Source organism: Coregonus clupeaformis, chromosome 11 (assembly GCF_020615455.1).
Source record: "Coregonus clupeaformis isolate EN_2021a chromosome 11, ASM2061545v1, whole genome shotgun sequence".
NCBI classification, from domain to species: domain Eukaryota; kingdom Metazoa; phylum Chordata; class Actinopteri; order Salmoniformes; family Salmonidae; genus Coregonus; species Coregonus clupeaformis.
In genome coordinates, this window is record NC_059202.1 from 8,953,922 (window position 1) to 9,098,100 (window position 144,179).

General features: G+C 43.7%; 4 protein-coding genes across 9 annotated transcripts in view; 2 read left to right on the forward strand and 2 right to left on the reverse strand.

The window, feature by feature from the left end:
* Nucleotides 1-4,601: 4,601 nt before the first annotated feature.
* Nucleotides 4,602-11,195, forward strand: rad52 (RAD52 homolog, DNA repair protein). 2 transcript variants are annotated; one of them, XM_041889477.2, is made up of 11 exons: nt 4,602-4,718; nt 5,546-5,644; nt 6,209-6,310; nt 6,472-6,565; nt 6,829-6,896; nt 7,583-7,701; nt 7,819-7,894; nt 7,973-8,274; nt 8,441-8,649; nt 9,377-9,655; nt 9,916-11,195. In XM_041889477.2, the coding sequence occupies exons 2-11, from the start codon at nt 5,585-5,587 to the stop codon at nt 9,975-9,977; spliced, it is 1,371 nt and encodes a 456-aa protein (XP_041745411.1). In that variant the 5' UTR covers nt 4,602-4,718; nt 5,546-5,584; the 3' UTR covers nt 9,978-11,195. The 2 variants fall into 2 exon arrangements, with proteins under 2 accessions (XP_041745411.1, XP_041745412.1); XM_041889478.2 differs by lacking the exons at nt 4,602-4,718; nt 5,546-5,644; nt 6,209-6,310; nt 6,829-6,896 and having other exon boundaries at nt 6,481-6,565.
* A 1,805-nt stretch (nt 11,196-13,000) lies between these two features.
* Nucleotides 13,001-80,137, reverse strand: LOC121576386 (serine/threonine-protein kinase WNK1). Of its 3 annotated transcripts, none has more exons than XM_041889480.2 (27): nt 80,017-80,137; nt 75,843-76,125; nt 74,929-75,698; nt 32,272-32,444; nt 31,856-32,076; nt 29,843-30,000; nt 24,112-24,200; nt 23,685-23,904; nt 23,315-23,416; nt 22,911-23,205; nt 22,620-22,789; nt 22,405-22,455; nt 21,312-21,452; nt 20,732-20,830; nt 20,385-20,464; nt 20,061-20,220; nt 19,621-19,737; nt 19,290-19,418; nt 19,139-19,190; nt 18,923-19,054; nt 17,712-18,769; nt 17,284-17,358; nt 16,431-17,038; nt 16,052-16,239; nt 15,686-15,769; nt 15,300-15,508; nt 13,001-15,115 (listed from the first exon to the last, which is right to left on the reverse strand). In XM_041889480.2, exons 3-27 carry the CDS (start codon nt 75,685-75,687, stop codon nt 14,759-14,761), a joined length of 5,727 nt encoding a protein of 1,908 aa, XP_041745414.2. In that variant the 5' UTR covers nt 75,688-75,698; nt 75,843-76,125; nt 80,017-80,137; the 3' UTR covers nt 13,001-14,758. The 3 variants fall into 3 exon arrangements, with proteins under 3 accessions (XP_041745414.2, XP_041745413.2, XP_041745415.2); XM_041889479.2 differs by having other exon boundaries at nt 15,686-15,835; XM_041889481.2 differs by lacking the exon at nt 20,732-20,830 and having other exon boundaries at nt 15,686-15,835.
* Nucleotides 80,138-110,478: 30,341 nt separating this feature from the next.
* On the forward strand, nt 110,479-136,527 carry LOC121576387 (ELKS/Rab6-interacting/CAST family member 1-like). 3 transcript variants are annotated; one of them, XR_006661545.1, is made up of 21 exons: nt 110,479-110,640; nt 113,409-114,221; nt 114,596-114,784; nt 120,665-120,956; nt 121,048-121,175; nt 121,338-121,412; nt 121,500-121,655; nt 121,984-122,151; nt 122,247-122,414; nt 122,563-122,700; nt 123,683-123,823; nt 125,098-125,238; nt 127,204-127,397; nt 127,646-127,657; nt 127,829-127,964; nt 128,118-128,249; nt 129,599-129,759; nt 130,142-130,289; nt 130,934-131,029; nt 134,307-134,384; nt 134,975-135,062. XR_006661545.1 is itself a non-coding variant. In XM_041889483.2 (21 exons), the coding sequence occupies exons 2-21, from the start codon at nt 113,652-113,654 to the stop codon at nt 135,506-135,508; spliced, it is 3,369 nt and encodes a 1,122-aa protein (XP_041745417.2). In that variant the 5' UTR covers nt 110,479-110,640; nt 113,409-113,651; the 3' UTR covers nt 135,509-136,527. The 3 variants fall into 3 exon arrangements, 2 of the variants coding, with proteins under 2 accessions (XP_041745417.2, XP_045079367.1); XM_041889483.2 differs by lacking the exon at nt 134,307-134,384 and adding an exon at nt 135,371-136,527 and having other exon boundaries at nt 134,975-135,160; XM_045223432.1 differs by lacking the exons at nt 127,646-127,657; nt 134,307-134,384 and adding an exon at nt 135,371-136,527 and having other exon boundaries at nt 134,975-135,160.
* Nucleotides 136,528-143,214: 6,687 nt separating this feature from the next.
* The window catches only part of LOC121576388 (F-box/LRR-repeat protein 14), a 2,760-nt gene continuing 1,795 nt past the window's right edge, over nt 143,215-144,179 (reverse strand). The window contains exon 1 of the mRNA XM_041889484.2: nt 143,215-144,179. This exon is cut by the window's right edge and continues 1,795 nt beyond it. The gene's annotated coding sequence lies outside the window, so the exon portion shown is untranslated.

Sequence of the window (144,179 nt, forward strand, 5' to 3'; positions counted from 1 at the left end):
CGGGGGGCCAGTATGAAAATGTATGCACTCACTAACTGTAATTCGCTCTGGATAAGAGCGTCTGCTAAATGACTAAAATGTAAAATGTAAGTTGTAAAAAAGGAGAAGAAAGATCAGGATGCGCAATTTCAATTAGACCTAGATGTTTTTTTTTTTACATTTTACAGCACTCTTCTACAATTTATTGTACATCATTTGTGATCTAATAGCCTACACATTCCCCTTTCGGAGAGCTGAATAGTTTTGAATTAGACTAGTAACATAATTTTGACTGGTTACACAGTTACAGACTGTAACTGTTTACCAGTGGTGGATAAAGTACCCAATTGTCATACTTAAGTAAAAGTAAAGATACCTTAATAGAAAATAACACAAGTAAAAGTGAAAGTCACCCAGTAAAACACTAATTGAGTAAAAGTCTAAAAGTATTTGGTTTTACATATAATTAAGTATCAAAAGTAAATGTAATTGCTAAAATATACTTAAGTATCAAATTCATTATATTAAGAAAATCAGACAGCACCATTTTATTGTTTTTTATTTGATTTACGGATAGCCAGGGGCACACTCCAACATTCAGACATCATTTACAAACGAAGCATTTGTGTTTAGTGAGTCCACAAGATAAGAGGCAGTAGGAAGACCAATGATGTTCTCTTGATAAGTGTGTGAATTGGACCTTTTTCCTGTCCTGCTAAGCATTCAAAATGTAACTAATTCTTCTGGGTGTCAGGAAAAAGGTATGTAGTAAAAAGTACATTATTTTCTTTAGGAATGTAGTGAAGTAAAAGTTACTTAAGTAGTACTTTAAAGTATTTTTACTTAAGTACTTTACACCACTGCTGTTTACTTACTTTCATCTTCACACATATCACTCACACTCCCTCACCACTATTTCCTGTAACTGTAACTAGGCAAAATTATGTTACCAGTCTAATTCAAAACTATTCAGCTCTCCGAAAATGGAATGTGTAGGCTATGAGATTGCAAATGATGTACAATAAATTGTAGAAGAGTGCTGTGAAATTAAATATAAACATCTAGGTCTAATTGAAATTGCGCATCCTGATCTTTCTTTTCCTTTTCTACAACTTGCCTTGCTTGAATGAGAATGTCTATCTCATCCGCCCTAAAATTTAACATTTAAATTTTTAGTCATTTAGCAGACGCTCTTATCCAAAGCGACTTACAGTTAGTGAGTGCATACATTTTCATACTTCCCCCCCGTGGGAATCGAACCCACAACCCTGGCGTTGCAAATGCCATGCTCTACCAACTAAGCTACACGGGACTACAACACCAGACACCAAAACGCGAGTACACGCTCAGTGAGGGTACTTCATAAATTTGAGTAAAATAAGATTTTCTTTCTGTAGGCCTATTCTTGGTGTTTAGGATGTTCAGGTCTGGACCTTTGTTGGTCTGTCTCCATAACAATGACTGTTTACAAGTGGATTATAATAGAGTAGAACAGAACTGAACAGTCAGATCCAGTGAGGTCTGTGGTTTTACAGTAGTGGCATTGGGAGGGGGGGTGTCTGCACTGTGTCATTTCAACACGATCCTCTGGGTGCACACACACACACACACACACACAGGGCAAGATTTTCTTGGCCATCAGGCTACATTCTTTAGGGTTTCTGTAGCCTAGATGTAATGTGTAATTCACATATTGAATATGACTACTATAAAGTCCTGACTAATGGGGTTAGAAACATGCTGCTCTATATCCAGCATTGACCCCAATCTCACCCAGTTTAAACACAGCAGAGAGGGCTCTCCTCTGTGCCATCTGTCACATCATCATGACACGAGTGGCGGGCGGCCACTTTAATGCAGTCAGTCAGGCTTGGCACAATGGTGGTCGAGAAACGGCGATTATAAATATTTTTACGTTGACAAAGGTCGAGGTTATTATTTATTTTTCACATACACATATATCTATGTGACTGAAAACAATGACATCTGAATTTATGATGATGATTAATTTAGGGCATCACTGCGCAATAAATGCACAAATCCTAATATCCTTGAAAATACTGTACAAGCCCACTGAACCCGCATACGACCAATGAACAAAGCGAAGGGGTTTGACTAGGGTAAAATTCGGGAGGAGTAATGGCGGCAAATTCAAGATACAAGAACAGGATACAGTGAGGGAAAAAAGTATTTGATCCCCTGCTGATTTTGTACGTTTGCCCACTGACAAAGAAATGATCAGTCTATAATTTTAATGGTAGGTTTATTTGAACAGTGAGAGACAGAATAACAACAACAAAAATCCATAAAAACGCATGTCAAAATTTTTATAAATTGATTTGCATTTTAATGAGGGAAATAAGTATTTGACCCCTCTGCAAAACATGACTTAGTACTTGGTGGCATAACCCTTGTTGGCAATCACAGAGGTCAGACGTTTCTTGTAGTTGGCCACCAGGTTTGCACACATCTCAGGAGGGATTTTGTCCCACTCCTCTTTGCAGATCTTCTCCAAGTCATTAAGGTTTCGAGGCTGATGTTTGGCAACTCGAACCTTCAGCTCCTTCCCCAGATTTTCTATGGGATTAAGGTCTGGAGACTGTCTAGGCCACTCCAGGACCTTAATGTGCTTCTTCTTGAGCCACTCCTTTGTTGCCTTGGCCGTGTGTTTTGGGTCATTGTCATGCTGGAATACCCATCCACGACCCATTTTCAATGCCCTGGCTGAGGGAAGGAGGTTCTCACCCAAGATTTGACGGTACATGGCCCCGTCCATCGTCCCTTTTATGCGGTGAAGTTGTCCTGTCCCCTTAGCAGAAAAACACCCCCAAAGCATAATGTTTCCACCTCCATGTTTGACGGTGGGGATGGTATTCTTGGGGTCATAGGCAGCATTCCTCCTCCTCCAAACACGGTGAGTTGAGTTGATGCCAAAGAGCTCCATTTTGGTCTCATCTGACCACAACAATTTCACCCAGTTCTCCTCTGAATCATTCAGATGTTCATTGGCAAACTTCAGAAGGGCATGTATATGTGCTTTCTTGAGCAGGGGAACCTTGCGGGCGCTGCAGGATTTCAGTCCTTCACGGCGTAGTGTGTTACCAATTGTTTTCTTGGTGACTATGGTCCCAGCTGCCTTGAGATCATTGACAAGATCCTCCCGTGTAGTTCTGGGCTGATTCCTCACCGTTCACATGATCATTGCAACTCCACAAGGTGAGATCTTGTATGGAGCCCCAGGCCGAGGGAGATTGATAGTTATTTTGTGTTTCTTCCTTTATCGAAAAATCGCACCAACTGTTGTCACCTTCTCACCAAGCTGCTTGGTGATGGTCTTGTAGCCCATTCCAACCTTGTGTAGGTCTACAATCTTGTCCCTGACATCCTTGGAGAGCTCTTTGGTCTTGGCCATGGTGGAGAATTTGGAATCTGATTGATTGATTGCTTCTGTGGACAGGTGTCTTTTATACAGGTAACAAACTGAGATTAGGAGCACTACCTTTAAGAGTGTGCTCGTAATCTCAGCTCGTTACCTGTATAAAAAACACCTGGGAGCCAGAAATCTTTCTGATTGAGAGGGGGTCAAATACTTATTTCCCTTATTAAAATGAAAATCAATTTATAACATTTTTGACATGCGTTTTTCTGGATTTTGTTGTTGTTATTCTGTCTCTCACTGTTCAAATAAACCTACCATTAAAATTATAGACTGATCATTTCTTTGTCAGTGGGCAAATTTACAAAATCAGTAGGGTATCAAATACTTTTTTCCCCTCACTGTATTCTATACTATCTATTGCATCTTAGCCTATGCCACTCTGATAATGACATTGCTCATCCATATATTTATATATTCTTATTCCATTCCTTTACTTAGATTTGTGTGTATTACGTTTTTGTTGTGGAACTGTTAGATATTACTTGCTAGATATTGCTGCACTGTCGGAACTAGAAGCACAAGCATTTCGCTACACTTGCAATAACATCTGCTAACCATGTGTATGTGACCAATACATTTGATTTGGTGCACAACGACTGACCCGCATGGTGGATGGAGTGAGGAAGCCCACTCTATCAATTCTATTGTTTTTTAAAATTAGAGTCTCTCCCTTCTCACGTGTATTTGGATTTTATGAGATACCCTGTGAGAGCCGTCGTGACCAAACCGATGCAGTGTGATAAATGCAAATTATTTGGCCATGTGTCAAGTGTATGTAGATGAGAGGAGTATCGTATACTAGCTGAGCCTAAATGCTGCAATTGTGGTGGTGAACATGCACCCGAATTTCTGAAGTGCCCTGTTAGGATGAAGGAGACAGAGGTGGCAAGAATAAGGGCTGTCCAGCACGTCCCCTATCCAGGCGGTGAGAAGAGTGGAAGAAAGGAGTGAAGTTTAAGAAATAATGGTAGTGAGAGTAGAGACACCAGCGAGTATTCCTTGTCAACAGAGTGATCCTGACATATTACATGTTAAGAATGTGGACTTTGTAGCATTTATTGCATTGGTTATCAACTGCACAGCGCAAACAGAGAGGAAATCAGAAAAAATAGGATTTTACAGCAGACACATTACAATGAGTCCTGTAGATGAATGCTCCGTCCTCACAGGCACCTGAGAGGGAGTGGGATGCTTGTTTTACTAGCCCATACAGTAGGTGGCGGCAATACACCAATAGGTTGTAGTCTGCCATAAAACCTTAAAGAAGAAGAACATGCGTCACTCAAAGTACGACTCAGGGGTAAGCGGGAAAAAATATATTTTGTAGCTAGCTAGCTAGAATTCATTAGAGCGTTTTTCGTTTATAGCTAAACTCCAAGGTAATTTACGGAACATGTATTAACTTGCCAACGTTTGTGCCGAATAATAAAGCTTCACCTCATAGCTAGCGAATTTTCCATCGGCTAATGCATGCCAAAACAACTTCTAGCCAGTTAGTTATAGCGAGCTAACTAGTTAGCTATCCACATTCCGTAATTTAGCAGTTATCAAAGCGATAGCTACATTGTAAATACTACAGTCAAAGGCATAGCTAAAGTATCGAGTTAGTGTAGCAAGCTGTACACACTTCGTTATGTCAGCCTTTACATTTTCAAACAGTGCATTGCGTTGCCGACTTGGACAGGAATACAGCTGGATAAGTTTCACGTTTTATTAGTCGTATGTACTGGATACACATGGTATACACAACGAAATACTTACTTGCAGGTTCTTTCTCGACAATGTAACAACAACAAGAAACAAATATATAAGAACACGAACAAAGTAAATGGCTCAGTAGAATAGAATACATGTTTTACCATATGTAGCTATAATACAGGAAGGCACAATTTAATGCTTAGATACCGTCAGTTTATGGCCGTGGGTCCTTGATGATGCTGCGGGCCTTTCTCAGGCACCATTTCGAGTAGATGTCCTAAATGTGTGGAAGCACGGTCCCGGTGATATACTGGGCCGTCTTCACCACCCGCTGGAGGGCCTTGCGGTCGTGGACGGAACAATTCCCGTACCAGGCCTTGATGCAACCGGTCAGGACTTGATTGACTATCTGTCATACAATTTTTGCAGCACCTGACACATTATTGATAAACTGGAGACCGTGCGAATATGCACCATGACACTGAGGAGGACAATAGCAGCGGAGCATCCAACACGCGCTTCGGGCAGGTAGGTTTGGGGTGCATCAGTCTAAAGTGGCTCCAAATCCTTTCTTCTTTCATGTCAACACTGATGTGAAAGATTTGGACAAGGAAATGCGTCATCTATCCTTTGTTTTCAGATCAGTTAAAGCTGCAATATGTAACTTTTTGGGTGACCCGACCAAATTCACATAGAAATAGAGATGTCATTCTCATTGAAAGCAAGTCTAAGAAGCAGGATATCTGTTCTATGTGTGCTATTGCTATGCTTCCATTTAAGTTTAGTTTTTGCGTCTTTTACTTTAAAAGTACAATATCTTTGGTTATGGAAAATATTTCACAGCTGTTTAGATGGTACAATTATTCTCTACACTATGCTTGTTTTGTCACATAAATGGAAATTAGGCAAACTATTAGAATTTTAGCAACCATGAAATGGTGGAGCGAATTCTGCATAGTGCATCTTTAAGATGCAGGAAAAGAAAGCCCCTTTAGACTATCCATCCAAATGAATAAAAACAGTGTAGGATGTTGTCCATTTTTGCTTTAAAATATCAAGCAAACATCATCAACCAAGACTTTATCTTTTCAGTATAACTATACTGCAGAGGAGTACCAGGCGGTCCAGAATGCACTGCGACAGAAGCTGGGACCTGAGTACATCAGCTCCAGGATAGCTGGAGGGGGCCAGAAGGCAAGGCCATGTCACACAAACTTTTTTGTTGTTGAAAACAACTTTGAATGACATCCTAATCCACCCAAGAGAAAACTAACCAATAAGTACACACTTCATCATCACCCTTCACCAACTAAAACGCCTGCTTAGAACTAAAGACAGTGTTGTCCTTGTTGCAGGTGTGTTACATCGAGGGGCACCGTGTGATCAGCCTGGCCAATGAGATGTTTGGATACAACGGCTGGTCTCACTCCATCTCCCAGCAGAATGTCGGTAGGAGAGCTGGAGCATCGCTAGCTATTCAAGAGTATATTTAGACACTTACTTGTGTCTTCAGTATCTTTAGTGTAACCTTTAACCCATACGTAAAAATGTATGCACACATGACTGTAAGTCGCTTTGGATAAAAGCGTCTGCTAAATGGCATATTAATTAATATTTATTTATTATTTATTTATGACCCACTGGGTACTGTATATGAATGTGTCAGTGTAATGCACAGTCACATCACAGTGACGGACTGTGTCTCCTCGCAGACTTTGTTGACCTCATCAATGGGAAGTTCTACGTTGGAGTCAGTGCCTTTGTCAAAGTCCAACTCAAGGTTGGTGATGGGCAGAGAAGTCAACCATTTTTCATTCAAATCTGCAGTGCCAATGTTGGCTCTTCCCAGTTTTGGAAGTGTGTTTCAAGGGAGGGTGCAATGAGTTGTGTGTTGTTTGGCAATGCGGTGCCGACATTTGGTTATTAGGTTTACCCATTAAATAGTTGGGAGCATATATAGTACATCAGTGCATTTGGAAAGTATTCAGACCCCATTACTTTTTCCACATTTTGTTATGTTACAGCCTTATTCTAAAATTGATTAAATAGTTTTTTCCCCCCCTCAATCTACACACAATACCCCATAATGACAAAGCAAAAACAGGTTTTTAGAAATCTTGCCCATTCACCCTCTGAAAAAGGCTTAAAAATCATTCTTTAACCTGTCTCCTCCCCGCCATCTACACTGATTTGAAGTAGATTTAACAAGTGACATCAATAAGGGATCATAGCTTTCACCTGGATTCACCTGGTCAGTCTGTCATAGAAAGAGCAGGAGTCCTTAATATTTTGCACACTCCGTGTATATAGTGTACAACTTTCTTCTTTTTTAAAATACAGTTTACCCCCTTTTAGTCAGCACCTATACAAACATTTTTGGGTGTGTGTCAGCTCACGCTTTTGACTATAATAATGTATTTCACACACTTATTACTAAGTGTGTTTGGTGTGCCTCTCTCCACCTAGGACGGGTCGTTCCATGAGGACGTTGGCTATGGGGTGAGCGAGGGACAAAAGTCCAAGGCCCTGTCACTGGAGAAGGCCAGGAAAGAGGCGGTCACTGATGGACTGAAAAGAGCACTCAAGTACGGGGGGAGATACTGTACACTTCATGTAACTTACTATTAACTACTTTTTACTGTGTGCGTGTGTTAGTGTCTGAGTTTGTTATAGTTCTGATATTTGATCCCCCAACCTTCCAGATGTTTTGGAAACGCCCTTGGGAACTGCATCATGAATAAAGAATACCTCATATCCATCAACAAGATCCCTAAACAGGTCAGATACTGTTCCCCTGTCAACTGTCATTTACATCCATCCATCCTTTCCAGTGTTCACTGTCTCTGTCTCTCCCAGCCTGCTCCCCCTCTGGACCCGGCCCAGACCAAGCGTTCTGACAGTGAGCCGTCAGTGGAGAAGGCCCGGTTCTCTAGCCTGGCCCGGTGTGAGGGGGCTGGGCCTGGGTCAGGGCGGGCACCACTGGAGCAGCCCAGGGCCCACCACCACCACCACCACCACCACCAGATTCCCCCAGGGGAGCACAGGGACAATGGAGGGGGAGCCAGGACCTCTCTCTCACACACCCCTAATTCTGCCTCTGGACCTGTTGCCCCCTCAGCTCCATCAGACAGTGAGAACAAGCGCTGTAGTCTTGTTGTGTAAGCAACAGCAAAATGGCTAACTCTCAGCCTAACCTTTCTTGTGTATTGGTTTTATTACAGGTGTGTGTCTCTATATTTCCTCTCTCTACCCAAACTCTTACTCTCTCCTCTGTTCCTCTTTGTCTTATCACCCCAACTCTCTCCTCCCTCCCCCCTCCTTCAGGTCTGTATCAGATGCGGAGGACCTCTCTCTCTCTGACGCCCACACAGACCCCAAGCAGCTGAGGAAGCTCAAGCAGCAGCAGCTACAGCAGAAGTTCCGCCAGGAGATGGAGGCGAGAAAGCTCCTGCAGGGACAGGGACAACCTCTACCCCAGCTCAAGACAGAGGGCCCAGACACAGCTGTTGCACAGGCACCCAGTGGAGCTCATGGTAAGACAATAAGCAAGTAAGAAAATATAACTATATTTTGGAGGACCAGTGCTTGACTTGGGCAGGAGCACCAGCACCTCAAATGTTCTACTGCTTGAGCTCCTGTTCCTTTTATAGAATATTAGCTCAAAGTATTGTATAAATATAAACAGTACCGGTACCCATTTCAGTCCAAGTCAAGCACTGTGGAAGACCATAAAATTAGTGTTAGCAAGAAATGTCCAGGTTCTGTATTAATGCAATATGGCGTGTGTGTTAGTCATGTTCTTTAAATTAGTGAGAATGAATCTGTGTATGTGAGTGTTTCTGTTAGTCTTGTACTAGTGTTGCCATGCTCTTTTGGAATGGGATATCTCTCTCCTTCCAGGTAGGTTTAGCACCCCTGACCAGGGACAGAGACCCACAATGGCTTACAGCACCCCTAGTGGCACAAAGAACCCTGCAGCAGGGACGAGTATCTGGCCGGTACCGTAAACAACCACCAGGGGGCTCAAGTAGAAAGAATGGGAGCTACTCTGAAAATGATTCAGATTACGCATATCTACAATGCATGCTGGTGTTGCGGAAATCTACCTACCTATGCTGCTATGTTGGTGTTTTTGATGTTACTTGTGTACCTGTATACTGTGGCTGCTTCTAGTTGTTACTATTGTACTAGGGACTATAAAATCCCCATAGTGTGACAATATACTGTATATCCACTAAAACACTTGCCCCCCCCTCCTAGATGACCCAGAGCTGTGGGACTTCACTCTAGACGGCATCCAGGAGTTGGAGGCCCCAGCAGGTGGACCTTCATCATCATCCTTGTTACGGCCCAGCACGCCAGGGGGGAGTCACCAAATGCTGACCCGCAGTAAGACACCTCAGAGAGGGGCTTCACCATCCCTACGACCCCCTGTCAGGCCCCACGAGCCCCCACCACACGGCCAAGGACAGGGGGGACACCAACCCCAGTACAGACCCCAAAATCAGAACCAGCCCCCCAGGACATCTGACAGGGCAGGTGAGACTGGACTGGGTAATGAATGAGCTGCTTTAAAATAGTGGACATTATTAACCCTGCTCCTGGGGAACTACTGGGTGTGCAGCCTTTTGTTCCAGACCTACACTAACACATCCGATTAATCTAATCAACACCTTGATTAGATGAATCAGGTGTTGTAGCAATGTAAAGTACCTTCAATTTAAACAGTTTGAGAAACATTCTTATTATTGGTACAGCATTTTCTAGATTGTTATTAATTCCCTTTTCTTCTGTCACAGGTGAGGCATTCAGTCCATGTAGGCAAGGACAGTACTTGAAGAAACGCAAGCTGGACCCTTGAGAAAGGGCTGTTTTCACAGTCACCTAAAAGCCATTTTACCAACAAGTCCTAATTTTAATTTGTTTTATTTTAATTGATATGTTGAGTATATGGGCATCTCTTGTTGCTGCTAAATGTAAAGAAAAGTTTATATTTTTGTAAATAAATAAATCAGTGATTCCTGTTTGCCTTTCAAAAATCTGGAATATTCTCTTACATGTAAGTGTATCCACTTGTAACCTTTGTTCTGAATGTAATGTTCTAATCACGTTCCTGAACGATAAGAACATTACATACCTTCAATGTTACAGGTCTGGGATCCTGGCCACACACCAACCTCATTGGCAGAAATAAGCCTCAACTAGGCCCACTTGGTGCATGTAAAAGATGAAACAATAGGATTTCAGTTGTATTTGTATTTTTTACATTTTGTACAATGTGAAAAAACAGAGTAGACTGGTCGCAAGAGAGGGACAGAAATCCAAGAGTACAACATGAAATAACGTTGTTATAATATGTCAGTAGCCTAAGGAGACAGTATTGTGCCGGTAGAATCTTTTCACCACTTGAGGATAAATACATATTTACTGATAATTGGGTGATTAGTAGCTTCTGTGTTAGCTTTTGCTGTACAGTGGTCTGGTGGGTTGTTGTAGGTAAGCCAAAGGTCTAAAACCAGTTAGCATGCAGAATTCAGGAACTGCAGATGCCAATATTATATTGAGATTGACACCTGAGCAATTCAAGATCAGCACTTTGTGTGGACTCCCATACAGCAAGGCAAAGAATAACAAAAGGAAAAAAGCAGGATCTCAGTTTTCCCAAATATCATAAACACTTATCAAATCAGTAACAACCCTCAGTATGCAAACATTATCTCTATTCCCCATTGGTCCCTATAAAACATTAAACATTGCATATTCTGCATTGCAGTAACTCATTATTCTCTAGAGAAGTTAGTCGTTTTTCAATCCAGGAGTGGGTGGATGAGAAGGTCACTATTGAGGGGAATGGCACTCATCGTGTAAGGTGGCAAAGGAGCAAGAGAAATGGTGCCAATGGAGAGAAAAACCACAATACAACTGCTTAGTTTTCTTATCTGCTGAAAACAAGTGCTGCTATGCAATACTGTACTGATTACATTCATTCAGACAACCCACTTACAGACAAATCAACATAGGATACATAAACACAAACGCCGGTTTTGGTGACCACACAAATAAAACTTGTTTTCATGCAGCCCAGTGTGCTCTACTTTCCATTAGTTAGTCCTGTGTTGATATAAGACTGTCACCTGCCTCTTCTTACAGCAACTTCTTTAGGTAACTTCCGCTTAACCTCCACTTTAAAAACATTTACCGATGTCTATGGACGTTTGATGGATCTCACAAGTCGGCAGTTAACTGGTCTTTCAGTCACTGTACAGTAGGGCTAGGTAATTATGGTGTAATTTCTCAGTAATGAGGACGCAAGGCACTAAAGAGTTCTGCAAGTTTACAGGGCTGTCCGTGTGTGTACTGTGTGGGGGTGGGTAATCGCAAGACATCGTACTCTATGGTGATGATGGAGCATTATGTGAAAGCATTAATTAATATGCAACACATGTACCTCGCATGTATAGATATACAGTGAGGGAAAAAAGTATTTGATCCCCTGCTGATTTTGTACGTTTGCCCACTGACAAAGACATGATCAGTCTATCAGTCAAAAATGTTATAAATTGATTTGCATTTTAATGAGGGAAATAAGTATTTCACCCCTTTGCAAAACATGACTTAGTACTTAGTGGCAAAACCCTTGTTGGCAATCACAGAGGTCAGAAGTTTCTTGTAGTTGGCCACCAGGTTTGCACACATCTCAGGAGGGATTTTCTCCAAGTCATTAAGGTTTCCAGCCTGATGTTTGGCAACTCGAACCTTCAGCTCCCTCCACAGATTTTCTATGGGATTAAGGTCTGGAGACTGGCTAGGCCACTCCAGGACCTTAATGTGCTTCTTCTTGAGCCACTCCTTTGTTGCCTTGGCTGTGTGTTTTGGGTCATTGTCATGCTGGAATACCCATCCACGACCCATTTTCAATGCCCTGGCTGAGGGAAGGAGGTTCTCACCCAAGATTTGACGGTACATGGCCCCGTCCATCGTCCCTTTGATGCGGTGAAGTTGTCCTGTCCCCTTAGCAGAAAAACACCCCCAAAGCATAATGTTTCCACCTCCATGTTTGACGGTGGGGATGGTGTTCTTGGGGTCATAGGCAGCATTCCTCCTCCTCCAAACACGGCGAGTTGAGTTGATGCCAAATAGCTCGATTCTGGTCTGACCTGACCACAACACTTTCACCCAGTTCTCCTCTGAATCATTCAGATGTTCATTGGCAAACTTCAGACTGGCCTGTATATGTGCTTTCTTGAGGGCGCTGCGGGCGCTGCAGGATTTCAGTCCTTCACGGCGTAGTGTGTTACCAATTGTTTTCTTGGTGACTATGGTCCCAGCTGCCTTGAGATCATTGAAAAGATCCTCCTGTGTAGTTCTGGGCTGATTCCTCACCATTCTCATGATCATTGCAACTCCACGAGATGAGATCTTGCATGGAGCCCCAGGCCGAAGGAGATTGACAGTTATTTTGTGTTTCTTCCATTTACGAATAATCGCAATAACTGTTGTCACCTTCTCACCAGGCTGCTTGGCGATGGTCTTGTAGCCCATTCCAGCCTTGTGTAGGTCTACAATCTTGTCCCTGACATCCTTGGAGAGCTCTTTGGTCTTGGCCATGGTGGAGAGTTTGGAATCTGATTGATTGATTGCTTCTGTGGACAGGTGTCTTTTATACAGGTAACAAGCTGAGATTAGGTACCAGTATAAAAAAAGACACCGGGGAGCCAGAAATCTTTCTGATTGAGAGGGGGTGAAATACGTATTTCCCTTATTAAAATGCAAATCAATTTATAACATTTTTGACATGTGTTTTTCTGGATTTTTTTGTTGTTATTCTGTCTCTCACTGTTCAAATAAACCTACCATTAAAATTATAGACTGATCATTTCTTTGTCAGTGGGCAAACGTACAAAATCAGCAGGGGATCAAATACTTTTTCCCTCACTGTATACACACACACAGTAAAACAGAAAATTACAGGGTGGTGTATGATAAGAGCTGAAGAAGCACAGGACTACTCTCCTGTGTTACTGAGTACAATACTAATAATAACCCTGCAATTGCACTTTTACTTTCCTTTAACTACGTTGTTTAACAACCTTAAATAATTACAGTGAAACATCAAAATCTGATGGCTGAATACAGGTCCATAAAGAACATCTTGTATTTGTATTTAAATATACACATGAATTAAACCACAGAAAGGGAACCCCGGACAATTTGTCATGATTTTGAAAATATGACAACGGGAAATAAGGTTGGATAAATTTGTGAAAAGTTTACATTTCTTTGAGGTCTGTGTCTGAACATCATGCACCGTTCACTGCTAAATAATATACCGGTACTAGTACTATCTACAGAGAACCCTATGCCTCAGGAATGTAATACCTTTCTAACAGAAATGTACTGAGGGCCATAGCCTTGCTTATCAGTCTGACTACAGTACACCAGGTGGTGAGGTGAGACAACTGACACAGTAGCTAAGGTTTAAAACCCCAAACCAAATGGTCACAGTAGCTGAAGCCTACAACTGAAACCACTGACACAGGTTTCAGTTCATAAGCCTAACCAGTCGCTAAGAAGTAAACCAAAATCACTCATGGATACAGTCACTTCAGGCAAACTCCAAAGCATGGACACGACAGGAAGTAGGTATTGATAAACACTATCTACAAACAGGTCCGTTACTTTTAGCTCACACTAACAGGTTATGGTCTCAAATAAGAAACTAACACCCCCCGTCAGGCATAACATCACACCATCTCAGAGGGACAGATAGAGTCAAATATTACCATGGAATCATAACCTAGGACAAGAAATATCTCTCTATACGAAGACAATGTGTACAGGGGTTTAAGGCCACTGTTACACGGGGCCAAGGACACACTCCTTTCCTCACAATGCTATTATTGCATCTTACTGTACAGCGATCATACGGGTAACCACTATCCAAACACTATCCACTAAAACCTTACCGACTTCCATTCACACTTTCTTTCTCTCATTCCACCTCTTCTTTCCTTCTCTACATACTGTATCTCTCGCTACTTTCTTTATACAAACTTGTTACCCACAATTCATCTGTTTCTCGCCCAGACAGCTTCCCATACAATTCAACACCCCCGAATCTCAGCCAATGACAGTAGGGCTAGGAGGCGCATGTGTGTCTGTTGGCAGGGTTTCTCTCCATCTGCTAATTCTGTCCTAGTTAAGCTTAAGGCCAGTTACAGTCAAGAAGTGATTCATTCCCCCTCCCCGTTCCTATCCTCTCCTTCAAGGGAATGATGACATCGCAATGGTGCTTTCAACAGACGTCTTTGGCCATTGCCGTTTGTGTCCTTGGGTCAATGGCTTTCACTGGACAAACCCAAATGTCAATCACAGCCCGCTTCCACAGCCATTGGCAGAAAAGACTGGGCCCTGTTAAGGGTGAAGGTGTGATTGGTGTGCTGTGGGTATGTACTGCACTCTCCCTCCGTCTGACAGGACTGAACCACAGTCTCCTCTCCTTCGTTCTCACTACATTCTTCTTCCACCTCACCAATAATCGAAACAGAACAAAACATCAGAGAGTGCTAGTAGTTGTCCTATAGCTCTCCTCCTCCCTGCCCTCAGTCCCTCTCAGCCCAGCCTGACTAACCCAGGTCCAGGCTACGTGGCCCTCAGGTTGAGGCCTCCAGGGTTGCTGACAGGTTTCTGGGTGGCTCCCACATGGAAGGCCTGCTGAAGGGGGGCTGAGGCCGAGGAGGGGGCTCGGGGCTGGTACTGGGTCAGCGGCTGGGTAGAGGCCAGGAAACCCACCTGACAGGGTCCTGTAGGTCCTGCCCACTGGGGGGCGCTGTAGGGGGATGGGCCATAGCCGAATCCCTGGGCAGGGGGGCCCAGTGAGCCCTGACGTGGGCAGATGGGGTTGGAGGGGTTGGTGGTGGAGGGGAGGGTGGGGCAGAGGTGGCCAGGGGCAGAAAACTTCCGGCCCATGTTGGCTTGTGGAGGGATATGTACATGGATCTGTAGTTAGGGAGAGGGGACAGGAGAGAAGGAGAGGAATCAGACAAGGGGAAGTTAGTTAGATCAAAACCAATATTAAGAGAGCAAAAACAAACGCTAACATTACCATTTAAAATAGAGCTAAAACCATAGATTGGCAGATTATTGAAATGGCTGGTCTTTAGACTGAGTAGTGAGGCCTTACGTCGTGTCCGGGTCCCTGGGCTGTCCCCTTGGGTCCTTTCTTGCCGTGGGAGAGGCTGATGGCGTCTCGGGCCCAGATGTCAACCAGCTGGTGCAGGTCATCTGTGAATGTGCCCTTGCGGCTCTGTGTTAGGGCCGGGGCTATGTTAGGGCCTGACGGCTGGCACTGGCTGGGGTTCGCTCCAGTGTCTGAACTGGTCCCACTCACTCCTGGAAGACACACAGAGATGAGTTCAACCTGGGAAGCCAACTCATTTCTCAAATCACGTTTGGCTTCTCTTCTGGAGATTTATTATCTCTTGGTTAGATGAATATTGCATGGGTTTGCCTTTGTAAAACATGTAGTGAAGGAGCATAGACAATAGGAGCGTGGCTGGGTTTGCTTACTCATGGTGGAGGTGCTGAGGCTGGGCAAGGAGGGGGAGAGTTTGAGATTCTGGAGGGAGGTCCGGCTGCCTGACTCAGAGACCCCTGCAGTGGGGCGAGAAGTCTGCTTAGGGGAGGACGCTGGGGAGCTCTGGCCTGAGACTGGGGCTCCTAAACACACACCAACATCAACCAGAGAGTGGAGTGGAAAGAAACAACTGATCACATTACATTTACACTTCTAAGCTAGCAGTCTCTACCCTTTAATATTGACTAATTACTTGTTGCTTGCAGTCATGAACATTTGTAGATTAATTTCCATTCAGCAGTGCGCAGATCACTCACTAGATACAGACAGATGGACTGACCAATCATAACTCCTGTTACCTGAGTGCAGGGGACTGGGCTGGGCGCTGCTGCGGGTTGATTTTCTGGCCTTGGCCCTGCGTCGGCCCCCGGCCATGGCCACAGCGGGGGAGAGGACAGCTGAGGGAGGAGGTTTACCCAGCCTGGTGAACAGAGCATTTATTTCCTCCTTCTGACGGGAGTGGAGGGTCTGGATCTCTATCATATGTCTGTGGAGGAAGAGAGGAGGGCAGAGTGAGGCAGGGTTGTAACAAATACAGTACAACAGTCACCACTATTTCTTTTATCCTTTACTTATACAAGTGATCCCATTGAGATAAAAAAAATGTATAAGAGAATTATGGCCCAAAACAGCAAAACAAACAACAGGTTACATCTTGGAGGAGTGAAGGTAACATACTTCTCTCGGAGGCGGCTGACTTCCCTCTCAAAGGCCTCGTCCTCAGGCCCAGAGTCATCCTCGTTGTCGCTGGTCATGTAATGATGAAACAAACCGCTGTTCACGCCGGAGGCAGAGCTACAGAGGTCAGAGGTTGTCGAAGAGGAAGGGCCGTTCTGATGGCAGGAGCTAGACCCCGAAGGAGCTGTGGTATTGGCAATAGCTGGCGTCACTGAGAAACGGCCCACTTTTGAGACAGAGTTGGGGCTGGCAGTCACCTGGAAGAGTCCGATGGTGGTGGGCTGTGTTGGGACAGAAGTGAGCCCATCTACGGAGTCTCCTCTCCGGACTCCTTTGGAGAGGGAGGAGGAGCGGTGGAGGGTGTTCTCTGGGCTGGAAAGGGAGGAAGAAGAGGAGGAGGACGAAGAGGGTGTGAGGGAGGAAGAGGAGGCGATGTTCGAGGGGTCAGGAGTGCTGCCGGCGCTAGCTTCTGCTGTAACAGAGACCTGGAAGCGTCCCAGTTTGACGACCCCTGTGGAGGGCGTTGCGGCTCTACTGCTCCCTGGAATGGTCTCTGGGCTCAGAGCTCTCCTCAGCTGGCCGTCCAGACTACCAAGAGGCTGCTGGGACTGGACACACACACGACATGTCAGTAACAAACATACCAACACAACTCACTCAGAAAAACAACACTCAAAATAACTCACCACTACTAACACAACTAATATAGGTAAGATAACACAACAGAACAAGCACAACTCAACACACACCACTCAAAGATAACCCAACGATCACCTATTCCACACATCTACAAAACTCAACAGTACATAACTTACAACTTCTCAAGGGGACAAGTTCTGAAAAGAGGACTAACCTGGTTTGGTCCTGGGAATGGAGGCAGTTGCTCGGTGGTAGGGGTGCCTGCCTGCTCGGAGCCACCAGGATACATCTGACACACACACACACACACACACACACACACACACACACACACACACACACACACACACACACACACACACACACACACACACACACACACACACACACACACACACACACACACACACACACACACACACACACACACACACACACACACACACACACACACACACACACACACACACACACACACACACACACACACACACACACACACACACCCGACACACACAAAGATGTAATCATTATTATCAAGGTGGGAGAAAAATCACGTTCTCACGTTCCAACAATTGAAAAAAGCATTTAGTACAAGTACAATATCTTCTCAGTCACTGGACAATCAGAGAGTTCCCGTACCTGTGCTCTAGTGGCTTGGCCATGCTTTTCTGGAGGGATCTGTGTATTTTCCGCTGGTGTGATGCCCTGTCCTGGGGTGGAGGTGGGGCCCGGGGCTCCCTGTCCCCCTGAAGTGAGGGACAGGTTTAACGGGGGCACCAGGGCCGCCCCGGGGGGAGGGGAGATGGTCCCCGTGGGGGGAGAGGTGGTCTCAGTGTTGCCAGTGTCAACGGAGGATGTGTCCTTAAAGAGTGAGCGCAGCTTTTTATCCAGGGCATGGATGTCATCTATACCAGGGGCCTTGGACTGGGACTCTCCCCCATCTGGGTCCCCTGGCTGCGACTGGGATGGTTGGGAGGGCAGGGTAGAAGGTGGAAGTTGGGTGGGGGCCATTGCAGGCTGTGCCACAGGGACAAAGGTAAGGATAGGCTGAGACTGGGAGGAGGTGGGCTGAGTGACAGGAATGGACACAGGGATAGGCTGAGAGGACGGAACAAGAACAGGAGCAGGGTGCTGCTCTGAGCTGGTCACAGTCCCAGAGTTACTGGGTGGAGCTCCAGAGACAGGGGAGAGAGGGGCAGAGCTGCTGCCCATCTGGGCGTCAGAGGCTGGGGGGAAAGAGGCCGAGGTGGCCTGGGGGTGCTGGGGAGCAGCTGAAGGGGGGAATGTGATTCGGGCAGGGGTAGGTTGGGAGGGGGCAGCTTGGTAGCCAGGCTGGGGGTGTGGGATTAGCTCACTGGTAGCAGGTGGAGGGGCTGGAACTGTGGTTGGAGACACCCTCCCAGTTGCAACTTGGCATGTGGAGGGGGGAAGAGATGAGGACCCAGAGGGGATGACAGAGACAGGAGGCAGGGTGGAGGAGGAGGTGGGGGCTGTAGCCCCTGGGGGAGCCAAGGTCTGGTGAGGGTGGAAAGGAGGGGAGGCTGGCCGCAGGCTAGCCTGGGAGGAGGGTACTGTGCTGGGGTCTGGCTCGGCTGGGTGGCCCATGGTGGCTTGTCTCTCCCCATGCGTCTGCCTCATCTCAGTGAAGGCCTGCTGGAGGCGGCCTGAGGGGGCAGACAGGGACAGGCCCAGACTCACTGGGGCGGCGGGGAGGAACACAGACAGAGAGGAGTCACTTACATAACCTGGGCTCTTACAACAAGTCATTTATCATCATGACTTCAAAACGCACTAATGTTGGTACTTGCATCAAGCAACATGTTTTAGAGTTCTCAAACAGTCACTCTCACCTGGAGGGGGCTCGTCCCCAAACGAGGTGTTAGCCAAGGGAGGGCCGAATAACTGCTCCCTCAGACGGGACTCTGGGACAGGGCTGACGATGAACCTCCGGCCTGCAGAGTGGACCACCTGAGCTGCAACACCTGGGCAACAGGGGTCAGGGGTCAGGGGTGAAGCTCAGACAATCATCTTTCCGTAGAGATAGTAATGTGTAGGTGCATGTTTACCAGGCAGAGGAGTGGGCATGTTACGCTGCTGTAAGGGGTCATCCACGACAATCTGAGGAGAGAGAAGGACAACACGATGTCAACTAAAGGCTGCCCAGCAGTTAGTGGGTGGAAAGATGAAGTGTTGCTGTGTGTTGGTGTAGTATGTTACCTGAGTGAAGGGTGGTTGAGCGTAGCCTTCCTTCATGCCCTCTCCTTTATCGTCCGCCATTTCGATGACCTCACGGACCTGCTCGATGAACGACTTGCGTTCGCTCTCCAGGATAAACTCACTCAGGACCTGAGAGAAGGATATACATTTAACTACAATAATAACAATTAATGCCTATTAAATCCACATTTCCACCTGTGGAAAGAGACCAGTGGAGCTACAAAACAAAACAAATCTAATGCCTTTACTTTTGACAACTACAGAGCCTTTGGGGAAGAGATCAATAAAACTCAGATCAATGCTTTTTAGTTTAGTTTATTATTATCATTACCATGATACATGCGATCTCTTCAGGATTATCTCCATCCAGGTCAAACTTAAATTTGACCATCTTCCTGTTGTGGGTCTCCAGCTGGCACTCTGCTACCCGGTCTCCAATGTTGGAGATCTTAAACAGACACACAGAGAGAGAGTGAGAGGCCAATAGGGTTGCAAAATTCCTGTAACTTTCCTGAAAATTCATGGGTTTTTCTGAAATCCTGGTTGGAAGATTCTCCGGAATCAGAAGGGAATAAGCAGGAAATCTGGAATCCTCCAAACAGAATTTCTGGAAAACCTGAGTATGTTGAAAATTACTGGAATTTTGGCCAACACAGGGTGCGAGGAGATAGAAAGTAGCCATGTGGAGTCTGTGTGAGGGACAGAGCGCTTAACATAGAGGAAGAAAACAGACAGTGAGTTGAGGTGAAAGTCTGACCATGTGACTCTTACATTGAGGACGATGAGCTTGGCCTTGGCGGTCTTCTCGTGGCAAGAGTGGCTGCGTACAGAGTGTTGCTGGTGCCGCTTGATCATGGAGCGCCCTTCGTGTCTACCGCCTGATGCCCCCTCATGGCCGTCACTCAAACCTGACGCCACGTCCGACAGACAACTGGGAGAGAGAGAGAGAGGTGGGGGGAGGAAGACATCACAATGAACAAAGGGCCGTATCATACAGTATATAGATGTATTTTCAATAGAACATATTCAGTAGCAGAAAAAGCTGTTTGGTGTGAGCTAGGTATAAAGCTGTTGTGGAGAGATGTGATGCCTTACCTCTCCACAGACTGAGGCACCAGCGCTGTCTGTCCTGCTGCCTGCTCTGCTGGCGCTGGCTTGGATACACTCACAGAGGCCTGAAACATCATCACACACACACTGTTCATTAAAGGAGCTTTACAACCATGTCATGTCAAGCATGAAAGCAATGGATGCACCTGGCTACACCTTAAGCACAGAAGGGTGTGTGATCTGACCGAGGAATTCTTTGAGCACACACACACACACTGAAGGTACAAGGTACTTCTCGTAGGACATGATTTGAGTGTGTGTTTGTAGGCTCCTTATACTACTATCACATGACAACACTCATCACACACACGTTGCTCCTGGCCTGTGTGTACCTGCAGCACAGAGAGGTTTGCGGCCTGATAGAGGAAGTAGAGGTGTTCTGCGTTGATTGGAGGAGATAGGATAGTTGGGCTCGGTTCATTGGCCCATGACTGACAGCCATGCAGGAAGAAGAAGCAGCAGCATGCAAGAGGAATGCATGAAAGAAAGAGTGGATGAAAGAGTAGGGCCATGGAGCCTTTAGTCCAGCGGTTCCCAAACTCGGTCCTCGGGACCCCAATGGGTGCACGTTTTGGTTTTTGCCGTAACACTACACAGCTGATTCAAATGATCAAAGCTTGATGATCAGTTGATCACTGCTGTGTAGTGCTAGGGCAAAAACCAAACCATGCACCCATTGGGGTCCTGAGGACCGAGTTTGGAAAACCCTGTGTTTGTAAAAAAAAAACAGAACATTTCAAAACAGAGGGTGAAGAATTGAAAAGAGAATGACAAGACTGTACATGCGTGATACAAATATGGAATAGATGCTGTGTCGTTGTTTGTAGATATGCTTGCTTGTCTGATTGTTTTAGCGTTAGTAAGAGCGTAAGCTGGGGTTGTTGTGAACTAGTGTGTCAGTGTGTGTGTCACCTGTATTTGCTGGGCTCCAGGCTGGAGCGGTGGTAGTGCTGAGCTCTGAGGTACAGTGCTCCCCACTGGCTGTGGCTGCTGGAGGTGCACGGGAGGGATGGGCTGAGATGAGGGGGGCAAAGCCACCTGCTGGGAGGGCACCTACAGGGGGGTGGAGGAGACAGAGATAAGAGAACTTCACAAATCAAACAGCCATATCTGCAGAGAAGACCTCTTCATTATCTGCAAAGATCTCTTCATTATCTATTTACCAACACACTGCCCTTCAAACAAACCCACCATCCATCCCTCCCCCAGAGGCCTAACCGCCTCATAGCGTTACACTGGCTCTCATCCACAATCCAACTCCCCCAGGCACTTACCTACTGCATTACATTGCAACACTATAAATCAGTACAGGTCTTATAGCATGGATTATACCACACACACACACACCTCAAAAAGCAGTGAAGGATACCATATAATAGGCTTGGGCGGTATCCAGATTTTCATATCGTCATACCACCCTTCTCTCATCCCGGGATTTACAGTATTACCGGCATAGCTCACAAGGGGGCGCTAAAGCCCATTGGGCTTCTATTACCAGAATGCTAACAAAATGAGCAAACTAATACCGAAATTACATAGACGCTGTTAGCTAAATGCTAACGAGCGAAAAATAAACAAATTGCAAAGAAAGGCAAATCCATCTCATAAAGTTATACAAGCATAGCTAGTGTGGACATTTACAAGCGAAAGTGAACGAGAAAATTTTGCAAATGAACAAAGTTGTGAAGCATGCTTTTCTGAAGGAAGAGAAGCATGTGTACATGGAACAGCAAGGAAAATAACTAATAGGAAGCACAGGGGAGAAAATGGCAACTGTACAGATAACTCATCCAAAGCTCTTTGAGTTCTGGCAGAAAGCCATTACAAGATACAGTATCTGATGGCAAACAGTAGTGAATTGCATACAATTGTACCTTGAGGGATGCATAAAGAAACCGAAAGAAAGAGGGAGAGCGGGTCCACCACTGTTTTCAACTCTGTGGCTATAGTGGAACAGCACTGGTGTGGTGTGGTGGTGAAGTTGTATTGTGATGGTGACGTGTACCTGTTGTGGAGCCCCAGGGACAACAGTGGCAGTCTGGGCAGCAGGAACCACCTGACAAACAGGACAGAGGGAGGAGGAGAGAGGGATAGATGGAGGGAGAGAACGAGATAGAGAAAGTCAGCTGTATTTACTATTATACATACAGAGACAAGAGTTGGGTACTGTTTCTGTAAGAATATATTAAATACATTGTGTGCCACGATAATGACACTCACCATGGTCTGCTGCTGCGATTGGTCAGTTTGGACAGGGGGTGTGGCCTGTGGGTATGGGGCCTGTGGCTGTGGCTGCTGACTGGGCAGAGAGCTGTATGACATCACCGGCTGAACCAGGTGCGTCTCGGGAAGGATGGAGGAACTCTGAGCTCTATCTGTTATTTGATTGGCTGAAAGAGGGAGGGGTAGAGAATAGGAAGATGGTTTTTAATTGATAAACACTTGATTAAGACTAGGTCAATACTACAAAGCACTGACTGCAAAAAAAGGTGACCGGCAGAAGGTACAGACCTGTCTCAGTCTGCTGTGGGTACTGGCCCACCTCTGGCACCCCTGACTCTGGCTGGGCTGGAACCTGGGTCGATACTGGGACTGGGAGCTGCCCTGTCGACTGGGGTATGTAGGGAACTCCCTGGGGTGGCTGCTGGGTATAGGGGGCAGCCTGTTGGCCTGGCTGGGAGGCCTCTGTGCTGGGCTGGAGCCCTGGTTGTGGATGTCCCTGCTGCTGTAGTAGTAGTAGGTGTTGTTGTTGTCGTTGTTGGCCCTGCTCCTCCTCCAGCCTCCTCTTCTCCTGCTCCTCTCTCACCTTCAATACAATCACATCAAGTTCAGCTCAGTTTAATTCATTTGATTGGAATACCATTAAACTTTACATGCAGGATTCAGACCTAAGATTCCATTGAGCTGGTACAGACCTGTTGCCTCTGCTCCCTCTTCCTGCTGATGAGGGAAACCCTGTCCTTTATGGCCTTAGCCATGGTCTTATGGTCCCCTTCACACACGTAGCCAGACTCCACCTGAGACAGATACACACACACACACAGAGAGAGAGAGAGAGAGAGCAGAACAAGGGACCAGGGCAGTATTAGGACTTGAAAGACTCCTAAATAATCAGGAAGAATTAAGACCCAAATGGCACCCTATTCGCTATGGGCCCTGGTCAAAAGTAATGCACTATATAGGGAATATGGTGCCATTTGGGGTGTAGTCAATCTCTCTCTGAAGTGGACAGCCATTTGGGACACAGAAATAACTATTTGAAGTGGACATCGCATTGTCACCCACCATCTCCTGGGCCACGTCCTCGGGGACGTCCTTGCCGAGGTCGAAGGAAAACTCGATGGCCTCGTTGTCCTTGTACTTCCCCTTCAGCTTCTTGACATCCTCTATCCTCAGCCACAGCTTGATGGCCTCCATCTCCCCGTCGTCCTCCTCAGCCAGCTCCACACGCACCCCGGTCTCCTCCTGGAAGAAGGCATGGTTCAGCAGGTCCTTTATCGAGTACCTTGGAGAGACGGGGAGAGTCAAATCAATACAGATATTTTTATCACACCAAAACCCTTTTCAACTCGTCTCATTTTGAGAAGGTCCTGGGTGCATGAGTATGAATACTCTCCCTGCATCGGTGTCTCTATAGCTGGACGTTGCAGAAATCACACTGGATAAGAGTGTCTGCTAAATGACCAGAATGTGAGTGTGAGTGTGAGCTGACCTCTCGTCCTTGTTCTGTCGGATGCATCCCTCGATGATCTCCTTCACCTCGGGGATGGCCACCTTGTCGAAGCTGGCCGGCTTCACCCCCTATAGGACACACACACACACACACACACACACACACAACTCCCAGTCAACAACCCACACATTGTCAACATAGAAAGATTCTGCTTCCGTGATTCTAACTTCCTGGGCATGGTTTCCCCGATACCAATGGCACTTAAGCTTACGTGTGTTTTAACGATGCATCTTTCTGTCCGAAGATGTAACATGCGTTTTCCAAAACACCACGCAGAGAGTACATTCGCAAAGTGCGTCGTTGAGGCCTGTGTTGATACTGATAGGATCTAAAGAAAGGCAGCACTGCTCTCGGATCAGTGTTCTCCCTTTCCAATCTAAACATTATAATTATTCCACAATACTGATGATGGATCAGCTCCTAGACAGATATAATCACTTATGGCTACACATTTTGATGCGGCTTATTCTAATGCTTATACTATAATAATGGACTAAATCAAGATTTGGCACATCATTGCGCACCTTACACATCATGAAATATATTGAGTCAAATAGCTATAAAGCGTACAAATAGCTTAATAAAACTCAATTGAATTAACATGAAATTTCAATATCATTGAAATATATAGGTCTATGTAGCCTATACTGTATTTATCTTTTAATACAGTAATCTTGGCTTTCATTTGAAGCGTCTTTATATCATTCACAGAAATGGGCAACTTTGCATTTGTAGTCATTGTCACATTCGTGTTGAAGTTATTGGCGGTCACAAAGACAGATAAACATACTGATTTTGTGTTTAGCGGCCATCTTCTGTGTATAAAGTGACGCGGAAGGGCAAAACAGCATCTAACGACGTACTTAGCTGTTTTACGAGTGTTTTGAGGCAGTTAAACATTTTCAAGAGCAACTTTAGTAACAATGGTTTTGGGAAATAGCTCGGAGATTTAATGATGCCCCTACAAAGGTTCTAACGATGAACGTAGCCTTAAGATGCTTTTGGGAAACTGGGCCCTGGTCTACTCAGGGATGCGTTCTGGAGGGCACACGGTTGCAGATAGAAATGTTGTGTACAAAGCTGAAATTATTCTATATTCTACATGCCAGAAGTATGTCTGTTCTACATAATATATTTATATCTGAACGTTCTGTGGCGTTGCCCTGTCGCCTCCTAGCAGCACTGTATGAGAACAGAGTATAACACTTTATTGGGCTGCAGTGCATGCTTAGTGTTCAAACTCATGTAATTGAATGTGATGTACTTGAATGTCCCAAATGAAGTTCTTGGGGGAGTCACCAGTTACAGCACTCTCATCTCAGAGCAAGGTTCAGTAGCTACAGTACCCACTGTACCCTGGGCCTGTTTTGAGGGCCACTAATCTAATTCTACATGTGAATTTAGGAGTTATGGTGACACTCCCACCCTTTGAAGATTAGTGGCTAGGGCTGTTACAGGGAGGGAGGGAGGAATCTAAATAAGGAAGCTGACCATATTTCACGAGAATTTACTTCTGGGTAACAGAGATTAAGTCTATAGAGACAGCAGGAGACTGCCTGGCGCTACATATACAGTGGGGAGAAAAAGTATTTGATACACTGCCGATTTTGCAGGTTTTCCTACTTACAAAGCATGTAGAGGTCTGTCATTTTTATCATAGGTACACTTCAACTGTGAGAGACGGAATCTAAAACAAAAATCCAGAAAATCACATTGTATGATTTTTAAGTAATTAATTTGCATTTTATTGCATGACAAGTATTTGATCACCTACCAACCAGTAATAATTCCGGCTCTCACAGACCTGTTAGTTTTTCTTTAAGAAGCCCTCCTGTTCTCCACTCATTACCTGTATTAACTGCACCTGATTGAACTCGTTACCTGTATAAAAGACACCTGTCCACACACTCAATCAAACAGACTCCAACCTCTCCACAATGGCCAAGACCAGAGAGCTGTGTAAGGACATCAGGGATAAAATTGTAGACCTGCACAAGGCTGGGATGGGCTACAGGACAATAGGCAAGCAGCTTGGTGAGAAGGCAACAACTGTTGGTGCAATTATTAGAAAATTTAAGAAGTTCAAGATGACGGTCAATCACCCTCGGTCTGGGGCTCCATGCAAGATCTCACCTCGTGGGGCATCAATGATCATGAGGAATGTGAGGGATCAGCCCAGAACTACACGGCAGGACCTGGTCAATGACCTGAAGAGAGCTGGGACCACAGTCTCAAAGAAAACCATTAGTAACACACTACGCCGTCATGGATTAAAATCCTGCAGCGCACGCAAGGTCCCCCTGCTCAAGCCAGCGCATGTCCAGGCCCGTCTGAAGTTTGCCAATGATCATCTGGATGATCCAGAGGAGGAATGGGAGAAGGTCATGTGGTCTGATGAGACAAAAATATAGCTTTTTGGTCTAAACTCCACTCGCCGTGTTTGGAGGAAGAAGAAGGATGAGTACAACCCCAAGAACACCATCCCACCGTGAAGCATGGAGGTGGAAACATCATTCTTTGGGGATGCTTTTCTGCAAAGGGGACAGGACGACTGCACCGTATTGAGGGGAGGATGGATGGGGCCGTGTATCGCGAGATCTTGGCCAACAACCTCCTTCCCTCAGTAAGAGCATTGAAGATGGGTCGTGGCTGGGTCTTCCAGCATGACAACGACCCGAAACACACAGTCAGGGCAACTAAGGAGTGGCTCCGTAAGAAGCATCTCAAGGTCCTGGAGTGGCCTAGCCAGTCTCCAGACCTGAACCCAATAGAAAATCTTTGGAGGGAGTTGAAAGTCCGTATTGCCCAGCGACAGCCCCGAAACCTGAAGGATCTGGAGAAGGTCTGTATGGAGCAGTGGGCCAAAATCCCTGCTGCAGTGTGTGCAAACCTGGTCAAGACCTACAGGAAACGTATGATCTCTGTAATTGCAAACAAAGGTTTCTGTACCAAATATTAAGTTCTGCTTTTCTGATGTATCAAATACTTATGTCATGCAATAAAATGCAAATTAATTACTTAAAAATCATACAATGTGATTTTCTGGATTTTTGTTTTAGATTCCGTCTCTCACAGTTGAAGTGTACCTATGATAAAAATTACAGACCTCTACATGCTTTGTAAGTAGGAAAACCTGCAAAATCGGCAGTGTATCAAATTCTTGTTCTCCCCACTGTATATGGAGGGCTGGATAACAGCTGTAATCACAGTCACATTAAGACAGCTCTGATAGACAGTCATAAGTTCGCACCATTCTGATTTTCTCATAGCGATAAGTATGTTGTGTATACTGATTCCTGGAATGCAAGTTACTTATCAAGGGAGTTCAACAATGTTCAGCTGAGGTAAAAGAACCTGTGGCGTAAGCAGGGTTGGAAATTAACACCAACCCTGCCAAATGCGGGTAGATTTTGTAATTGGTGGGTAAGAATGTCTATTTCACCAGCCACGTTGGCAGGTGGTCACACAGAGCATTTGGGGGAAAAAATTTTTATCCAAAGAAGTTGGTCGAATTGACTAGAAAGGCTCCTAAAGTGCGACTTTTTCGTTGTGTTTCTTGGCCAGTTGAGTCTTGCTCACACGCTAGGTTGATTTTCAATGTTAGTTTGAGTTTGCTGCAACTGTTTGCTGCTAGGAAGACAGTCAGATATTTTCTTTCATCACAGACAAGCGAGTGCCCAAGTTACCACGGTAATGGCCCATCCCTTAAAGGCAATGCTTTTATTGATGAACTTTTAATTTCTTATGAAAACACAAATACTTTCATTGTTCTCCTAGATTTATTTGTGAGATTCTACATTTCTACTTAGGAGCACATCTTGTAAAAAAAATTCAGCGTAGCGCCCTGAACTAGAATAATAAATAAGCCATATCACTCAGCCTTTTGTAGCAGGGTAGGCACTTTGTTGATTTTTGATGTTCAGTTGTAGAACTGTTTCTGTTTTTACTATCTAAATGATTTATTTTAACATACATTGGTTAAAAGACGCAGGTCACAAACATTTTATTAAATTAAGAAATATACCTCATTACTTCTTACTATACTGAACAAAAATATAAACACAACATGTAAAGTGTTGGTCCCATGTTTCATGAGCTGAAATAAAAGATCCCAGAAACTGTCTATATGCACAAAAAGCTTATTTCTCTCATTTTGTGCACAAATCTGTTTACATTTCTGTTAGTTAGCATTTTATCCTTTGTCAAGATAATCCATTACACAGATGCACCTTGTGCTGGGGGCAATAAAAGGCCACTTTAAAAATGTGCAGTTTTGTCACATTACAATGCCACAGATGTCTCATGTTGAGGGAGCATGCAATTGGCATGCTGACTGCAGGAATGTCCACTAGAGGTGTTGCCAGAGAATTTAATGTTCATTTCCCCACCATAAGCTGAAAATGTATGCACTCACTAACTGTAAGTCGCTCTGTATAAGAGCGTCTGCTAAAATGACTAAAATGTAAATAAGCTGCCTCCAACGTTGTTTTAGAGAATTTGGCAGTACGTCCAACTGACCACTCAACCGTGTGTAACCATGCTAGCCCAGGACCTCCACATCTGGCTTCTTCACCTGCGGGATCGTCTGGGGAGGGAGATGGTTTAGGGGTGCTGAGGAGTATTTCTGTCTGCAATAATGCCCTTTTGTGGGAAGGCCCATGCCCTCCCAGGCCCACCTATGGCTGCTCCCCTGCCCAGTCATGTGAAATCCATAGATTAGGGCCTATTGAATTTATTTCAATTGACTGATTTCCTTATATGAACTGTAACTCAGCAAAATCTTTGTAATTGTTGCATGTTGCATTTATATTTTTGTTCAGTATAGTAATACATTTCTTGTTTTAGAAAAACAGAAAGCATGCTCCTCCGTTTATGATTATTTTTATTTTTTTGTAATTATGGCATATATTTTGGCTGGTAAAAAATCTGAGTGGCTGGTAGATTTTTTAATCTACCTGTGACAGTGGCTGGTGGACCAAAAAGTTTATTTCCCACCGTGGTCGTGCAGCGCTCATGGAATAAAAAGGCGAGTGTGAGGTGTATCTACTACCTCCCAGTGTAGATGATGATCAACTGTGCTCATTGAGAGTGGCAGCAGAGATTACATTACTAGAATGGCAATGCTGAATGGTGAGAAAATAGGCTCACCTTCAAGGCCCATTTCTAACCATAAATCATGGAGTATCTATGACGAGGTGTGTGTGTGCTCCTCCTTTGGATCCAAGCAAAGCCCAGTTACAGTATCAGCCAGAGGGAAATAACAGGACAGTGCAGACACTCCTCCAATCAATCACACACTCCTCACTTCAACTGACAGACACGCAACACAACTGATAGACACATTCCACACACACGCGTCCGGAGACAGAGCGAGAAAAACTGGAAAAGAGAGAAATAGAGAGGGGGAGAATTGGAGGGAGGAGGGGAAAGAGGTAACAGAGAGAGGGAGGAAGAGGACTCACGGTGAAGACAGAAAGAGGGGCGAGAAAGCGATAAAGACAGGAGAGAAAGAGAGTGGCAAAGGAAGGCCAGTGATGCAAATGAAAAATAACTGTGCTCAAAATGGAGAGAACAGCAAGGAGGGGGAAAGCACACAGGGAGGAGATGGGACAAGTAAAGAGGGAACCGGAGTGAGGAGAGGGGGTGGCAGAGCGGGAGGACAACAGGGAGAGGGGTTCATGGAATGGGGGTTGAGGCGGGGGAGACTTACGCTGGTGACTCTGCGGTAGATCTGTGCAGCGTTCTGGCACTCGGAGTATGGGTACTCTGAGGTGGCCATCTCCAGCATGCACATCCCAAAGGCATACACATCCACTGACTCGTCGTACTTCTCCTCATACATCTCAGGCGCCATGAACTCAGGGGTACCTTAAATCAAATACAACCATTCAGAACTCTGTGTCTCTCTCTGTGTCCGTCTCCCTCTCGGAGTGTCACACCCAAAACGCCCCTCTTCTCCTCTAACCAAGTGGAAAAGGAGGAGGAAGAGTGACCCGTCCGCCGCTGCCTCCGGGTGAGCAGAACCTGCGAGAGGAGAGTAGAGAAAGAGAGAGAGGGGAGGAGAAGAGCAACAAAAAAAAAGGGGGGGGGGAAGCCGGGCTCAGTTAGACTGTAGTGAAATAGGCACACATTTCTCTGTGTAAGACCTGGTTATCTGGGGGGTGACACCTGGTATAGGGGGTCTAAAGAAGATGGCTGGTGTACAGAACACACTGTGGGGGGGGGGACTGGTGTTAGACACCTGTCAGTTGAACTAGTGACACTGTAGAATGACCCAGTTTACCTATCAGAACCCGTTTAGTGAGTTGAGTGCCAATGATCAGGGGCCTCAAAGTGGCAGAGAAGGGGCACGAATCGTAAGACTAGCTATGGAAATAACTTGTGTCAAGACCTTACCTTTCACAACCAAACATAACCCGTTTCATACAAACTTACCTTTAAGTAGTCCGACTTACCTGTCCTCATTGACTTAGGGCAGGGTTCTTCAATTCCGGTCCTGGAGGGCCGAAACACTTCTGTTTTTTATTTCTACCTGGTAGTTAATTGCACTCACCTGGTGTCCCAGGTCTGAATTAGCCCCTGATTAGAAGGAGAGGATGAAAAACAGAGGTGTTTCGGCCCTCCAGGACCGGAATTGAAGAACCCTGACCTAGGGAGTAAGGTGTTACGGTGAGGGCTGAGAGAAGCAGATCCCATAGCTAGTTACTGAGACAGTGTGTGTCTGGACACCAGCCTTATTCAAATAGCAGATACACTGCTCTCAATCTTCTGAGGGTCTTACACAGAAAAACTCAAAATGGTTATTTGAAATGAATTGGTTTTTGTAAGATGTGTGTCACAGTGCACTCGCACACTTACCATGCCCATAATAGCAAATACTTACTGACCAGCAGTACCCTATTTATTCCTTTACTGCAGAATGGGGCACAGCTGAGGCTAGAGCCTACAGTTTCAAAACATACCCAAGTGTGAAAGAAAAAAAGAAAAACAAAAGGCTGATAAAGGAGAAGTGGGTAGGAGGGCTTTCCAGACAGAAAAAGAAGCAGACATTCTCTGCGCTCCTAAAATTGTTTAAAAGACAGAGACAAACACTGACAAAAACCTGTGGGAGCAAACCCTTAAAAAAGAGAGAGACAAACGGGAAACGTTATTGGCATCACTGGCAAACAGACCACATATTTCCAAACCACAGAGCAAAGACCAGTCTGAGACAGGAGACAGAACCAGAGGCCATACCTGTAGCCCTGGTCTGGCTAGCCTGACAGTTAAGGCATGACAGGTGGATTGAGATTCATATTTCACAGAGAGACGGAGAGATTGGAGGCGCTACTTACTCTCAGTAGGAGCCTGAAACAGTGAACTTTCACTTTGTGGAGGAAAAAGATGATCTAATAAATTGTCACTGAGTAACCAGCCCTGGCGGACTCGCTGACATGACAGTGTGTGTAAAGAGAGGGTTTGTGGGTCTCCCCATGACCTGGCCTCCGCTTGAGCTGTGGTTTGATTAGAGAGCTGAAACATTGTGGTCTGTTTTCGAACCACATTGTCAGTCCAAAAAAGATGATCAGAAACAAAAACCTAACCCCCACCCAACCAATCCAACCCTTCATAACCTCAATGTCAACCACAGTATAATAACCTTAAACAAGACATCCCCCAGTGGAGTGTAGTGGGGAGGAAAGCAGGGCACAGTAAAAGGTAGTGGGTGATATTGGGGTCTTACCTATGACACTCTTGGCGAAAGACGACCTCTTGAGCGTGGCCAATCCCAGGTCTCCTATCTTGACGGAGCCCGTGGGGCCGGTGATGAAGATGTTGTCACACTTCAGGTCCCTGTGGATGATGGGAGGGGCCCGGGTGTGGAGGAAGTGAAGGCCCTTCAGGATCTGCCTACACCAACTCCTCAGAACCTTAATCTTCATCACCTTGAAACGCTTCAGATACCTATAGAACAGACCGATATGGGGTTAAAGATGGACATCATACAACCATCCTCATTAAAATTAACTGATTCGGAAACCTAGTACAGACAGTTTAATTATGACGATCATAAGAAAGAACACAGCAGAGGGCAACAACATTTGCATGATGTCCAGCACTGGACTCGTGTTGACGTCTGTGTGTAAGAGTGATACTCACGTTTTCAGTGTTCCTGAGGTCATGAGTTCTGTGACCAGCACAATGCACTTCCTGCCTTTAACGGGGACCTCCCAGGATTCGTAGAAGCGGACGATGTTGGGGTGCTGCAGCCCCTTCAGCATGCCCGCCTCCTCCTTGAACCGCTGGCGCTCCGACTTGGACAGCTTACGGTCCTACGGGGGGGGGGGAATCATAGGAACGTCAGTGTTACAGACAGTCAGGGGAGAGAGAATAAACACAGGTCTATAGTTGAGAGTAGATTTAGCTTACAGACAATATGACATATACTCTTTTCATTCAGGAAAGGTCAAATAACAATGCGAACAGCAGCCTTTTACTAGTATGATGTCAAAGTGAAAGTGGCTCTATGTCTTGGCAGCAAGGTATGAAACACTGAAGCATTCACGCTGTTGCTTTTTTAAGTGTGGGGATTTGCAATGCGTGTTTAGCTCACTAAACTTTTGGAAAGAGGGCAAATCCTGACATTTCTGTCAGCTAGCTTTCAGTTAAGAGCATGCTTGGGACAAAATACTTAATCACTTGTTTCTTTCAAAGCTGTATAGTCACCGTGAGTTGGACAAATGCGCTTTACAGTTCATAAAGAACAAGTACGAATAGACCTACATATATTAATCAAATTATATTAAAGACATGTTTCGGTACTTTGGCGACCGTCATAGGATGCAACCTTTCCAACAAGTCAGTTCGTCAAATTTCTGCCCTGCTAGAGCTGCCCTGGTCAACTGTAAGTGCTGTTATTGTGAAGTGGAAACATCTAGGAGCAACAACGGCTCAGCCGCGAAGTGGTGGGCCACACAAGCTCACAGAACGGGACCGCCGAACTGTGTAGCGTGTAAAAATAATTTGTCCTCGGTTGCAACACTCACTACCGAGTTCCAAACTGCCTCTGGAAGCAACGTCAGCACAAGAACTGTTCGTCGGGAGCTTCATGAAATGGGTTTAAATGGCCGAGCAGCCGCACACAAGCCAAAGATCACCATGCGCAACGCAAAGCGTAGGCTCGAGTGGTGTAAAGCTCGCTGCCATTGGACTCTGGAGCAGTGGAAACGCATTCTCTGGAGTGATGAATCACGCTTAACCATCTGGCAGTCCGACGGACAAATCTGGGTTTGGCGGATGCCAGGAGAACGCTACCTTCCCCAATGCATAGTGCCAACTGTACAGTTTGGTGGAGGAGGAATAATGGTCTGGGGCTGTTTTTCATGGTTCGGGCTAGGCCCCTTCGCATTAAGATCTCCCTTCACTATGTTCGCGAGCAGGTGTCCACATACTTTTGGTAATGTAGTGAAGCTCAACATATGGGACGTAGTACGCCATTTTCTGAGATCCCTTTTGGCTGGTCAGTGCTACTTTCAAAACTACTGGCTAAAAAGTAAACAATACTGGAGAATCGCTTTAAACTTGAATATAATTTGATGTAAATATTTAGGCAGAGGTAAAATTGAAATAACTTTCACACTATCAAACGGGCATAGGACTTTGTGCCTGTTTTCTCTGGCATGGGGCAGTGACATGAGGAATGTGTGCAGCTTTGGCGTACTTTCCCACCAAACAGAAAACAAAAAGGGCCAAAGCATGACAGAGCGAGAGAGACAAAAGTGAAGTGGGAAGGTGAAAAACCTCATTCATCCTGTTTACTAACCTTCTCCCCTCAGTCTACCATCGCAAATCATACCACTTAACATTTCTCATCAGTAGGGACGGGTGTTTCTTGGTCAGGTGGTCCGAAAAAAACTGCTGGCTCTACTCAAACAGCCAAATCTAGCCTACCACAAAATATACAATACAGCTTCATGCATTGATTTGAAACAATTGATTGCTGATAAAGAGTTCAAGTCAGATTAAGTAGGGTACACTCACTACTACTATGCCTAGGCTTCTCATAGTGCACTCTTATCCAAACACATAGAGCTCCGTCTGGTAACATTCAACAGGTGGCCAGCCTAAAGCCCTGACAGAATATAAATTACAAGTCAAACCAGATACCTTCATGCATCTGTAGACTATAACTCTTTTGAACACTTTATGATCGCCAATGCCTTCATTCTTGGACCAATAAAACTCAACACATTTTCTTTACCAAGAGAGCCAGCAAATAAATTGTTCTAACTAAAAGTCTAAATTTCACTTTGACAATAGGCCTATTTAAATACTAAAATACTAAAACAACAGTAAAAAGGCCACAGAGTCTGTGCACAGGCCTGAGGCCTTTATGCCTCAGTCTCAGGGTTGCCAGTTGCCACCGCCAGATACACTGCTAGGCCTACATTTGCACTCCGATCTGCCAAAAGTGCCAACCCAGACCAGAGACCAGACCACAATATAAAACAACCTCAGTGTAAGATCTGGCAAGTGGCCAGGTTGTCCAGGAAACGCTCCCTATTGTGTGAGGAGAGCACAGAGAAAGAGAGAGACAGCTTTCCATGGTCAGACTGACATCTCTCAACAAAAGAGCAATGAAACAGCACACTGCACTGTGGTTAGAGAGGAACTGAGCTGTTCTGGCTCTGGTGCTTTTGGTCAGACTGATAAGTGTTGGGTGTCTGTGGGGGGGTGGTTACTAGGGAGGGGGTTTTGGAGGACGGGAGGTGGAGGGATGAGGATTCTTTGGACAAAAGGCAGGGTTTTTTGTAGGGAGGGGACACACAGGGGTGAGGGGGTGACAGGGAACCAGAGTATATTTTAGGAGGAGGGATGACCCTGAGCCTGGATAAGGGCTGAGGTTGAGAAATGGGGCGAGGGGGTTGCTTTGCTCTCTGACTAACAGACCTAGTTTCAGTCCATCTGCTATGCCCGTGGCGTGGGCCAGTAGTTCCCCTTTCTCTTCTCGTTCTGCAGTGCATATGGAAACAGCCATGAAAAACATCTGCGGCAGCATTTAACAGCTGCATTCTTCAAAATATTGCGATACTGGTATCGTCACAGTCCTAATCACTAGTATAAAGGTAGATTTACATTGGAGGGATGACGCAGAAAGACTTAGTACCATTACTTATGTGAATTAGCTTTCAGAGCAGTCTAACCATCAGATGCCTTTCTATCTGATATATTCTCCTTCACTATCTCCTTGGAATGTTCGCCTTCTTGCTAATTCTAATCCAATTTTTTTGATCTACAGTTAAAGGACAATACTGCCACTTTATAACCAGTTAATATTCTGTTATATGCACTACTGTAAGATTTGATACACATTGATGTTTTATCGTTTTTTGTTAGTCATACTGCACAATTCCTTGTTTTTGTCATTTTGAAGCTTCTGTATTGCCTCGTCTACAGCATACTACAATTCCCAGGGTGCATTTCGCCTCCCATGATGCAATACTCCGCCTAGTTAGCCTGCAGTTAGTTTAGCAAGCTGGTTATGAAGCCCAGATGAAGCTTAGTCTAAATATATACGTCATAAGTTACAAGTGCATTTCACATTACTTTTGGGTTGTAAATATACTATAATGCTTGCATGAATGTCATGCTGAATATATGATCATGTTTTGTCACCAATCAACTGCAATCCAATTAAAATTTAGATGCCAACTAGCTAAGCTAACCAAAACACAGTTACTGTATCTAGTTACCATGCTAGCTAGCCCGACTGCTACATCCGAAAAAGTGTTTGCAACAATAACAGCAGTTTAATCTTAGCGATTGTTAAACACTCCAAACAACATGTAGGCCTGTTAGAACACAACATTTATTGACATTTACACACAAATCATTACGGAATCCTAGTCTCTCTGCCTGTATCTTTGGTGCTAACGTTAGTAATGCTAGCTAGCTAAGTAGCTTAACCTGCTGCATCTGAAATAAAGTGCCTTCAATGATAAAAGACAAATACAGCTTCAGCGACTGTCCAAGCAACTTTCCAACAACACTGGAGGTCTATTGGAACTAATAAAAAGTATGACGTTTACAAGTAATTCAATACGAAAATATAGGCTACTTGGAAAGCGCACAATGGCCGCCGGAGCGGCAACTTCGGTTGACGGTGATGGAGGGGTTTGCCAAATGGAATCATGGGAGTTCGAGCCTTGATCAACAGAAATTACTGTCCATAATTTATTGTATTAGTCATCTCAGGGATCCTAATTGAAACAGTCACCGAGAAGAAATGTCCAGTTTTGCCCATCACTAAACAGTCAATAGACATGAAATCATAAAATTACACAAACTGTGTAGGACATTACTAAATACTTCATAATAACAAACCAAATGTTATAAGTGCAGAGTTGTCCTTTAAGTGCATAGTCTAGGGGTTGACTTGGAATTGGGACCCTAAACTGTGTCTCCTCACGTGAGAGCTGTACTGTAGTTTACTGTACCCTCTTCTGTTACCTGGGTTGTACCCAGTCTGAGCAATGGTTAACTGACTGAGGAGGCCAGGAGAGGGAGAGAGTCAGTGGGGCAGATTAGAGCTTAGTAAACACACAGTAGCACTTAACCACCGTCTCCTAGCTCACGTGAAGAGCTTAATCTCAGAGCCTACCTCTCCACAGCATGCTCACGCAGAAATACACAAACATACACACCAGCTTATGCCTACACATGCACATACAAAACACACACGTGTGTGCACACTTTCTCTGAAAACCCTATCACAAGATCAGAATGTAGAAGTGTTAAAGGGTAGGTAGCATGAGTTTTTACTCAAAATAAAAATGTAGTGTGGTCAAAGACTTGTGTGAATTCACAATACAGAGATGGAAGCTACGGAGCGTAGCGCAGTGTTGCAATGCCGTTTTTTGTTGTAATACGATCCGGCATTCGACATACTTTTGTACTACCTGGAAATTGAGAAGCGCCGTATCATTCCTGTCGCAGGCCAGTGGCACAACATATTAATGTTATGGTTATTTCAGAATCGCCATCAATCATTGGCCTGTACAGAGAATTAAGTCAAAACCACAAGTCCAAATCCCCATCTCCATCCATGGCTTAGGAAATAGCCGATTTAGCAAGCTAGCTACTGCAAGACATCAACACAAGCAGACCAGAAACAACGAAAATGATGTTTTGCTTAGGAAGTGATTTGATTGGTGTGAAGCCTGTTTTTAGCTGATATCTGAATTAATACACAAGTAGCCTATCAGACTTGAATGTTTTAGGTTGCACCGGCAAGTATAAGAATATTTGCCAGGGCATATTTTTGCATTATAAATCTGATTAATTTACATGGAGCTGTGGGAAGCTAAAAAGACTAGCTAGCTTGCTATGTTTTTAGCCAGGCTAAATCCAGCTAGCTACTACTAGCAAGTGAAGGCGAATCTTTCTTGCATTCAAAAAATGAAATGACAAAAATAAAAAAAACGTTGCTATCACCCCCTTGTGAATGAGAGTGGCACCGGTGAGAATGTAACGTTACCAAAAAGTTTCCGATGCTCCAAAGATTCCACTCCACCCATATTGACACGTAGATCAATGGCGTGAAGCTTGTAGTAACCTAGGTGATGTTTTGGGGTTTGGAAATATTCATCAACTTATTTTCGGATATCTTCTAAACTACCCACAATGCACTACTGTCAACATCATATGGAGAACCGGTGCTACCTAGCTAGCACCAGCTGGCTAAAGTTAGCTACTAGCCATGCTAGCATGTAATTACATTCAAGACCAAGTGTTGGGGTTGGTGAGCAACCATGTACATCCATGAAGAAGAAACCATATAAAATTCATGCGAAAAACTGCTCTTCTTCTTCTGTGCGTTTGGTAGTGGTAGTCGAGCGAGCGTTGTAGTAGTTTTCCTTCGTCCATAGCTAGTGTTAGTTTTCATTTCACCCTCCCCCAGCTTCTTAAAAACCTGTGCAAACGATGGTTTAATTTGAAGTTACACATTTTAAGTTAATTCTGTTTGAGTTTACATTATAGGGAATAGGCTGGCTTGCCAGGTCCTCCATATAACTTCACACCCGCAAAATAAAAGAACCGCGGGCACGTCTACTGTATGCAGTGCTCATTTCACCCGGGAGGACTTTGATGGCTATAACCAGCGGAAGGCAGGATTCGTAATGAGACTCCGACTGAAACCAGGTGCTGTGCCTGCAATGAATGAATGCGTGAATGTGAAGCCTGCAACCTTTGTTGGCGTCTCCCTCTTAAGCAACTCACCCCTAGGCTCTTCTTTGGTAGCCAACTCAGCTATCAAATCGGTAAGTCTCTGCTCTCTACTTTATATCTGCCGGCTTTCTTTTTTTGTGTTCTGTGGGTTCCTGCCTATGCTAGACTAGTTGGTATTGTTCTCTAGCTCACTACTTAGCCATGTCGACCATGGTGGTTGGCTAGCTAGGCTAGTTAGCTGGCTGGCTTGCAGGCTAAGATAACTGCATATACCGGGAACATTATTTGATAACTGGTTAGATGGCGTTATCCATTTTACAAAACTTTGGCTTACTTTAATGTAGCTGTAAGCTATGTGTTGATAGCAACTGGCTGATGTAACATTAGCAGGCTGGTAGGGCTAATATTAGCAGGCTAGTAGAGCTAACGTTAGCGGACTAGTTGGCTAACAACCTAGCAAGCTGATATGTAACAATAAATTAATAAAGTATTTACTTGTTGGATAAACATTGGTTTAATTTGAAGTTACACATTTTAAGTTAATTATGTTTGAGTTTACATTATAGGGAATAGGCTGGCTTGCCAGGTCCTCCATATAACTTCACACCCGCAAAAACATTTTCCAGCATGACTTCGGCATTCTGATCGGTTTTACGTAATAACTCAAAAAAATGAAAAAGTGAGGTGTAACTTTGCATTGTGACTTTTGATGCGTATACTATTGCAAATCCATATGTTACATTAGGTTACATTTATTCTACCTACCCTTTAAAGAGCTCAACAATGTACAAAGTTTATTTCTCAGAAAGTGAGATGACATGACAGTGAGTAACAGAGTGAGCCAAGTATCAGCACATCGCTTCACTATGAATCACTCACCAATGAGATTGATAAGAGTCACAGTTATAGCCTTGCTGTTTTTTGGTAACATCTATCCTGAGTTTATGACTAAGCAGGTAGCGACTCACTCAGAAAGAGCCCACACACTGACCCAGAACTACAGATATCCACAAACTTAGTTTGAGATTTATTAGCCTAGAATTCTAATGGGCGCCATGCTGACACAAAATGTTTGTTAGAACCTTCGTAGGAGCATCGTTAAATCAATGAGCTTTTTCCCAAAAGCATAGTTCCAGAGTACCACAGTATGAGTCATAATACCGATAAAACTTAGCGGTCAATCAAGGAAATGGTTCCAATCGTTTTTCCACCATTTTCCCCATAGAGGATTTCAGAAACACCTAAAATAAGGGCTGTGTTTCATGTAGGCTTGCCCTGGCGTGACGTTTTGATAACCGTGTAATTCTCTCTAGGACAAGGTGACTTAGCAATTTATTCGCCTAAAAAATTAAAACGCTAATTAGCTGCTAATGTGGCCATCATAAAGAACTACAAATGCATGATGATCTGGATGAGACTGCCGAATCGAGGCAAAGGTAAGAATCTCTGGATTAACTATCTAATGTTAGCTAAATTTAGTAATGAATAAATTGGCAATATTTCTTTAAAATTGACAATTATTTTAACTGTCCTGTGCAAGTTTTAAATTGACACATTACCTGTTAGCAAAGGTGTCAGCTAGAGATGACGTGCAGGAGCTTGAAGGGATCTATAGTCTTGCATGATGTCTACTTTGATTATTAATTAGCATTTTTGAATCAGAGTAAATAGAGCCAAATACATTGATAAAAGTCACCTTGTCCGAGAGAGATTTACATGGATATCAAAACTTCACACCAGGGTAAGTCTATGTACATGAAACACAGCCCTTACTTTAAGGGTTCTAAAATTCCCTATGGGAAAAATGATTGGAACCATTTCCCTGTTTGACCGCTAGGTTTTATGGGTATTATGACACCTTCACTGTGGGGCTCTATTAACTTCACTCTTGAAAACGCTCATAATCTAACACCTGCCTCAGCCAACTCTCAGAACTACTAAGTGCCTAGTTAGATGCTTTTTGCCCTCCTGCATCACTTTAAACACAGAAGATCTTGGCTAAACATAAAATCATATGGTTTATCCATCTCTCTGTGACCGCCGGTAACTTCAGAACAAAGTTGACTACAAATACAAAGTTGCAATTGATACAAACAAGCGACATATAAAATGATGCTTCAAATGAAAACCCAGATGACTGCATTAAAATATAAACAGTCGGCTATAGGCCTATTTTAATCCGAATATTGAAATACATTTAAATGTTCAATCAATTGAGTTTTATAGTCACGGTGTAGACTAAAATGGGCACAATGATGTGCCAAATCAGTGATTTTGTGATTTTTTATTGGATAAGCATTAGCAGCCTCAATATTTGCAGCCGTAGTCGGCAATATCGCTCTAGGAGCTGATCCGTCGTCAGTATTGTGAAATAATTCTAATGTTAAGATCGAATGCAGCCGTTTTTATCATCTCAATATCAAATCATTTCTGGGGAACAATTAAAGTACCTTACTGTGATTGTTTTAAATTAAAAATGGTCAAAAAGAAACAGAAATTGCTTCTTAGCAAAGAGACATTTCTCATGCAAGAATTTGGCTAGGATTGTCTGGGAGTGGTCTGAGTGGGGAGAGGAAAACTAAAAATTAGCTGTTATTGGCAAAGGGCATTATAATTATTTCCACAATTTCACAGTATTATTACAACCTCACTGAGGAAATGTATATAAAAATACATGAAAATCAAGTTGACTGCACTGGGCCTTTAAGGTAAGACTTGACTGGAGAAAGCTGATCCGAGAGCAGCGCTCCTTTTTTTCGATCCTATCAGTGTCGACACATGCTCCAACGACACACTTAGCGACCGTTCTCTCAATGTGGTGTTTTGGGAAACGCATCTTACATATTTGGCCGATGTAGGAAAGATGCATCGTTAAAAACTCGTAAGCCTAAATTCCATCACTATCAGGAAACCGGGCTCTGGGTATGGTACAAATGCAAATCAGAATGTCCTCCAGTGCAAAACATAAACATTAACATGGCAGCCCACCCACTCACAGGCATAAAGCCATAGCAGAAATAGGCCCCCAGTATTTGTCACTCACAGCCCAGACTACTGAGTAGAGCCAAGGGGACCCATAAACACAGAGGTAATATCTGTCAGCACCAAGGTAGAGGGCCAAGACCACAACAACATTAACACTGGAGCAATGGCTGCCTTCCAGCCCTAATTTCCTCCTTTCTTTTAAAACTAACAGGTGAAAATATACTATCACCTTCGCTCACATCAGTGGTGGTGAAGAAAAGGAGACAAGACAAGGAAGCTTGTGGAGACTTGAGACACAGCCAACATCAATCAAATGTAATTTGTAAGGTGTGCCAGCCAAAGGAAGGGACCTATAAAATACAGGAATAAAGCAGTAATAAAGTGAACTAAATCCCCAGGTGGCAGGCAGGCAAGCTGGCTGCTATTCAAAGGGCAGGCAGCAGCAGTAGTGAGTGACTGGACTGCAGTCTTGAGTCAGAGCAGCAGCTCTCTGTGTGTCAGTCAGACTGGGAATGAGTCCGCTCAATAAATAGCTCTGTTGCCACCACTCCTACTGCTGTATATGACGGCCACCAGCGCCTACCTACCGTACCGCTGCCGTTGTAGAGGAGTGTGTGTGTTTGGAAGGGGCGGGGGGCAATAAGAGAGAGCACCACAGTTTGACCTAAAACTGCCTCTCGAAACGTCACATCAATTAGGCCTCAAACGGCTTGAATCTCCAACCCTAGTATCTGCAACTGCAGCATCATCAAATAGAAGCTGCTTGTCAGCCTGGTACAGCCTAACTCCACAATGGCAACTATTTAATCACATGATCACAGGATGTTTGCTTTGCTTAATATCCACACTGTTATGTAAGTAATCATTTCACGGTAAGGTCCACACCTATTGTATTCGGCGCATGTGATAATCAATATTTGATGTGATTTAGTATCCACAGAAACTCTGTTGGCTCATGATATACCCGACATATTAACTGGGTATTAATCTAAAATGTCAAGTTAGGCCTCATGCTCAAGGGCTGCTCAATCCCAGACCTCAAATGGGACTTAAACCAACAACTCTGGCTACCCATAACCTTCAACCACAAACCCCGATTAAAGCTGCTTCCCTAGCAAGGGCTGGCACAATTACTGTATAACTGTGTAACCAACGGTTATAAAAAAACCAAAAAATAACAGCCATTATGGAAAATAAAATAACTACCATAACAGTAACAAAAGTGGACAAAATAAGAATAAATAACTGCTGACTGAAGACGGGACGGCCGAGCATTCGTGCGGTTGAGTTCGTTTCTGCGATAACCTGGACTCGTAACAATGTGATGAAACTTTGTTGCCCCTTGCTGAAACAAGCAAGGTGTTATAGCAAATTATTAATAGAATGGGCTTGGAACCTCTCGCCCTGGCAATTTGACTTGTAAACTCATGGGTACACTCGCAATGGCTGCCTGGTATTGTGATGCAATATTTCCATGGTAATGTAGAATGTTCATTCAAATGATGTTAAAACCTATTAAGAATCGTACCCTTTTTTTCAATTTTCGCCTAAAATGACATAGCCAAATCTAACTGCCTGTAGCTCAGGACCTGAAGAAAGGACTTGCATATTCTTGGTACTATTTGAAAGGAAACACTTTGAAGTTTGTGGAAATTAATGTAGGAGAATATAACACATTACATCTGGTAAATGATTTTTTTAAAACATGCGTTTTCTACATTTTTGTTGTTGTTGCACCATCCTTGAAATGCAAGAGAAAGGGCAGACGGTGATGTAGGAATCTTGGTATTATTTAGATATTGTCCACAAGATGGCAGCATTGTGTATGCAAAGTTTCAGACTGATCCAGTTTTCCCAAATTTTCAGAATCGGTATGTTCTCTATGGTTATAAAAAAATTAAAAGTTTACACCGTCCCAGGAATGTCATACATGATGGATCATTAGCTACAGAAAATACACTAACCTTCACAGAGGAGCCAGAGACAGCAGGGGGTCAAACTGTAGAACCCAGTTCCTACATTTGAATATAAAAATTGATTTTATCTAACAAAACTATGCTACATTTATCTCTGGGACCCTCAGGATGACAAATCAGAGCAAGATTACTGAATATAAGTACATTATTTACCTAAAAAACTGAAATAGCTTACTTACATACGTATTCAGACACTTTGCTATGAGACTCGAAATTAAGCTCAGGTGCATCCTGTTTCCATTGATCATCCTTGAGATATTTCTACTACTTGATTGAGTCCACCTGTGGTAAATTCAATTGTTTGGACATGATTTGGAAAGGCACACACCTGTCTATATATGGTCCCACAGTTGACAGTGCATGTCAGAGCAAAAACCAAGCGATCAGGTCGAAGGAATTGTCCGTAGAGCTCCAAGACAGGATTGTGTCGAGGCACAGATCTGGGGAAGGGTACCAAAACATTTCTGCAGCACTGAAGGTCCCCAAGGACACAGTGGCCTCCATCATTCTTAAATGGAAGAAGTTTGGAAGCACCAAGACTCTTCCTAGAGCTGGCCACCCGGCCAAACTGAGCAATCGGGGGAGACGGGCCTTGGTCAGGGAGGTGACCAAGAACCTGATTGTCACTCTGACAGAGCTCCAGAGTTTCCTCTGTGGAGATGGGAGAATCTTCCAGAAGGACAACCATCTCTGCAGCACTCCACCAATCAGGCCTTTATGGTAGAGTGGCCAGACGGAAGCCACTCCTCTGTAAAAGGCACATGACCGCCCGCTTGGAGTTTGCCAAAAAGGCAGCTAATGGACTTTCAGACCATGAAAAACAAGTTTCTCTGGTCTGATGAAACCAAGCTTGAACTCTTTGGCCTGAATGCCAAGCGTCACGTCTGGAGGAAACCTGGCACCATCCCTACGGTGAAGCATGGTGGTGGCAGCATCATGCTGTGGGGATGTTTTTCAGCGGCAGGGACTGGGAGACTAGTCAGGATCGAGGGAAAGATGAACAGAGCAAAGTACAGAGAGATCCTTGATGACACGGTCCCGTGTAGCTCAGTTGTTAGAGCATGGCGCTTGCAACGCCAGGGTTGTGGGTTCGATTCCCTTTGGGGGGCCAGTATGAAAAAATGTATGTACTCTAACTGTAAGTCGTTCTGGATAAGAGCGTCTGCTAAATGACTAAAATGTAAATGAAAACCTGCTCCAGAGTGCTCATGACCGCAGACTGGGGCAAAACAACAACCCTAAGCACACAGCCAAGACAATGCAGAAGTGGCTTTGGGACAGGTCTCTGAATGTCCTTGAGTGGCCCAGCCAGAGCCCGGACTTGAACCTGATCGAACATCTCTGGATAGACCTGAAAATAGCTGTGCAGCGACGCTCCCCATCCAACTTGACAGAGCTTGACAGGATCTGCAGAAAATAAATGGGAGAAACTCCCCAAATACAGGTGTGCCAAGCTTGTAGCGTCATACCCAAGAAGATACGAGGCCGTAATCGCTGCCAAAGATGCTTCAACAAAGTACTGAGTAAAGGGTCTGAATACTTACATAAATGTGATATTTCAGTTTTTATTTGGAAAAAGTAATGGGGTCTGAATACTTTCCAAATGCACTGTAGGTGCTCATTCTAGTAGTTGATTTGGTGATACATTGACTGCATACTTGGCTGATGTCATTAGGCTACAAAACATAAACCGTTATATCCAAAATGGTTGTGATCTCTCTATACATTCTAATTGTATGTGTGGCGCTCCCTGATGGCCCTGGGGCATGACAGTAGAGGTCAGAGGTCAGTGAAATGGGGTATACAGAGAGAAGCTGTCAGCCAGTGACAGACTGGGGTCGTCTCACTACAGGCTGATCTAGAGCTGAACTAACACAACGACTAGCTGCCGGCGTTCTTCCAGCCTCCACTGGCTTGAGGAAAACTCACACAGGGGGTCGCGTTAAGGCAGGGTTTTGCGTTTTTTTGCATTTATTGTGTTTTGTAAACGCAGATCTAAAATGCTTCTTATTGTAAATTCTGCTCGGCTTCAGTCAGAGTTTACTCCAAATTATGAATGTAAAAGGACTAAGTTGTCCTTCAGTTGCACTTCTCCACTTGGATGAAATATCTTTGCTCTCATCATTGGATCACCAGACAGCACTCTGATGTGCAGGCTACTTTTCCTCCAGTACTTTCCTCCAGTGTAGTTTTTCTCCAGTAGCAAGTTATAATGCAAGATTAGCTTCAAGCAAAACATGAGAAATATGATGGCCATGCATCTTTTATGCAAAAAGCACCTTGCTTCTTCATTGTGCGCTAATTTACTTGTGTGGCTGCTAGCCAAAATAGCGTTACACTTCTGTTGTCATCTGATGAAAACGATTTTCTGCAGAGTGTGTTGCACGAATGTATTTAATGTGATTAAAAACTATAGTTGCATGCCCCTTATCACTATCGAAGCAGAAAACCACTGTTGACTTTCAATATAAAACGCAGGTGAAATGGTTTAAAAACAGATTTTGATTGTCTGCGTTTTGAAAATGCAGATTTCTAAAAAATAATGTGACCCCTGCTCACACATTAACCCCAACGTGTGGCTTAAAAAGTGCATGCGTGCGGGTGTGTGCGTCAGAGACAAGGCTGTGTGGTTGTATGTGTGTGTACTGTGTAGCAACTAGTGAGATTGTGTGTGTAGAGTTGATAATTGGCAGTAGGCTATATGGGCAGGCAGAGAGGTGAAGTACATGGTATCTCGGAAGGCTGTCTATACAGTCCCTTTATGTCAGGGAGTGACACACGTGATGTTGGCCAATAAATGAAGGCTTTGTGCTTTCAAGGCCCAGGAGCAAAGTTTCCTGGTTCATATCAAGCCAATGATTGACTGGATATGAATAAGCACTGAAGTCTGTTGTAATACATGTGACAATTTGGATTTTGTCACAGTTGTCATTTTTGTAAAAAAGCTCACAAAACAAACTGTACAATTGTATACATGGATACCTATGCTTCATAATAAAACTGGGGGAAAAATAGAATTAGCAAAATATGTATTTTTGTCTCACGCAGAAAAATATATTTTTAATTTCACTTCACCAATTTGGTGAATTTCTTTCCTTCTTAATGCGTTTGAGCCAATCAGTTGTGTTGTGACAAGGTAGGGGGGGTATACAGAAGATAGCCCTATTTGGTAAAAGACCAAGTCCATATTATGGCAAGAACAGCTCAAATAAGCAAAGAGAAACGACAGTCCATCATTACTTTAGACATGAAGGTCAATCAATACGGAACATTTCAAGAACTTTGAAAGTTTCTTCAAGTGCAGTCGCAAAAAAAATTATGCGCTATGATGAAACTGGCTCTCATGTGGACCGCCACAGGAAAGGAAGACCCAGAGTTACCTCTGCTGCAGAGAATAAGTTCATTAGTTACCAGCCTCAGAAATTGCAGCCCAAATAAATGCTTCACAGTGTTCAAGTAACAGACACATCTCAACATCAACTGTTCAGAGGGGACTGTGTGAATCAGGCCTTCATGGTCGAATTAATGCAAAGAAACCACTACTAAAGGACACCAATAAGAAGAGACTTGCTTGGACCAAGAAACACGAGCAATAGACATTAGACCGGTGGAAATCTGTCCTTTGGTCTGAAGAGTCCAAATTTGAGATTTTTCGTTCCAAACGCCGTGACTTTGTGAGACGCAGAGTAGGTGAACGGATTATCTCCGCTTGTGTAGTTCCCACCGTGAAGCATGGAGGAGGTGGTGTGATGGTGCTTTGCTAGTAACACTGTCAGTGATTTATTTAGAATTCAAAGCACACTTAACCAGCATGGCTACCACAGCATTCTGCAGCGATATGCCATCCCATCTGGTTTGCGCTTACTGGGACTATCATTTGTTTTTCAACAGGACAATGACCCAACACACCTCCAGGCTGTGTAAGGGCTATTTGACCAACAAGGAGAGTGATGGAGTGCTGCATCAGATGACCTGGCCTCCACAATCAACCGACCTCAAGCAAATTGAGATGGTTTGGGATGACGTGCTCAATGGGATTGAGATCCGGGCTCTTCGCTGGCCATGGCAGAACACTGACATTCATGTCTTGCAGGAAATCACGCACAGAACGAGCAGTATGGCTGGTGGCATTATCATGCTAGAGGGTCATGTCAGGATGAGCCTGCAGGAAGGGTACCACATGAGGGAGGAGGATGTTTTCCCTATAACGCACAGCGTTGAGATTGCCTGCAATGACAACAAGCTCAGTCCGATGATGCTGTGAGACACCGCCCCAGACCATGACGGACCCTCCACCTCCAAATCGATCCCGCTCCAGAGCACAGGCCTCGGTGTAACGCTCATTCCTTCGACGATAAACGCAAATCCGACCATCACCTCTGGTGAGACAAAACCGCGACTCGTCAGTGAAGAGCACTTTTTTGCCAGTCCTGTCTGGTCCAGCGACGGTGGGTTTGTGCCCATAGGCGGCGACGTTACCGGTGATGTCTGGTGAGGACCTGCCTTACAACAGGCCTACAAGCCCTCAGTCCAGCCTCTCTCAGCCTATTGTGGACAGTATGAGCACTGATGGAGGGATTGTGCGTTCCTGGTGTAACTCAGGCAGTTGTTGTTGCCATCCTGTACCTCTACCGCATGTGTGATATTCGAATGTACCGATCCTGTGCAGGTGTTGTTACACGTGGTCTGCCACTGCGAGGACGATCAGCTGTCCATCCTGTCTCCCTGTAGCGCTGTCTTAGGCGTCTCACAGTACGGACATTGCAATTTATTGCCCTGGCCACATCTGCAGTCCTCATGCCTCCTTGCAGCATGCCTAAGGCACGTTCACGCAGATGAACAGGGACACTGGGCGTCTTTCTTTTGGTGTTTTTCAGTCAGTAGAAAGGCCTCTTTAGTGTCCTAAGTTTTCATAACTGTGACCTTAATTGCCTACCGTCTGTAAGCTGTTAGTGTCTTAACGACTGTTCCACAGGTGCATGTTCATTAATTGTTAATGGTTAATTGAACAAGCATGGGAAACAGTGTTTACACCCTTTACAATGAAGATCTGTGAAGTTATTTGGATTTTTACGAATTACCTTTGAAAGACAGGGTCCTGAAAAAGGGACGTTTCTTTTTTTGCTGATATACATACACTGCTCAAAAAAATTAAGGGAACACTTAAACAACACAATGTAACTCCAAGTCAATCACACTTCTGTGAAATCAAACTGTCCACTTAGGAAGCAACACTGATTGACAATACATTTCACATGCTGTTGTGCAAATGGAATAGACAACAGGTGGAAATTATAGGCAATTAGCAAGACACCCCCAATAAAGGACTGGTTTTGCAGGTGGTGACCACAGACCACTTCTCAGTTCCTATGCTTCCTGGCTGATGTTTTGGTCACTTTTGAATGCTGGCGGTGCTTTCACTCTAGTGGTAGCATGACACGGAGTCTACAACCCACACAAGTGGCTCAGGTAGTGCAGCTCATCCAGGATGGCACATCAATGCGAGCTGTGGCAAGAAGGTTTGCTGTGTCTGTCAGCGTAGTGTCCAGAGCATGGAGGCGCTACCAGGATACAGGCCAGTACATCAGGAGACGTGGAGGAGGGCAACAACCCAGCAGCAGGACTGCTACCTCCGCCTTTGTGCAAGGAGGAGCAGGAGGAGCACTGCCAGAGCCCTGCAAAATGACCTCCAGCAAGCCAAATGTGCATGTGTCTGCTCAAACGGTCAGAAACAGACTCCATGAGGGTGGTATGAGGGCCCGACGTCCACAGGTGGGGGTTGTGCTTACAGCCCAACACCGTGCAGGACGTTTGGCATTTGCCAGAGAACACCAAGATTGGCAAATTCGCCACTGGCGCCCTGTGCTCTTCACAGATGAAAGCAGGTTCACACTGAGCACATGTGACAGACGTGACAGAGTCTGGAGACGCCGTGGAGAACGTTCTGCTGCCTGCAACATCCTCCAGCATGACCGGTTTGGCGGTGGGTCAGTCATGGTGTGGGGTGGCATTTCTTTGGGGGGCCGCCCAGCCCTCCATGTGCTCGCCAGAGGTAGCCTGACTGCCATTAGGTACCGAGATGAGATCCTCAGACCCTTTGTGAGACCATATGCTGGTGCGGTTGGACCTGGGTTCCTCCTAATGCAAGACAATGCTAGACCTCATGTGGCATTGATGCTATGGACCGCCCGTTCCCCAGACCTGAATCCTATTGAGCACATCTGGGACATCATGTCTCGCTCCATCCACCAACGCCACGTTGCACCACAGACTGTCCAGGAGTTGGCGGATGCTTTAGTCCAGGTCTGGGAGGAGATCCCTCAGGAGACCATCCGCCACCTCATCAGGAGCATGCCCAGGCGTTGTAGGGAGGTCATACAGGCACGTGGAGGCCACACACACTACTGAGCCTAATTTTGACTTGTTTTAAGGACATTACATCAAAGTTGGATCAGCCTGTAGTGTGGTTTTCCACTTTAATTTTGAGGGTGACTCCAAATCCAGACCTCCATGGGTTGATACATTTGATTTCCATTGATAATTTTTGTTGTCAGCACATTCAACTATGTAAAGAAAAAAGTATTTAATAAGATTATTTCATTCATTCGGATCTAGGATGTGTTATTTTAGTGTTCCCTTTATTTTTTTGAGCAGTGTATGTATATATATATATATATATATATATAAAAAAAAATGTGTGTGTGTGTGTGTGTGAGATATATATATAAATAAATAAATATATAAATAAATAAACAAACTACTGGCACACAGCTCAGACACCCATGCATACCCCACAATACATGCCACCAGAGGTCTCTTCACAGTCTAAGTCCAGAACAGACTATGGGAGGCGCACAGTTCTACATAGAGTCATGACTAGATGGAACTATTCCACATCAAGTAACTCATGCAAGCAGTAAAAAATATATGAAAAATTACACCTTATGGAATAGCGGGGACAGTGAAGAGACAAACACAGGCACAGACACATGAACACACACACGATAACATACGCACTATCCACACACATGGATTTTGTGTTGTAGATATGTGGTAGTAGAGTAGTGGCCTGAGGGCACACACTTACTGCCTTGGCAGCAGCTAATTGGGATCCATAATAAATACAAATACCACAATACTAGTTGGGTGCAGCTTTTTGCTTCTGCTTTTTATCAACTTTACACTGTTGTGTGTAGTGGACAATTCATCCACAAGAACTGTGCTCTCAGTCAAATACTCACACACTGTCCCTCTCATGTCAGTCTGACCACACAGGCTTAGGAAATTGGCAACACAGATAAATGAATACACCTGGGGCAGCAACAGCTTAGTTTCAATACCAAAGGTACTGTGGCCCAGCCAAATCATATAGGCTTCGAGGCGCTCTTGGCACCAACATGTAGTAAAACAATAAGATGAGACCTGACTGGTGCTCTGCCAGTGAAGAACTGTGTATGTAACACTGTTATGACATAACTCAGGTCCACAGTGACATTGGTGGACACTGATTCATAGAATTAGAATGATTGTGGTCCAAAGTGTGGGGGTTGTTACATGGAAAGCAGATCTGAAAATTATCTAGATACATGGGCTGTGTTTTTACTAGGAGTAGGAAAGCAGTTATGAAAGCAAGCATCTGGAGGTTTCTGAGAGGGCAGTCATGAGAGTATGCTACAATTTAATGGTCACGGCCGGCTGCGACACAGCCTGGGATCGAACCCGGGTCTGTAGTGACGCCTTAGACCGCTGCGCCACTCGGGAGACCCCGCTACAAGTAAACTGTGCGGTTTTATAACAAAAGTTCTGAAAGTATATATTTCACTGTAGATGGTAATTGTGAAGTGGGCACTGCATTACCAGACATTTACCCTTTCATTAAACCCTTTAAAGAGCTACTGCCCCTAAAAAGCAACTTCTCGTTTTGAAAACGGCGTGTGGCATCGATGAGTCAAACATTTAGTGTCAAAATGGACTAATGTGTAAATAAGATAATTTGTCAAAGTCAGTCTCGTCCAAAACAGAGATTTGCGAGATGATAGGGAAAAAAATGGTACGTCAGGGAATGAAGGGTACCGTAACAGGTATCCTTGGGTTTATTTTAATCCTGCCCACAGCACCCAAGTAATTAACAATACGGAGCGCAGCTGCACACGACCCGATCGTAATGCCCATGGTCAATTTGGTTTACATTTACATCATTTAGCATACGCTCTTATCCAGAGCGACTTACAGTTAGTGAATACATATATTATAATTTTTTTTATACTGGCCCCCCGTGGGAATCGAACCCACAACCCTGGCGTTGCAAACGCCATGCTCTATCAACTGAGCTACATCCCTGCCGGCCATTCCCTCCCCTACCCTGGACGACGCTGGGCCAATTGTGCGCCGCCCATGAGTCTCCCGGTCACGGCCGGCTGCGACAGAGCCTGGATTCGAACCAGGATCTAGTGGGACAGTTAGCACTGCGATGCAGTGCCTTAGACCACTGCGCCACTCAGGAGTACTCGGGTTTGACATCCTTATGGGGCTAGTTGGGGACCATCAGTAAATTACACAATTTACATGGGACAATATTATAAAAAAGGTCAAGCTCCAAATTTCAAAGACTTAAAAACCTCAAACGAAATATAAATTGTAGAATTTCATATACAAATATTGAAAACTTTTATTGAGACAACTAAAAGATGTGCAACATGAAAATATCGTCCCATTTACATTGTGTAAGTTATTAGATGGTCCCCTACTAGCCTATCTAATGGCAAACCAACTTTTCCATGGTCACACACCAGCAGCTGAAGCTAATTTGTGAAAGTTAGTTGGCTAGCACCAGCAAGCCTAGGCGATTTCAAGACAATACCTGGTTAGACCAGTTCATGTTATCTAGAAGGGTAAGTGACTGTGTACTGTTTTGGCAGAGTGAATATACAAACGCTTGCATCGTGCGCACACACACACTAACCCCTCCCGCCCCCCCCAAGACAACTCTCATTTGGCTTCAGTAATAGCCGCTGCATTTCTTAATGACCAAACCGAAAAACTAGGACAAATCAGGAAGTTCAGCCCCCCTTTAAGACATCTCCTAAAGACATGTTAACCTCTTAAGGATCTGACCCTTTTATTTCATTTTGCGCCTAAAAAGACATACCCAAATTTAACTGCCTTTAGCTCAGGACCTGAAGCAATGATATGCATATTCTTGATTTCATTTCAAAGGAAACACTTTGAAGTTTGTGGAAATGTGAAATGAATGTAGGAGAATATAACACATTAGATCTGGTATAAGATAATACAAACAAAAGAAGATGCGTTTTATTTTATTTTTTTATCATCTTTGAAATGCAAGAGAAATGCCACAATATAAATGCCACAAAACACTTCAGCGAGCAGGCCTTCCTAATTGACCTGGCCCAGGTATTCTGGATGGAGATAGATCTCATTCCGTCAGTAGAGGATGCCTGGTTGTTCTTTAAAAGTAATTTCCTCTCAATCTTAAATAAACATGCCCCATTCAAAAAATACAAAACTAAGAACAGATATAGCCCCTGGTTCTCCTCAGACTTGACTGCCCTTGACCAGCACAAAAACATCCTGTGGCGTACTGCATTAGCATCAAATAGCCCCCGCGATATGCAACTTTTCAGGGAAGTTAGGAACCAATATACACAAGCAGTTAGGAAAGCAAAGGCTAACTTTTTCAAACAGAAATTTGCATCCTGTAGCACTAACTCCAAAAAGTTTTGGGACACTGTAAAGTCCATGGAGAATAAGAGCACTTCCTCCCAGCTGCCCACTGCACTGAGGCTAGGAAACACTATCACCACCGATAAATCTACAATAATCGAGAATTTCAACAAGCATTTTGCTACGGCTGGCCATGCTTTCCACCTGGCTACCACTACCCCGGCCACCAGCTCTGCACCCTCCGCTGCAACTTGCCCATGCCCCCCCCGCTTCTCCTTCACACAAATCCAGACAGCTGATGTTCTGAAAGAGCTGCAAAATCTGGACCCCTACAAATCATCTGGGCTAGACAATCTGGACCCTTTCTTTCTAAAACTTTTGAAAGCCAAGTTAACAAAACAGATCACCGACCATTCCGAATCCCACCGTACCTTCTCCGCTATGCAATCCGGTTTCCGAGCTGGTCATGGGTGCACTTCAGCCACGCTCAAGGTCCTAAACAATATTATAACCGCGATCGATAATAGACAATACTGTGCAGCCGTCTTCATCGACCTGGCCAAGGCTTTCGACTCTGTCAACCACCACATTCTTATTGGCAGACTAAATAGCCTTGGTTTCTCAAATGACTGCCTCGCCTGGTTCACCAACTACTTCTCAGATAGAGTTCAATGTGTCAAATCGGAGGGCCTGTTGTCTGGACCTATGGCAGTCTCTATGGGGTGCCACAGGGTTCAATTCTTGGGCCGACTCTTTTCTCCGTGTATATCAATGATGTCGCTCTTGCTGCTGGTGACTCTCAGATCCACCTCTACGCAGACGACACCATTTTGTATACATCTGGCCCTTCATTGGACACTGTGTTAACAAACCTCCAAACGAGCTTCAATGCCATACAACACTCCTTCAGTAGCCTCCAACTGCTCTTAAACACTAGTAAAACTAAATGCATGCTCTTCAACCGAACGCTGCTTGCACCCGCCCACCCGACTAGAATCACTACTCTCGACGGGTCTGACCTAGAGTATGTGGACAACTACAAATACCTAGGTGTCTGGTTAGACTGTAAACTCTCCTTCCAGACTCACATTAAGAATCTCCAATCCAAAGTTAAATCTAGAATCGGTTTCCTATTTCGCAACAAAGCCTCCTTCACTCATGCTGCCAAACATGCCCTCGTAAAACTGACTATCCTACCGATCCTTGACTTCGGCGATGTCATTTACAAAATAGCCTCCAACACTCAACTCAGCAAGTTGGATGTAGTCTATCACAGTGCCATCCGTTTTGTCTCCAAAGCCCCATATACTACCCACCACTGTGACCTGTACGCTCTTGTTGGCTGGTCCTCACTACATATTCGTCGCCAAACCCACTGGCTCCAGGCCATCTATAAATCACTGCTAGGCAAATCCCCGCCTTATCTTAGCTCATTGGTCACCATAGCAACACCCACCCGTAGTATGCGCTCCAGCAGGTATATCTCACTGGTCATCCCCAAAGCCAACACCTCCTTTGGCCGCCATTCCTTCCAGTTCTCTGCTGCCAATGACTGGATCAAATTGCAAAAATCTCTGAAGCTGGAGACACTTATCTCCCTCACTAACTTTAAGCATCAGTTGTCAGAGCACCTTACCTATCACTGCACCTGTACACAGCCCATCTGAAATTAGCCCGCCCAACTACCTCATCCCTATATTGCTATTTATTTTGCTCATTTGTACCCCAGTATCTCTATTTGCACATCAGCTCTTGCACATCTATCATTAATATATCGTTAATACTAATTGTAATTATTTTGCACTATAGCCTATTTATTGCCTTACCTCCATAACTTGCTACATTTGCACACACTGTATATATATTTTTCTGTTGTATTTTTGACTTTATGTTTTGTTTACCCCATATGTAACTCTGTGTAGTTGTTTTTATCGCACTGCTTTGTTTTATCTTGGCCAGGTCGCAGTTGTAAATGAGAACTTGTTCTCAACTGGCTTACCTGGTTAAATAAAGGTGAAATAAAATAATATAAAAAAGTTTAGGCGCAATTTAGATTTTGGCCACTAGATGGCAGTAGTGTGTGCGCAAAGTTTCAGATAGATCCAGTGAAGCGTTGCAATACTGGACTATTTTGTATGAAGTCTGCCCAAATGTGCCGAATTGGTCAATTGATATATTTTCAAGTACATAACTATAGAGAACATACAAAAATGATATGGTAATACAAAATGTAAGTTTACACAATCCCAGGAATGTCATACATGATGGATCATTAGCTTATACACTAACTTTCACACATCTAGATGGCCAGGCGAGGTGGGTGTGGAGCCAGAGACAGCAAGGGTTCAAACTGTAGAACTCAGTTCCTACATTTGAATATAAAATGTATCAAACAAAACTATGCTACATTTTAATCACATTAGCGCACGTTAGCTCAACCGTCCCGTATACGGGACACCGATCCCGTAGAGGTTAAACAACTAGTCAGCAAGGGTTTTGTAGAGCTGGTTTAACTGACTGACCAGGGTGATCATTTTAGAGTCTTGCACTTTAAAGCCCTACACTGGTGCTCCCAACTTAAAAAAGTTTGGAGTACAACAAAATCTAGGAGCACCAGAAGATTTCTCTTTTTAATTTATTGAGATAAAGCATATTGGGCCTATATGAATTCTAGCTACTTTGAAGCACATGTGCTCTAGAAACGAATATTTAACCCTGTAAAGACATTTGTTTATTATAAAAAGCTAAAATATTCATACAAAAACCTATCATTGAAATTAAATTCATAAGTGGAATTAGGTTATTAACATTGTGTAAAAGCACTGCCTATTGAGAGGCATTACATTAAATTCTACACTGTCTCTTTAAGAGCATCAAGTTGTGAGTGAAGACATGCAAGATATCAGTCATTCATGCGCTGCTATTGATACATTATATAAATTACGGTTTCATATACAATTATATCCTCTTAGTATGAATATATTGTTTTTACAGTGCATTCGGAAACTATTCAGACCCCTTAACAATTTCCCCTCATCAATCAACACACAATAATAACTTAGTGAAAACAGGTTTAGATATTTTTGCAAATGTATTAAAAATAAAAAACAGAAATACCTTATTTACATAAATATTCAGTTCCTTTGCTATGAGACTTGAAATTGAGCTCAGGTGCATCCTGTTTCCATTGATCATCCTTGAGATGTTTCTACAACTTGATTAGAATCCACCTGTGGTAAATTCAATTGATTGGACATTATTTGGAAAGGCACACACCTGTCTATATAAGGTCCCACAGTTGACAGTGCATGGCAGAGCAAAAACCAAGCCATGAGGGCGAAGGAATTGTCCGTAGAGCTCCGAGACAGGATTGTGTCGAGGCACAGATCTGGGGAAGGGTGCCAAAACATTTCTGCAGCACTGAAGGTCCCCAAGGACACAGTGGCCTCCATCATTCTTAAAATGGAAGAAGTTTGGAACCACCAAGACTCTGCTCAGTTTGGCCGGGCGGCCAGCTCTAGGTAATCAGGGGAGAAAGGCCTTGGTCAGGGAGGTGACCAAGAACCCGATTGTCACTCTGACAGAGCTCCAGAGTTCCTCTGTGGTGATTGGAGAACCTTCCAGAAGGACAACCATCTCTGCAGCACTCCACCAATCAGGCCTTTATGTTAGTGGCCAGATGGAAGCAACTCATCTGGAAAAAGGCACACAACAGCCCGCTTGGAGTTTGCCAAAAGGCACCTAAAGACTCTCAGACCATGAGAAACAAGATTTTCTGGTCTGATGAAACCAAGATTGAACTCTTTGGCCTGAACGCCAAGCGTCACGTCTGGAGGCAACCTGGCACCATCCCTACGGTGAAGCATGGTGGTGGCAGCATCATGCTGTGGGGATGTTTTTCAGCGGCAGGATAGAGGGAAAGATGAACGGAGCAAAGTACAGAGAGATCCTTGATGAAAACCTGCTCCAGAGCGCTCAGGACCTCAGACTGGGGCGAAGGTTCACAGGACAAAAATCCTAAGCATACAGCCAAGACAATGCAGAAGTGGCTTCGGGACAAGTCTCTGAATGTCCTTGAGTGGCCCAGCCAGAGCACAGACTTGAACCTGATATAACATGTCTGGAGAGACCTAAAAATAGCTGTGCAGCGACACTCCCCATCCAACCTGACAGAGCTTGAGAGGATCTGCAGAGAAGAATGGGAGAACCTACCCAAATACAGGTGTGCCAAGCTTGTAGCGTCATACCCAAGAAGACTCGAGGCTGTAATCGCTGCCAAAGGTGCTTCAACAAAGTACTGAGTAAAGGGTCTGAATACTTATGTAAAATGTGATATTTCCATTTTTTTTTTTTTAAGACATTTGCAAAAATGTATAAACCTGTTTTTGCTTTGTCATTATGGTGTATTGTGTGAAGAGTGATGAGGGGAATAAAAAAAAAAAATCAATTTTAGAATAAGGCTGTAATGTAACAAAATGTGGAAAAAGTCAAGGGGTCTGAATTCTTTCCGAATGCACTGTATTTAGTGGACATGCAGTAACACTGCACATTAGGTGGTCATGAGAGATGGTTACAAAAAATGCTATCAATAATATACACTACATTTTTCAGTTCAAAACTTCTTATGCATGTTTATAATTTGCTTATATCACACATGATCTTAGCTTAAAACTGAGGATTTCCGTTATTTTGTTGTGGTTGAACAACTACAGATGTCTGAGTAAAACAATAACAAAAGAGAAATAACATCCATCCATACCACAATACCAGGCTGTTTGCAATGCTCCATTGGTTAGACTTATTTACATAACAGTAATGTTACTGCTGATATCAACAAAGAAGTGCCAATACAACTGGGTGATAGTGTCCTGTATCCCTCCAAATCATAGAGTAGATACACAGTTGTATACTATTATTGTATACTATATATCCTCTTAGTATGAATAGCTTGTTTTTAATATATCCTTAGAAAGTAGTGTTAGGTTCAAGCTCTGTGTAGGAGAAAATATAATTAAAGTGCATTCGGAAAGTATTCACACCCCTTCCTTTTATCCACATTTTGTTATGTTACAGCCTTATTCTAAAATTGATTAAATGTATGGTTTTCCTCAATCTACACACAATACCCCATAATGACAATGCGAAAACAGGTTTTTATAAATTTTTGTAAATGTATTAAAAATATAAAAACAGAAATACCTTATTTACATAAGTATTCAGCCCCTTTGCTACGAGACTCGAAATTGAGCTCAAGTTCATCCAGGTTTCCATTGAGAGTGAAGGGTCTTAATTCTTATGCAAATGTGATATTTCCGTTTTTTCTTTTTAAAACCTGTTTTTGCTTTGTCATTATGGGGTATTGTGTGTAGATTGATTAGGGGAAAAAACTATTTAATCAATTTTAGAATAAGGCTGTAATGTAACAAAATGTGGAAAAAGTCAAGGGGTCTGAATACTTTCCGAATGCACTGTATTTAGTGGACTGCAGGAATGTGTCCTCCCAATAGCTCAAGGACTCTCCTGACTGATAAGAAATCCTGTGATATGTACGGAGAAGCACAGAGAAATCCTGGGTGATGGAAAAGTACTGAAGTACATCTTTGTGACAGGTGGATGCATCCTGTCAGTAATGGGTGGATAGAGCCATAGTTAATAAATCCGAGGGGATACAGCCCCAATTTATGAATATGATGGGAATGAGAGACATTGTGTAGATCTGGTGAGTTCATTGAACCAATACATTCAACCATCGAGAAGTCGCAAATTATTATAAATGTTTTAATAGGTGGAGGCAAGGACAGAGAGCTTTGTGGTGATATGGCTCTTCTTGCCTCCCAATCTACCGACCGGTGGGCACAAACAGTGAAGCAATTGTGTGAGAAAGCAGAAGAGGAGTTTACAAGTGTGTATAAAGGTTATCAAAAAGAAAGGAGGACCAAGGCACTCTTCATATAATTAATTAAAATGCTTTTATTAGTATGGCATGTTCAATAGAAACAAGATTTTAGCACCTTCTGTCTACCAACATTTACTATTGTGTACCTTAGTAGTCTTCACACTGGGAAATGTATAGTAATCTAGACTTTAAAAATGCATTGAGATACCAATCTGTCATTAACATGCCACTCGCGACGGTATAATTCAAGGACAAACGGGGCCATACTGAGAAAAATTGATGCTAGAAATTTAAGATGAATAAAGTTTGTTAATGTTAGCAGGACATCTCCCTTTCTGTAAATGTATGTCTGTGTTAAATTGAGGGTCGAATGATAGACTCAACGTGAAGCACCCTTTCATAGGGTTTTGTGCATGTCACAAAATGCACGCATCACTGTCCCAGTAGCAATCGATTTCGGCTGCGGGGCAGTGACAGTCAAATAACAACTGGGTCTATTTGGCTACATCCACCATTGAATGCTTTGACGGAAGGGGGGAGGGGAGCATAGACACGGCCCAGTAGACTGGACACCAAAGTGTCAAGAAGCGTTTAACAAGTTAAAACAAGAGCTGTGCGAAGCCCCCACTCTGGGAATACATTTTTACATTTTAGTAATTTAGCAGACGCTCTTATCCAGAGCGATTTACAGATAATGAGTGCATACATTTTCATACTGGCTCCCCGTGGGAAACGAACCCACAACCCTGGCGTTGCAAGCGCCATGCTCTACCAACTGAGCTACTAGATGTAAATAAGGAGTTTGAGATGTTTGTGCACGAGGATAAGGGACTATCACTCTACATTTGGGTTGGATCATTAATCAATAGTTCTAATTCTGATACGGATGGGCAAGAGGGAGTGACAGAGCGCTGCCCCTGGACTGTGAAGAAAGCACAAAGAGAGGGGCGCATGCGCTACTCACAAAACAGAGCATGAAGGGTGAAAGAGAAAACTGTCTAGTCTATTTGACAATTTCTTGAATTCCCTTATGAAATTATTTCCTTTTTATCAAGGGTTGTAATCAGCGGTTGGAACCACTTCAGGGAACAGAACAAAAAACGAGCAAACAGAATCAGAACCACAAAAGAACGTGATCTATACTGTTCCGAAACAGAACCATTATTTAAAAAGCATGGGAACCAGTTAATAAAGTTATTTTACGTTCCAGTCCCACAAAAAAACGCAACAAAGCACCTATGCAAACCTCTCACTATGTCACTCAGAAACGAAAGCAGAGCTACTCCTACACATTTGTGCCCTCATTCATATTTTGTGCAGAGGTGTATGATTTCAGACATGGATGTCATCATGCAGGTGGTTTCTGAAACTAATTAAATCTTGTAAGAATCCATTGAGTCTAAGTTGGAGGGTTTCCTCCCAAGGTTGAGAGAGAAGGCCCTGTTGTACACTCCAGCCGCTAACAATCTACTCTATCAGTGGTTATACCAACAACAATGATGTATGTAATGGTGAAGTTAGTCACCTGGAAGCTTAGCCAAATATAGTCTACCGGTTTATTAAAAGTCTACACTCAAGCTGTTGTGATGTTGAATTTGATTACCAATTATTGCAATTTCACACTCTGTTGGCTACATACGGGGAGGGTTTTACTAAGGAAGGAACGACCCTTGAACGATTAGACACAGACCCCTGTATACAGGGAAGCTAGTTCACCAGAGGGAAAGTAGTCTGTATTAGGGGTTGCTTATCTGTTGCAGAGTGTGATTAGGAAACGTGACTCAGAGTTTTGTGCTTGACACAACACTACTACTCTCTCCTTATTTTGTGAGCAGAAAAGCTTTTGACATACACTACCGTTCAAAAGTTTGTGGTCACTTAGACATTTCCTTGTTTTCGAAAGAAAAAGCCATATCTCAGACTGCGCATCTTAATCTTTTATTTTTATTGGCCAGTCTGAGATATGGCTTTTTCTTTACAACTCTGCCTAGAAGGTCAGCATCCCGGAGTCGCCTCTTCACTGTTGACGTTGAAACTGGTGTTTTGCGGGTACTATTTAATGAAGCTGCCAGTTGAGGACCTGTGAGGCGCCTGTTTCTCAAACTAGACACTAATGTATTTGTCCTCTTGCTCAGTTGTGCACCAGGGACTCCCACTCCTCTTTCTATTCTGGTTAGAGCCACTTTGCGCTCTTCTGTGAAGGGAGTAGTACACAACATTGTATGAAATCTTCAGTTTCTTGGCAATTTCTCGCATGGAATAGCCTTCATTTCTCAGAACAAGAATAGACTGACGAGTTTCAGAAGAAAGTTCTTTGTTTCTGGCCATTTTGATTCTGTAATCGAACCCACAATTGCTTATGCTCCAGATACTCAACTAGTCTCAAGAAGGCCAGTTTTATTGCTTCTTTAAAATCAGCACAACAGTTTTCAGCTGTGCTAACATAATTGCAAAAGGCTTTTCTAATGATCAATTAGCCTTTTAAAATAATAAACTTGGATTAGCAAACACAACGTGCCATTGGAACACAGGACTGATGGTTGCTGATAAATGGGCCTCTGTACGCCTATGTAGATAAATCATTAAAAATCAGCCATTTCCAGCTACAATAGCCATTTACAACATTAACAATGTCTACACTGTATTTCTGATTAAATTGATGTTATTTTAATGGACAAAAAATTGCTTTTCTTTCGAAAACAAGGACATTTCTAAGCAACCCCAAACTTTTGAATGGTAGTGTACCTCCCAGAGGTCTGGGACCAAGCTCAGGTAAAAGGAAATTGTCAGAGAGTTGCTCAACATTAACCATTAGGCCCTAAAGCCTATACTGTTCATAATATTTTCTCTAGGGGATGGGGTGTAGATAAGCCTTGGGATGAGAGGTGTGTGCCTGACCTGAGTACTGGTAAATACTACCCAAAAATACCAACCGTAGCTCAACACAAGGAATTGGTAGAGGCTTTAGCTGGTAGAGATTGGCGAGAGGTGAAACTGATTGAGGCCACAGCTAGTGTACCGAGTGGCTATGGGGAGGTGGAATAGAACGAAGTGAGGAGGACATGGCATAGGAACACCTTCTGTAGACCTGCCACCTCTGGGGGAAGACTGAGTGAAAGCATGAAGTGTATAGATCCTTTATTTTTGTCAATCTCAGCAGAAAAGCATCCCACAGGCCAGGGTTTCCATTAGGAAAATGTGGCGCCGGACAACCTGACGGGAAGATTTTAATTTACTGGCCATTTGTGAAATCTACCGGACCCATATGCATTGGGTGCATAACCCATTAGGGTGTCCACCCAAGGTGCTCAGAATGACAGAAATCACATTTAGATTATGGTAATGAATCTTAACAGAACATCCAGCTCATGTAAAAAAAAACCGAAGCAGACAAGAAAATAACATTTTCAAACATTTGCCATAATGCAATTCGTGGGAAAATAACATTCTAAAACCGCGCATCTGGGAAAACACCATTCAAAGCAGCGCACCTGATAGCAGTTCCATATGTGACAAAGATTAACATCTCTGTTAGAAACTTAGAAAGAGGGGGAACGTAAAGATGCAACAACTAGGATGGGTTGCTAATATGACTAGGATTGTACCTTTGACTTCTGGACAACGAAATAAAGTTATGAAAACCAAAAGAACAGGAGAGAAAATGGCATACCGGTCGGTCCAATAGGGAAGTAAATGGAAATACATGTCACAAAATTATATAATTACTCCTGTCTATACAGAAATAAAAATATTCAAAATACTTCACCAGAAAGAATGACTTCGGTCAAGGTTAATTAGCTTCTTTAAAAAGACAGCTGTGGGACTCTCGAGTGGCGCAGCATCGCAGTGCTAGAGGCGTCACTACAGACCCGGGTGCGATCCCAGGCTGTGTCGCAGCCGGGAGACCCATGAGGTGGTGCACAATTGGCCCAGCATCGTCCGGGTTAGGGGAGGGTTTGGCCGGCTGGGATGTTCTTGTCCCATCGCGCTGTAGCGACTCCTTGTGTTGGGCCGGGCGCATGCACGCTGACTTCGGTCACCAGTTGTACGGTGTTTCCTTCGACACATTAGTGCAGCTGGCTTCCGGGTTAAGCAAGCAGTGTGTCAAGAAGCAGTGCAGCTTGGTAGGGTCGTGTTTCGGAGGACGCATGGCTCTCGACCTTCGCCTCTACCGAGTCCGTACGGGAGTTGCAGTGATGGGACAAGACTAACTACCAATTTGGGAGAAAAGGGGGTAAAAAATACCCCCAAAAATAAACAAATAAAAAGATAGCTGTGGAATATTTCAAATCACAAGTTTGTAGGCCTATACCAATTTGGGAAGCCCAATTTGGGCAGCACACATGGCAATAGGCCTAGCTCATTATTGAGTTGCGGCTGTCAGTGAAAAGCATCTCAAATATGTGAAGATGATGTTTTTTAATAATTATAGAGTATAATTTAAAATGTTTAGACAAGGGGTGTGTGGCGAAGACGAGTCTCTCTCCAGAATGGCTCAGCTGTCTCCCGCCAATTCTTGTGCATTCACACTGTTTCATTGAGTACGGTTACATGCACACAAGGCAATTATTGTGGATAGTCAGATTAATTCATACAGTTCTATTAAAACGTTTACATGCTTTGCAAGAAGAACGATTTCCCTAATAATCCTGTTTACATGGACACATCTGAAATCAGGCTACCTGATGGCACTGAAATGCAGAAAATCGCCACTCAAAATAAACGTCCTACCACAGCAACCATGTTATTTTTGGGAAGCATATTTGATTCTGAGGTCGGACATAAAGTTTGTATGTGAAAACTACTTCTAAGACGCATACATTGTTGTTCCGAACTCAGGGAGGCTCGCTCAGCTGGTGCTAGCACATGCGCAGACCAAATATACAGCTGGAACGTCGATTAAAGCGTTTACATGTCCTAATTATTTGAAAGAGTGCTCAGAAAACCAGGTGTTTTAATAGGAGTATACTTACTTAGATTTTGACATTACGCCGATTAAGAGTAAGGTGTTAACATGACTATTGCATAATCTGCCTACTGCCATAATCAGTTTAATATCAAATTATTACTGTGCATGTAAACGTACTCACTGTGTGAATTGTTAGCCCTTTGATTTTTTATTCTATCAATTCCCCATTGCATATGTTACCAGTAGTAAATGTACCGTTAATCCCCGTCATTTGGTTATATCAACTTCTGTTAATGCATGTATTATAATTATAGTTATTTACCATTCTCGCAGTGAAAACGTTGTTTGCGGAGTTCACAACCTGCTACACTTGTGCGAAACAAGTTTTGGTTTATTTTATAACCATCATTTATGAGATTTGTTAAAATGTTTAATTGTCTTTCGTTTGAGCATGTGTCTGGTTTCTCTGTCCTGATAATGTTTGAGGGAGCGCGTGCGCCAGAGCACGCATAGAAGTACCTGGTCTGCTGCGCAGAAATGTAGGAAAGTGTTTTTTTCAACATCCATTGTGAATTATAATATATTAAAACTATAGTTCCTCACAGTAAGGTATTTGAAAAATCTTTCCAACAATTGCCCCCTTGATAATCACCAATCCTCAGTGTGAAAGAGCAATGGAAGTTATAGACCTACTACTGCATTGGCCTATAGGCTAGGAGTTCCATGCGCTCATTTCTTTAGCTGCCAATGGATCATGGTGTATGAATGTGTCCATATGGCAGAGGCTGGTGACTTTTTTGGTTTACTTTTAGATTATCATTTTAATTCAGATTATGATTAACCACTTGTCAATGACTTCGAATAACAAAAACTTTATCATTGAAATGAAACTGTTCCACGAAAATGCGCATATGAAAAATCATAACTGGCACGCAGAACGGTAGAAATTGTAGGATCAATTGTAAGCTTCCCCAAAATTGAAACTCAGGTGCCGCCTATTAAGTCTTTATAAAAGAATGCTTCCACGTTTGGATTTTGCCTTCAGGCTACTTTGAAGCAAGGTAAGACATGCCTCATAATATGTAATAAAACATTCAGGTTTCAAACAATTAAGTATGTTTTCAAAATGCATACTGCCTCCAGCTCACATTGTAAAGTGGTGGGTGACGCGCCGATACCCTGCGCTTGAATGGTGAATGGGAGACTCGCTTCAATTACCAGTAGAGAAATAAAAATAGTAGCTCTTTTTAAAATCGTGCACCAAAACTGTTTTTAAACACATGATTGCATTTAGAATTGTTGTGCACTGAACGGGCTTATAAAAGCAAATGTTTTACTCCAGCAGCAACCAGCTGAGGAGCTGCAGGAGAAATCCTGCAACAAAAAAAAAAGGCTCTGTATGCTGTGCTATTTTGGCCAGCAACAGTTTTATTTATCTGCTTTTCATTCATTTGTATTATTATTGACGGCTATGTTTATTGTATATTGAGATATTGGTCCTATCCCTATGATCATTGATCTTCTAAAGAAGCTATCCTTTTTCCTTTCTTTCTGTGCCCCCAAATGTTTAGATATACTGGGTAAAGTTACCAGATTGTTAGTTAGCTAGCTAATGAAGTAACATACCTGAGTAAACAAATGCCCATTAGCAGCATTTGAACGACCCGCGTCATGGTTTAAAAACAGGGCCTAAAAATGAACTTTTTGGTCCACCAGCCACAATGGCAGGTAGATGAAAAAATCTGCCAGCCACTCAGAATACTTACCAGCTAATACATTTATTGGTCATAATAACACCCAAAAAAAATTCTCGGTTTTGTTTTTCCAGGTTTCGAATTTCCAAGGTTTTCACTAAAAATCAAATTTTTTTAAATAGAAAAAGAAAATGTGATGTTCCAAGTCCACAACAATGCTTAAACCACATCAGGAGACCACTTTTGAGGCTGGGGGAAGAATAAAAAAAATATACACACTACCGGTCAAAAGTTTTAGAACACCTACTCTTTCAAGGGATTGTCTTTATTTTTTACATTGTAGAATAATAGTGAAGACATCAAAACTATGAAATAACACATATGGAATCATGTAGTTACCAAAAAAAAAAAAAAAGTGTTAAACAAATTTTATATTTGAGATTCTTCAAAGTAGCCACCCTTTGCCTTGATGACAGCTTTGCACACGCTTGGCATTCTCTCAACCAGCTTCATGAGAGTCACCTGGAAGGCATTTAAATTTACAGGTGTGCCTTCTAAAAATGTAATTTGTGGAATTTCTTTCCTTCTTAATGCGTTTGAGCCAATCAGTTGTGTTGTGACAAGGTGGGGGGGGGTATACAGAAGATAGCCCTATTTGGTAAAATACCAAGTCCATATTATGGCAAGAACAGCTCAAATAAGCAAAGAGAAACAGCAGTCCATCATTACTTTAGACATGAAGGTCAGTCAATACGGAACATTTCAAGAACTTTGAAAGTTTCTTCAAGTGCAGTCGCAAAAACCGCCAAGCGCTATGATGATACTGGCTCTCATGAGGACCGCCACAGGAATGGAAGACCCAGAGTTACCTCTGCTGCAGAGGATAAGTTCATTAGAGTTACCAGCCTCAGAAATTGCAGTCTAAATAAATGCTTCACAGAGTTCAAGTAACAGACGCATCTCAACATCAACTGTTCAGAGGGGACTGTGTGAATCAGGCCTTCATGGTCAAATTGCTGCAAAGAAACCACTACTAAAAGGACACCAATAAGAAGAAGAGACCTGCTTGGGCCAAGAAACACGAGCAATGGACATTGGACCGGTGGAAATGTGTCCTTTGGTCTGGAGTCCAAATTTGAGATTTTTGGTTCCAACCGCTGTGACTTTGTGAGACGCGGTGTGGGTGAACTGATGATCTCCGCATGTGTATTTCCCACCGTAAAGCATGGAGGAGGAGGTGTTATGGTGTGGGGGTGCTTTGCTGGTGACACTGTCTGTGATTTATTTAGAATTCAAGGCACACTTAACCAGCATGGCTACCACAGCATTCTGCAGCGATACGCCATCCCATCTGGTTTGGGCTTAGTGGGACTATCATTCGTTTTTCAACAGGACAATGACCCAACACACCTCCAGGCTGTGTAAGGGCTATTTTACCAAGAAGGAGAGTGCTGGAGTGCTGCATCAGATGACCTGGCCTCCACAATCCCCCGACCTCAACCAAATTGAGATGGTTTGGGATGAGTTGGACCGCAGAGTGAAGGAAAAGCAGCCAACAAGTGCTCAGCATATGTGGGAACTCCTTCAAGACTGTTGGAAAAGCATTCTAGGTGAAGCTGGTTGAGAATTCCAAGAGCGTGCAAAGCTGTCATCAAGGCAAAGGGTGGCTATTTGAAGAATATAAAATATATTTCGTTTATTTTTTATGTAATGGTTACTACATGATTCCATATGTGTTATTTCATAGTTTTGATGTCTTCCCTATTATTTTACAATGTAGAAAATAGTAAAAATAAAGAAAAACCCTTGAATGAGTAGGTGTTCTAAAACTTTTGACCTGTAGTGTACATTTAGAGTACTTTGCAGATATGGGAAATGACTGTTTCGGCATCGCTATCTGGCTACAAAGTGGTAGACAGGCATTCATCTTCAGAAAGTTACAAGAAATACAAATCGCTGATGCATTCTTTACAACATTAAAGAATCTGCGCTTGCTTTTATCTCTAGGGCACTCCAAAATAATTGCACAGTGAAGTCTATCATTACAACAATTATTATCTGGGAGCTCCGGCACTGGTGCTCCCAAAATAAAATGTCAGGTAGCACAGCACAATATCTAGGAGCACTTTATAGAGCCCTGGTGATGCCTGTCCTCTTGACCCGTCTTCACACACCCGCTCTGTCTGGAGCTGGGAGGCTGGAAAGCCTGTCTGGTCTAGTCTAGGCTGGAAGGGAAGAGATGGGCCTCGGTGTACATGGGGTTGGGGTGGGTGGTGTATAACCTAGCCTATGTCTGGGGAATAAAGCCTTGTGCTATAGTCAGTGGCGGCTCCTGAAAAAATTCTCAGGAGGGGCAATTTTTCTGATGATTTAGGTGACCTACACACATTTAAAAAAAGATATGTCCAGCAACAACATGAAGACAGGGGCAGCATATAAGTCAATACCAGAAGCATTTATTGACTGATCTCAAAAGTGTTGGCTTACCAGGGTTGGTGGAGCCCTCAGTTTCATCTTTGCCTCGCAAAGCTAACTCAAACACTCCGCAAAACTTCACACACTGGATTAGCCGGCTGAGGATGTGGCGGTTCTTGCTAATGTCGTAGTAAATATATTTGTTATAGTGAATATGGAATATGATATGTTGAGTAAAATGTTGTGCTAAGATCTATTTAGGTCAGGAGCTGGTTATAAGTTCTGTTCCTATCCAATAACAATGGACAAAAGGGTCCTATCTTGTCAGCCTTGTCAGCAGGTGGCCAAGGACAACACCCACGCCATAGGCCTCTCAGTTCTTCCAACTCACGAGTTCTTGCTCTGAGGACACACACACACACACAAACACACACACACACACATCATCACTGTTAAACACACACACACACACACACACATCATCACTGTTAAACACACACACACACACACACACACACAAAAATCCCCTCTCTTAGGCTGAACATTTGAAGACAGAGAACCCGACTCAGAGCCAATGCAACAGTGACAGTAGCCTGCAGGGGACCTCGCCCAACTCATCAGGACCAATCAGAAGATCAGAACTACTAGATTGAACCTACTTCATTTATTGCATAAAATGTCTGCACACAATGTTTCGGGGCTCTCTTCAGATAATAATAATAATAATAATAATAATAATAATAATAATATGCCATTTAGCAGACGCTTTTATCCAAAGCGACTTACAGTCATGCGTGCATACATTTTTGTGTATGGGTGGTCCCGGGGATCGAACCCACTACCTTGGCGTTACAAGCACCATGCTCTACCAGCTGAGCTACAGAAAGTGGATACTCATGGATGCGCATTGCAATTGTAAAATGTCAACACAATTGGAGACACCACGTCATTTTTGGAGACATGTTATTGACAGTAAACTATTGTAGATGCGACTGCTAACTAAATAAAACATTTTAGCTGGCTAGCTAATCATCTTAGCTAAATGTGGGGCAAACAATTCAGTTATTTACCGTTAATTTGAGGGATTGGGGTGAAAGAAATCGAGTTACATAGTGATACTTTACGATATACTGTATTGACAATATCGCAATATTTTAGCGCTAGTTGGCTGTACCTGCACCAAAACACCATTATTGTTCCTTCATAGCTTGTTCTCAATCTTTTCACATTGGGAGCAAATTTGTTTTCAGCACTTTTATTTCCATGACTGATCAAAACTCGTTCTCATGGCTTTCTGATCCCTCTGCAACAGACATATGGTGCGCAATAAAATCACAGTATCGAATCGCAATACGTATAGAATCATGAGACTCGCAATGCTGATGCATATATCTTATCGTGAGGTTCCTGGCAATTCCCAGCCCAAGTTCATTTGCCACAACAAATCTCTTCGCTAGCAAACGCGATGTCTTCTCCAAAACGGCAATGTGTCTCCAGCAATGTTTACTTTTTTGACGTTCTATGGCATCTCCACTTTCCAAGCATATATGACCACATGTAATATTTTGGTAAGTGATGCAAATAGTGAACTATGTAGGGCCAGGATGTAAAATATATGTAGCTGCAGCAATTTCTCTTATCTGATATGGTAAGTAATGGGGCTTAATTTATAGCTCCCTAAGAGTTTGACGAACGGGTCCGTGAACGCGATTCCAGATATATTTACCTCTGAATAAACTGCCTTTATTACACCATATCCACATCCAGTAAACTTGTGATTATCAACACTAACCTCATCGTTGTGGCGGCGGACAGCTAGCCTGTATCCCTCGTCATCCAGTTGAGTGAGTGGCAATGTCTTTTTTCGTTCGGTACCAATTTTTTGGAAAATCCTCGGGTGTAGGACTTTCCGCCTTTAGTAGAAACCTGTTGAATTATTAAATTTGGTCTGGTAGGTCCTAATTGTTTCGTTGCCAATTTATCTCCATTTGTTCGCGACAAAAAGGAACTTCTTTCAAACAATCCACTCTTTTCTCAGTTACGTTCATGGTTACGTAACGTATGACGAAAGCGTAAGTGCAAGCCCACAGACACCCATTGAGATTGTATTGAAGGCTCTGAAATTTGAAAAAAATAGATTTTACATGGGAGTCTATTACAGACTTCTGGGCGATTTTCAACCTGACTGAAATCGCCCCAAAAGGGGGAGCCATTTGAAGCACGACTTTAGCCTGATTCGACATTTAGTGGCAGTGTGGCACTGTGGCAGATCAGACGTATAGATTACAACACTGATAACTACTGTTGCCGTGATATAATTGATTAGGAAAAAAATCCCTTCCTTTTCCCGTTTGGCAGTGCGTCGCCCATATCGCCCTATTGAACAGGCCGCCCCTGGCTATAGTTTTACTGATCATGGGACAGCTTTAACAACCATGTGAGAGGGGATTTCAGCTCCTCCCAGCGTAGTGCCTACTAGGGTTGGGCGGTATTCAGACTTTTGTAACTTCATACCGTTCCTGTACCATACCAGGGTTTACTTAATTCTAGCAGTGCACACAATAGGCACCATTTCTTCCAAAACATATCTCTGCTGTAACAAAAAAGAAGCTTGATCTTGCAAGCTAGCAAACCAAATGCATAGCTGGAGCCCTGAGCTGGAGATCATTTGGCAAATTTTAGGTAGTTAACTTATAGTTATAAGCAGTGACGTAGCACGCACCCTCGCATGTTTGTGACAAAGGTTTGACATGTAAAGTTAGAGGGAGCATAAAAGAAAGAAACTGCAATAATATATCCTGAGGCAATAGAAAATAAATGTGCAGCTTGATCGGTTATACGCTTCATGTCTGAATCCTGGGGATATATTAGTCACATGCCAGTGTCAGCATCATCTCTGAAGAATGGAGGGAGAAGAGGGGGGATTGAGTGTGGAAGGGGAGAGAGAAGGGACTAAGTGGAAGGGGGAGGAGGGGATAGAGGATGGATGGATAGATAGAGGGCTGAAGGGGGGAGTAGAGGGGTAGAAACAGGCCTTGGCAGGCCAGCCTGCTGCACTTCACACAGCAGATTAGAAATTCATCAGTCAGGAATCTGACCCATTTTAAATTCACAAAAGCAATGAGCTCAGGGGCATGTGCGGGATTCTCGCTCTGAGCTGAGCGAGGGGGAAGGGCTGTGTTAGCAGTATCTCCACGTTCTTGGTGTGTGTGTGTTGTGTGGGGTCTGTGATGGTTATGACAGGCTCAGAGTGTCAATATAAAAAGAGTGCATTCGGAAAGTATTCAGACCCCTTGACTTTTTCCACATCGTTACATTACAGCCTTATTCTAAAATGGATGAAATAAAAACAATTATCTTCAATTTACACACAATACCCCATAATGACCAAGCAAAAACAGGTTTTTAGAACATTTGGAGAACCTTCCAGAAGGACAACCATCTCAGCAGCACTCCACCAATCAGGCCTTTATGGTAGAGTGGCCAGACTGAAGCCACTCCTCAGTAAAAGGCACATGACAGCCCGCTTGGAGTTTGCCAAAAGGCACCTAAATACTCTCAGACCATGAGAAGTAAGATTCTCTGGTCTGATTAAACCAAGATTGAACTCTTTGGCCTGAATGTCAAGCATCATGTCTGGAGGAAACCTGGCACCATCCCTACTGTGAAGCATGGTGGAGGCAGCATCATGCTGTGGGGATGTTTTTCAGCGGCAGGGGCTGGTAGACTAGTCAGGATTGAGGGAAAGCTGAACGGAGCAAAGTACAGAGAGATCCTTGAGGAAAACCTGCTCCAGAGCGCTCAGGACCTCAGGCTGGGGTGAAGGTTCACCTTCCAACAGGACAACGACCCTAAGCAAACAGCCAAGATAACGCATGAGTGGATGTCCTTGAGTGGCCCAGCCAGAGCCCGGACTTGAACCCGATCGAACATCTCTGGAGAGACCTGAAAATAGCTGTGCAGCAACGCTCCACATCCAACCTGACAGAGCTTGAGAGGATCTGCAGAAAAGAAGGGGAGAAACTCGCCAAATACAGGTGTGCCAAGCTTGTAGCGTCATACCCAAGAAGACTCCAGGCTGTAATCGCTGCCAAAAGGTGCTTCAACAAAGTAGGGTAAAGGGTCTGAATACTTACGTAAAATGTAATATTTCTGTTTTAATTTTTTTCTAAATTTGGAAAAATGTCTAAAAACCTGTTTTTGCTTTGTCATTATGGGTGTAGATTGAGGAGGAAAAAACAATTCAATCCATTTTAGAATAAGGCTGTAATGTAACAAAATGTGGAAAAAGTCAAGCAGTCTGAAAACTTTCCAAATGCTCTGTATATGGTCATTTTTTGATATACAGGGTAAAGTTGATAATTTCATAACCAGCCTTCGTGAATTCTCATCCAAGTGGAGAAGTGCAACTGAAGCACAAAATGAGTCTTATGCCGAGCAGAAATTACAATAAGTATTTTAGATATTATTCTTTTATTTTTATTTATTCTGCATTAATGCGATAAATAGACACATTACTAGCTAACCATTTTAAATCAGCAAAAATAACAAATTAATTTGTGGGTGATGATGATTTCAGATCAAAACATTGCCCCCCCCCGAACTGATATTGGAGTGGTAGAAGCCCAGTTTCCCTTATGGCTCAGCTCAGGTGTCTACACACACCATAGACATATGCATCATTTACACACACACACACACACACACACAGAAGTCAGCTCAGAAAGATCCAGCTAAGAGAGGCCCAGCTCATGAGCTCCATCAGCAGCAGATTTTAATTTAGAATGGAAAATGAATGTGTTTATGCAACAATGTTAATGCATCGAATCATATTGAACCGAATTGATTCTATCCTCAGATCAAACCGAATCGCACTAATCGTTTCAAACTAAAACATATCGGAGCCCATGTATCTGGATGCATATCAAATCATCTTGAAAGGGAAAGATGCACATCCCTAGTATTCAGTAGATCTGTTTAACTAAGGCCCAGAGCCAGGTCAACACTTCGTAAATAAATAACGCTTTTACAAGCAATCAATATACACATGCAAATATTTTCTTTAAGTTCAACTTGAAGTTGTAATTTAACTACATCATGACTTTCAAGACAAAACACGCAACACAGCTCTGTGTACGAATAAAGGAGAAACATATTGCGAAACACTAGTCATACCAATACCACAATGAGGAAGGACACATTCTTAATATATTTTAAAAACATCACAAAATGAGGAAGTGTGGGGCCACTCTAGAGCCCTTCCTCTGACCAGAAAGAATCCAAACAATTAAAAGGGAAAAGGTGACCCCGTCTCTTAAAGGGGAAACAGCTGTGGTTGTGACTCAGGAGACTGAATCAGGGAGGAAATCACTCTGGCCGTGGGCCACGAAAACAGTCTGCTGGAACGCAAACAGTCACCGGTGTTGTGGTGGCATGGACCCATGTAGTTAGGTACGAAACAATTTAGAAACAGATCAATAAGAACAGATTGTCATATTCCATTTCAAAAAGCTTTGCTGCATTGTGCACTAATGAAGATGACCCTTATATTCAGGAGGTGGTCCATCCTGATGGAAAATATATTGTCATCTCTAGGGCAGGGACGATACCAGTATCACAATATTTTTTCCATGGCAAAAATGAAAACACGAAGCAGACCAAAGTCTTTGGACGTTTAAAAACCTGCTGTATGTAAAATAGTGTGCTATAGCTTGGAAAATAAATAAATGTGACTCTGGATGACAACAATGTTTGTTTTCCTAAAGAAGTTAAATCCACTTCGTGTTTTGTTTCCTTGCCACGACACTAACGAGTATCACGATACTGGTATCGTCTCGGCCCTAGTCAGCTCTGTAACATTGCTATTGGCAACGGGCTAGATCTCCGAGGAAATACCAGGAACTCAAAGGTGAGGGTTCGGAACAACAAAGGGGATTGCACTAGTGTACTAAATTAATATCAGGAGGATTATTAGCAACTATTTTACAACTGAGATATTTGATATGGCTTTGAGATACGGAATGCGCATTGGCCATTGCGATTGCATAGGCCTCATTGGGTGGTAGGCTACAACTGCAAAGTTTGGGGATATTACATTTATTAATAGATGGCTACTAGCAGTGGGTATTATATTTAGAGTTAGCGATCTAGCTCATGTGTTTTTAGTTTCCACTTACTCAGTTGGTGAATTACCCCCAAATAAATTAGCCTATGATATTAGTGCACATAAAGTTGCATGCAAATTAATCTCTACTGAAAAAATGCAATTCTGAAAATGCTGGAGCTCTATTTTAACAGTAGAATATAAACAGCCTAATTGTCAACCCAAAATGCATGACAATCACTGGATTAGGATGCAAATTAAAATACTTTAAATCACAACATGAAAACAACTTATTTCTTGAATACAATCTCAGTAGTCTTACCCTTTTTAATAAAGCACTGTGAATTACTTTTTAAGATGCTACTAATTTTTCTATTGTGTGACGCCGCAATTTGTTTTGTTGGTGCAACCAAATCCTGGGCTGGTGCCACCAACTCTAAAACTTAGTGGAACCAGTGACACCAGGGGAAAATGTTAGTCTGGAGCCCTGCAAATGTTCCAGTGTTCACTGGATTTGCAACACCAGAGCAGTGCAATGTGAAGGGACACGCTGGGATGACTGACACACCCTCAGGTGTTTAACCGGTGACACTCACAGTTACAATGTCCAAATGCCCCGAATGTGACTCAGACCGCATGACAGTACCACAGTCACAGGAAGGAAAGATAGGTAGACTTATGGGCCTATGCCTCCTTGTCAAGATGATACTAGTATATTCTTCTCACAGATTTTGTAGGTTATGAGTGACATAACAGGTTTTGTATGGGTCTGACTAGGAATGAAAATAATTATTTTTGTAACTTGTCAATTTTGTAATCACTGGGGTTATCAGTGATGCTCTTTCATATCAGTAGTCATGAAGGGAGGGATTTGAGGATACAAGTTTGTTAAATAGATAGTATTGAGATGCAGCCCATGCTCTTACCTGCAGCTCGCACCATGCCACCTCCACTGTGGTCTCTGTGTCCAGGCCCTTGTAGACCGTCTTGAAGGAACCACGTCCAATCTCAATGTCAAACTTCAGGAAACGCCCATCCGGCGATGTTCCCACCGCTTTCGTCTCTGCTTCCTCGATGTCATCCTGCACCTTCTTCTCGGCCTCTCTCTGTTCAGCCTCCACCCGGGCTTTCTCCTTCTCTTCCTCCCCCTTCACCTCACTCCCACTCCCACTCCCAGGATCAGGTTCTGTCGTTTGGTTTGGCAGTTGGGCAGCTAGACTGTTTGCTGGCTGAGCCACCACTGCTTCCCCATCACAGATATCTTGTACTATGGCAGCCTTCTGCTCTACAGACACATCTACCTTCACTTCTCCTCCTTCGCTCTCAGCTGATTCCTCCGTCACAGTCACACGGGGTGCAGGTCTTGGGGTGGGGGGTGCACCGGCGGGACGGGGCACAACATCTTGCACGGGGGGTACAAGGGGCGCGAGGACAGGGATTGTATTGGGTAAGGGGAGGTCAAGGGCGGTGGCGTTGGAGTCGCTGATGACGCTGCGGCGGAAGAATGGTCGATATTCGGCGGTGCAACGGTCGCGCTCCATTGTGTGGTGGCGGTGCCTCACCTCCACTACCATCTTTTCACCAACAAGTGAGTCCGAGCCAGATCCGTTGTTTACGTTGCAATTACCGCTCTTGGAAAGGGGAGCCAGGAACTTCACCATCTTGTCGTTGGGCTTTTCCGACATCCCACCACCCACTACAATTCAACAGAGAAAAGAGAAGTCAAACTTCCTCCATACAGGCTTTGGAATTAAACAAATCTATCTGGTCAAAAAAAAAGTCAAATCAGACTGCAACTAAACAGGAGCTTGTTTTGCAGATCTCGCTCTCCTATTCCTACCTGTGTGCTTGTTGCTTAAAAACAGTCAGCAGGTGTACAGGGCTGAGTGTCTGGATGGAGGGTGTTCTTTTGTAAATGGAAACGAACAGAACACTGTCACGGAACAGGGAAAGCTGATGCTGATACACGAGACTCTTTAGATCCACACCATCCATGCTGCAAGACCCCAGGTACAGCCGAGATCCAGCATAAGGAGCCACCAGGGAGGGGGAAAGAGCTAGACTCTGCTCCAGGCACCAAGCTTCACTGCAAGCAACACACTGCCAGCTGAGATCCAGTGTCACTGCAGGGGGAAAGAAGCAGTGAGAGATTAGATCAGTATAACAAAATTCAGGGGGAAAAGGGAAAACTGGTTTATGGGCAGGTGAGAGGAGGGTTTGCTCAGAAAATCTGGAATTCCTGATTTATCAGGCAAAATTCCATCAATGAGTGCAAAGAGAGAGTTGAGGAATACCCATTTAAAAAAAGTTGTTAAGAAGCAGTACATTAGAGTGAATGTAGCCTACTGTCAAGAGTCAGTATTTATATATCAACAAGAATATCTGTAGCTACCTTGTAGTGGTGGTCAAGCGGCAGACAGTTATCTCAAGCTTTACAGTACACAGCAGTGTAACAGTGAATCAACTAGGTAACTAAATATCATAATACGACAGTAGCTTCACTAGCTTGTAAGTTGTAGTCAACTGCATTCAACGCAGACCCAAAGGCAGCGTTCAAATACTACAAGGTTTTACGCAACCCTCTCGGTCCTAGTTATGTCACACTGTTATGGGTCTAAACCACATTGATTAAACACCCTAGAGTCGATTGACGCACCTGTGCGTCACACGATGACGTCATTTTGAATATTGAATAGCTTTGCGCCTATTCCATAACACGGGGGCTTGTGAAAGCGGGCCTTTTCTACACGAGAGGATCCGGGCAAGAAAATCATCACGAAATCGTCTGTAAAACCCGAAATGTCTGAGCTACAAACTAATATGTGACAGTGTCGGTTGTTTGGCTCTACGACAACCACAAGCTTTACAGCAGTCATCTCAACTCTGTCACTGACTTCCTCATTTTGAAGAAGTCATCTCACAAAACCGACTGTCCAGACCGAACCGTTTGAGCAACAAACCACTATCGAAAAGGAAGACTCTCACAAACACAAAGGTGTCAGTTGTTCTGCTCTAAGACGCACACAAGCTTCAGGAGAGTCATCTGGAGGTAACCCAGTAACGGGCTTTAAAAATTGCAAAAAGTGCATAGGGGGTAAAATGTGCCAAATATAACGTTCCCAAACATGGGTCTATATTTTTATTTTCTCTCAGATATAAGTCACACTTATTATTTATTTACTTTCTGCTTTGTCATTTATGAATGTGTTATTCAATGCATTTCTATAGCTATAGCAATAAAGGCCAAATTCAATGTTTAATCAATTATTTTGTAAATATAGTGAACAAAAATATAAACGCAACATGCAACAACTTCAAAGAGTTACAGTTCATATAAGGAAAATCTGTCAATTGAAATAAATTATTTAGGCCCTAATCTATGGATTTCACTGGGAATACAGATATGCATCTGTTGGTCACAGATACCTTGTGACCAACAGAAAACCAGTCAGTGGATAAAGAAAACCAGCCAGTATCTGGTGTGGCCACCATTTGCCTCATGCAACGCGATACATCTCCTTCACATAGAGTTGATCAGGCTGTTGATTGTGGCCTGTGGAATGTTGTCCCACTCCTCTTCAATGGCTGTGCGAAGTTGCTGGATATTGGCGGGAACTGGAACACCCTGTTGTACACGTCGATCCAGAGCATCCCAAACATGCTCAATGGTGTGACATGTCTGCTGAGTATCCAGGCCATGGAAGAACTGGGAAATGTTCCGCTTCCAGGAATTGTGTACAGATCCTTGCAACATGGGGCTGTGCATTATCATGCATGAGGTGATGGTGGCGGATGAATGGCACGACAATGGGCCTCAGGATCTCACCACGGTATCTCTGTGCATTCAAATTGCCATCGATAAAATGCAATTGTGTTCATTGTCCGTAGCGTATGCCTGCCCATACCATAACCCTACCGCCACCATGGGGCACTCTGTTCACAACGTTGACATCAGCAAACAGCTCGCCCACACGATGCCATACACGTGGTCTGCACTTGTGAGGAGGTTGGACATGCTGCCAAATTCTCTAAAAACAACTTTGGAGGCAGCTTATGGTAGAAAAATTTACATTAAATTCTCTGGCAACAGCTCTGGTGGACATTCCTGCAGTCAGCTTGCCAATTGCACACTCCCTCAAAACATGAGACATCTGTGGCATTGTGTTGTGTGACAAAACTGCACATTTTAGAGTGGTATTTTATAGTCCCCAGCTCAACGTGCACCTGTGATCATGCTATTTAATCAGCTTCTTGATATGCCACACCTGTCAGGTGGATGGATTATCTTGGCAAAGGAGAAATGCTCACTAACAGGGATGCAAACAAATGTGTGCACAAAATTAGAATAATAATATTTTTGTGTGTATGGAACATTTCTGGGATCTTTTATTTCAGCTCATGAAATATGGGACAAACACGTTGCGTTTTTATTTTTGTTCAGCATATGTTTTTGTTATACCTACAAGGGTCCTAAAATCCAATGGCTAAATTATTCATTATATGACCATCTTAAAACAATTATATTTGCTAGCTTAGTAGATATTGCGATCTAAGGGCTTAGACCTAGACGGGTTAATTTCTGAGCTTTGCAGAGAAAATAATGTGATTAAATTCAGCACAACCTATGTGCATATGCTACACTTAACAACATTTTGACATTGATGAGTCAGTTATCAATGTAAAATGGTTGACGTAAACACATTTACATTTTCTAGCTAGATAGATAACATTCGCGACCAAATATACTAAATGCCCAAACCACAGAATTTCGAAACCTAGAGGCGCAACATCCCAAGACTTCCTGGAACTCTTGCGAAACAGACCAGACCTGGGTTTGGAGTTTGATAAATCAATGAGAGAAGTTTAAGATTCTTCCTTAGATGTTAATTCTCGAAATCTAAAGTAACAACCTAGATTAGCGCCAACGTCTTCAGTAGTTTAACATATTATTCCAACCTCGATATTGAAGGAGTGCCTTTGAGTTGACAGCCTGCACATGCGCAGTTCGGTGCGAGACGACCGTTACACTCGTTTATATGCATGAGTTTAGCTAGCCAACGTCGCCAACAGATGTGATTGGGGATTTATTGGAGAAGCAGTTAACCTATATTCATACTGTATAGTCTTTGGACAAACGTTAGCTAGCTCACCATCATTCCATGGCGACTGCGCAGTTAACTAGCTAGCATTATTAGCTAACGTAAAAATGTGTGATACATTAACAGAAATATCAAAGTTTCTAAACCCAAAGGCACAACATTGCGAGACCTCCGGGAATGCTTGAGAAACAGAACAATCAGACCAGGCCGGGGTTTGAGAAGTCAATGAGAGAAGTGAAAAATTCTTACTTAGTTTTTCATTTTCTCAAAATCTAAAACCACAACCTAGATTCGAGAAAATGTCTTAAGTAGTTTAACATGTTATTACTCCAACCTCGTGAAATTGACCAACTGGCACGTTTTCATTTTCGTCAAAACCAACTTTATATCGAAGGAGTGCCTTTGAGTTTACGGCCTGCGCAGTTCGGCGCGAGACGACCGTTAGACCCGATGACGTGTTTCTACGCATGAGCTAAGAAGCTAGTCAAGGTCGCCATGACGTCGCCTACTAGTGTGATCGGAGACGCAGTTTTAGCCTATCTTCGTACTGTTCGGTCTTTGGAAATATCTGTGATAGTTAGCTAACTACTTTAAGTTATCTAGCTACAATGGCGCTTGATAGCTACTCAAACTTCGTAAATAACAATTGAATAACGTTTGTCAAATTACATTATCGTGAAATCGAAGCGATAACTAACACAAAACACAACAATACAAAGAAAAAACAAACATGTGATTTGGCCCTTGACTGTTTGAAATCTGTCTGATTAGCTTTGGCTAGCAGTAGCTGGAGCGAGAGTTCTTTGTTTGCCCATTTCCTCATTGAACGAATGACAGTTCCGCGTTGCCAAAACTGCGATTCCCCCATAGTAAGCTAATACTAATAGAAATACGTTGATCTGTAGTTTCATTTACCGTCATGTGGTCAAGTTTCCATCCATAAGTAGCCATCAAGCTGTGAGAACTCTCCGAGACGTTTGTTTACCCAAGATGGTCCTTGGCAAGGAGCCGGCTGGAGAATTCCAAACACTGACAGGCAGCGTTGATTCTTCTTCAATGAGGTTTAATGGCGGTTGGCATCCAATTTGTTGCATTACCGCCACCTACTAGACTGGAGTACAACTCCCTTATATTTTGCTTGAAAATTAAATTAAATAAAGAAATACCCTACCATCTAACACTACACTCACAAATTCAAAAATACTATTAATAATTAACACCACCCTTCTCCACTATTTAAATATATTCATTCCTACCTCATGCCCTCAACCTGAAATGATGGGACATCACCACTTAACACTCCCTGCAACTCTTCTGATGTCAAGTCTCGCACACCCAAATACCTCTCTGCAGCTGCCACCACAACCTCAATTTTCTTCGACTTATGTTCCATCCCTGCAGTACAATTAATAACCATTGCTATAAACGCTGAAAATCCAATCTTACTGAAACATATATAACTTGTTATCCTTCCGTACTGGTACATATCTACTACTCTCACCACTCCCCCCCTTGACCCATATTCCTCTACTTTCTTCACTGCCTCAGCATATGACAACTTCTTCACTACTCTTACCCTGGAAACCTCAACCTGCTTCTCTCGCACGGGACATTTCTGATGGCCACCCCTACAATTAGCACATACCACTACTTTCCCCAATGCAACACATTCCTTTGTCTCATGCCCTTCTGCACACTTCTCACACCTTGGAACCTCCCTCATACACACTGCTGCCACATGCCCATAAATTTGACACCTGTAACATCATAATGTATTCGGCACATAAGCTCGTACAGGATAACTTATATATCCTAACTTCACTTTGTCATGCAAAGACTCAACTTCAAAACTCAAAAGAACAGACAATGACTCTTCTGTTTCCCCACTCTCACCACCCTGTTTGCGTCGCACCAAACGACGAGCATCACAAACATCGGGAATCTTCCCCTTCTGTTGGTCCACTTTTACATTTACTGCTACCCCAGTAATCACTCCTTTCAATGACGCCCTTTTCTTGAGAGCAAAACAATTCACAAGTCTTTCCCCCATTTGTTTAACTCTGAGCGCCTTCTCCCTCTGACCAACAGAAACACAAACAATTATCACTAGACCACTTCTGGTTACCCTCACCGATTCCACTAGAAAAAGGGCAAGGGTCCACTTATTCCAAAAACTTCACTCCTACTGTCACAGACTCCTCTTTATCCTGACCCTCTGTGCAAGCCTCGGGCTCCGAGTATTTCACCACACCTACCACCTCCAATACTTCACCCTCATTCACTTCCATTTCTCCTCCTGTCTTCAGCTCACTTTGCTTACATTTCCTACCATTCTTCTTTAACAAACCTTCTCCCTTTTTTCCCGCCATTTTTTACAGACTCAAGATCAAAATCTTCCTCCCCCTCTTTCTTAGACTTCCTCTGCCTCTCTTTTTCCTTCCATTCCACCTCCGTCATCCAAGTATGCGTCTCCTTATCCCACAGCTGTCTGTGAGACGCCATGTTTCTTCATTCAGCCAAAACAGTCTAGTTAGCTTAATGTGCTTGAGTAATTTTAAAGGTCCAAGTCCTCAACTAGCTTGCTGTTCGATTTGGGCTAAACCGTTCTGTGGGGGGTACTTTGTTGGGTACTTTGTTGGGTAACTTTAATACAAACCTAGACCGTATATAGGAACAGCAATTTATGGATTGATAGCTATCATTATATAATGAATACATATTTGATTCATCTCAATATATGGTATTATCCCCGGAGAATTATCTGGCGGCAGGTAGCTTAGTGGTTAAGAGCGTAGTGCCAGTAACCAAAAGGTCGCTGGTTCTAATCCCTAAGCCGACTAGGTGAAAAATCTGTCAATGTGCCCTTGAGCAAGGCACTTAACCCTAGTTGCTCTGGATAAATGACTAAAATGTAAAAATGGATATAGCGCCAGTGTTGATTCTTCTTCTTTGGGTTTATTGGCGAACTACACTCAAAAAGGTGTATTGTCGCCACCAACTGGACAGGGGTGAAAAATTCACTAAAGAAAAGTAAATTCCACTGTCTCCAGGAAAGATCAAATTAACATTATTCCACACAAACTACGAAATAATGAAAAATATATATATATATATATATTCCCGCTTCTTCAGTCATTTGAAACCTCAAATCCCCTGCTCAGACTCTGGGGCCTGAGAGGGTGGTACCACACGAGTCAGAACCAATTATGTACAGTGCCTTCAGAAAGTATTCAGACCCCTTTACTTTTTCCACATTTTGTTGTGTTACAGCCTGAATTTAAAATGGAATCCATGTAGATTTATTTTGTCACTGGCCTACACACAAAAAATTAAAAGCTGAAATGTCTTCAGTCAATAAGTATTCAACCCCTTCATTATGGCAAGACAAAATACGTTCAGGAGTAAAAATATGCTTAACAAGTCACATAATCAGCTGCATGGACTCACTCTGTGTGCAATAATAGTGTTTAACATGATTTTTGAATGACTACCTCATCTCTGTACCCCACACATACAATTATCTGTAAGGTCCCTCAGTCGAGCAGTGAATTTCAAACACAGGTTCAACCATAAAGACCAGGGAGGTTTTCCAATGTTAAAGTAAAAAAAGTTAATGGCTGTGATAGGAGAAAACTGGGGATGGATCAACAACATTGTAGTTACTCCACAATTCTAACCTAATTGACAGAGTGAAAAGAAGGGAGCCTGTAAAGAATACAAATATTCCAATACATGCATCCTGTTTGCAACAAGGCATTAAAGTAATACTGCAAAAAATGTGGCAAAGCAATTAACTTTTTGTCCTGTAATGCTTGGGGCAAATCCAATACAACACATTACTGAGTACCACTCTCCATATTTTCAAGCATAGTGTTGGCTGCATCATGTTATGGGTATGCTTGTAATTGTTAAGGACTGAGAAGTTTTTCAGGATATAAAAAAAAGGAATTTAGCTAAGCACAGGCAAAATCCTAGAGGAAAGCCTGGTTCAGTCTGCTTTCCACCGGACACTGGGAGATGTAACCACCTTTCAGCAGGACAATAACCTAAAACACAAGGCCAAATCTACACTGGAGTTGCTTACCAAGAAGACAGTGAATGTTACTGAGTGGCCGAGTTACAGTTCGGACTTAAGTCTACTTGAAAAGCTATGACAAGACCTGAAAATGGTTGTCTAGCAATAATCAACAACCAATTTGACAGAGCTTGAAGAATTTTGAAAATAATAATGGTTTAATGTTGCACAATCCAGGTGTGGAAAGCTCTTAAGAGACTAACCCAGAAAGACTCAAAGCTGTAATCGCTGCCAAAGTTGCTTCTACAAAGTATTGACTCGGGTGTACTGTATGTAAATTAGATATTTCTACTTATGTAAATAAGATATTTCTGTATTTCATTTTCAATACATTTGCAAAAATGTCTAAAAACATGTTTTCACTTTGTTATTATGGGGTATTGTGTGTAGATGGGTGAGAAAAAACATACAGTACATTTAATCCATTTTTAATTGAGGTACATTACAGCCTTATTCTAAAATGGATAAATGTTTTTGTTTTTTTACTCAGCAATCTACGAACAATAGCCCATAATGACAAAGCGAAAGCAGGTTTTTTTTTTTTTACTGAAATACCTTATTTACATAAGTATTCAGACCCTTTGCTATGAGACTTGAAAATTGAGCTCAGGTGCATCCTGTTTCCATTGATCATCCTTGAGATGTTTTTACAACTTGATTAGAATCCACCTGTGGTAAATTCCATTGATTGGATATCATTTGGAAAGGCACACCTGTCTATATAAGGTCTCAGCTGACAGTGCATGTCAGAGCAAAAACCAAGCCATGAGGACGAAGGAATTGTCCGTAGAGCTCCGAGATGAGGCACAGATCTGGGGAAGTGTACCAAAAAATGTCTGCAGCATTGAAGGTCCCCAAGAACACAGTGGCCTCAATCATTCTTAAATGGAAGAAATTTGGAACCATCAAGACTCTTCCTAGAGCTGGCCGCCAGGCCAAACTGAGCAATCGGGGGAGAAGGGCCTTGGACAGGGAGGTGACCAAGAACCTGATGGTCACTCTGACAGAGCTCTATAGTTCCTCTGGAGATGGGAGAAACTTCCAGAAGGACAGCCATCTCTGCAGCACTCCACCAATGAGGCCTTTATGGTAGAGTGGCCAGACGGAAGCCACTCCTCAGTAAAAGGCACATGGCAGCCCGCTTGGAGTTTGCCAAAAGGCACCTAAAGACTCCCAGACCATGAGAAACAAGATTCTCCGGTCTGATGAAACCAAGATTGAACTCTTTGGGGATGTTTTTCAGCGGCAGGGACTAGGAGACTAGTCAGGATCGAGGCAAAGATGAACGGAGCAAAGTACAGAGAGATCCTTGATGAAAATCTGCTCCAGAGCGCTCAGGACCTCAGACTGGGGCGAAGGTTCACCTTCCAACAGGACAACGACCCTAAGCAAACAGCCAAGACAACGCAGGAGTGGCTTCGGGACAAGTCTCTGAATGTCCTTGAGTGTCCCAGCCAGAGCCCGCACTTGAACCCGATCGAACATCTTTGGAGAGACCTGAAAATAGCTGTGAATCAACGCTCCCCATCCAACCTGACAAGCTTGAGAGGATCTGCAGAGAAGAATGGGAGAAACTCCCCAAGTACAGGTGTGCCAAGCTTGTAGCGTCATACCTAAGAAGACTCAAGGCTGTAATCGCTGCCAAAGGTGCTTCAACAAAGTACTGAGTAAAGGGTCTGAATTCTTACGTAAATGGGATATTTCCAGTTTTTGTTGATGTTGATAAATCAGCCAAAAAATTAAAAAAAACAGTTTTTGTTTTGGCATTATGGGTTATTGTGTGTAGATTGGTGAGGGGAAAAAACTATTTAATCAATTTTATAATAAGGCTGTAACCTAACAAAATGTGGAAAAAGTCAAGGGGTCTGAATACTTTACGAAGGCACTGTATTTAAATCATTGGTCAGTACTCTATGTAGCTACTCAGACAGGGGCAGATGTTGCCCGAAATGCCAGATGGGCTGGTCCATTTTTAGCCAAGTGGGTCTGTCTGTTTTTTTTCTGTTGTTGCGCTAAATGACTATTATCTGGCTAATAATGGGGGCCTCAAGGAAAACAATGGGCCAGAGTGGGTGTCTCAAGGAATAGAATGGGCAGGTTGTTAGAAATGCTTGGGCCGATTTTTGGTCCCAGTCCGCCCCTGTCCTCAGATGTTAAGACTTTTAATCCAAGAAATACACTAAACAAAAATATAAAATGCAATATGCAACAATTTAAATGATTTTACTGAGTTACAGTTCATATAAGGAAATCAGTCCATTGAAATAAATGTATTAGGCCCTAATCTATGGATTTCACATGACTGGGAATACAGATATGCATCGGTTGGTCACAGATACCTTTAAAAAAAAAGGTAGGGGAGTGGATCAGAAAAACAGTCAGTATCTGGTGTGACCACCTTTTGCCTCATGCAGCGCGACACATCTCATTCGCATAGAGTCGATCAGGCTGTTGATTGTGGCCTGTGGAATGTTGTCCCGCTCCTCTTCAATGGGTGTGTGAAAGTTGCTGGATATTGACGGAACTGAAACACGCTGACGTACATGTCGATCCAGAGCATCCCAAACATGTTCAATGGGTAACATGTCTGGTGAGTATGCAGGCCATGGAAGAACTGGGACATTTTCAGCTTCCAGGAATTGTGTACAGATCCTTGCGACATGGGGCCGTGCATTATCATGCTGAAACATGGGGTTATGGCGAGGGATGACTGGCACGACAATGGGCCTCAGGATCTCATCACAGTATCTCTGTGCATTCAAATTGCAATCGATAAAATGCAATTGTGTTTGTTGTCTGTAGCTTATGCCTGCACATACCATAACCCCACTGCCACCATGGGTCACTTTATTCACAACACTGACATCAGCAAACCGCTCGCCCACACAATTCCATACACGTTGTCTGCCATCTGCCCGGTACAGTTGAAATCGGGATTCAGCCGTGAAGAGCACACTTCTCCACTGAAGTCAGTTACGACACCAAACTGCAGTCAGGTCAAGACCCTGGTGAGGATGAGCTTCCCTGAGACGGTTTCTGACAGTTTGTGCAGAAATTCTTCGGTTGTGCAAACCCACAGTTTCATCAGCTGTCCGGGTGGCTGGTCTCAGATGGTCCCACAGGTGAAGAAGCCAGATGTGGAGGTCCTGGGCTAGTGTGGTTACATGTGGTCTACGGTTGTGAGGCCGGTTGGACGTACTGCCAAATTCTCTAAATAAAGTTGGAGGTGGCTTATGGTAGAAAATAAAACATTAAATTATCTGGCAACAGCTATGGTGGACATTCCTGCTGTCAGCATGCCAATTGCACGCTCCCTCAAAACATGAGTCATCTGTGGCATTCTGGTGTTTGACAAAACGGTACATTTTAAAGTGGTCTTTTATTGTCCCCAGCACAACGTGCACCTGGCTAATGATCATGCTGTTTAGTCAGCTTCTTGATATGCCACACCTGTCAGGTGGATGGATTATTCTGGCTCATTAACAGGGATATAAACTCATTTGTGCACAAAATTTGAGAGAAATACGCTTTTTGTGCGGACAGAAAATTTCTGGGATCTTGTATTTCAGCTCATGAAACATGGGACCAACACTTTACATGTTACGTTGATCTTTTTGTTCAATGTAGTTCAGCTGCAGAAACAATGATGTCAATCTGTCTTGACCTCTTTTCAATTTGTGCAGTGCCATTTATCACCATTGCTATAAAATCATCAAAGTCCACTTTCTTCACATCAGCGTTGATTCTAACAGACTAGGCGGGTCTTGAATCTCTCGTGCCACCCGAGGCCTAGAACCACCTCCTTCCCACTAACGACAGCAGTTTGCTAGCTAGTTTAAAACTGGGCACTCCCCCAAATTCATCCGGCTAGTGGCTACCAACGGCTACATAAGCTACTGCTACAGTGGGGAAAAAATTTATTTAGTCAGCCACCAATTGTGCAAGTTCTCCCACTTAAAAAGATGAGAGAGGCCTGTAATTTTCATCATAGGTACACGTCAACTATGACAGACAAAATGAGGAAAAAAATTCCAGAAAATCACATTGTAGGATTTTTAATGAATTTATTTGCAAATTATGGTGGAAAATAAGTATTTGGTCAATAACAAAAGTTTCTCAATACTTTGTTATATACCCTTTGTTGGCAATGACACAGGTCAAACATTTTCTGTAAGTCTTCATAAGGTTTTCACACACTGTTGCTGGTATTTTGGCCCATTCCTCCATGCAGATCTCCTCTAGAGCAGTGATGTTTTGGGGCTGTCGCTGGGCAACACAGACTTTCAACTCCCTCCAAAGATTTTCTATGGGGTTGAGATATGGAGACTGGCTAGGCCACTCCAGGACCTTGAAATGCTTCTTACGAAGCCACTCCTTCGTTGCCCGGCGGTGTGTTTGGGATCATTGTCATGCTGAAAGACCCAGCCACGTTTCATCTTCAATGCCCTTGCTGATGGAAGGAGGTTTTCACTCAAAATCTCACGATACATGGCCCCATTCATTCTTTCCCTTACACAGATCAGTCGTCCTGGTCCCTTTGCAGAAAAACAGCCCCAAAGCATGATGTTTCTTTACACCCCCCATGCATCACAGTAGGTATGGTGTTCTTTGGATGCAACTCAGCATTCTTTGTCCTCCAAACACGACGAGTTGAGTTTTTACCAAAAAAGTTATATTTTGGTTTCATCTGACCATATGACATTCTTCCAATCCTCTTCTGGATCATCCAAATGCACTCTAGCAAACTTCAGACGGGCCTGGACATGTACTGGCTTAAGCAGGGGGACACGTCTGGCACTGCAGGATTTGAGTCCCTGGCGGCGTAGTGTGTTACTGATGGTAGGCTTTGTTACTTTGGTCCCAGCTCTCTGCAGGTCATTCACTAGGTCCCCCCGTGTGGTTCTGGGATTTTTGCTCACCGTTCTTGTGATCATTTTGACCCCACAGGGTGAGATCTTGCGTGGAGCCCCAGATCGAGGGAGATTATCAGTGGTCTTGTATGTCTTGCATTTCCTAATAATTGCTCCCACAGTTGATTTCTTCAAACCAAGCTGCTTACCTATTGCAGATTCAGTCTTCCCAGCCTGGTGCAGGTCTACAATTTTGTTTCTGGTGTCCTTTGACAGCTCTTTGGTCTTGGCCATAGTGGAGTTTGGAGTGTGACTCTTTGAGGTTGTGGACAGGTGTCTTTTATACTGATAACAAGTTCAAACAGGTGCAATTAATACAGGTAACGAGTGGAGGACAGAGGAGCCTCTTAAAGAAGAAGTTACAGGTCTGTGAGAGCCAGAAATCTTGCTTGTTTGTAGGTGACCAAATACTTATTTTCCACCATAATTTGCAAATAAATTCATAAAAAATCCTACAATGTGATTTTCTGGAAAAAAAATTCTCAATTTATCTGTCATAGTTGACGTGTACCTATGATGACAATTACAGGCCTCTCTCATCTTTTTAAGTGGGAGAACTTGCACAATTGGTGGCTGACTAAATACTTTTTTTCCCCACTGTATGTGTGGGCACTGGTCATTCGACGAAATGGCCTGAAATGTAGGCACCACGGCTGGCCAGTGATCATCACTGAATACTGCAACCTCACATAAACACTTACCTCACAGTGTTGTCACAATTGTATAGAAAAACTCCAAGTATGTGTCGTGATGTGACTTTCATTATTGTGATGACTATGTTTAATTGTTACTAGATTAAATTAATAATGTAACAATTAACTAATTAGGAATTTGGGGCACCACAGGAAAATATTTTTAACGAGTTAATGTTTCCCGAATTAACTCTAAAGACATCTAGATATCTCTTATCATTTAACAGTCATTTATTAATAATTTACCTCATATCAGTCTCATTCTGAAAGTCGTAGACTCTTTAAGTCTGCACGAACCCGGGTCTTACTGATCATTCCGTACCACACAAATGTAGTTAATTCTTTATTTACTAACTAATTAAAAATGATAACACATGATACAAACACGTACACGGTATAGGTAGGGATTAGAAACGTAATACAATGAAAATGGGTCCCTAGCGGACTAACACTATATGACACTTGTTACAAAAGATGGCGAGTTAAAGAGAGAGAGAGAAAACACTTGGATACACATGGACCTACGCTCACAGTAATCCTAATACTTTGCCTGGAACTGCCGCCTGTTTGGGAAGAAAAGCAATGCATATATTTACGTGTTGGAGGTCTTCGTCGTGTATCTGTTGGACCCAGGCCTTTGTTGGGAAGGGGTCGATTGGGCCTTCTCTTTCGGATGGCCTTTTAGATGTAAGGCTCAGATTGTCCACAAGAGGTCACAATGTCCTTCTTCTTAGTTGTCTGTTTACTTTCACTCGTTCTGGAAGTGGTCTTCTGAGGATGGCTAATCAGCCGTGTCGATGATCCCCTGTGGGGTGATGAGAGCAGTGTAGTAGACGATGGTTTGAAGAGAGTAACAGGATGGTCCCACTTAAATTCACCTTCTTAGATACAGTACTTAGAACAGCTACTCAGCCGTAACATTGATTGTTAGTGGAGGCAACTTTGTCGTCTTCACCTCGTGTTGATTTTCAGGGTCGGGACCAATATGGACAAAAGCTGCAGCTTGAGGTCCGTCTAGTCTGATCTGATAATTCTTATCTCAATCTTTTATGCACTCTGGTAAAGAGGGACGTTTTCGTCATACTGATGCGCACTCTGAGCTCCCTCGGGCGTGGCTAGTTACGAGGCAAAAGTATTATCATCACTATGATTTTGTTAGAAAGCTAAAATCACATTCCTATCTTCATGAAAACATTGTCTTCCTCCTTGATATTTTCTACACAATGTAAAGGATGTAAACCTGATATACACAGTGTAAAAGCTCTTCAAGTCACAATGTTTTCATTATAACGCCTTTATAAAAAAAAAAATATGACATCACAAAATATACATACATTTTCCATATTCCATTTCTCATCATTCCCAACGTTTGGATTTTGAAATATATTGTCCCAATGTTCATTGTTGGATGTTGAAGTTTTTGGGCTGCAAAAAGTATCTGAAACAAAGGCATTCCTTTCACCATACTAGAATACCAGAGATAGATTATCCTCCTCTCTAATTTATGGCAGTATTAACGTGTCAAGACCGGCACAGTCCCCCTGTGGGTAAGAGGGTCTGGTTGTTGTCGGCCATTTGCCAAGCTGATGTGAGGCCTTTGATCCTCACATAGGGAGTCATGACAGTCCCCATCTGGTGGTTCAACCTTGGAAGGATTCTGCAAGTTTGCAACCCACCATGAAAAAAATGACCACATGATGTCCTGGTTGTGGATCATAGTTGCGGGCCCGTCGTCCGGTTGTCCAGGCTGGTAGATCTAGGCAGTAACTTACAAAGACGTTATCAACGCACTACACTCAGGCAATACACCATTACATTTCTTCCCCAAATGGGCGGAGTTGTGGCACTAACTGGTGGTCGTATTGGGAACTTGTTTGTGGCAATATCACTTCCTTAGTGTCAAAGGAAATACATATTTAAATATTAAAAACACAACAAAAGATATACAAAATATAGTTCCCTTAATCATCTACAGTGGCTTGCGAAAGTATTCACCCCCCTTGGCATTTTTCCTATTTTGTTGCTTTACAACCTGGAATTAAAATTGATTTTTGGGGGGTTTGTATCATTTGATTTACACAACATGCCTACCACTTTGAATATTTTTTATTGTGAAACAAACAAATGCCTACCACTTTGAAGATTTTTTATCGTGAAACAAAAAAAACAGAAAGCTTGAGCGTGCATAACTATGCTTTAGCAGTATGCTTAGGGCCATAGTCCTGCTGGAAGGTGAACCTCCGTCCCAGTCTAAAATCTCTGGAAGACTGAAACAGGTTTCCCTCAAAAATGTCCCTGTATTTAGCGCCAGCCATCATTCCTTCAATTCTGACCAGTTTCCCAGTCCCTGCCGATGAAAAACATCCCCACAGCATGATGCTGCCACCACCATGCTTCACTGCGGGGATGTTGTTCTCAGGGTGATGAGAGGTGTTGGGTTTGTGCCAGACATAGCATTTTCCTTGATGGCCAAAAAGCTCAATTTTAGTCTCATCTGACCAGAGTACCTTCTTCCATATATTTTTGGGGAGTCTCCCACATGGCTTTGGCGAACACCAAACGTGTTTGCTTATTCTTTTCTTTAAGCAATAGCTTTTTTCTGGCCACTCTTCCATAAAGCCCAGCTCTGTGGAGTGTACGGCTTAAAGTGGTCCTATGGACAGATACTCCAATCTCCGCTGTGGAGCTTTGCAGCTCCTTCGGGGTTATCTTTGGTTTATTTGTTGCCTCTCTGATTAATGCCCTCCTTGCCTGGTCTGTGAGTTTTGGTGGGCGGCCCTCTCTTGGCAGGTTTGTTGTGGTGCCATATTCTTTCAATTTTTTTATAATGGATTTAATGGTGCTCTGTGGGATGTTCAAAGTTTCTGATATTTTTTTATAACCCAACCCTAATCTGTACTTCTCCACAACTTTGTCCCTGACCTGTTTGGAGAGCTCCTTGGTCTTCATGGTGCCGCTTGCTTGGTGGTGCCCCTTGCTTAGTGGTGTTGCAGACTCTGGGGCCTTTCAGAACAGGTGTATATATACACTGACATCATGTGACAGATCATGTGACACTTAGATTGCACACAGGTGGACTTTATTTAACTAATTATGTGACTTCTGAAGGTAATTGGTTGCACCAAATCTTATTTAGGGGCTTCATAGCAAAGGGGGTGAATACATATGCACGCACCCCTTTTCTGTTATTTATTTTTTAGAATTCCTTGAAACAAGTTATTTTTTTCATTTCACTTCACCAATTTGACTATTTTGTGTATGTCCATCACATAAAATAAAAATCAATTTAAATTACAGGTTGTAATGCAAGAAAATAGGAAAAATGCCAAGGGGGATGAATACTTTTGCAAGGCACTGCACTTGGACTCTTATTCTATATACGTCCATGGTCTTGGCTAAATGACTCTATCATGACATTTGTCCAATGTCATATCTAGGGCGATCCTACTTGAAGGTGGGTAGTTAAGGCACTCTCTAAAATGGCACCCTGAATGACAAAGCTTCCATTGGTGGCACTACAGGGCTGACCTAGCGAACTCTGGGGAAGAAGCTGGGGATGCTGTGGATGGGTCACCTGATGCGGTTTTGGAATCTATTGCCAGTTTTCCGAAAATCGGGATTGCTTCTGTCCCACAAGTGATCCTAGCATTAGACCTCATTAGGTCTTCCATTGCGCGTGTGTGCCTGTGTACATAGTAGGTGCACACGCCAAGGGCAATAAGACCAAAGATCATGGTAACAGTTAGGATACTGTCCAGCACCGTCCAAGAGCGGGTGTCCATATAGCCAATCGGGTCAACTAAAAGTGCCTCATTCAGTACACTAAGATCAACAGTCATTGGTCCCTCGTACTGAATTTGGTTTTGAATAGCTGGTGGTAACTCAAGGGAACATTTAGCAAAAGCGTCAGGCATTTAAATATCTGTGTCTATCCTGTCGTCAGGAAGTTGGTATAGGGCTAGGTCGTCTATGTGGATAATCGCCCCCTCTGGTACCTTAACAAAAATTGTCTGATTGGGGAGGTTCAGTTGGGTGGTTGAGTCATGGTGTTCGTAAGTCATAGTGGCAGACGTGAATGGGGTGTTAACCAGCCATTGATTCCCTACCACTTCCACTTGCGTGGTGGTGACTCCACCTCTTGCTGTTAGTTTGGCTCTACAGTGTTCTTCGCTGGTGATAGGCTTAAGGCCACAAAGGCGCTCAGTGTTATCCCTGACGAAGGGTTTGCTAGGACACAAGTAGTGGACGTCTTTAGTTAGAGTACACAAATCTGGATTGTGTTCCTGATAAGCTACGACTGGAGGTGTGATGATTTTCACATGGGTGTTGTCGCGCCAAAATCCTACGTTTAGAACTGTTTTCAACCTATAGATATTCTACAGTTCAACAACCAGCAGCGTCAGTAAAAATCCCACTTCATTTCGATTAACATCAACGTGTATTGGAATTGCAGACCCCAGACTATAGGCCAGGTGTGACTGTAATGGCTTTATCATGGTTGTGGTAGCTGAGGTCTAGCTGAGCGTGCTTAACTGCCTGAGTGGTCCAGTCAGCCCAGGCCTAACTCAAATGTGCCGCAGGGGAAATGTGTTGGCGGTACACGTTCTCTGCATCTAGGCGGACGTACACCCTCTGCGTGTGTACTCTGCAGTTGGTTATAAGGAGTCCTGGATCATCACGGAGAACGATTCCCGTAGGGGGTCCACTCGTGAGTACATCTGCTGGATTGGTTTTGACCAGGGCACAGAGTGTCAGGATCATCCAAAGGAACTCCATCCTACAAAAACGCATAATTAGAGATACTGTTAGATTATTTCAGTTGTGTTTAGTTTTTTATTGTTTTTTGTTTGTTTGAAAGAAAAATGTTTTGACAACAAATTTAGCTGATTTTCCTATTTTGAACAGCACAACGCAGGACAATATCAACAATGACAATGGAATGTGTGTCTTGTAGCTGGGAAGAGAAGAAAATAAGTTAGGTGCAATGCACTGACCTCCCAGAAGGGATCAGCTGAGGATACTTAAGAATTTTGTTAGTACCTCTGATTGGCTAGGTTTCTATCTATTCGGGGCTGGCTTGCATCCCTTCTCTTCCCATGGGGGGAGTGTACAACTTGATTTGGTTCCTGTGGACCCACTTGAACGTGATGTTCTGTCGACATTTGCTGATTCTGATTTAATAAGCAACAGGTGACAGCTTTAACACAATCTCATGTGGCCCTGTCCGGTGGGGCAGGAACTTTTTCGCAACACCCACGGGTTTGGTGTATACGTAGTACCACACCGTATCCCCGACCTCAAACTCCTGGTGTGAGGCCTTTTTGTCGTAATGGGTCTTGTCACCTTCCACACTTCTTTCCAACTTTCCTTGAGCGTACGCAAAGGTAGTCTGGAGGTGGGATCGCAAGTCTGTCACGTATTGATGGGCCGTGTACGTGGTGGCCGCGGCGACATCTCCCGGTTGGTAGAGGAGATGCAGTGGAAGCGTCATTTGCTGGCCCGTCATCATCTCAAATGGTGTTATTCCCATAGACCTGTTACGTGTGGCTCTGATCGCCATCAATACCAGTGGGAGTTTGAGGTCCCAATCTTTGTGGTTGGCTGCCACATACAGTTGAAGTCGGAAGTTTACATATACTTAGGTTGGAGTCATTCAAAATCGTTTTTCAACCACTCCACAAATGTCTTGTTAACGAACTATAATTTTGGCAAGTCGGTTAGGACATCTACTTTGTGCATGACACAAGTAATTTTTCTAACAATTGTTTACAGATAGATTATTTCACTTATAATTCACTGTATCACAATTCCAGTGGGTCAGAAGTTTACATACACTAAGTTGACTGTGCCTTTAAACAGCTTGGAAAATTCCAGAAAATGATGTCATGGCTTTAGAAGCTTCTGATAGGCTAATTGACATCATTTGAGTCAATTGGAGGTGTACCTGTGGATGTATTTCAAGGCCTACCTTCAAACTCAGTGCCTCTTTGCTTGACATCATGGGAAAATCAAAAGAAATCAGCCAAGACCTCAGAAAAATAATTGTAGACCTCCACAAGTCTGGTTCATCCTTGGGAGCAATTTCCAAACACCTGAAGGTACCACGTTCATCTGTACAAACAATAGTACGCAAGTATAAACACCATGGGACCACGTAGCCGTCATACCGCTCAGGAAGGAGACACGTTCTGTCTCCTAGAGATGAACGTACTTTGGTGCGAAAAGTGCAAATCAATCCCAGAACAACAGCAAAGGACATTGTGAAGATGCTGGAGGAAACAAAAGTGTCTATATCCACAGTAAAACAAGTCCTATATCGACATAACCTGAAAGGCCGCTCAGCAAGGAAGAAGCCACTGCTCCAAAACCGCCTTAAAAAAGCCAGACTACGGTTTGCAACTGCACATGGGGACAAAGATTGTACTTTTTGGAGAAATGTCCGCTTGTCTGATGAAACAAAAATATAACTGTTTGGCCATAATGACCATTGTTATGTTTGGAGGAAAAAGGGGAAGGCTTGTAAGCCGAAGAACACCATCCCAACCGTGAAGCACGGGGTGGCAGCATCATGCTGTGGGGGTATTTTGCTGCAGGAGGGACTGGTGCACTTCACAAAATAGATGGCATCATGAGGAAGGAAAATTATGTGGATATATTGAAGCAACATATCAAGACATCAGTCAGGAAGTTAAAGCTTGGTCGCAAATGGGTCTTCCAAATGGACAATGACCAAAAGCATACTTCCAAAGTTGTGACAAAATGGCTTAAGGACAACAAAGTCAAGGTTAAAAAATAAAAATAAAAATAAAAACATGTATTGGAGTGGCCATCACAAAGCCCTAACCTCAATCCTATAGAAAATGTGTAGGCAGAACTGAAAAAGCGTGTGCGAGCAAGGAGGCCTACAAACCTGACTCAGTTACACCAGCTCTGTCAGGAGGAATGGGCCAAAATTCACCCAACTTATTGTGGGAAGCTTGTGGAAGGCTACCTGAAACGTTTGACCCAAGTTAAACTATTTAAAGGCAATGCTATCAAATACTAATTGAGTGTATGTAAACTTCTGACCCACTGGGAATGTGATGAAATAAATAAAAGCTGAAATAAATCATTCTCTCTACTATTATTCTGACATTTCACATTCTTAAAATAAAGTGGTGATCCTAACTGAACTAAGACAGGGAATTGTTACTAGGATAAAATGTCAGGAATTGTGAAAAACTGAGTTTAAATGTATTTGGCTAAGGTGTATGTAAACTTCCGACTTCAACTGTATTTCCTCAAGATTGTGACGATTGTTTGGTTGCTCATTTCTACCCTGCTGGAGCTCCTAGGGTGGTACACGATGTGGAGTTTAGCTTTGACTCCCAGGAGCCGCCACAGTTCGGTCATTACAGCAGCCGAAAAATGGGTTCCTCTGTCGCTGTCCACTGTTTCTCCTGGCAGGCCGAAACGACTGAAAACGTGGTTGAGCAAAAGAACGGCCGTTGTTTCCGCTGTGTCATTGGGTGCGGTCAGGCACTCCACCCATTTTGTGAATGTGCAAGTCACTGTGAGGAGATACTTGTTGCCTCTTGCTGGCCTGGCAACTGGGCCGACCCAGTCGATCTGGTTCGAGCTCCAAGGGTAAGACACACCCTTGCGCTGCAAGGGTGCTCTATGAAGTGGCTTGGAGGGTTGAAACTGGCAGCAAACTAGACACCCCCACACGTATTGTGCCACGTCTTGTTCCATGTGAGGCCAGTGGGCCACCTGTCGCAATGTTTCACATGTAGCCTTGACCCCCCTATGGCCCCCACATGGCTCGTCGTGGGCATGAGCTATCATTATCCCCCTCTGTGTTTTAGGAACCACCCACCTTTTTGTGGCGGCGGTTTCTGAAACATAAACCAGTAGGTCATCTACAAGTGTGAGGTGCTGTTTAGTTGCGTACAGCGAACGCAAGTCAAGTGAGCCTGCCAAAGCCAGCTTGGACACTGGGTGATTGATAGGATCAGACAAGAAAGCCATGAAAGTGGCGAGGGACTCATCTTGGTGTTGCATTGCTACCAGGTCTCCATTCAAGAATGAATGAGTTAGCAACACATTATGTTTGTGCGAAGATGATTCCCGCAGTCCTACATGGCTACGCGTTACTGCAGACACCATGGGTGCCTCGGTGATCATTGCGCCTCGAGCATCGAACAACAAAGGGGTGCCGTAAATTTCACCAGATTTCGCCATGCTGTCAAGCATGGTCGTTGCCAAGTTTGTCACGACCAGGTGATTTGGAGTGTCCCTTGACTTTTTTCTAATACACCTGTATGTCATGTTTGGTTATGAGGTCATCGCAAGCTAGAATGAGCTCTTTGTTATTCACTTCTTTGGCACTTGAAGTAGTCATGTGCTTTTGTTTCCAAAACGGCAAGTGGCATAAGAAGGTGAGTCTGGCATAGTTTGAGTCGGTGCAGATTGCCAGTTCTGACAAGTCGTGTTTTACCGCAGTTTGCAGTGTGATAAGTACACCACCTACTTCTGCGAACTGGCTGCTCTTGTTGCCTAGCTGAAATTGAAGTGGTTTGCACGGAATGTTGTTGTGCCATACCAATCCCACACCAGCTTGCAAGTGGTCTAGCTGACGGTAAGAACAGCCATCTACAAATGCCATCGGCATGCCAAGACACACGTTCTCTTCGAAGTAGTGATGGTTCGATGGCAACGGCGGAGCTACATCACATGGGGCTGGTGCGATGTCGGTTTCGTCTTCACCGCAGCGTTGACACACCGCCAAAGCCCCACCCAAAGGCATGTTTTTCACTTTTGCGTAGTTGACAACCACATCATGGCTTTGCAGCGTCATTGGCCAAGCCGCTATCCTGCTGTTCTTTGGATTCTTTGGCTTTTCAGAAAAGTCACCGGCTGGTGACATGTTTCTATGATTACCTTTTGTCCGCCGACATAAGAGGTGAAGTGCTTGACCGCCCAGACTGTCGACAGCAGCACTTTTTTGCAGTCTGAGTCCTTGTGTTCAGCAGGGTTGAGTGTTTTGCCCGCGTAAGCAACCACACGTCTGTCTTGGTCGTATTTTTGCTACAACCCAGCACTAAGGCAGTGCTCTGAGAAACCTACTTCCAAAAAGAATGTCTTGTCTTTGTTGGGGTAAACCAGGCAGGTTGCCGCACAAAGCAGGTCTTTCAAGGAAGTCACAGCTTCGTCGTGAGTGGGATCCCAAATGTACGGGGTGTCTTTCTGAAGAAGACGGGTCAAAGGTTTTGACAAGTCGGCATAGTTTTCGATGAATTGACGGGAGTAATTACATACTCCCAAGACGCTGCGTACCTCATGAAGGTTTTCAGGCGTTTTGATGTTGCGGACTGCTTGGATTCTGCTAGATTGTTGCAGGATGCCCTCAGCACCCACCAAAAGTACAACATAGTTGACCTTGGTCCTGCACCATTGTCCTTTCATGATAGCCCCTGCCGTTCCTAGTTGGTTAAGAACGTGGTCCATCTCGTTGAGGTGATATGACCAAGTTTCGCTCCTCATGAGAACATCGTCCACATAGATTATTGTTCCCCTGGTGGCTGCATCTGGCATTGCCTTATGCAGGAAGATGTTGAACTCTGCGGGGGAGTTCGAATACCCGAACGGGCAACGATTGAACGTGAAGAGCTTGTTCGAGAAAGAGAAAGCCAACTTGTGTTGGTCGCGAGGGTCGACTGTCATGATCCAGAAACCATTCGCCACGTCGACAGTGGAGAAGTATTTGGCATTTGTCACCTTTGGCAACTCTTGGTCGAGCTGTGTGATAGGCCAACGAGACAACGGAACCAGCTTGTTGAGTTGTCTATAGTCAATGGTAAGACGCCATTTACCCGTTGGTTTCAAAAGAGGCCACACGGGAGTGCTGTATGTACTGTTACATTCCCTGATTATCTGTTTAGCTAATAGGGAGTCGATAATCTCTTGTACTGCCGAGTACGCTGCAAGCGGAATTTTGTATTGTTTCACAAACATAGGAGCTGCTCCGGGTGGCGTAGGAATATGCACCACATGAATATCCGTAACCCCGCAATCCAGCGAATCTGTCAACCAGATCTCTCTGTGTTCGTTAAATAAGTCCCGCAACTGATGTCTTTCAGTGTCATTGACAAGTGTATCTGCCTCCGTCAGTAACGGATATGGTTCAGCAGAATTGTACAGGTCTTCATCAGGTGGTGACTGCTTGTCAATAGTGGGGAAATCATTAGCTGTTACGTCATCAGTGTGTACTTCACGTGCAGAAGAAGATGCGGTATCATCCTCCGTGACGATGGAGTATATCAACAGGTCGTTGTCAGAATTGACATCCAGCCTGAACGTTGATGTGTCCTCCAGTGGCAATACGGGAGTTATTGCGATTGCCTTTGACGGACAAGTAAAAAGCGTCCCTTCCTCACCACATAGGTCTAGGGAGGAATGAAGAGGCTCAATCATGGGAACAACAAGTTCAAAATCATGGAATGAGTAATCAATCAAAGTTCCTAGCTGAGTGTTTCCTGAGGAATGGAGATATCCGCTTGAGTCAGATTCTGCACCAAGAGGAAAGTGGATCTAGCGTTTAGCTCCAACAGCGGTTTACCATTGATAGTTAGCCCTAATTCGAATAATTGTGGCGAGGGTTGGAAGAACACAGTGGTGCCTTCCATCCGGTAGCCGGGCGCCAGGTTCAGTCTAATAGAAACCTCTGTGGTTCTTGCCGGTATCACCACGGCGGACTCAGTTATCACTTTGCAAGCTTCAGGAATAGTCTGCCCGGATGCCATTCTAACAGGGTCGAAAGGACAAGGCATGTTGAGCTGGCTGCGCCAAAGACCAAAGAACTTGGTGTATGGTATCCAATCTCACCAAAATGTCCGCTCCCACATAGACTGTATGCGGGAGGATCGCGACAACCAGTAAGTAGTGAAATACTTCCTTGTTTCCAATGCGGATCGATAGCGCACATACCCCTAAAGCGGTGAGTGTCGTCTGGGGAGTCATTCCCAGTGGGAATCTGAACGTTTTCGGAACCAGGGGGTGGCAGTTAGCCGCTTTTTAAATGTTGTTGAACATTTCCAAACTGATTGCAGATTTTTCGGACCAGGTTGCCAGTATGGCATCCTCAACCATTGTGCCATTTAGGCACACGCCGCCTATCAGTGGAGGGCGGTATGTATCGGCTAGTGATTCACCCAAGCTACATAGGAAAACCTCATGTTCGGTTAGTTTCCGAGTTGAACTAGTCACCATGTCATCTGCCACAAATGGTGGACTCATTACCAAGTTCAGTTGACGACGCCAAACTGTCCTTGTCGAATAACGTATTGCATGTAGCCTTCAATGAAGGCGGTGGTGTCAGCAGAGTTATTGCGATTTGTGACCAGATTTGGTTGGATTTCCAATCCATCAGGGGTACCAAACGGTCTTTTAAATCCATCCCAATCAGCATCTGCTCAGTGTCAATGCTAGTCACGTCCACAGGGTGGTCAAGTGACATGCTTTCGAAGTTCAGTTTTAGTAGGATACGCTTGGTAAGAGGCGAGGTAGCCTGAGTGAAACCTCAAAGTTTAGCGTCGTATCGTTCTGTTTTTAACCAACGTTTCGCTGGGTCCACTGCCCTTTTGAGTTCATCCAGCAAAGTTTGAGATATGTAGTATAGTGCATCACAGGTCAAACAGTTCTCTAAGACAGCTTTGAGGTATGGCCTGTTAGAGTTGGTTTTTCTTGTCATATTGCCAACAAAGTGGAGTTTGTTGGCAGAACGGAGTGGTGAGTTATCTGTGTCGATTTTTAAGACAGATTGCTGTACTTCGTGACCCAGTGGGTCCTCTATCGGAATGGGAGAGGAATCAGCTGTTGCAACGCTGCTTACCTTGTGCGTCGCAACATCTATATCATGGTTTCTAGACAAAGCCCATGGGCCCTGGACTGGAATTTAAGTGAGGGCAGGGTTAAGGTGAACGTTTCCGACCTCTCAAATGGTGTTAATTTCGGGGGACCCATTCTCCGGCAATTTCACGCCTAGTCATGGTGACTTATTTTTTTCCCGCTGCAGTACATCTCTTATCAGAGCTTCTAGAGAGCTTTGGGTTATGTTTTGGTCGTCATTGAACCCTTTGTTACTCTTGTTACGCTTGTTACCCTTGTTCCCTGACCATTTGTGAGGGTTAGATGCAGGAACGTAACGGCCGGATTGACCTCTGCGGAGCCTGTTTGGTTGGGGACGTTCTTTGTAGCTATCGTTACTGCGGTGGATGTTCATTCTAAGCTTGTTTGACAGTGTTAGCCAGCGAGCTGTCGTGTTTGCGAGTCACAGAACCACTGAATTATATTTTCAAAGCTGTGGCAAGTTTAGCGTAGTCGTTTTGCACGTGTTGCTGTTGTAGACGGATGAACCTTGTCACGTGTCTGTTGGACGTTCGCATCAACAGGTAAAGCCTGTCAGTATTCGTGGCATTCGGGTAGCCATCCAAGGCGTCCTCTATGTCTGCTTAGAACATCTCAGTGTCGTTTGGCTTACCTGGAACGGGGAGCGTCTGCTTCCTCCCGTGGGGAATTTTTGACCGAAGGGCCAAGAGGAAAAGCCAAATTAAAATGTTGTTGGCGAAGAGGCACCATGTTACTCTGGGCCGAACGACCAAGATGAAAAGACTGAGGGACCCCTAAGAGAGGTGAAGTCTGAAACCTCCTGTCGTCTACACTCCTTCGTTCCCCAGGCTCCGATTGAGAGCTTGGTTGCTCGGTTGGGTAGTCACACGGTAGCGCGTGGCTGTTCTGCAGTTCCTCCAAATGGTACCTAAGGGTGGTGTTCTGCTGCATCGCAGAGTCCACTTGGGAGCTGAGGGTATTTATTTTAGACGCATGAGTGTCACAGTTGTTCCGTTCGGCCTCATACTTATCTGTCATGGTTTGCAGGGAGAGCTCTCGAGTGCGGAGCGAGAGATTCAGTGATGAGATGTCCTCCGCTTGCTTAGAGGTCAAGTTTTCCAACTTCCTCACCTGGGTTCTCTCATCGTTCATTCGGTTAGCGACTTCAATGAGTTCCACTGTTTTGTCATCCAACTTGGTCAAGGTGTTCATTAACTGATCGTCTTTGGTCTGCAGCTTTTGGAATAGAACATTATTGCTTTGAGTGGTGTCATTTAAAACTGCTTGCAGGGCATCAAGTTGGTCGACCTTGTTTTTAGCTAGCACGTCAGATTCATCTAGTTTTGCGTGGACTTCGTCGTATTTACTGTTGGCTAAATCGAGTTGTTCTTGTAGAAAACTGATTTGTTCGAGAGTTTGTGCTCGTTCTTCGTCATAAGTGTTTGCCAGATCTTTTAATTGATCCGTTCTCAAATGCAGCTCCTCGGCTAGCAGTATCTTGTCTTGGTCGGCTTTTGTCATTAGCTTCCTGGTTCTCTCCACCTATCCCTTCATCTCAACAGTTTCTTGCTTGTGCTTCTGCTGAGCACAGCAGTATTGGACCAATGTCCATCTCTGCTGGTGGGCATAGTTCAGGGTTAAACTGGAGAGAACCTTTACAAGGCCCGTGCCTGCCGGCCTATTTTGGAGGGCGTCAGTTGCGATTTCTGCAGTTTCTTCGCTTATGGCATTGTGATCTAAAGTTCTCAACCCTTCGGCATAGTTTTGATTTGCGTCGCTGCTGAGGTCAGTGATCAATCTTTCTGTGGGTGAGGGTTCACTTATTAGCGGGGGAATGGATGGCACCCCCTCTGATAGCTTGCTCCTTTTGATGATTATTAGTTGTTTAAACTTATGTACAATTTTGGGTTTTGAGTCGTTGGAAGCTGCAAAAAATTTTTTTTGGGGTTTACATATGTCAATGAATCATCAATACTGGATCAGTAATGGAGTTGGCTTTTAACAAACTTGCAAAAGCAATTTTAATTGATTAATCAATGTTATTGATTAATCATACCTGTATAGGCTATCTGGGAATTAAACTTTAATTAACCTGATAGCATTGTTGTATCTAGGTTAATATGGAAATGTTTAAATTGTCTCCTTTGTTGAACCAAATCAATCTGGATATTATCCAAATGATCAACCTGAAAATGTATGTTTGGCAATTTAACTTATTAAATTGAATGAGAGAATGATATCCAATCACTTGAGATTTGCTGGATATCGTAAGTGTAACCAGTAGTTCAAATGTGAGGATACATTCACCACCAGGGTACTTTTTCCTAAGGGCTGGAACCACATGGGATTCCCGTGAAGGCGGGACTTCCGTCAATACTGGACCAGTACTGTTGGAGTTGGCCCAACAAGCTTTGCAAATTGAATTGAATTGATTAATCAATGATAATGATCAATCATACCTGTATAGGCTATCTGGGAATTAAACTTTAATTAACATGAAAAGCGTTGCTGTATCTAGGTTAATGTGGAGAAAGTTTAAAATGTCTCATTGGTTTGAACAAATAAATGTGGACCTTATCCAAATGACCAACCCTGAAAAAGGTTTGTTTGGTGACTCACCTTCCCGGTTAAATCGAATGAGACAATGATATCCAACCAGTTGAGATTGGATTGATATCATACAGTGTAACCCGTTGTAACAGTGGGTTAAGTGTGCCCTCACATTAATTGTTTCAAAAACAATTACTGGCGATTCTTCACCACTAGAGGTCGCTGATCACAGAAAGCTGAAATCAAACGGGAGTCCGGAGGGGCGGAACTTCCGTTGGAACAAAGGGAAAACTAAAATGGCTGCTCTCCCTTCGTTAGCTTAGCATCTAGTGCAAAGCTACCCTACTTGTACAGGGAATCTAATTTCCACGAACACACGGGGTCCCCTTTAACAAGGGAAGGGGTATATTAATGACGTCTCACGTTAACCCTTCGGCGATTATTTTGCTAGCAATGTTTTACTGGAACACGCGGAAACATAAAATAAATGTTTTTGCCGTTGGTCTTACTCACGCTACCGACGCGTGATAGACAGAGAGATAATACTTTGCTTCGGCCAACAACTATATCGTCTCAAATTTATTTAATTGACTGGCCCATATGTCCTAGCTCAATAAATTAATACTGACTAAGTCTACTCGCTTCTGAAACGCGAGAGACAGAAATAGTACCACGGTTGGCTCAACTTTGTATATTTCTCTTGATAACTGCATTGGCTGGCTCATATGTCCTAGCTCGTAGCATTCAGTAAATCCCCTACGCACTGACTTTCCGTCAAATATACAACAACGTATCTTGCTACACAATTCCTATAGAGTTCAACAGTAAGGCCTAGTTCTAATTTAGACAAGGGTCTCATAGCAAAGGGTCTGAATACTTATGTAAATAAGGTATTTCCGTTTTTTATTTTGTATAAATTTGCAAACATTTCTAAAAACCTGTTTTCGCTTTGTTATTATGGGGTATTGTGCGTAGATTGCTGAGGATTTTTTTTTATTTCATCCATTTTAGAATAAGGCTGTAACATAACAAAATGTGGAAAAAGTCAAGGGGTCTGAATACTTTCCGAAGGCACTGTACACACTCACTCCCCTCCTCAACATACGACGGAGCTTGTTAAGAAACCAAGATTTAAAGTGGGCTTTTTTTTATAGAAACAGATATTGTCTCCCTCTAGACAGCAGGAAGCAGATTGTGCAGTCAACCTTTCTATCTGTTCTTGATTATGGTGATACTACTTATCAAAGAGCAGCAGCCTCTACTCTTAAACCCCTGGATGCCGTTTTTCATAGCGCCCTTCATTTTATCACAGGAGACAGTTTTATTACTCATCACTGTATTCTTTACCAAAAGGTTGGCTGGACCTCTTTGAAGTCATGTAGATCACATCATTACGCTCTTTTGTGTTTACAAAGACCAGCTTCCAATTTACCTAACATCACTGTTAAGATTTAAAATGACAAGTTATCAATCCCGTTCACAGGGTTGGTTAACCCTGGAGACTCCTTTGGTGTCTAGAGAGTTAGGTAGATCAGCTTTTGATTTCCTTGCGCCTTACGTGTGGAATGATCTACAATACACTTTAAAATTTGAGGAATTGGTGCCTCTAGGGCATTTCAGACAGTTGTTAGGGAACATTTTTACAGATTTTTATGATTGTGTTTTGCTTTTCGCGTATTATTGTGTATAATAATGTGTAGTTTAATGTGTTTATTGTACTTTGATGTATTGTGGTGCTATACAGGGCTCATCAGGAAAAGAGACCTTGGTCTCAGCATTGACTCCCTGTCAAAATAAAGGTTAAATAAACTCACACACACACACTACACTGACACATTCACATACACACATAACAAACACACATACACTTTCACACTCATATGCTGCTGCTACTCTGTTCTTTATTCTTACTCTTATTATTATCTATTCCGTTGCCTAGTCACTTTACCCTACCTTTATGTACATACAGTATCTAGGCTACCTCAAATACCTCGTATCCATGCACATTGATCTGGTACTGGTACTCCCCGTATATAGCTTCATTCTTGTGTAATTTATTCCTCTTTTTTTTATTTTATTTTTTAACTCAGCATTGTTGGGAAGGGTTCATAAGCAAGCATTTCACGGTAAAATCTACACCTGTTGTATTTGGCGCATGTGACAAATATTTTATTTGATCTAGTTGCTTTGATTATCAGAACGTGCCATTGGACTTATGTTAAAGGCGCTTTCATGAACAAGTGTTCGATCATGTCCAACTGCATCGAAAAATATAATTACCTGACACGGAATTTGTTACCGGATATTTAGCATAGGGCTAAATGTGTGAGGTTATCTAATAGGAAAAGCTAACATGTAAAGTTTGATCACGTGCAACTACATGAACGACTTTAATTGGGTGATGTGCATTTTGCAAGTATGGACCGTGTGTGTGTGTGTGAAAGAGAGAGAGAGTGAGAGAGAGAGAGAGAGAGAGAGGAATGGATATAGTAATTGGTTGACAGCACTATACCCTATCTTGCCCAGCTGATCAGCCTCAACTAGAGTTTCCAGACAACATAACCCTCATGTCATGGTAGAAAGAAAGAGATATACAGAGTGTACAAAACTGGATTCACCTGGTCTGTCCATGGCAGACTGAACAGGTGAATCCAGGTGAAAGCTATGATCCCTTATTGTTATTACTTGTTAAATCCACTTCAAATCAGTGTAGCTAAAGGGGAGGAGACAGGTTAAAAAAGGAATTCTGAGCCTTGAGACCATTGAGACATGGATTGTGTGTGTGCCATTCAGAGGGTGAATGGGGTATGGTAGTAGTTGCCAGGCGCACCAGTTTGAGTGTGTCAAGAACTACAACTCTGCAATATTAGGAAGGTGTTCCTAATGTTTTGTACACCTGAGCGTACAAAACATTAGGAACACCTAATATTGAGTTGCACCCCCTTTTGCCCTCAGAACAGCCTCAATTCGTCAGGGCATGGACTCTACAAGGTATAGAAAGCGTTCCACGGGGATGCTGGCCCATGTTGACTCCAATGCTTCCCACAGTTGTGTCAAGTTGGCTGGATGTACTTTGGGTGGTGGACCATTCTTGATACACACAGGAAACTTTTGATACAGACGGGAAACGGTTGAGCATGAAAAACCCAGCAGCGTGGCAGTTCTTGACACACTCAAACAGCAGTGCCTGGCACTAAAATCTTTTGTCTTGCTCATTCACCCTCTGAATGGCACACATACACAATCCATGTGTCACGCCCTGACATAGAGATCTCTAGTTGGTTTGGTCAGGGTGTGAATATCTATGTGTATATCTAGAATGTGTATATCTATGTTGGCTGGGTGTGGTTCCCAATCAGAGGCAGCTGTCGATCGTTGTCTCTGATTGGGGATCATACTTAGGCAGCCATTTTGCCTACCTATGTTGTGGGATCTTGTTTCTGGTTTGGCTTGTTTATGTTTAGCCCATTAGAACGTCACGTTACTTTTGTTGTTTTGTCGTGTGTTTACTTCTTAATTAAACATGTACACATACCACGCTGCACCTTGGTCTGACCCGTTCATCAATGATCGTGACACCATGTCTCAAGGCTTAAAAATCCTTCTTTAATCTGACTCCTCCCTTTCATCTACACTGATTGAAGTGGATTTAACAGGTGACATAAGGGATCAATAGCTAGGTTTCCATTCAATTCACAGATTCATGTGAATATTCTAAAATCTGCATCTCCCACCAGAGATGTTTCCATCAAATTGACTTGTTGCAGATAAAAGGCTGTGCGTGATGACATAATGCACATAAAAATACCTTTTCAGTTAAATTCCCATGTACCGAATAAAAAATACAAGTTAAATGGGTTTCCATCGCATTTTCAACTCTACTGATGGTTTTCTCACACATTTTCTTTCGTTATATAGCGAGTGTGCCGAGCCCACGTATCGCCTACATGATGAGATTATTATAGACTAAAGAGCGAGATTATTTTTATTTGTCAAATGGCAGCCAAGCATTGATGATCACGTCACCAGAATAAGACTCTTGATATTTATTGGAAAGGAGCATCAAGCGCATCACCTTGCACTTTCACCACCCTGTGAAGTTCATCATAATTTATTGAATCTGTAGCCTAATAGAGCCCCACAGTGGAGGTGTCATAATACCCATAAAACCTAGCGGTGAAACAGGGAAATGGTTCCAATCGTTTTTCCACCATTCATTTTTCCCAAAGGGGATTTTAGAAACACTTAAGGGCTGTGTTTCGTGAAGGCTTACCCTTGCGTGATGTTTTGATAACCATGTAAATCTCTCTCGGACAAGGTGACTTTTATCAATATATTTGCCTCTATTTACTCTCAGATTCGAAAATGCTAATTACCATCAAACTAGACATCATGCACTACAAATCTCTGCAAGCTCCTGCACGTCATCTCTAGCTGACACCTTTGCTAACAGTTATTGTGTCAATTTAAAACGTGCACAAGACAGTTCACAGAATTGTCCATTTAAATAAATGTTGCCAATTTATTCATTACTACATTTAGCTAACGAAACACAGCCCTTATTTGAAGTGTTTCTAAAATCCCCTATGGGAAAAATGAATGGTGGAAAAACTATTGGAACCATTTCCATGTTTGACCACTAGGTTTTATGGGTATTATGACTCATACTGTTGTACTCTATAAACTGCATGCATTCCTGAAGAGTAATAGTGGGAGGACCACACACCATGTCATTGGGTGACTCCAAGTTTACTTGGATATGATGGTTATTATATCAATATTTGCGCATAAAAGCGTTTCTACCGACATTTCTCACATAATACATTTTACCGACACAAAAACATCCCACGATGTCAAATGAACAAATGATCTGTCTGCATTTATAAAATTGTACCGAAACTTCCATCACAGTTCCATGATTTTGTTATGTTATGACTTTACCCGCATGAATAATATCCCGATATGTAACTGTATCGTTCCCCCCCACCCCCCCATCACTACTATCTAAAATTTGCAGCTGTAGTTAGTATGTTGAATTATGCAAAATATAGATTTTATGACAACAAAGTCACAACTGGTGGAGTCCAAGTCCGAGTCACCACTGGTCAAGTTCGAGTTGAGTCACAAAAATAGTGACTTGATTCCAAGTCAAATCTGAGTCATGGACTCGAGTACTACAACACTGCCCACTAGTAATTACCAGGTGGAGGGGCGTTCAAGTAATTTTTCCCAGTCATATCCTGGTATTTACGAGATGTTATGAACGCAACATTAGATTCCCCACCAACTTAAAATATGCATACTCGAACCGCAGCCGAGCCCACACCAGTCACCCTACCACTGAGGGGATTAGATTAAGCTGGCCCTGCTGCCCGTGTGGGCGGAGTTTGCACCGGGTGGACAAAAATATAAACGCAACATGTAAAGTGTTGGTCCCATGTTTCATGAGCTGAAATAAAAGATCCCAGACATTTTTCATAATCACAAAAAGCTTATTTCTCTCAAATGTTGTGCACAAATGTGTTTACATCCCTGTTAGTGAGCATTTATCCTTTGCCAAGATAATCCATCCACCTGACAGGTGTGGCATATCAAGAAGCTGATTTAACAGCATGATCATTACACAGGTGCACCTTGTGCTGGGGACAATAAAAGGCCACTCTAAAATGTGCCGTTTTGTCACACAACACAATGCCACAGATGTCTCAAGTTTTGAGGGAGCATGCAATTGGCATGCTGACTGCAGGAATTTCCACCAGAGCTGTTGCCAGAGAATTGAATGTTAATTTCTCTACCAACGTCGTTTTAGGGAATTTGGCAGTATGTCCAAACGGCCTCACAACCGCAAACCACGTGTTTGGCATTGTGCGGGCGAGCGGTTTGCTGATGTCAACGTTGTGAACAGAGTGCCCCATGGTGGCGATGGGGTTATGGTACGGGCAGGCATACGCTACGGACAACGAACACAATTGCATTTTATTAACGGCAATTTGAATGCACAGAAATACTGTGATGAGATCCTGAGGCCCATTGCGAGGACCATTTTTTAAAAAGGTATCAGTGACCAACAGATGCATATCTGTATTCCAAGTAATGTGAAATCCATAGCTTGGGGCCTAATGAATTAATTTCAATTGACTGATTTCCTCATATAAAATTGTTTCATGTTGCGTTTATATTTTAGTTCAGTATATTTTATGGAAAATAGATGTTGACAGTATTACCGTGCGGCTCAGATTACTGTTCGATTTAAGGGGGGCATGCCTCCCTCACCGGTTTCGGCCTCATACGTGACGGGCCATAGCCCGGTGCAACCCAGGCCAGCTTAATAGAATCCCCTCTGTGCCTCAGCATCAGTTGAGCTCACCCCCTCTAGCTTACTCTTTCTGGTTTTCCAGATGGCCATTTTAACCTGCCCTAACAAGCAGTCCATGAGGCAGTGCCTCTGCCTGTTTGCCACGCTGTACTTGGGCCCCCCAACGTACAGCTGCAGGGTCCGCTCCATGCCCAGCCCCTCACACCACCCATCTAGGACCATGAGCCTCCTGAGTGGCGCAGTGGTCTAAGGCACTGCATCGCAGTGCTAGCTGTGCCACTAGAGATCCTGGTTTGAATCCAGGCTCTGTCATAGCCGGCGCGACCAGGAGACCCATGGGGTGGCGACCGGGAGACCCATGGGGTGGCACACAATTGGCCCAGCGTCGTCCAGGGTAGGGGAGGGAATGGCCGGCAGGGATGTAGCTCAGTTGGTAGAGCATGGCGTTTGCAACGCTAGGGTTGTGGGTTTGATTCCCACGGGGGGCCAGTATGAAAAAAAAAATTAATGCACTAACTGTAAGTCGCTCTGGATAAGAGCGTCTGCTAAATGACTAAAATGTAAATGAGAGAGAGTTTTAAAAAAAAATCTAATAAGAATTGCCTAGCATAGGAGAAGGAGAAGAGCCAAGGAGAATGCCCACTGGCTTCATGACCAAACCGAGGAATTATGTCAGGTATCATACATCTGACTCAAACATTTATTTAAAGGAAATTCATTTTTATCATCCTCCTCTTGGTGATTGCAACCCTCAAATTGGTTCTCAAACACTTTAGGCCTATCTGATGAAACAGCTCTAGGCTACACAAACTAACACACTTAGGTAAAAAGGCTAGTAAATTAATTGTAAGGTAAACCGACCTTCTGTAGACTACGGTTTGGCGTCGGGAACACGCCTTTGGGATTCAAGCATAGCGATGACTGTCGTGAACGCGCATCGCGGGCTTGACGTCACTGAAGCGCCCAGGCTCTCCAGAGCGAGAGCCGCTGGTTGTGTTGGCAAAAAAAGATGGGAAAATCAGATAGAGGTATGCTAAGGAAATAAGGGAAAATGTCCGTATATGTAGCCGTTTTCCATTTGACGCAGGATACAACAAACTGACCCCCATCAGACAGAGCTACAGCACGGTAGGCTAGTTCACTCTATAAGTGATTTTCGTCATCATTGTGTTCATTTCTAAGGATTCTGCTTGACCATATGCCTTGTAGCTATGTCATATATTTATGAATACGTATGCATCAGGATTTTATGACATTTTTGGCTAAGAAAATAACGGCATTTTTGTTAGTTTTTTTTAGGGGAGAGCGAATTTCTTTAAATGAAGGAAAGCCCCGTAAATGATGTTCAGCCCTACAGCAATGGAGGAGGAAAAGAAAGGGATATTTGAGAGAGGGAGCTATTGGGTGGCTCCTGTATTTCCAAAGAAGAAAAACATTTGAGATGTTGTCCATTGCTAAAGATTTTAGACGTTTTGCCATCAAAGTAGACAATCGTATTACCTTCAGACCATTTATCAGTTTTGTTAGCAGTCTATCTTGCATCCATGTGTTTTTATTCCCCAACGTTTAAATGGCCAGCCCTTTCAGTCATAGCCAACACAGCTAATGTAGCGAACAAGAAACAATGTAGCACACTACCTTGCGCGATATAGGCTAGTGCAAGATCCATCTACGTTCAACGTCGGAACAGTGCTACATCGCAATATTTTTTTCGATATTGCAGCAAAACGTTAGTGTACCGCTTGATAACACAGTCACATTAGCTTCGTGTTTGCTGTTAGCTACCCTGCCAATTTAAACTCCTACTAGCTATGGATACATTTATGAGGAGTCTGCAGTCGAAATTGTCCGTGGTGAAATGTATCACGCATAAAGATAGTAAGTTGGTTTTCTAAGGAAATTCCGTACTATCGGTCGCATTTTTGGGCCCACAACTCGCAGTCATTGGATACAATTGAAAAGGTGCGCTCCTCCCTACATTAGCCAGGTGACGTGACACATACAGTACCATAACGTACCAGCGTCCCTACATGAAATTCTATCTTTGAAGCTGAACATAAAGAAACAAATCTAAATGATCTTCACAAAATGGTCTTTGCAGAGCCTACTATTGAACTGTAGGTCTAGCGGATGTACACATATGCATTGATAGTGCCTCCTGTAGCTCAGTTGGTAGAGCATGGCGCTTGCAACGCCAGGGTTGTGGGTTCGATTCCCACGGGGGGCCAGTATGGGAAATGTATGTACTCACTAACTGTAAGTCGCTTTGGATAAGAGCGTCTGCTAAATGACTAAAATTAGAATGTAAATCCATATTTTTCCACCAAGTGAGGAGTTCCCTCCTTTTAGCTGCCAGAAATCTTGCATTTCCCAACATCTTTTCAGGAACTAGTCGGCGAGAAGGCTGAAAAAAACAGGAACAATAACATACTTGCTTTATGAAACATGATACACAACATCCGGGACTAACATTAGCCACTGTAGCATGGTGGTGGAAAATTGTGTTTCATAAAGAAAATATGCATATTTACCCAGTTTCTTTTCGCCTTCTCGCCATTAAATCTAATGAAGGCGGAAATCAACGCCTTTGCAGCCTGAATGGACAATGTTTTATGTATGAACTGGTCCACGGGGATACGAGTGTATAGCTGGCTGCATACATTCCCTTTTTGGACAGTAAGATGACACGACTCAATATCGCCATCTACTGGCCTGTAGGCTAGTCGTTTCTATGCGACCATGTGTAGAAGTAGATGACAGCGCATCACACGGTGCAACCAAAACAAAAATCAACACACATGCAAGAGGGGTGCCCTAAAGCTCGGGGGTTAGTGCTGCGCCACTGCTTATAACTATCTAAGATGTGGCATATAAATTATCTCCAGTTCAGGGCTCCAGCTATGCATTTGGTTTGCTAACTTGCTAGCTTGCTAGATCAAGCTTCTTGGTTACAGCAGAGACAATCAAATCCTCTTGGATCAAGATCCCTGCTGCCTAAATTCGTTTTGTGTATAAGAAAAAATGGCGCCCCTTCTGTGCAATGCTGGTAATACTGTATACCCTGGTATGGTACAGGAATGGTATGAAAATCTGGGTACCGCCCAACCCTATTTCTCACTCCATACAAAATGTGGATTTTACATTTTTTTTTCGGAATATTCTGTTGTTTTTGGAGAACCACCTGCAACTGAACACAGACATTTACAAGATACACTTTTCTACCGAATCGAGAACAAAGCAAGTATCGGCTAGAACAAGTTAATTGAAAAATAGCTTTCAACACTTTTTACTAGCCAAGGTATAACGGCTACTATGGAAGAATTCCCATATCGCTGTTTTAATGTATAGCTACACCCATAGATGAGTTGGTGGGCTGTCTATATGGGTTGATTGCCCAGCATTTCTTACTGGACACTCTCAAAGCATCTGAGAGCAGGTTTTATTGCAAGATTATACCCATGGTTGGTAGTCTGGTTTCCACTCTGGTTTCTCCTTTAGTCAGCTTGTCTTTGTCTTATTTGGAAAGGCAAAAATGTAGTGTTGTTGAATGCAGAAACATGAGTATGACCTCTTCTGGAGTGTACAGTATAGACTCATCTAGAGTCTGCTTACTCTCTAGGTTTCTTCCTAATTCCTACCTACTAAGTTTTTTTCTTGCCACTATAACCTCAGCTTGCTCTTTGGGGGTTACGGTCTGCATAGTTGTGACAAATTTGATTGAGGTACTCATGCTACACGCTTGGTGTAGGGACCCTGGATGTATGTTAGTGATATCCAATTTGTTCCTAATTTCATGCATCATGGCTAGACAGACATTACAGTAAGGTAGAGACGGTATGCTTTTGCCTTTCGGTTTACGAACTCTCTAATTTAGCCAACTCTGTTCCTTCTTCCAGATCAGTCTCCTGTGTATGGATCCTCTGAATGGCTGTTATCTAACTCCAAGAGCAGCTGTCACTCAGTCCCTTCTGAGATCGAGTGAGCGTGGAGAGAGAGATCTCAGCGGTTTCACATGAAACAAGCACTCACTTACTCCAATTGAAGCTGTCACACACACACTAGACAAGGCTACATCTCCACGTTTCAGACACTGCACCTCTTTCCACCATCCATCCGTCCACTCCTCTGCTTCAGCGAACATGTACGGCAGCGCCCGTTCCGTTGGCCCAGCGGATGCCAACCACAGCGGAGGAGGCAGAGATGGAGGGAGAGATGCAGGAAGAGATGGGGGGAGCAGCCAGGGTTCGGGGCGCTCCCCTCGTCTCCCCCGCTCCCCACAGATGGGCCACCGTCGCACCAACAGCACGGGGGGCAGCGGAGGGGGTCCAGGCGGACCGGGGGGTAAGACCCTCTCCATGGAGAACATCCAGTCCCTCAATGCGGCCTACGCCACCTCAGGACCCATGTACCTGAGCAACAACGAGGTCACCATGTCCGACCATGTTAACAAGAGCGGTCGGGAGATGACCACAATGGGGCGACAGAGGGTGACATACGGGTCGAAGACGAGCGCAGGTGGGGGTGGAGGTGTGGCAGCCAGCACGCCCAACATCGCCACGTCGGCCCCAGCCAACGCTGTGCTCCCTGGGGTGATGATGGCAGGTGACTCCCTGGCTTTTGGGGATCATCACATGGCCTCTACGGTGCCCCACTCGCTGAGACAAGCCCGGGACAACACCATACTGGACCTGCAGGCCCAGCTCAAAGAGGTCAGTAGTTCAGTTGCAGTTATCGTAAGTCTGTTAGTTGGCCTTTAGGGGAACGCTATGGATGAGAAAAGCGATCTAATTTTTTTTTGGGGGGGGTAGATCAGCTTAATATTGCAGATAGATTGTAACTTCCGTCAATGTAAGCTATCTAACTTACTGAATTGCATTTATAGTGAGACTGGATGCTGTGATGTCATAAGGACATTTTGCAATGACACGTTTGACATGTACCCTACTTTGAGCAGCGCATCCAGTTTGACTTTTACTGAGTGTCCTGGCATTCCAAGGTTCTGTGTGAGAACGATTTGATGCAGAGTGTGTGTGAGTGAAAGTCAGACTGTATGTTTGACTGACTGAGTCCCCTGGTCCCTCAGGTTCTGCGTGAGAACGAGCTACTGTGTCGTGAGGTAGAGGTGAAGGAGAGCAAGCTGAGTTCCTCCATGAACTCCATAAAGACCTTCTGGAGCCCTGAGCTGAAGAAGGAGAGAGCCCTAAGGAAGGACGAGGTGTCCAAGATCACTGTCTGGAAGGAACAATACCGCGTGGTGCAAGACGAGACACAGGTTGGTGTGGTGTGGGAGATATTTTTCATCCATTTCATTGTTAAAGAAATGATTGGGGGTTAGATAATCTGATCCTAGATTTGTGTTTAGGGGCAACTTACTACCTCGAGCAAAGGGCAGGTTAGAGCCTATCGGCTGTGTGTGTGTGTGTGAGAGAGAGGGGGGAGATGTAGCTATAGGACAGGTTGGAGCCTATTGGCTGTGTGAGGTGGGAGACGTAGCTTTAGGGCAGGTTGGAGCCTATCGGCTGTGTGTGTGTGAGAGAGAGGGGGGAGATGTAGCTATAGGACAGGTTAGAGCCTATTGGCTGTGTTAGGTGGGAGACGTAGCTTTAGGGCAGGTTGGAGCCTATCGGCTGTGTGTGTGTGTGTGAGAGAGAGGGGGGAGATGTAGCTTTAGGGCAGGTTGGAGCCTATCGGCTGTGTGTGTCTGAGGGAGGAGACGTAGCTTTAGCACCATCAGCTAATCCTCTTATATGCAGCTATATGCTCACGCTTCATAGATCAAAGAGCGGTGTTAGTTTAATGGCTGCATAAGTCTGTACACAACATCCTCCTGTGTTAGAGGAATGGGAGGATGTAGTGAGCAGATATGAGAGGAAACCTGTGAAAAAGGAGCTTCAGATTGAGCTAGGGGGATGTTGTTAGAACGCTACTGTACTATACCTGCCATAGAGAGAAAATAAATAGAAAGAGCAGAACAGCCTCTTGGGGATAAGACGTAGAGTAAATAGCAGGCTCTTGCGAAAAGCATATAAAATGTGCATATAAAAGCAAGCGTTTCCCTCTGTGAGGGAGAGAGAGTGCAGGCTTTTAGTTTCCTCACGTTGCTGTCTTATATGTGGTGACGGCTCACAACTTGGCATACTGAAGACAAACTTGCTATTCAGAGACCAAGGGCTCTATTTTTGGCTGCCGCTATGGCGGCGCAAATACCAAACACACATTAGTTTGCAATTTCAGCATGGAAAAACTGGCGCTCTGGCGTTTTCCACCCCATGCACCAGGTTCAGCAATTTACCTGCCTAATATCAGCTCACTTCCGCTGAGGTGGGAGGAATGGCAATATTTGAGGTGTGTCCTTGAAAACAAGCACAAAGCTGAATTTAATGCAGCGCATATCAGGAGATTTAAAGACCAATGAAAAGCAGGTAGGTCTTAGCAGTAACGCGGTTGGTAATGGCATGGATTTTGTGAGCAGAAGCGCAACCAATCCAGCCATGACGCACAGTGCCCTTATACTCATTGAACAAGAGAGGGGATGTGCTTTTTGTGTCGGTAACCCTCCTATTAATAAACATTTTTTTAAATGTTTTTTTCCCCATTTGGTTTCACTTGATTAAAAACCAAGCATAGAGCCTCCCCACACCTCAATTAATGCTGTTTTCAAGCCTATCAATAAAGGGTTTGACTCGTGAGAATGCTTTGAAATAAATCTTAATCTCCAACGCTTTATTAAAATATCAAGTTTGGGAGCAGCAAAAGAGTGAGCCAACATCCCCTTTTTATGCATTTTGTAGGCCTACATTATTTTAGCCAGCTCTCGTTTTGGGCGTGCGTAAAACCCCCTCCATATAGGCTACATGTGTCCATATGCCCATCACGATATGAGATGATGCTGGTGACCCTTGTATTTAGAATGTATTTTCCTCTAACAATTGCTTGTTTTCCGTTTCATATGATTAAAAACCGATCCCTCCGTAGGCTACCCTTACCCTAGACCTCGAGGCTATAACGAAGGCTGGTTCAACAGCAATCAGTCATGTCTTTTTTATCCTGTTGATTTTATGATATCATGATTCTGACCCCAAGCTATTTATACATATTGTTGTTGTACAAAAAGTAGTGCTTGTTTTTTGTTTTAATTTAATAAAAAAAACTAACTTATTAGAATGATTCACCATCCTAGCTTTATGATGAGAACGTCCAGCTTGCATGCTATGGAATTTAGGAGCCGTCTGCTATTTCTGGAGAAGGGTGAAAGCGATCTGTAAGATGGGTCCATTAGGCCAGACCAAATTGATTCACTGTATAACGGATTTTCCCCCAGAAAAGTGAGGCGAGCGAGCGAAAAAATAATAATACAAACAAAAAAAACATTACGTGGATAAATAATAACAGTACTTTACCACATTGTCCTAGGCACTTGTGCAGGCTGTAGGTCTAATGTGAGCTTCTAGAGTTATATTATTCCATGCGAAAACCTACACTATTTTTAACCATGAATTTAACCGACTGTTTGTTTATAATGATGGACGTCCCAAGTTTAACCTGGACACATAAATAGTAAGAATTTGCGCTGGCTTCAGCCATGACTGCATGAGAGAGAAATGAAACATCTGCACGTCGCCTGCAGGTGCGAGCGTGTGATTCACTGTCCAATCCGAGGCTCGAACATGATCTGAGCGCGTGATCTGAGGCGGTTTGGTCTCTTGCGCATTAACTTGGGCAAGCCTCAAGGGAGAGCGGACAGTGCAGTATAAACAAAGCGCCGCATATATTGCCCAAAAAATAACCTTTTAATTTTTTTAACAAAAAAAATTGCGGGGTGTGGAGAAAAGTAAGGCGGGGCATCCGTTAAACAGTAATTTAACTTTGTCCAGCCTTATGTTTATACAACATATTTGGGAGCTGTATAAGGGTTGACATTCTCTTTATATGGGATCTTTGTCCAGCTTCTGTGAAAAGTTTGGATGTGCGTAAAACCTTCCATTGTCTGCGTTGCCTTAATATTATATTATGCCCATGGGAGCAATTATGGTGCCTTTAACTATATTTATGCATCGCCTATTTAAAACAAGTTGTTTTGATTCACATTTTATTCGAATTATTCACTCTTTTTAGGCCTTATCAGTAGTGAATTCAATCTTGCTTATTGACAACGTTTGGCATGTCCATGGCTCAGCCATAATGCATTTACAGTAGGCTTATCCCCTATATCAGTAGGAATGCTATGTTTAACAATATATTTCCATATTGAAGCCATGCAATTACTTAGAACAATGTGGACTGCAAACATGTTCAACATATTAAGCAAAGATGGGATAGGCCTACATTTTGTTATTTTGTTTCTGTAGGCTATTTAACAAACGAGGCTATAAAGGACTAACATTCGAATTGGAGTTGATGACAACACAGTACATAAGACAGTAAATACACAAGTTGAAGCAACCACATATTTAGCCATGGAGCACGTTCTGATTGGCCAGTGAGGGGTCAAGCCTCCAACTTATTTATTCGTCAAAACCCATCCCTTTCACGCCACTGCCAGCTACTGCGCCCATAATTCCCGCAGTGAAAATAGCAACAAATATTTCTGACACACCCCTGGACCTATAGCGCTACCGCCAGTGCTAAGATTTCACATTCCGTAAGGTTTGTTAAAATAGAGCCCCAATACGCGCACACACACATTTTTACACTGAAGCTGAAGATTCACCCAGCTGAAATAGCAGTATCTCAGTACAGTATTGTGTGTCTATTCTAAGTCTTTACTTTAGCAGTCAATGGCCTTTGATTCTTATCCCCTCCTGTCTCCTTGGGGGTTGTGCGAAGTTCAATTCTACATCAGGTGCTTTAAAGAGAGCTACCCCCCCCCCCGCTTCTCGCCTCTCTCTCGCTCTGTCTCTACTGCTCTTCAGAGTGAGTGAGAGGAGACGCTGCCTCTGCGTTTAGGATAATGCCCAGCTCAGCACCCCATCACTGCATGTGTGAATGCTGGCAGTGGGATTTTCACACACTTGTGTGTGTTAACTAGCAATAGCAATCCTGGTTTAACAGGAGATTAACTGTATGAGAAATGGGGATCAATTCAGTTTCGGAAGGAGTGTATTTAGGAAATCATCTATAATCCTGGAAAACATGGATGATTTTTCACATCATGTGTTGGACTTCACTAATCAAATGAATGTATTTTCCCTCTGTGAACGCTGGCATCCTGACAGAAGGCATGGCTTTAATGATTAGTGGCGTGAATGGGCTGATCTGGATAATTTGGTGTTTCTTTTCCTGCCCATTATGGCCTGCTGAGTCACACACACACACACACACACACACACACACACACACACACACACAAAAACACTACGAGAGAGTGGCTGTGTGAGGGGGCTGACGGTTAGACGGACAGGGTAATTACCCAGATTCCTGAGCAGTGGGGTGGGGGGCTGACAGTCTGAAAACAGCCATCTTTAAAGTAGAGCACCCGTTGATTAGCCCTACAGTAGTGAGGCATTACATACTATGTGTGCTAATTCTCTGTAATGCCTCACTACTGTAGGGCTAATCAACGGGTGCTCTAATTTAAAGATGGCTGTTTTCAGACTCAGCCCCCCGCCCCCCACTGCTCAGGAATCTGGGTAATTACCCTGTCCGTCTAACCGTCAGTCCCCTCACACAGCCACTCTCCTGTTTTGTGTGTGTGTGAGAGAGGGAGAGATGTCTCTCTGCTGTGCGTGGATGTTTGTTTGTGTATGCAGTGTGATGTGCTATGGTTCCAGTATAAAATAGAAGACATTGATCCCCTTCATCCCCAGTGATAAGTGACTGCTATTAGTCTGTGAACGTGCGGCGAGCGCTGTAAAATGGCTGTCATATTCCATCTCCTACAGTAGCACCACTGATACTCTGCTAATTAACATCGCTTGTTACTCACTAAACACCGCTGCGCTCTCCATTTATCATGTCAGAATGTTCAATGTTAAAAATGCTTAATTGGCTCAAAGTAAAGTGGATGTATAACAGATATGCGATAAGAGAGGGAATGAATACAAAAGGGAGGGAGGGATAAATATATAAAGAGAGTGAGGAAGGGAGTGAGTGTCAGATTTGATATGTTAGGTTGGTGTTTATCGTACGTTTGACCCATATAGCATTATACTGCAATGTGTGTTGTGCTGCAGATCTATCTGTTGCATAGCTTTGCTTACTGTGTGTGGTAGCTTAGTGGCGGCAGGCAGGTAGCTTAGTGGTTAAGAGCGTAGTGCCAGTAACCGAAAGGTCGCTGGTTCTAATCCCCGAGCCGACTAGGTGAAAAATCTGTCGATGTGCCCTTGAGCAAGGCACTTAACCCTAATTGCTCCTGTAAGTCGCTCTGGATAAGAGCGTCTGCTAAATGACTAAAATGTAAAATGTAAAATGTGTGTATGTGTTCTGTTTAGATCAGCTTGCTGTATCCAATCTTTTAAATGCCTCTCTGTTGTCTCTTCTCATGAGAGGGATAGGGATCAGTGAGTCAGACTTAGTCACTGGGTATAGGAGGGGCGAGGAGGAGAGAAAGAGGATGAGGGAAGGTGTGAGAGTGACGGCAGGGTGAGCGAGGGAGGAGGGGAGTGAAAGAGTGAGCGAAGGAGAGTGCGAGTGGCAGAGGGAGGGAGCGATGGAGACAGACACTGACTTGTCTTTGTGCTGTTGTCTGAAACGCCTCCCAGCTAATCCAAAGCAGAGAATAGAACACAGCATTGTATTTCTGTCACATAGCTGCTCTGTCAAATAACTGTGGCAGTACAGGCTCCAAACAATGAATGTTGGCTGATTGTGCTTTTGATCTCTGTATTTCACTGCATGGGAACGTCAGACTGTCCTGATTGAGTAGATGGTGTACTTGTTGCTGTACCCACCTATCCTTCTCTCTCCCCTTTCCTCTTCTTTTTGATAAGTTAACAAACACTTTCCTCACTCCTCCCCCCTCCATCTTTCTTCTCCCTCTCTCCTTTCCTTCCTCTCTCCACCCCCATATGACAATATGGAAGAATAAAAGAACCAAATTCATCCTTATACTCTCCTCCCTCTTATTTTATGCTGCACCTCCAAATAAAAGGTGAAAAATGAATAGATAAATAAATAAACTCTCCTCTCCCCCTATCTCTCGCTCTCTCTCTAGCACCTCCACATGACGGTCCAGGCCTTGCAGGATGAACTGAGGATCCAGAGAGACCTGAACCAGCTGCTCCAGCAGGACCCTGCCAGCCAGGGTCGTGAACTGGCCCTGAACTCTGAACCCACGGAGGAGAACTACCGGCGGCTACATGGGGACCACGAGCGTCAGGCCAAGGAGCTGTTCCTGCTCAGGAAGACACTGGAGGAGATGGAGCTGAGGATAGACACCCAGAAACAGACCCTGGGCGCCAGGGACGAGTCCATCAAAAAACTGCTGGAGATGCTGCAGAGCAAAGGTGGGTTACGTTGACACACACACACTGACCATATTAGTAATGTTCTTATATTAAAATATCTTATATAAATGACCATATTATTGTATTCCAGGGCCGTCGGCTAAGGCCTCAGAGGAAGACCAGGAGAGAACCAGGAGACTGGCTGATGCTGAGATGCACAGACACCATCTAGAGTCTCTGCTGGACCAGAGAGAAAGGGAGACGACTGCTCTACGAGAGGTGAGGGACACTGGGAGAGATGAGAAGGAGGGAGGGAGAGAGGGGAGACGGAGGAAGGTAACAAATAGAGCGGCTTTACTTGGCTCACAATACAAAGCATTTGGTATTGAGTGGTGTGTAGTAGACAATGTGTGTGAGGTGTGACATCCTTGTTCTCTTTAGGAGCTGCACCGTCGATACGAGGGAACCCCAGAGTCCACCAAAACCAAGGCTCTACAGACAGTCATCGACATGAAGGTACCGGTCTCTGTGTGTGGCTGTGGCTGTGTCTGTAAGTGTGTTTATGTCTGTGGCATAACCCCTTATCTCTCCGGTGTGTGTCAGGATGCTAAGATCAACTCTCTGGAGCGAGGTCTGAGGGACACGGAGGAGGAGGTGATGATGCTCAAGTCCAATGGCCTGCTGAGCTGTGAGGAGAGACAGGAGGAGATGAAACAGATGGAGGTTTACCGCAGCCACACCAAGTTCATGAAGAACAAGGTTAGAGGGTCACTTCCCCTCAGTTCCCATTGGTCAGAATTCAGTTTCACTCAGTTCCCATTGGTCAGACTTCAGTTCCCCTTGGTTCTGATAGGTCAGAATTCAGTTCAGTTCCTTCCAATCAGCTCAATTCTGTAGTTGTACATGTTCTCTTCATATCCATGCCCTCCTTCCTCTCCTCTCCCTCTGCTCATCACCCTCTACTTCTCCTCTACCATTCCTCTTCTCCCCTCCCCTCTCCTGCTCTTGTTTTCCTCTTCCTCCACCTCTCCCCTCTCTCTCTCTCTCTCACTTCCACTCTCACTCTCACTCTCACTCTCTCACTCAGATGGACCAAGTAAAGCAGGACTTGTCCAGGAAGGACACAGAGCTGCTGGGTTTACAGACCAAGCTGGAGACTCTGACCAACCAGTTCTCTGATAGCAAACAGCACATTGAGGTCCTCAAGGAGTCGCTGACTGCTAAAGAACAACGAGCTGCCATCCTACAGACAGAGGTACATACACACACACACACACACACACACACACACACACACACACACACACACACAAGACCCAGTATGCTGAGCGTTTGCCCTCTGCTGACCAGGTGGATGCGTTGCGTCTGCGTCTGGAGGAGAAGGAGACCACTCTGAACAAGAAGAGTAAACAGATCCAGGAGATGTCTGAGGAGAAGGGCACGCTCAACGGAGAGATCCACGACCTCAAGGACATGCTGGAGGTCAAGGAGCGTAAGGTCAACGTCCTGCAGAAGAAGGTGGGGCTCGACTATATAGCACGCTGTATAATACAATAGGATACAATGTCATACTAAGTCCTGTTTAGGAGGCGTTTTGTGTATGTCTTTTGTCTAGCTCGCCTAGTTGTGTGTGTGTGTGTGTGTGTGTGTGTGTGTGTGTGTCCAGATTGAGAACCTGCAGGAGCAGCTGAGAGACAAGGAGAAGCAGATGAGCAGCCTGAAGGAGAGAGTCAAGTCTCTACAGACAGACACCTCTAACACAGACACAGCTCTCACCACACTGGAGGAGTCCCTCGCTGAGAAGGTACACACTCTCACTCACACATACACACACACACACACACACTAGAGTCCTGCATGGGTCAGTTTTATGGAGCTGCGCCTGCCACATCAATTCCGATACCCACCTGACATCAGGACAGGTTGTTCTCCCCGAAACGACCCACGCGCTTAGAATTGTTCCGAGAGCCGGTCCGTTACCCGCCAAATTGCATCCATTTATTTAATTGTTTTTATGACTCCAGACAGTAGGCTATTCCTTTTCCCTGCTAGAATTAATGTGTCTGCATGTCTATTCAACAGTTGGATAAAGGAAACATGCGGCACATTGATAACTCAAATAGCTTTGAAAAAGAGCCTTCTTACCTAATGAAAGCTATAGGCTTAGCCTACATAACAAAACATGACCTTTGCATTCAATATTGTTTTGATTTTCAAATAGTTTAATTGAAACTTAAATAAAGAAATGCCAGAATTGAATATAGCCTTCAAAAATAGTCAAACCTTTACCAGCCACACCGGTCAAACGCAAATTATATGGCCAGTGTATGGTGAACAAAAGTCTGAATTGCGAAAGCCTCTGCACATGGACACATTTGAATAACAGACAGTTCCCTGCTCCACACTCTATCACTGTGTGGCTGGGTCTGTCACCGCTCACAGAATGGAATTTACAACAATAAAACAAGCTGCTGGGTTTGTACAATTTGTATAAGCATGATTTAAAACATTTCCAACCCACCAAAATATAATTGTTCTGAACTGCGAGCCAACCAACGTGTTCAAGGAATGTTTTCATTCCACCCGCCGGCTGATTTTTTTTGCGGGTCACCCGCGGGGAACTGTCAGTACCCGATGCAGTGCTCGAACACGCACACACACACACTGTCCGACTCCAGCAGAGACACATGAGCAATGTTTCTGTCCTGGGTGTTTGTGCTCTCATATGGGCTCTGAAATGACACATGATGATGTGTGTGCCTCCCCTCCTATTCTCTCCTCTCTAGGAGCGTATCATCGAGCGTCTGAAGGAGCAGAGAGACCGAGATGACAGGGAGAAGACTGAGGAGATCGACAGCAACAAGAAAGAACTGAAGGAGCTGAAGGAGAAAGTCAGTTTGCTGCAGGGAGATCTGTCCGACAGAGAGGTACACACGCACACACACACACACTCAAACACACACACACACACACACACACACACACACACACACTGTAGTGACACTGTTGACACATTTGAAGAGTTTATTTCCAAAATGCTATATCATCACATTTTTATGAGTATCTTCATGTGTGTGTACAATATTACTGTTCTCAGATTTTTTATTAAAAGATTTAGAAAATGTTTGTTTTTTTGCAAAGCGCTATATATCCATTGTTTAGCTGGAGCGGAATGTTCATATCCTGTATATTTGACTGTGATATGTGGTTGTCTCACCTAGCTATCTTAAGATGAATGCACTTACTGTAAGTCGCTCTGGATAAGAGCATCTGCTAAATGACTAAAACGTCAAATGTAAATGTTTTATATATAGAGATCTTATTACTGTATAGAATTTTTAGATTTTTTATATTGATGTCACAAATGTATCATTTGTAAATGTCTTTATTAAAACATTTAGTTATTTGTTACATTTTACTGAGTAAAACCTAGCAGTACTACTTATTTATCTGAGAGTGAGGCATATACACTGAGTGTACAAAACATTTCCATGACATAGACTGACTAGGTGAATCCAGGTGAAAGCTATGATCCCTTATTGATGTCACTTGTTAAATCCACTTCAATCAGTGTAGATGAAGGGGAGGAGACAGGTTAAAGGGATATTTAAGCCTTGTAACAATTGAGACATGGATTGTGTATGTGTCATTCAGAGGGTGAATGGGCAAGACAAAAGATTGAAGTGCCTTTGAACGGGGTATGGTAGTAGGTGCCAGGTGCACCTGTTTGAGTGTGTCAAGAACTGCAACGCTGCTGGGTTTTTCACGCTCAACAGTTTCCCGTGTGTATCAAGAATAGTCCACCACCCAAAGGACATCCAGCCAACTTGACACAACTGTGGAAAGCATTGGAGTCAACATTCCTGTGGAACGCTTTCGACACCTTGTAGAGTCCATGCCCTGACAAATTGAGGCTGTTCTGAGGGCAAATGGGGGGGTGCAACTCAATATTAGGACGGTGTTCTTAAAGTTTTGTACACTCAGTGTATTTAGCATTTTGCAAAAAAACATGATTATTTGTCTCTGAAATGAAACCATCAAGTGATAGATTTTAAACAAATATGATTAGATAGTGAAAAATCACAGTATCTTTCATAATTTATTTAAACAATAAAATCTAATTTACCAACATTTCAGAAAATTGATATATAGCGTTTTTGGAATGAAACTCTTCATTTATGAACCCCCCCCCTCTCTCCAGACCAATCTGTTGGACCTAAAGGAGCATGCATCGTCCCTGGCCTCCTCGGGGCTGAAGAAGGACTCCAAGCTGAAGAGTATGGCGATCTCTCTGGACCAGAAGAAGGAGGAGTGTTTCAAACTGGAGAACCATCTTAAGAGGGTGAGATGTTGCCTCTAGGCAATTATCTAAGGCCACTTGTACTTACTTGTGTGCATGCGTGTCTGACTGTGTGCGTGTCTGACTGTGTGCGTGTCTGACTGTGTGCGTGTCTGACTGTGCGTGTCTGACTGTGCGTGTTTGACTGTGTGCGTGTCTGACTGTGTGCGTGTCTGACTGTGCGTGTCTGACTGTGTGCGTGTCTGACTGTGCGTGTCTGACTGTGTGCGTGTCTGACTGTGCGTGTCTGACTGTGTGCGTGTCTGACTGTGTGCGTGTCTGACTGTGTGCGTGTCTGACTGTGCGTGTCTGACTGTGCGTGTCTGACTGTGGCGTGTCTGACTGTGTGCGTGTCTGACTGTGTGCGTGTCTGACTGTGCGTGTCTGACTGTGTGCGTGTCTGACTGTGTGCGTGTCTGACTGTGTGCGTGTCTGACTGTGTGCGTGTCTGACTGTGTGCGTGTCTGACTGTGTGCGTGTCTGACTGTGTGCGTGTCTGACTGTGCGTGTCTGACTGTGCGCGTGTCTGACTGTGTGCGTGTCTGACTGTGCGTGTCTGACTGTGTGCGTGTCTGACTGTGTGCGTGTCTGACTGTGTGCGTGTCTGACTGTGTGCGTGTCTGACTGTGTGCGTGTCTGACTGTGTGCGTGTCTGACTGTGTGCGTGTCTGACTGTGTGCGTGTCTGACTGTGTGCGTGTCTGACTGTGTGCGTGTCTGACTGTGTGCGTGTCTGACTGTGTGCGTGTCTGACTGTGTGCGTGTCTGACTGTGTGCGTGTCTGACTGTGTGCGTGTCTGACTGTGTGCGTGTCTGACTGTGTGCGTGTCTGACTGTGCGTGTCTGACTGTGTGCGTGTCTGACTGTGTGCGTGTCTGACTGTGCGCGTGTCTGACTGTGTGCGTGTCTGACTGTGTGCGTGTCTGACTGTGTGCGTGTCTGACTGTGTGCGTGTCTGACTGTGTGCGTGTCTGACTGTGTGCGTGTCTGACTGTGTGCGTGTCTGACTGTGCGTGTGTCTGACTGTGCGTGTCTGACTGTGCGTGTCTGACTGTGTGCGTGTCTGACTGTGTGCGTGTCTGACTGTGTGCGTGTCTGACTGTGCGTGTCTGACTGTGTGCGTGTCTGACTGTGTGCGTGTCTGACTGTGTGCGTGTCTGACTGTGTGCGTGTCTGACTGTGTGCGTGTCTGACTGTGTGCGTGTCTGACTGTGTGCGTGTCTGACTGTGTGCGTGTCTGACTGTGTGCGTGTCTGACTGTGTGCGTGTCTGACTGTGTGCGTGTCTGACTGTGTGCGTGTCTGACTGTGTGCGTGTCTGACTGTGTGCGTGTCTGACTGTGTGCGTGTCTGACTGTGTGCGTGTCTGACTGTGTGCGTGTCTGACTGTGTGCGTGTCTGACTGTGCGTGTCTGACTGTGTGCGTGTCTGACTGTGCGTGTCTGACTGTGTGCGTGTCTGACTGTGTGCGTGTCTGACTGTGTGCGTGTCTGACTGTGTGCGTGTCTGACTGTGTGCGTGTCTGACTGTGTGCGTGTCTGACTGTGCGTGTCTGACTGTGCGTGTCTGACTGTGTGCGTGTCTGACTGTGTGCGTGTCTGACTGTGCGTGTCTGACTGTGCGTGTCTGACTGTGTGCGTGTCTGACTGTGCGTGTCTGACTGTGTGCGTGTCTGACTGTGTGCGTGTCTGACTGTGTGCGTGTCTGACTGTGTGCGTGTCTGACTGTGTGCGTGTCTGACTGTGTGCGTGTCTGACTGTGTGCGTGTCTGACTGTGTGCGTGTCTGACTGTGCGTGTCTGACTGTGTGCGTGTCTGACTGTGTGCGTGTCTGACTGTGTGCGTGTCTGACTGTGTGCGTGTCTGACTGTGTGCGTGTCTGACTGTGTGCGTGTCTGACTGTGTGCGTGTCTGACTGTGCGTGTCTGACTGTGTGCGTGTCTGACCATAGAAAATAAAATGTGTTTTCAGGCCCAGAACGCAACGTTGGAGGCCAAGGCAAACACGGAGCTGTCAGAGCGCATCACCTCCCTGGAGCAGGAAGTGACCCGGCACAGAGAGGATTCTGGGAAGGCTCAGGCAGAGGTGGACCGGCTGCTGGAAATCCTGAGAGAGATGGAGAATGAGAAGAATGACAAGGACCGCAAGATCAACGAGCTGGAGAGGTGTGTGTGTGTTTCTTTCTCTGACCCTGACTCTGCTTGTTTGTGTTTGTTTGTGTCTGGCTCAGTCTCTGTAAACAGCAGTTTATCTATATAAATGTGTACCTGGTCTAATGTAGGTGTTTTCCTTTGAAATACCACACGGTCCTCCTCTTCTCCTTCCTTTCATCTCATCTTCCTGCTCTCTGAATCTGTTTCTCTCTCTCCTGCCTTCTTGTCTTTATGCTGGAACTCGCCTGTCTCCTCTCCAGTCAGTCCTCCAGGTTAGTAACATGTTTTCTACATGGTCTGTCTACTGGCTGGACTTCCGCCCTTTCCCCCACCAACCCCTCTCTGTCTAACACACTCTCCCTCTGTGATGCTCCAGTGGTATGAGTGTAACCTTATGGGACTGTCTGTAACCCAGTCCTCCTGTGTCCCATGGTGCCTTGCAGGCAGACCAAGGACCAGAGTAAGAAGGTGGCATCCCTGAAACATAAGGAGCAGGTGGAGAAGAGTAGGAACGCCCGACTGGTGGACGAAGCTAAAAAGAGAGAGGACAACATCTCAGAGAGCTCTCAACAGATCAAGGTAAGGCACGGGGGGGTGTATGGATGTGTGACTAATAACAACGCTGGTAAAGAAAGCTCTTCTTGTTGCACAACATTTTGTTCTACATAAATATCCTTTATTAAAAATGTATTTATCTACCTCAGTCTTCTCTCCTCCTCCTCTCCCATCTAGGACTCTCTGCGGTTGAAGACTGAGCGTATCGAGGAGTTAGAGGAGGCTCTGAGGGAGAGTGTTCAGATTACAGCAGAGAGAGAGATGGTGCTGGCACAGGAGGAGGCTGCCAGGAACCACCAGGAGAAACAGGTACACACACACACACACACACACACACACTTAACACAAGTACACACACATGCACAAACACCTGTAGGAGGTGCTGGAGATGAAGTAAGACGCACACACACACACACGCAACACAAGTGTACACACGCACAGACGTGCAACACAAATACACACACATGTACAAAGCTACACAGACACACACAGCTTCTATATCCTTCCTCTCCTCTCATCCCATCTGCTGGCTACGTTTCACTCTTCCTCCCTGCCATCCCTCCTTTTCTCCGTTTTCTTATCTCTCATTTTCTCCTGTTTTCTCTGCTACTCACTGCCTCTCAGAAGCACTCACACAAACCAATGCATGAGTCCAACCACACCCACTTTAAGTGGTCTAAGGTATGATGCAATGATCCCCCTCTGTTGTATTTCCCCTTTGGATCAGTAGCTCAGTAGACCATATTATCATGTTACCATTTACCTACTATTCACTTTGAAATTACATGGTGTAAACTAAACTAGAACCTTCTGATACTTGTTTCTAGTAACGCCAGTCTGTAACTGGTTGGTAATCAATGAGGATACTAACAATGCACCCCAGAGAAAGTCAATAGTTATTATTTAGCAATAATGGGTTGTACTGTTAACCATGTGACTTCTAAGTAAATGGCAGTTCAATGAAAGTACTACAGTGAAGTCGTACCTTTATTGCTGTTTAGATCTGTCATTGGAGCCCCTTGTTGTACATCCAACACCTCAGTGGGGTTGGGTCCAGAAACAACCCCTAGCCCTGTTCACCATATTGCTGGTCTATTACCCATCAATCCGTTCAGATTGACACTAGTACCTAGGGGTTATAGGGTGTAAGAGCTAGTGCCAAGGGGATATGGTGTAAGGCAGGGATCATCAACTAGAGCAGCCGCGGGAAGCCCAAACAGATGTAATGTTTGACTAAAACATAATAATTTCAATCCTTGCTTACATTTGTATATGATCACGTGTCTCTCTATTATGCGTGGGAATACTTGGGAACAGATTTCCAAAATTATATCACTTGGAGCTGATTTCCTGGTGTTTTTCCAGTGTTTTATGTCCAACAATGAACATGAAAAAAAAAGGCAGCCAGATGGGGAACCCTGGTGTAAGGGCTAGTGCCAAGGGGATAGGGTGTAGGGGCTAGGGGTTCTTTCTGGACAGTTTTCAATAACATACAACCTCCGATGGCCCTCCCTCTTTAGTTTGCCTTTGATTGACAGCTCATCAAAATGGATCTGTACTTGAGGAAGGTTATGTCTTTGAATGATAAACACATCTCATACATTTTCATCTCTCTGCTTGTGTCTTTGTATTGCCTTATTTGTATTATGTGTGCGCAGATTGAGGAGCTGCTGGGGGCCATGGAGAAGGTGAAACAGGAGCTGGAGTCTATGAGGGCCAAGCTGTCATCTACCCAGCAGTCCCTGTGTGAGAAGGAGACCCACCTGACCACGCTGAGGGCCGAACGCAGGAAACACCTAGAGGAGGTGCTGGAAATGAAGTAAGACATGCACATACACACACACACACTGTATATACACCTATTCCATTCCCTCCACTTTCACACTTTACCAAGTCACCAGACATCTTGCAGTCAGGTAATGCTGTAATACAGTCAGGTAATAGAATATCGTGTAGATCAGGGTTTCCCAAACTCAGTCCTGGGGCCTCCCAGGGGTGAACGTTTAGTTTTTTGCCCTAACACTAGACAGCTGATTCAAATAATCAGCTCATCATCGAGCTTTGATTATTTGAATCAGCTGTGTAGTGCTAGGGCAAAAGCTAAAACATGCACCCCTGGGAGGCCCCAGGACCGAGTTTGGGAAACCCAGCTGTAGATGACTCATTCTAAAATGCCACCCTGTAATAACTCCTTGGTGCAGACAGGAGGCGCTGCTGGCAGCCATCAGTGAGAAAGATGCCAACATCGCCCTGCTGGAGCTGTCCTCGTCCAAGAAGAAGAAGACGCAGGACGAGGTGGCTCTGCTAAAGAGAGAGAAGGACCGTCTGGTACAACAGCTCAAACAGCAGGTAGGGAACATTCCCATGTCACATGACCTAGGTCCGGCCACATAGGCCTCTGTAAAGTCACTTCCTCTACTCATCTCCTTCACCTGAAATGGGGAGAGACGAAACAGACCTCAGATAGTGTATAGGTATAGCTTTTAACTTTGCAGCAAGTGTCAAAATCAAAAAGTAGGCAGCCAAAAACTTCTCGGCACAGCTGTCTGCTCAATGCACCATGATTTGGGTGGCGGTTAAGTAAGTACGCTGGTACGCTGAAAGTACGCTGGTTCAAATCCCCAGGCAGACTAGGTGAAATATCTGTTGATGTGCCCTTGAGCAAGGCATTTAACCGTAATTGCTCCTGTAAGTCGTTTTGGATAAGAGCATCTGCTAAATTACTAAAATGTAAATGAGTATGCTGGTCAAAAACATCCCTTTAGTCTCTCCCCTGAAATCCTGTTCTCTCTCTCTCTCTCTCTCTCTCTCTCTCTCTCTCTCTCTGTCTCTCTGTCTCTCTCTCTCTGTCTCTCTGTCTCTCTGTCTCTCTGTCTCTCTCTCTCTGTCTCTCTCTCTCTGTCTCTCTCTCTCTCTCTCATTCTCTCCCTCCCTCTCTCTCTCTCTCTCTCATTCTCTCTCTCTCATTCTCTCTCTCTCTCTTTCTCTCTCAGACTCAGAACCGTATGAAGCTAATGGCAGACAACTATGAGGACGACCACTTGAAGACCGCCGCCGACCAGACCAATCACAAACCTTCTCCAGATCAGGTGGGTACCCAGTCAACCAAACAGAATCATATTGTTTGCAGTTGAAGGCAATCTAGATGCTGTTATTGTGATAACATGTGTAGCTTAACCAGAATAGACAACTTCATATACTGGAGAAAGATTATCATGGCCGGCCAGCTCATTAGGCAGATTGAAGAGGGCGGTATTTTCTGAGCTAAACTGACCAAGACGCACCTCCAACAACAACAAATAAAACCTCACATAATTCTGCCCAAAAACAATGACAATTTCTCTCAACCAGTGGCATATAGGCTTTTTAGGTGAGCACTGATGCCGCCCTGTTAAAAACAGTGCCCACTTTGTCAAAGGCAGGGGCGCAAATGTAGCTTGTCTATGCCCAGCGCGCCTCTCCAGGGTGGCGTTGGAGAGACGCATCGCTGCGCCGCTCCACCAACGTTCCGTCAAAAAAAGTTTCTAACATAAATAATGTAGCAGATATAGGGTAGGGTTTCTCAAACTCGGTCCTGGGGCCGCCCTTGGGTGAATGTTTTGGTTTTTTCCCTAGCACTACACATCTGATTCAAATATTCAAAGCTTGATGATGAGTTGGTTATTTGAATCAACTGTGTAGTGCTAGGGCAAACACCAAAACGTGCACCTAGGGGGGGCCCCAGGACCGCATTTGGGAAACCCTGATATAGGGTATGGTAAAAAGAGTACAGTGAGGGGGAAAAAGTATTTGATCCCCTGCTGATTTTGTACATTTGCCCACTGACAAAGAAATGATCAGTCTATAATTTTAATGGTAGGTTTATTTGAACAGTGAGAGACAGAATAACAACAAAAAAATCCAGAAAAACGCATGTCCAAAATTTTATAAATTGATTTGATTTAATGAGGGAAATAAGGATTTGACCCCCTCTCAATCAGAAAGATTTCTGGCTCCCAGGTGTCTTTTTATACAGGTAACGAGCTGAGATTAGGAGCACACTCTTAAAGGGAGTGCTCCTAATCTCAGCTTGTTACCTGTATAAAAGACACCTGTCCACCGAAGCAATCAATCAATCAGATTCCAAACTCTCCACCATGGCCAAGACCAGGATGTCAGGGACAAGATTGTAGACCTACACAAGGCTGGAATGGGCTACAAGACCATCGCCAAGCAGCTTGGTGAGAAGGTGACAACAGTTGGTGCGATTATTCGCAAATGGAAGAAACACACAAGAACTGTCAATCTCCCTCGGCCTGGGGCTCCATGCAAGATGGAGTTGCAATAATCATGAGAACGGTGAGTAATCAGCCCAGAACTACACGGGAGGATCTTGTCAATGATCTCAAGGCAGCTGGGACCATAGTCACCAAGAAAACAATTGGTAACACACTACGCCGTGAAGGACTGAAATCCTGCAGCGCCCGCAAGGTCCCCCTGCTCAAGAAAGCACATATACATGCCCGTCTGAAGTTTGCCAATGAACATCTGAATGATTCAGAGGAGAACTGGGTGAAAGTGTTGTGGTCAGATGAGACCAAAATCGAGCTCTTTGGCATCAACTCAACTCGGCGTGTTTGGAGGAGGAGGAATGCTGCCTATGACCCTAAGAACACCATCCCCACCGTCAAACATGGAGGTGGAAACATTATGCTTTGGGGGTGTTTTTCTGCTAAGGGGACAGGACAACTTCACCGAATCAAAGGGACGATGGACGGGGCCATGTACCGTCAAATCTTGGGTGAGAACCTCCTTCCCTCAGCCAGGGCATTGAAAATGGGTCGTGGATGGGTATTCCAGCATGACAATGACCCAAAACACATGGCCAAGGCATCAAAGGAGTGGCTCAAGAAGAAGCACATTAAGGTCCTGGAGTGGCCTAGCCAGTCTCCAGACCTTAATCCCATAGAAAATCTGTGGAGGGAGCTGAAGGTTCGAGTTGCCAAACGTCAGCCTCGAAACCTTAATGACTTGGAGAAGATCTGCAAAGAGGAGTGGGACAAAATCCCTCCTGAGATGTGTGCAAACCTGGTGGCCAACTACAAGAAACATCTGACCTCTGTGATTGCCAACAAGGGTTTTGCCACCAAGTACTAAGTCATGTTTTGCAGAGGGGTCAAATACTTATTTCCCTCATTAAAATGCAAATTAATTTATAACATTTTTGACATGCGTTTTTCTGGATTTTTTTGTTGATATTCTGTCTCTCACTGTTCAAATAAACCTACCATTAAAATTATAGACTGATCATGTCTTTGTCAGTGGGCAAACGTACAAAATCAGCAGGGGATCAAATACTTTTTTCCCTCACTGTATGTGGCCTTTTCTGTAGCCTACAGGCTGGAGATAAAATGTATGACAATGTAATGAGATGGACACTTTTCACATCATGAAGGTTTCTCTGATCAAATAGCTTAACCTAAATAGCACCCAATCAAATAAAAAATGTGCTGTCATGTTAACAAACAATATATCCTAAAAACAGGACAGTTCAAAGTAAAATGGACAATATGGAATGGACAATCACAACTGTTGTCCAGGAGTTTAACCCCATTGTCATGATCTGTTGTTTCAGGTTTGTATCAGGTAAATTTTTGACGAGCTGATCATAGCGAAAAATAAAATACTTCTGCATTTCCAGCTGTGTAAACACATTGCAAATAGGCTCATGATAACTCCTGATAAAGTTGGGTAGCTGATATTCAGAGCTTAAATAACCAAATCGATTAGTCACGGGAATCAGGACTAATAAAGCCAATGCAACGGCCTGTTTTACAAATGCTAGACCTACCACATGGATGGGCATTCATAACATGCAGACACTGTAGCCTACACCTCAGTAAGCACGGACCGATGCCTTTTGGACGTCTTTTTTTGGTGCGGTCCAGACCGGCCTTAATTTCCACATCCACGGACATTGGTTTTTGGTCCGGTCCGGACAAAATCGGAACCAATAATAGACATTTATGTTTGGTTCAGATTTTGTCTGGTCTGGATCAGCCTTGATTTGGCCCAAACATACTTTAATTCAAAACCAAAATGAGCCTGATTTCAACATCGGGAAAATACGTATTTTCAACATCCGGAAAATAAGTATTTTGTACTTTCCTTCAGAACTGAAAATTAACCTGATTAAAATGCCTTTTCAACGTCCTGGAAAATATGTATTTTAAACGTACGGACAAATGTAATTTCACCTTTCATTCAGAACCTAAATTAAACAATTCAAATCTTCTCCAGCACCTAACCCTTTTTTTCTCTTTTACACACACACTAACCAAGTGTTCTTTTCTAACGCTGCGATTGGCTAAACCATCTGTCCAATAGGATGATGAGGAGGGTATTTGGGCATAGCCAACCCCGTGCCCCCCTCCCCTCTCTCTCTCAGCCATTTTGTTCAGAAGGGTGAGAGCACAAATGAACGTCCGAGTCATCTGTCCATTTTTCACCTCCTCCCTGGCATGTATGCCCGTCTCTCACTCAATCATCAGTGTGTCCCGTTCTGCTCCTCCATTTTGTTTTGTTGTCCGTTTCTCCTCTCACCATTTTATGTTGGTGCAGTGAGTTGGTCCATGCAGTGTTTGGTACATGTTGTCTGTTCTCATATTTGTCTTTTCTGTGGGAATGATATCTCCGTTGTTACTGGATGGTGTTTCAGTGTTTATTGTCTGCCCACCATGTACTGTAGCTTGGACACTGTCTGTGAACAAATGGGTCAATCAAATAGTCAGACACACACACACCGGACACACTTCTGTTCCACATACCAGACTCCACAATCCCATCTCCTTGTGATCTAATGAATGTGAGATGCAGCCTTGTTCCTCCTCCTTCTGCATGCTTCATTCTTCTGGTTTAGCATGGTTTAGTCTCTGAACACACAGGGACCTAATGTAATTGTTCTTATCTCTCTTCTTATATCTCTCTCTCTTATCCAACTGGCTCTTCCATTTCTTTCTCCCTTTCCTGTCCCCCCTTGCATCTCTCCTCTCCAGATGATCCCCCCTCTCCTGTCCCTGAGTGAGAATCGCAGTAAGCTGAAGCTCTACATCGCCCACCTGACTGACCTCTGCCACGACCGAGACCCCAGCATCCTCAGCGTCCTGACCCCACCCCCCCACTATCACCATGCCAACCCACCAGCCTGGGAGGAGGAGCTACACAAGATGACTTTGGAGCAGGTAACAGAGGAATCCCTCTAGTGTTTTCTCTCTCTTGTTCCCTCTGTCTGTCTTTCTCACCCTGTCTTTATCTTTCTGTCTGTGCTGTCATATCTTACTCTTAACAGGAATGAGTGAAGTTTTTATCACCTCGAGAGATGGTGGGGAAGAGTATGCTAACTCATTATCTCTCCCTCTGTCCCTTTCTCTCCCCCCCCCCTTCCTCCTTAGTTGGAACTGGAGTTGGAGTTGTGTGAGAAGGAGAGCGGGGAGCTGCAGGAGTATGCCAACTCAGTGCTGCAGCAGATCGCTGACTACTGCCCTGACATCCTGGAGCAGGTGGTCAACGCTCTGGAGGAGTCCTGCTGAACTCTCACCTTTACAAACCACCCCCAGATGACCCCAGGACCCTGCATGAGCTTCAGACAACCTTCCTCCCATCTATCCACACATGATCTTGGCAGAGGGAAGACTGAGCAATCATACTACACCCCCACATGCCCAATTCTCATTCCTGGGGAGATTCACCAGCCTGAGGAGATGATGATGATGATGATGATTAACTGATGAAGAACAGCCACACAGTGGGCTAATGGTGGAGGGATGTAGATGCAGGCCAGTCATGGGTTGTGTTCAGTAGTGCACATCATACCAAAACATTTTGAAAGAGAAAACAAAGTTCAGGTAGCACCTCCCTGTTTCATTCCTTTCAAAAGGTTTTCTCAGTTTTCGTCCCTACTGACACAACCATTGTTTTCTCTTTGTATCTAAACCAGTGTTTTTTTCTGAATGGTGGGGGGTCGTGGCATGAAAATGTTTAGAAACTAGTGATTTAAACAAAAACATTTTTTATATATTCAATGTTATTTCCACTGTTTGACATTCAGAATCTCTTATGTGAGTTTCTGGACAACAAACCTTTTCCCATTTTCTCTCAACCACCCAACTAGATCCATGGAGAGAGAGCGAGAAACCCTAGCTGAGTTATGCTGACTAAATGTAGGGCTTTAGCTCTGGCTGACTTACTGCGTGTTCTGTGAACGGATCTTAAGACATAAGAGGGAGGAATCCTAACTCAATATCCTAACTTGAACTTCCACACACATCTCCCATTGACATCAATGTCTGATTTACGTCAAGTAAGGATTTGGACCAGAGAGGGATGGAGAGAGAGAAACAGAGAAACCGAGAGGAAAGTGTGGTAGCAGTTGGTTTTAGATGGTTTTGCACTCAGCACCCCCTTCTATATGAGGTATGCAATGTTAGTTTCTTTTCAGAGAGTCATAGCCACTGGTACACTTCTAGTAGTGCACCGCAGGAGGTTGGTGGCACCTTAATTGGGGAGGACAGGCTTGTGGTAATGGTATCATGTGTTTGATGCCATTCCATTGACTCCGTTCCAGACCTTATTATGAGCCATCCTCCCCTGAGCAGCCTCCACTGTAGTGCACTGTATGGAATAGGGTGTCATTTGGGACGGCTTTGAGTGTGCAAAGGGATCAGTACTGGACCTAAATGAGGGACCTTTTTATTCCTCAGTTCTACTGGTGCTACAGCATGACATAAGACATAAAGAGATCTAATCCACCAGCCATAGGATCTCATCCAAAGTTTCTATAGATATGACTTCATAAAACATTATCATTGTTTAATTTTCGATTGATTTATGTTCCCTGAGATTGATGTTGCCCCTTTTGTGCATTTTTCCAAAGCTTCAGAGCTACGGTTCTTCTTGTAATGAAATGATAGTGAATCATAGTTAAAAGGATATGAAAGTCCCTTCCCAGTGGGTTTGAACTTTTTAAAATCAATTTGTAAATGACTCATTAAATACGTAGTGACTAGGGTTGAATATTTTCCCAGTATTTTAGAAATGTTCCATCCCGAGAATAAATCACCTTTCTCCTGGGTAACCCGGTATTTCCCACCAAAACCGGAAGTGTAATTCAAAAGCATTATAAAGCATATATGTTTGGATTTGATTAGAGCTTTGATCAGCATGAAAATTCAAACCTGAATCTACCTGAGCCTGATGAGCCATATATGAAATACATTTTAAGAGCCCTACATTAACAACATTAAAGAGCCCAAGCCCAAAAAAGCCCAAATGATTGTGCCATTATCCAACACATGTATGATATAGGCTACTGCACATTATGCACGACAGAAAAACATAAAAGCCCATAGATGTAGCTAGCTATATGCTCTCTTGGGTAAATACATGAAAATAGCTCCAGTAGGCTAATCTTTTTGAGTGTGAACTGTGTTAATGTATTGTAATATACTGTATTATATGGACTGGAATTACGCACATCTTTGAAACCATGATAAAGCAGAAGAGAAAATGTGATTCTGGTGCAGCACATGCGGTCTACAAAGTTACAAGTATAGGCTAGCGAATTTGATTTGAATTTTGAAATATAATAGGGCCTATTTGTATAATTAGTGACACATATATTCAGTAGCAGTCAAATGTTGGACAAACCTACTCATTCAAGGGTTTTTCTTAATTTTTACAATTTCTTACATTGTAGAATAATAGTAAGACATCAAAACAATGAGATAACACATATGGAATCATGTAGTAACCAAAAAAGTGTTAAACAAATCAAAATATATTTTATATTTGAGATTTTTCAAATGGCCACCCTTTGCCTTGATGACAGCTTTGCACACTCTTGGCATTCTCTCAACCAGCTTCTTGAGGTAGTCCCCTGGAATGCATTTCAATTAACAGGTGTGCCTTCAAAAAAGTTAATTTGTGGAATTTATTTCCTTAATGCGTTTGATCCAATCAGTTGTGTTGTGACAAGGTAGGGGGAGTATACAGAAGATAGCCCTATTTGGTAAAAGACCAAGTCCATATTATGGCAAGAACAGCTCAAATAAGCAAAGAGAAACGACAGTCCATCATTACTTTAAGACATGAAGGTTAGTCAATACGGAACATTTCAAGAACTTTGAACGTTTCTTCAAGTGCAATCGCAAAAACCATCAAGCGCTATGATGAAACTGGCTCTCATGAGGATCGCCACAGGAATGGAAGACCCAGAGTTACCTCTGCTGCAGAGGATAAGTTCATTCGAGTTACCAGCCTTAGATTGCAGCCCAAATAAATGCTTAACAGAGTTCAAGTCAAAGACACATCTCAACATCAACTGTTCAGAGGGGACTGTGGGAATCAGGCCTTCATGGTCGAATTGCTGCAAAGAAACCACTACTAAAGGACACCAATAAGAAGAAGAGACCTGCTTGGGCCAAGAAACACGAGCAATGGACATTAGACCGGTGGAAAGTTGTCCTGAGATTTTTGGTTCCAACCGCCGTGTCTTTGTGAGACGCGGTGTGGGTGAACAGATGATTTCCGCATGTGTAGTTCCCACCGTAAAGCATGGAGGAGGTGTTATGGTGTGGGGGTGCTTTGCTGGTGACACTGTCTGTGAATTCAAGGCACACCTAACCAGCATGGCTATCACAGCATTCTGCAGTGATATGTCATCCCATCTGGTTTGGGCTTAGTGGGACTATCATTTGTTTTTCAACAGGACAATTACCCAACACACCTCCAGGCTGTGTTAGGGCTATTTTTCCAAGAAGGAGAGTGATGGAGTGCTGCATCAGATGACCTGGCCTCCACAATCCCCCGACCTCAACCCAATTGAGTTGGTTTGGGATGAGTCAGAGTGAAGGAAAAGCAGCCAACAAGTGCTCAGCATATGTGGGAACTCCTTCAAGACTTTTGGAAAAGCATTCCAGGTGAAGCTGGTTGAGAGAATGCCAAGAATGTGCTAAGCTGTCGTCAAGGCAAAGGGTGGCTATTTGAAGAATCTCAAATATAAAATATATTTTGATTTGTTAAAAAAAAAAATTGGTTACATGATTCCATATGTGTTAATTCAATGTAGAAAATAGTAAAAATAAAGAAAACCCTTGAATGAGTAGGTGTCCAAACTTTTGACTGGTACTGTGTATATATTTATACAATGCCTTGCAAAAGTATTCATCCCCCATGGCGTTTTCCCTATTTTGTTGCATTACAACCTGTAATTTAAATTGATTTTTATTTGGATTTCATGTTTTGGACATACACAAAATAGTCCAAATTGGTGAAGTGAAATGGAAAAAATTACTTGTTTCAAAGAATTCTAAAAAATAAATAATGTAAAAGTGGTGCATGCATATGTATTCACCTCCTTTGCTATGAAGCCCCTAAATAAGATCTGGTGCAACCAATTACCTTCCGAAGTCACATAATTAGTTAAATAAAGTCCACCTGTGTGCAATCTACGTGTCACATGATCTCAGTATATATACAACTGTTCTGAGAGGCCCCAGAGTCTGCAACACCACTAAGCAAGGGGCACCACCATGCATGCGGCACCATGAAGACCAAGGAGCTCTCCAAACAGGTCAGGGACAAAGTTGTGGAGAAGTACAGATCAGGGTTGGGTTATAAAAAAATATCAGACACTTTGAACATCCCACGGAGCACCATTAAATCCATTATGAAAAAATTGAAAAAATATGACACCACAACAAACCTGCCAAGAGAGGGCCGCCCAACAAAACTCACGGCCCAGGCAAGGAGGGCATTAATCAAAGAGACCAAAGATAACCCTGAAGGAGCTGCAAAGCTCCACAGCGGAGATTGGAGTATCTGTCCATAGGACCACTTTAAGCTGTAAACTCCACAGAGTTGGGGTTTACAGAAGAGTGGCCAGAAAAAAGCCATTGCTTAAAGAAAAAAATAAGCAAACACGTTTGGTGTTCGCCAAAAGGCATGTGGGAGAATCCCCAAAATATATGGAAGAAGGTACTCTGGTCAGATGAGACTAAAATTGAGCTTTTTGGCCATCAAGGAAAACGCTATGTCTGGCGCAAACCCAACACCTCTCATCACCCCGAGAACACCATCCCCACAGTGAAGCATGGTGGTGGCAACATCATGCTGTGGGGATGTTTTTCATCAGCAGGGACTGGGAAACTGGTCAGAATTGAAGGAATGATGGTGGTAGGCATGTTGTGTACATCAAATGATACAAACCCCAAAAAAATCCATTTTAATTCCAGGTTGTAAGGCAACAAGATAGGAAAAATGCCAAGGGGGGGTGAATACTTTCGCAAGCCACTATTTATATCTTTCATAATATTTCCCCTAATGTTATTATCCTCTTTCTCTGTTGCTTCATTGCTTCCTCTCTTTCAACAATTAAATGAAATATGTTTTGTTGTCCTTATCTTCATCATTCTAATGACATCCTTGAATAATATAGGACTAGAATTAGATGCAACAGGCTTTCACTTCGCTTCACCAAGATTGAATGGTTATGGGTCTGAATAAATAACTGCTATAGCCTGCCACCATCGCGAGTTCGCTCATCTTTCAAACTACCCATGAGTTCTAGTGGCTGCTGTATTTAACATTCAGCAAAAAAAGAGCTTGCGCCCCTCTTCGAATTGTCTATTGGTATAAGAAATGCAACAAACAAACAAAAATCCAGAAAGCTATTCTAGTCCAGCTTTTCCTGCATGGGACTCCAAGAGCTAAGGAGTGTTTTTTAAGGAGAGGCCAGCGGAGCATGGGTGCTTGCGTATTGCACAAGAGATAGAGGCTATAAGTTAGAATCTTATTATGCATCACCCACTAATACTGCATTTAATTTATTACCTGAAAGAGGTAGGCTACAACATCTAATAATAGGGCTATATATCAATCTAGAACAGGATTATCTATTTTGGATGGAGTTGATGGAGAGCAAGAGCGAGACTGCGAGAGAGTGCTCGCGCGTGCACTGATTTAAAATTATATTCAAGTGATAGGCCGTTTTAAAACAATAATTATCTTTACAATTTAAAAAACAAGGTGACCCCTGAAAGCCAGAAGGAGATGGGTAAATTAGACACGCATTCGGTCTTTACATTACTGTAGCATAGGCTATGCTGCAGCAAATGTAGTCCTACCTGTCACAAGAAAAAAAGTTACCTTGATGAGATGCTAGGTCTACGTGCATTGTGAACTGCGCTCCGTAGAGAAGCCAGATTTAAACATTGCATATAATTTAACAGTTCCATTTCACGCCATGCTGTTCATATAAATAATTTCATATAATTTACCGGTTTCACGCAGTTATTTATCCCGGGGAATAGGGAGTGATTTTGGGCGGTAACTCCTGGTAACCGGGTTCCCGCCATTCAACCCTAGTAGTGACTGCATAAATGTAACCCAGTGGAAGATGTTGTGAATTCTGTAAAAAACAAAGTGAGAAGCTAAAAGCAGTGCAGTTGTCTATCGTGTGTGTCTCAATTTGTCTGAAGACAAAAGATGTATGTGACAGCACTGCCATAAATTGCAGAAAGTCATGTTCTATAAATATATATACATATAAAGTATGATGTGGATATATATGCATTGAATGTTTGCACAGAATCGAGAGGAGCAAGTGTCTCTGAACAAAATGGCGGACCATTCTAGTGTCTTCAGCTAAAACTGGAGAAATATTTGTAAAAAAAAAAAAATGTTTTTATAAATGTCAAATTACGTGTAAACTCCAGACGTTTTCAAAATGTGACTGTGTAGAGTACTTTTTATTTTCTTGCATTTATTTATATTTATTAAATTTTTTATGTATACTTTTGCCACATGATGTAAACGTATTACCCTGAGGTTCCAGTGTAATTTTTTTCATATGTCCGAGATGTGTATGAGTGTTTGTGAGAATGATGCCCCCTAGACTGTGTTCCTATGTTCTCCACTTGTCTCACACAGTAGTCTGACCCTTGAGGACAGAACAGTCTCCAACCATGGTTCTCCTGAGGCGTATTCAGTGGCCTGATTTAGAGATAGTTGTATTGTGTAGAACAGACATCCCTCTGCCAGTCTCTGGCATTTAGAACGGCTCTGTACAGTACATTTCTATGTCAATCTGTCCATGGTTGAACAATGATAAAAACCTACAAATCAGCTTTGTCTCCAGGACCAGAGTTGGATACTAGGCTACTATTTAGGTTCTCTCATCCTGTCCCTTGTCCATAGGCCATAGAGAGTACTTTAGAATCACATCCTGGCTATCTCCCTTTCCAGAAGTTATTACTGACCTGACAAAATCGTAGAGGTAAAAGCAAAGGGTTCCACTGGTCAGCTTTCACCTATCCAGGTCATGAGAACAGTTTTATTTCAAGGAGGAAAAAAACGTGTCTTTTGAAAAAGTTGAACAGGGCCCTAGCCTGTGTATCCCTGCCCTTGCCTTAATGTCTGTGGACTCACCAGTCTGTGATAACTTTTGTTTTAAACTCTTCATTCAGGAACACAGTGCTGTTAAAGGGGTTACTTCTAAGGTCATGGTTCTCATTTATTTAATTGTTTTACTTTCTTTTGCATTTGTAAAGGAAATGTACTGCCTTCTGTCTGTGTTAATGATGAAAAAAGTAAACTATGTAAAAAGAAAGCAAAACAGACACGTTTGAGTATTTGCATTTTGTATATAAATAAACATATCCTATCAGTCTTTCACTCTGTGGGGATTTTTGTTTACAGGAGCACCATGTGCATATTTATCAGCATAATTAAGTGTAACATAAAACAAAATGGTTTGTCACACACCGGATAGGTGTAGTGAAATGTGTTGTTTTACAGGGTCAGTCATAGTAGTACAGCACACCTGGAACAAATTAGGGTTGGGTGCCTTGCTCAATGACAAAAAAACATTTTCTTCATCTTGTCGGCTCAGGTATTCGAACTAGTGACCTTTCATTTACTGGTCCAACACTCCAACTCCAACATTTAATTTAATCTATCAAGTTCAGACCTGAAAACACCAGGGGGATAGAAAGAAAAGGCCCGATTTTATGTCAAACTGGTTGTGCAACCCCCAAAACCTTTGGTAAATCTGGTCCTAATGGTTGTTTCTGGACCAGACATCATTTTTAATAGAGTAAGATAATGGGATGGGCACTAATGTTCTGAACACCCTGCACCTTCTGCCATATTTACTACATGCTTTTACATAGTAAGGCCCTCCTATAAACCGCAAATGGGCGACAGAACTCAAAAGAAACAAACAATTTCTCCCCAAAAAAACATTCAGCATTTTTATTAATAAATATCACTGTTGTATGAATATAAAACAATTTTAAATTACCCTTTTTAACAAACATGCCAAATATCTTTCCTTGAAGGCTTTACAGGAGAAAATATGATGGTTATTTATATGATGTTATGATGTTGCATACAGACTTGAAATACATGTTCTTGATAACCAAGGGCAAGATTAAGTATTTTTCCACTCTCCATTCTAAAGTCCTCAGGTGGAAAAAGGCAGATAGTTTACCCCAGTCATATCCACACTGTTCATGTTTACAAGAAGGAAATAGGAAAGGCAGATTACAATGTTTGATACAGTGCAACTCCTCAGGCATGGGAACTACCAATTCAAAAGGTGTAATTCAAAACCAAACAATTCACTTCAATTTGAAGTACAATGTTCAGGCTTACAGCCATTCGTTATAAAAATATATATTTGTTAACATAAGAAAAATACTTCGGCTGAAGAAATCCCTTAGTAAAAGCTTCAATCCAAGGCGTTAAGGCCTTCATGTGCAGTGTTAAGATGGACTGTGTTAGAACATAGTTGTTTTGCATGAGTTGTCTATCATCAATACTAGTAAACAGTTAAAGTGAAGGTTGAAAAATGTGGCAGAAATTCCATATTTTTTTCCTCGTTTTGCATGTAAAGACATTGGGGTTATGTGTCCCAGGCACTCCAGTTTCTTCAATAAACGAGGTAGCTAGTAAAAACCTTGTGATACAATGACAGGATAGTTAACACTGAAATAAGAGAGAAAGCAATTATACCAAAACAAGGGGTGGAATACTGCTATGACAGTGAATGTTTAAAAGGGTTGATCCCTTCTACTAAAATTAAGGTCACAGTATTATAGTTATTAAAAGGTAATGTAATAGTCTACACGCTGTTCCGCTCACGTATTCTATGAGGATGAAAAATAATACACCTTCCACAGTGAAAACCCCCACTTCTTCCTC

Coding starts and splice junctions, on each gene's coding strand:
- rad52 (XM_041889477.2), top strand. CDS start 5,585: ATGCACCATGACACTGAGGAGGACAATAGCAGCGGAGCATCCAACACG. Junction 5,645..6,208: donor CCAACACGCGCTTCGGGCAG/GTAGGTTTGGGG, acceptor TTATCTTTTCAG/TATAACTATACTGCAGAGGA. Junction 7,702..7,818: donor GGACTGAAAAGAGCACTCAA/GTACGGGGGGAG, acceptor CCAACCTTCCAG/ATGTTTTGGAAACGCCCTTG.
- LOC121576386 (XM_041889479.2), bottom strand. CDS start 75,687: ATGTCGGAAAAGCCCAACGACAAGATGGTGAAGTTCCTGGCTCCCCTT. Junction 23,417..23,684: donor AGGACGTGGCCCAGGAGATG/GTGGGTGACAAT, acceptor TATCTGTCTCAG/GTGGAGTCTGGCTACGTGTG. Junction 19,055..19,138: donor CATGCCCACTCCTCTGCCTG/GTAAACATGCAC, acceptor CCTGTTGCCCAG/GTGTTGCAGCTCAGGTGGTC.
- LOC121576387 (XM_041889483.2), top strand. CDS start 113,652: ATGTACGGCAGCGCCCGTTCCGTTGGCCCAGCGGATGCCAACCACAGC. Junction 120,957..121,047: donor GGAGATGCTGCAGAGCAAAG/GTGGGTTACGTT, acceptor ATTGTATTCCAG/GGCCGTCGGCTAAGGCCTCA. Junction 128,250..129,598: donor GGAACCACCAGGAGAAACAG/GTACACACACAC, acceptor ATGTGTGCGCAG/ATTGAGGAGCTGCTGGGGGC.